Source organism: Bufo gargarizans, chromosome 4, assembly GCF_014858855.1.
Source record: "Bufo gargarizans isolate SCDJY-AF-19 chromosome 4, ASM1485885v1, whole genome shotgun sequence".
Classification (NCBI taxonomy): Eukaryota; Metazoa; Chordata; class Amphibia; order Anura; family Bufonidae; genus Bufo; species Bufo gargarizans.
The window spans coordinates 45,855,153-45,999,331 of NC_058083.1; the positions used below are offsets into that span (position 1 = coordinate 45,855,153).

The 144,179-nt window shown below is 45.9% G+C and overlaps 1 protein-coding gene across 6 annotated transcripts; it reads right to left on the reverse strand.

Moving 5' to 3' along the window:
* Window positions 1-44,916: 44,916 nt before the first annotated feature.
* LOC122936079 lies at window positions 44,917-111,278 on the reverse strand. 6 transcript variants are annotated; one of them, XM_044292083.1, is made up of 7 exons: window positions 111,072-111,278; window positions 99,299-99,453; window positions 71,813-71,882; window positions 66,578-66,641; window positions 55,400-55,648; window positions 54,217-54,539; window positions 44,917-46,469 (listed from the first exon to the last, which is right to left on the reverse strand). In XM_044292083.1, the coding sequence occupies exons 2-7, from the start codon at window positions 99,430-99,432 to the stop codon at window positions 46,431-46,433; spliced, it is 879 nt and encodes a 292-aa protein (XP_044148018.1). In that variant the 5' UTR covers window positions 99,433-99,453; window positions 111,072-111,278; the 3' UTR covers window positions 44,917-46,430. The 6 variants fall into 6 exon arrangements, with proteins under 6 accessions (XP_044148018.1, XP_044148015.1, XP_044148016.1 ...); XM_044292080.1 differs by having other exon boundaries at window positions 54,217-54,632; XM_044292081.1 differs by having other exon boundaries at window positions 54,217-54,632; window positions 111,189-111,271.
* Between the last annotated feature and the right edge of the window lie 32,901 nt (window positions 111,279-144,179).

Below are 144,179 nucleotides of genomic sequence, written 5' to 3' on the forward strand. Positions count from 1 at the left end.
CAGGCTATCAGATACAGTAGAGAACTGCCAGGCTATCAGATGTAGTTGCGCACTGCCAGGCTATCAGATACAGTAGAGCACTGCCAGGCTATCAGATGCAGTAGAGAACTGCCAGGCTATCAGATGCAGTTGCGCACTGCCAGACAAAACAAGGAACAGACAAGGATATCATAAACATCATACAGAACAGGTACAGAACAGACAAGGACATAACCTCAAACACCATCACAGAACAGGTACCAACAACCTCAGACAAAGCAGCAACAATGCATTACCAGGTGACACCACAAACAAGGCCAGATGGAACCCCTCATGGTCAGCAGCAAGGGGCTACACCTAGTAGGGCACTGGACAGAAGACAGACGGACCACAAGCCCCACAGCTCACAGGTAGAAATAGCAGCTTAATGAGGGCACCTGATAAGACACACCCAGGAACAGATCAGGGGAAGTTAACCCCATCAGAACAGGAGTACCAAAACCACAAAACACACAGGCTGCAGTACAGGACGTTTCCCTTGGCAACCAGCATACACAGGGTCCACCACAGCCAGTACGCCAGAGCACAAACAACCCGTGTCACAGTGACAAACAGGCCGCAGCCAGCACGCAGTCCCAAGCAAACAGCCTGCAGCCAGTACGCGAGGGAGCCTGCAGCCAGTACGTGAGGGAGCCTGCAGCCAGCCTACACAGCCAAAACTGTCACAGTGAACCGCATCGTGACAGTGGTGAAATCTCATCTGATTAGACATTGGCAACAAATTACCATACTATTATACCGCAGTGCAAAAGTTGCGCCCTCGGGGTATCCTACTGTGTCAGCCAAGATCCTAGATAACTTGGATCTCAGCCATTTAACCCTTTTAGATATTGCTGTTAATAGGAACCTTAACTGTGAGCAGAGCAATGGGCTCCCTAGCGCCCCCTAGAACCCAGAACTGAAGGTTAGTTTAAGCTGCAATATCTAAGCCCCTGTTAAGACATGTACTAGACGAGGACCTGTCACCGCTCCTCACATTCCTGTTTTAATAGCTCCATGCATTCCCCATGTACTAACAATTCTGGAGCATCTATTCTTATGGCTCTATGTTGTGCCATTCCTTTAATATACCCGCTAGAAGTTATGAAAGAATTGCTATTAGCCTTCAGTAAGAGCACAGAGGGGAGGTAACCAGTTGGGGGGGTGTCCCTGCACAGACTCACTCTGTCCAATCAGTGCTGCCAATCTCAGACTGCAGGGACACACCCCCAACATGTTACCTCCCCTCTGTACCCTTACTGCAGACTGCTGCCAATTCTTTCATAACTTCTAGCGAGAATAATAAAGGAATGGCACAACATAGAGCCATAGGAATAGATGCTCCAGGATTGTTATTACATGGGGAATGCATGGAGCTATTAAAACAGGCAGGTCAGGAGCGGTGACAGGTCCTCTTTAACCTCTTCAGGACACATGACGTACCGGTACGTCATGATGCCCTGGTACTTAAGGACACATGACGTACCGGTACGTCATGTGTTGTTTCGATCACTGCCGCCCGGCTGGCAGTGATCGGAACAAGGTGCCTGCACAAATCATTGAGCAGGCACCTAGGCTAAATGCGCGGGGGGGTCCCGTGACCCCCCCATGTCGGCGATCGCAACAAACCGCAGGTCAATTCAGACCTGCGGTTTGATGCGCTTTTTGCCGTTTCTGATCCCCGCGGTCCCTGACCGCGGGGATCAGAAACTTTACAATGCCCAGAATATATATGTTATTCCTCCCCCTGCACCCCTGAATGATATTATGTGGGCGGGTGGTGCAGGGGGAGGGTTGCGGGCGGTGCGGGCGGTGCGGGAGGCGGGCGGTGCGGCAGGCGGGATCGCGATCCCCCGCCCGCCTCCCATTGCGTAATCGTTGGTTTCTAGTGGGTATACCAGGGTGCCAGCACATTGCTGGCACCCTGGTATAAACGGCTGACATCGTTGATGCGATGTCAGCCGTTTAACCCTTTCCATACAGCGGTCCGTACGGACCGCTGTATGGAAAAGGTTAACAGCACAGGGAGCTCCCTCCCTCTCCGATCGGGGGGCTGCTGTGCCTTTGCAGCCCCCCGATGGGAGAGGGAGAGAGCCCCCAGACAGCCCCCCGACACCCCAGTCCTTACCCTTCCCCGTCTGCGAAGTTGTGGCAGACGGGGAAGGTTCCCATGGCAACAGGACGCCTGCTCAGGCGTCCTGCTGTCCATGGTGCTGAACAGATCTGTGCTGAAAGCATAGATCTGTTCAGTGTAAGTAAAATACAGTGCAGTACCCTATATAGAGTACAGTACTGTATTATATAGACATCAGACCCACTGGATCTTCAAGAACCAAGTGGGTCTGGGTAAAAAAAAAAGTTAAAAAAAGTGAAAAAAAAGTAAAAATCAAAAAACACATTTATCACTGATTAAAAATGAAAAAAATTAAATTCCCTACACATGTTTGGTATCGCCGCGTCCGTAACGACCTTATCTATAAAACGGTAATGTTACTTTACCCGAACGGTGAACGCCATAAAAATAAAAAATTAAAAACTATGATAAAATAGAAATTTTGCCCACCTTACTTCCCAAAAAAAGGTAATAAAAGTGATCAAAAAAGTCGCATGTACGCCAAAATTGTAACAATCAAACCGTCATCTCATCCCGCAAAAAATGAGACCCTACTTAAGATAATCGCCCAAAAACTGAAAAAACTATGGCTCTTAGACTATGAAAACACTAAAACATCATTTTTTTTGTTTCAAAAATGAAATCATTGTGTAAAACTTACATAAATAAAAAAAAGTATACATATTGGGTATTGCCGCGTCCGTATGGACCGGCTCTATAAAAATATCACATGACCTAACCCCTCAGGTGACCACCGTAAAAAAATAAAAATAAAAACGGTGTAAAAAAAGCAATTTTTTGTCATCTTACATCACAAAAAGTGCAATAGCAAGCGATCAAAAAATCATATGCACCCCCAAAATAGTGCCAATCAAACCGTCATCTCATCCCGCAAAAAATGAGACCCTACTCAAGATAATCGCCCAAAAACTGAAACAACTATGGCTCTTAGACTATGTAGACACTAAAACTTTTTTTGTTTTAAAAATGAAATCATTGTGTAAAACTTACATAAATAAAAAAAATTGTATACATATTATGTATCGCCGCGTCCGTGACAACCTGCTCTATAAAATTACCACATGATCTACCCTGTCAGATAAATGTTGTAAATAACAAAAAAAAAAAACTGTGCCAAAAAGGTATTTCTTGTTACCTTGCCGCACAAAAAGTGTAATATAGAGCAACCAAAAATCATATGTACCCTAAACTAGTACCAACAAAACTGCCACCCTATCCCGTAGTTTCTAAAATGGGGTCACTTTTTTTGAGTTTCTACTCTAGGGGTGCATCAGGGGGGCTTCAAATGGGACATGGTGTCAAAAAACCAGTCCAGCAAAATCTGCCTTCCAAAAACCGTATGGCATTCCTTTCCTTCTGCGCCCTGTCGTGTGCCCGTACAGCAGTTTGCGACCACATATGGGGTGTTTCTGTAAACTACAGAATTAGGGCCATGAATAATGAGTTTTGTTTGGCTGTTAACCCTTTCTTTGTAACTGGAAAAAAAATATTAAAATGGAAAATCTGCCAAAAAAGTGAAATTTGGAAATTGTATCTCTATTTTCCATTAAATCTTGTGCAACACCTAAAGGGTTAAAAATGTATGTAAAATCAGTTTTGAATACCTTGAGGGGTGTAGTTTCTTAGATGGGGTCACTTTTATGGAGTTTCTACTCTAGGGGTGCATCAGGGGGCTTCAAATGGGACATGGTGTCAAAAAACCAGTCCAGCAAAATCTGACTTCAAAAAACCAAACGGCGCACCTTTCCCTCTACGCCCCGCTGTGTGGCCGTACAGTAGTGTACGGCCACATATGGGGTGTTTCTGTAAATGGCAGAGTCAGGGCAATAAAGATACAGTCTTGTTTGGCTGTTAACCCTTGCTTTGTTAGTGGAAAAAATGGGTTAAAATGGAAAATAAGGCAAAAAAATGAAATTTTCAAATTTCATCCCCATTTGCCAATAACTCTTGTGCAACACCTAAAGGGTTAACGACGTATGTAAAATCAGTTTTTAATACCTTGAGGGGTGTAGTTTCTTAGATAGGGTCACTTTTATGGAGTTTCTACTCTAGGGGTGCATCAGGGGGCTTCAAATGGGACATGGTGTAAATAAACCAGTCCATAAAAATCAGCCTTTCAAAAACCAAACGGCGCACCTTTCACTGTACGCCCCGCTGTGTGGCCGTACAGTAGTTTACGGCCACATATTGGGTGTTTCTGTAAACGGCAGAGTCAGGGCAATAAAGATACAGTCTTGTTTGGCTGTTAACCCTTGCTTTGTTAGTGGAAAAAATGGGTGAAAATGGAAAAATAGACAAAAAAATGAAATTCTCAAATTTCATCCCCATTTGCCAATAACTCTTGTGCAACACCTAAAGGGTTAACGACGTATGTAAAATCAGTTTTGAATACCTTGAGGGGTGTAGTTTCTTAGATGGGGTCATTTTTGGGAGTTTTCTATTATCTAAGCCTCACAATATGACTTCAAACCTGAACTGGTCCATAAAAAGTGGGATTTTGACGATTTCTGAAAATTTTCAAAATTTGCTTCTAAACTTCTAAGCCTTGTAACATCCCCAAAAAATAAAATATCATTCCCAAAATGCTACAAACATGAAGTAGACATATGGGGAATGTAAAATCATCACAATTTTTGGGGGTATTACTATGTATTACAGAAGTAGAGAAACTGAAACTTTGAAATTTGCAAATTTTTGAGATTTTTTGGTAAATTAGGTATTATTTTGTGCAAAAAAAAATAATTTTTTTGACTTCATTTTACCAGTGTCATGAAGTACAATATGTGACGAAAAAACAATCTCAGAACGGCCTGGATAAGTCAAAGCGTTTTAAAGTTATCAGCACTTAAAGTGACACTGGTCAGATTTGCAAAAAATGGCCTGGTCCTAAGGTGTAAAAAGGCTGTGTCCCTAAGGGGTTAAGTGGAGTCTGTCAGTTTTATTAAGCATTTTTATTATCATGCATTGGAACACAGGAGTAAAAGAAAGTAATAAAACATAAAAAATATACAAAAAATGAAGTGTGAGAGGTTTCCGGTGTGCAGTAGTATAGTACTCAGGCTCAGTCCCCCATGACTTTCCAGGGCAAGCCCTTTACCTGTGCTTTTGGTACCTTGCCGCTATCTATCTATCTATCTATCTATCTATTTAATGTAATGACTGCAGCTGGGTAAATAGAGCCCGGCTGGGAGAACTGGAGCAGGGTGGCATCTGTCAGGTAGGCACTTACTTCTTTATTGCAGGAGGACACTGAAGAGTAAACACTGTTGTGTACATTATCCCTTTTCTGTGATATCATGTGTGCACTGTGCCAATGTTATTTTATTCTGGGCTGTGATGTTACATTGTATCTTTTCGTATACATTCTTCCTGTCCTATGATTTCATAGGGTGGGTTATGCCTGTACTGTGACATCACTGTGTTTCAGCCAGGCTTGTATAAATCCATATGTACAGAGCTCCCTCTAGTGGTGGCTAGTTGCAGACACATTATTCTCTTTTATCTAAATGTCTACACAGAGTACTTGGAGCTCTGTATCAGAAAAATGTACCTTTGACCTCTAATAAATATTAATATCCTTCATGGAAATCCAACAACCTTGTAATTCCCCTTTAAAAATACTCTATATGTTACTCTCATGTGTGACATTACTGTGTTTATTACTTCTGTACTGTGACATCACTGTGTTTATTATCTTGTAAAGTGATGTCACAGTACAGAGATTATAAACACAGTGATGTCACAGTACAGGGATAATAAACACAGTGATGTCACAGTACAGAGATAATAAACACAGTGATGTCACAGTACAGAGATAATAAATACAGTGATGTCACAGTACAGAGATAATACACACAGTGATGTCACAGTACAGAGATTATAAACACAGTGATGTCACAGTACAGGGATAATAAACACAGTGATGTCACAGTACAGGGATAATAAACACAGTGATGTCACAGTACAGGGATAATAAACACAGTGATCTGACAGTACAGGGATAATAAACACAGTGATGTCACAGTACAGAGATAATAAACACAGTGATGTCACAGTACAGGGATAATAAACACAGTGATGTCACAGTACAGGGATAATACGCACAGTGATGTCACAGTACAGGGATAATACGCACAGTGATGTCACAGTACAGGGATAATAAACACAGTGATGTCACAGTACAGGGATAATAAACACAGTGATGTCACAGTACAGGGATAATAAACACAGCGATGTCACAGTACAGAGATAATAAACACAGTGATGTCACAGTACAGAGATAATAAACACAGTGATGTCACAGTACAGGGATAATAAACACAGTGATGTCACAGCACAGAGATAATAAACACAGTGATGTCACAGTACAGGGATAATAAACACAGTGATGTCACAGTACAGGGATAATAACACAGTGATGTCACAGTACAGGGATAATAAACACAGTGATGTCACAGTACAGGGATAATAAACACAGTGATGTCACAGTACAGAGATAATAAACACAGTGATGTCACAGTACAGAGATAATAAACACAGTGATGTCACAGTACAGAGATAATAAACACAGTGATGTCACAGTACAGAGATAATAAACACAGTGATGTCACAGTACAGGGATAATAAACACAGTGATGTCACAGTACAGGGATAATAAACACAGTGATGTCACAGTACAGGGATAATAAGCACAGTGATGTCACAGTACAGGGATAATAAACACAGTGATGTCACAGTACAGGATAATAAACACAGTGATGTCACAGTACAGAGATAATAAACACAGTGATGTCACAGTACAGAGATAATAAACACAGTGATGTCACAGCACAGAGATAATAAACACAGTGATGTCACAGTACAGAGATAATAAACACAGTGATGTCACAGTACAGGGATAATAAACACAGTGATGTCACAGTACAGGGATAATAAACACAGTGATGTCACAGTACAGGGATAATAAACACAGTGATGTCACAGTACAGGGATAATAAACACAGTGATGTCACAGTACAGGGATAATAAACACAGTGATGTCACATTACAGGATAATAAACACAGTGATGTCACAGTACAGGATAATAAACACAGTGATGTCACAGTACAGGATAATAAACACAGTGATGTCACAGTACAGAGATAATAAACACAGTGATGTCACAGTACAGGGATAATAAACACAGTGATGTCACAGCACAGAGATAATAAACACAGTGATGTCACAGTACAGGGATAATAAACACAGTGATGTCACAGTACAGCATAATAAACACAGTGATGTCACAGTACAGGATAATAAACACAGTGATGTCACAGTACAGGGATAATAAACACAGTGATGTCACAGTACAGGATAATAAACACAGTGATGTCACAGTACAGGGATAATAAACACAGTGATGTCACAGTACAGGATAATAAACACAGTGATGTCACAGTACAGGATAATAAACACAGTGATGTCACAGTACAGGGATAATAAACACAGTGATGTCACAGTACAGGGATAATAAACACAGTGATGTCACAGTACAGGATAATAAACACAGTGATGTCACAGTACAGGGATAATAAACACAGTGATGTCACAGTACAGGGATAATAAACACAGTGATGTCACAGTACAGGGATAATAAACACAGTGATGTCACAGTACAGGGATAATAAACACAGTGATGTCACAGTACAGGAATAATAAACACAGTGATGTCACAGTACAGGGATAATAAACACAGTGATGTCACAGTACAGGGATAATAAACACAGTGATGTCACAGTACAGATAATAAACACAGTGATGTCACAGTACAGGGATAATAAACACAGTGATGTCACAGTACAGGGATAATAAACACAGTGATGTCACAGTACAGGGATAATAAACACAGTGATGTCACAGTACAGGGATAATAAACACAGTGATGTCACAGTACAGGGATAATAAACACAGTGATGTCACAGTACAGGATAATAAACACAGTGATGTCACAGTACAGGGATAATAAACACAGTGATGTCACAGTACAGGGTAATAAACACAGTGATGCCACAGTACAGGGATAATAAACACAGTGATGTCACAGTACAGGGATAATAAACACAGTGATCTCACAGTACAGAGTAATAAACACAGTGATGTCACAGTACAGAGATAATAAACACAGTGATCTCACAGTACAGAGTAATAAACACAGTGATGTCACAGTACAGGGATAATAAACACAGTGATGTCACAGTACAGAGATAATAAACACAGTGATGTCACAGTACAGAGATAATAAATACAGTGATGTCACAGTACAGGGATAATAAACACAGTGATCTCACAGTACAGAGTAATAAACACAGTGATGTCACTGTACAGAGATAATAAACAGTGATGTCACCGTACAGAGATAATAAACAGTGATGTCACAGTACAGAGATAATAACAAACACAGTGATGTCACAGTACAGGGATAATAAACACAGTGATGTCACAGCACAGAGATAATAAACACAGTGATGTCACAGTACAGAGATAATAAACACAGTGATGTCACAGTACAGGGTAATAAACACAGTGATGTCACAGTACAGGGATAATAAACACAGTGATGTCACAGTACAGAGTAATAAACACAGTGATGTCACAGCACAGAGATAATAAACACAGTGATGTCACAGTACAGAGATAATAAACACAGTGATGTCACAGTACAGGGTAATAAACACAGTGATGTCACAGTACAGGGATAATAAACACAGTGATGTCACAGTACAGGGTAATAAACACAGTGATGTCACAATACAGGGATAATAAACACAGTGATGTCACAGTACAGGGATAATAAACACAGTGATGTCACAGTACAGAGATAATAAGCACAGTGATGTCACAGTACAGGGATAATAAACACAGTGATGTCACACATGAGAGTAACATGTAGAGTTTTTTTTAAAAGTGGAATTACAAGGCTGTTGGATTTCCATGGAGGAGACAGGTGACGCTAAATATTTATTAGACGTCAGAGGACATTTTTCTGATACAGAGCTCCAAGTACTCTGTGTAGACATTGAGATAAAAGAGAATAACCTGACTGCAATTAGCCACCACTAGAGGGAGCTCTGTACATATGGATTCATACAAGTCTGGCTGAACTTGATATAAGTCTCTAAGAATCTCCCTCTAGTGGTGGAGTCAGAAAGAATGTGTGCCTATGTGATAAGCTTAGATACACTAAGCTGAGAGTATCATACAAAATAGGCTTAGATACATAGCCACAGGGAGCTAATAAACTAGTAAAATGTGCAGCCTCATGCCGTGAGATATTGTGGGTTATGGACACCTGTCATATGCCATAGGCAGAGCTCATTAATAATAAAGCATAGTATTGTGTCCCCCTCCCCCAGCCGAATATATGGATGTGGGCTTTTGCAAATACTGCCCCTCTGGGGCATACAAGGTACCGCAGCGAGTCTAAGTGATCTAGTGAATGGCTTCTGAAGTCCCACTATCTCTTATTTATGACACATTTTATGTATATTTTATCGTCATTATTAGAGGAGCTGACGCCGGTTGTCGTTTCATATTTTATGCGCTTCTGAGTTCATGCAGAGTTCAGCTCCGTCACGTGGTCGCCTTGTTAAATATTTCATTTAAAGGAACAGAACACATTATATTCACATTATACTTGTTCTGAACAAAGTATTTCAGCATTCGATGGTGCCTACAAAAGTATTACCCCCTCCTCCCCCAAAATGCCGCTGACCATGAAAACAGCCATGCGTAGGAGTGCCACAATGGGGGCTGTGCTGGTGACCCCCTGTCGTAGATTTCATCATGTCCATCAATATGGCGGACATCATATTGGAAGCAATCAGACACCATTGGTGTCTATCGTGCTATGATTTGGCGCTATGTTGTGGTTTCTGTTTGCCTGTGTGAACAGAGCCTAAGAGGTGAAACAACCACAAGACCACCATAAATAATACCGCTACGCTGTACCAGCACCAGTGTTTAGAGAGGGCACTCTGATGGTCATTTTAATAGGTTGTTAGGTTAGGTACAATGTGACAGTGTTATCTATGGGCAGCGTACATAGGAATTATTTACTTGCACGTTATGGCATCATGTCTTCAACATGGTACTATTAAGATGTATACAGTGTGGCAGTATTATTAATACAGTATATACTGCGTTGTGGCATTGTCTATCTGTATAGTATGGCATCATTATGTATGCATACTATATTTTTATGATTAATATATTTTTGATTTTATTTATATGTACAGTATAGCAGTGTTATTTATCTGTACAGTCTGGCAGTGTTATTAATCTGTACAGTCTGGCAGTGTTATTTATCTGTACAGTGTAGCAGTGTTATTAATCTGTACAGTATGGCAGTGTTATTTATCTGTACAGTGTAGCAGTGTTATTAATCTGTACAGTATGGCAGTGTTATTTATCTGTACAGTGTAGCAGTGTTATTAATCTGTACAGTATGGCAGTGTTATTTATATGTACAGTATAGCAGTGTTATTTATCTGTACAGTCTGGCAGTGTTATTAATCTGTACAGTCTGGCAGTGTTATTTATCTGAACAGTGTAGCAGTGTTATTTATCTGTACAGTATGGGTTTCTTCATTGTGTCTACTGTTTGGTAGCAGTAGCTATGAATACAGTGTGGCAGCGTTATTAGAATGTACTGTATTGTGGCGTTGTTAATTTGTATAGTATGGTAACGGTATTTAGTTGTGCTTTATTGTGGTATTATTTATATGTACTGTATGGCAAGAGTGGCTATACAGTGGATATAATGGGTAGTTGAACAGTATGACAGTGTTATTTATATGTACATTATAGCAGCATTAGTTATATAGTATGGTGACATTAGTTATGTTTACATTACAATTTTAAAGGGGGGCATATTGCTAGGATAAGCCATCAATGTCAGATCGGTGCGGGTCTCCAGATCCTCGAAGTGAGCAGAGAGCAGCTGTGCATGCGCGGCCACCCTCCACACTTTTCTATGGGACTGCAGAACATTGCCGAGCGTCCCATAGAAGTGAATAGAGAGGTGGCTGCGCTTACGTGGTGCGCTCTCCTTTCTTTTTTTTTTTGTTATGGAACTGCCAGAGTGCGCTCGCTCAGCTATTTTTGGAACTCCCAAAAAAATGAATGAGAACATGCTGCGCATGCGCGGTGTGCTCTCCTTTACTTTTGGGGTCCCATTCTGGAGATAGGACCTGCAACACTTTTACCTTGATAGCATATCCTAGCGATATGTAATCTAAGTCCCAGATGACACCCCTGTAAGGTTTGGCGGCATTAGTTATGTATTGTGCAATGGCAACATCATTTTTTGTGGTTTATGGTAGGGTTTTTCCAGTTTTACAGTATGGAAGTGTTATTTATATGCACTGTGTGGGGACATTTATTTTTACAACACTATTTATGCTTAGTACATTATGACCTTATTTCTGCAGTATGACAGCATTATTTCTATGCCCAGTATGGTCGCATGTCATGTGCACAGTATGGCACAATAATAATATGTAGTGCATAGTGGTATTAGTCATGTTTGCAGCATGGCAATGTTATAAATATTTACTTGTACAGTATGGCAGCATTATGTATGGGTATAGTATAGGTGGCATTAGTTATGTCTACTCTACAGTATTAGCTATGTGTACAGTAGTGCAGAATTGTTTATATGTAATTTATTGGGGGGGTTTCGTACAGGTGGGTAACATTATTTATTGTACTATATTGCTGCATTATATATTTCTATAGTATGGCAGCATTATTCATGTGTACTGTATGGTAATATTATTTATGTGTACAGTATGACAACATTATGTGTGAGTACACGTGACATTAGTTATGTGTGCCGTATGGCAGTATTATTAATAAGCCCTGCATGGTGATATTATTTACATTTACAGTATGGTACTAGTGTAATTTATGTCTACAGTACGGCGGCATTACTTATATGTATGGGATGACAGCATTATTTATGAGTACAGTATGGCGTCATTATCTGTATAGAGGATATGGTGATATATTTGTTCACTTCATAATGGGGGCACTGTTTGTGTGTGCCGTCCTCATGATGCCACTTATGACACAGTCCTGTATATGGTGTATATGCAGCTCTTTATAACACTTGGGGGATGATTTATCAAACTGGTGTAAAGTGCCCATAGCAACCAATCAGATTCCACCTTTCATTTTCCAAAGGAGCTGTGAAAAATGAAAGGTGGAATCTGATTGGTTGCTATGGGCAACTAAGCCAGTTCTACTTTACACCAGTTTCATACATGACCCTTTGGTTGGTAATACCGTGGAGAATTCTCGTCCTTCACAAATCAATCTCCTCCAGAAGCCTCCTGCCATTTCCTTCACTTCAATCTCACAATAACCAAATGGCGGCCTCCTCTTGTAAACTCAGTTATGGATCCATTAGGTCTGGCAGTGTCTGGGCCTCTGATTCCCGCTCTACTTCTGGTATTCGTCTAATCAGCAGATCAATTACCGTCCGTAGTATCACTGTGACTCATAGTAGTGGTCACTTCTCTTGAGGGGCACAGTGTCCTCCCTCCTGGGGTCATTTAGTTGTAATTCTCCACCAGGCATTGGGGGTCATTTATCAAACCTGTGTAAAGTAGAACTGGCTTAGTTTACCATAGCAACCAATCAGATTCCTCCTTTCATTTTGGACAGCTCTTTTGGAAAATGAAAGGAGGAATCTGATTGGTTGCTATGGGCTACTAAGCCAGTTCTACTTTATACCGGTTTGATAAATAACCCCAATTATCGTTACAATTATCCTACTGAAGAAAATACAACCCAACGGCAAACTCAGTACTGCTACATCTGTATGGATCAAGGCTGCTAATAGCGGTGTCAGTTAAAGACACATCGGCATCCGCTGTTTTTTTCAGCCTCTGAGGATTTTCCGTTTTTGCATTTTTGATTTTCACTCCCTGCCTTCCCAGAGCCATAACGTTTTTATTTTTCCATTCACATAGATGTAGGCTTGTTTTTTTTGCAAGGCAAGTTGTACTTTCTAATGGCTCCATTCACTGTTGTATACAACGTAACTGGAAAAAAATCCAAATGGAATTGAATTGGACAAAAAAAATATGCAATTCCGCCACCGTTTTTACAAAGTTCCCTTTGCGTAAAAACGGATCGGTTTGTTACCTTCATTCTCTAGGTCAGTACGAATACAACAATATCACATTAAGGGTCCATTCACACATCCGTAAGTGTTTTGCGGATCCACAAAACATGGACACTGGACATTTTGCGGACCGCACATCGTCGGCACTATAATAGAAAATGCCTAATCTTGTCCGCAATTGCGGACAAGAATAGGACATGTTCTATTTTTTTGCGGAAACTGAAGCATGGATGCGGAAGTGCGGATCCGCAAATGCAAATGCGGACAGCACATTCCGGCCCCATTGAAAATGAATGGATATGCACCCGTTCCGCAAAATTGCGGAACGGATGCGGACCCATTTTGCGGACATGTGAATGGACCCTTAGGCCTCCTACACATGACCGTATGGCTTTTTCAGTGTTTTGCAGTCCGTTTTTTACGGACCCGTTGTTCCGTTTTTTGTTTCCGATTCCGTTCAGTTTTTCCGTATGGCATATACAGTATACAGTAATTACATAGAAGAAATTGGGCTGGGCATAACATTTCGATTAGATGGTTCCGCAAAAAACGGAACGGATACGGAAGACATACGGATGCATTTCCGTATGTGTTCAGTTTTTTTTGCGGACGCATTGACTTGAATGGAACCACGGAACATGATTTGCGGGCAATAATAGGACATGTTCTATCTTTCAACAGAACGGAAAAATGGAAACAGAATGCATACGGAGTACATTCCGTTTTTTTTGCGGAACCATTGAAATGAATGGTTCCGTATACGGACCGTATACGGAACGCAAAAAACGGCCCATAAACGGAAAAAAACTTTGTGTGCAGGAGGCCTTATAAAGTATTACTTGTGCTTTAATACTGAAAAAAATAAAAACTTTAGATTTTTTTTTCCATCGCCATATTCTGACCTCCATACCTTTTTTATAGTTACGTCTAAGGAGCTGTGTGAGGGGGGTAATCTGTAGTTTTTATTGATACAATTTTGGCATGTGTATGACTTTTTGATCACTTTTTTATTAAATTGTTTGAGGGAGCTGAAGTGATCAAAAAATGACAAATCAGCCATTAAAATTTTTATTTTATTTTTTACCTTTTTTTTCATTGTATGGGATGAATAAGTTTATATTTTAATAGTTTAGGAAGTAGCGATGCCTATGCTGTTGATTTTTTATATTTGAATTATGGGGAAAGGAGGTGATTTGAATGTTTAATTTTTTTTTTCATTTACTTTTTATCTTATCCTAGTTGACTATAAGAAACAATTATTAAATTGCTTTTCCAATACACTGCAATTCATTGCAGGCTTGCTATGTTCATATGGAACCCTGCCACCTGCAGGGCTCCATAGGAACTACAGCTGTAATAGCATGGGTTTCTTCAGAGAGACCCCAGGCTATTACAGACAATAAACAGATCACCACATGTGGGGAGCCATTCAGGCCTTGTGAGCGCAGCGCACCCGGGGAAAGTCACCTCAGATGCTGCGGTCATAATTGACCACAGCATCTGAGGGTTTAAATATCTGCGATCGGCGTTATTGCCAATCACAGACATTTCTGCTGATTAAAACAGCATACACCCGACAGCTGTGAGTGGAGCTGGAGCCACCTTTTACAACACCTGTAAGCCACTTTTCAAACAGTCTTGATAAAAAAGGTCCTACCGTTTTGTGTCTATTTAAAGGGGTTTTGTAGGATCTTCATATTGATGGCCCGGATGGACCCCCGCCGATCAGCTGTATGAAAAAGCCATGTCACTCTGTTAGCAGTTAGGCCTCTTTCATGCGATGTCACATTCATAAGTCACATGACCTAGGCGCAGCTCAGTCCCATTCAAGTGAAGTTTAGCTGCGATACCAGGCACTGCCACTATACAATAGATGGCGCTGTACTTGGTGTGCAGGGAGAAGGCCTGGGTGCTCAGCAGAGTTCCTCCTTCGAACAGCTGATCGGCTGGGGTGCCAGGAGTCAGACCCCCGCCGATCCCATATTGATGACCTGGGCATAAGCTATTAATATTAAAATGATAGAAAACCCCTTTAAATCTTCCCAAAACTCTCTGTCATGTTTGTTACAATGTCTAAATCCAGATCGCTCAGCCTACACAGAACTGTCTCGGCTGGATACAACTGTGGCAAACTCCCAGCTGTGAGATGTATCCGGTCTGGAGGAGTTTCGGCTTCTAGATGTAAACAAGTGTTGCCATTCACTGAAAGCAAGCAGAGGACAACCCACTTTAAAAAATCTGGACTTATGGTTTTACATGACTTTGGGTAAACCAAGGGTTAATGCCAGTTGCTGTCGTTTTCTGATTTCATTGGGCATCGTATAAATGTAAAGGCTCATTCAAACAAGTCCGCAAAAAAAAACGGATCCACAAAATATACGGAGGACATCCGTGTGCATTCTGTATTTTGCGGAACGGAACAGCTGGCCCCTAATAGAACAGTCCTATCCTTGTCCGTAATGCGGACAATAATAGGACATGTACTATTTCTCTGCGGAACAGAAATACGGACATACGGAAACGGAATGCACACGGAGTAACTTCCGTTTTTTTGCGGCCCCATTGAAATGAATGGTTCCGCATACGGTACGCAAAAAAAAAAAAGCAACGGACACGGAAAGAAAATACGTTTGTGTGCATGAGGCCTAAAGGAGTATCTTCAGGATTGACCCCCATAGGTCACCAGATAATAAATGTCTATCCTGATATTGGTCCTATACATAAAATATCTGCTCCTCCGCTCACATCCAAAGCAACGGTAAAACTGGTGCTGGTATCTACTGTGAATGTGTTTGTGGTCCCCCCATTGCAGTTCCCACACTTTTTTCCCCCTGGTAACAGAAAACCGCCAGAATTTTTAATTTGCTTTGGATGTGATCAGAGGAAATATTTTTCAGAGCTTTCTATTCCAGAGAAGTGACAGATTGGGCACATACCGGAGCACATGCCTGTGTATGGCTCTACAGTGACCACGCCAACTAGTCTTTTGTGCGTTCATCATGAACAGTCCCCTGTCGCACCGTCGCGGTATCTGCGGTGTCGTATCGGCAGGTCGGCTCCTGTTCTCCTTATCTGTCACTCTGTAATCGGTGATAAGTTCTCAACTCAGTGCAGGGACGTTGAGAGGGTCTCAAAAGATCCGGGGCCCAAGCCCCAATGAATATTGCCCAATTCTCCAATCACACCCCCCCCCCCCCCCACCTCCCCCCCCCCTCCGCAGCAAACACTAGCACTGAAGACATTTTGCTGTACTTGCTATACAGCAGCACGTACCTGTCACATCCAGGGCCTCCAGGTGACGCCTCCTCCGACGTAGATCTTCTCTGTTATCATCTTCTCCATACGGTCCGGACACTTCTCTCAGCCGCCTCGTCTCTGCAGAGTGTGACACACGGACATCTCAGCTTCCTCACTTTTCTGTACCCCCCAAATACTATCCTGAAGAAAAATGAGCGCCCCCCATAGTAACAGTACTCCTCATAGTCCCACCAATAGTAATTCCCTTCTAGAATACCTCCATTAGTAATACTGCCCCCTACAGTGCTCCCAACCATGATAGTGCTCCCCTAGAGTGCCCCCATTAGTAATACTCTCCCCTACAGTGCTCCCAACCATGATAGTGCTACCCAAGAGTGCCCCCATTAGTAGAAGAGCCCTCCAGTATTAATAATGCCCTTACAGAGCCCCTAGTAGAAATAAGACCCCCCTATTGTTCCCCCAGTGGTAATAATGCTCTCTACAGACCCCTCAGTAGTAATAAGGCCCCCATAGTGCTCTTAGTAGAAATAATGCGGATCTATAAGTCCCTCCTATAGCCCCCAGTAGTAATAAGAATGCCTAATGTCCCCTGGATTTTAAATGCCCTCACAGTGCCCCCAGTATTTATACTGCCCCCTACTGTTATAATGCTCAAGCTGAAGTGCCCCAGTATTTATATCGCCCCCCTGTAGTTATATTCCTCCGTTTATTGTCCTCAGAAATTATAATTCCTCAGTCCCTCCACCATACAGTCCCATGTAAATAATATTATTTCCCCCCTCTGACATAGAGTCCCATGTAAATAACATCCCTGTCTATCTACAGCCCCCTCCAAAATACAGTCCCACGTAAATAACAACACCCCCTCCCCAGCCACCTTCAACATATAGTCCCATGTAAATAACATCACTCCACCTCACTGTTCCATGTAAATAACTTCCCTCCCTTCAGCCCTAACATATAGTCCGAGTTAAATAACTATAACTCTCAACATTGCTCTGCCTATCACACTGAGTAATCTTCACTTACCTCTCCTCATGTAGCAGATCTCACCTCAGCCTCTTCACTGCTGAGCCGTCCTCTTCCTGCACTGGTCACATGATGGTGACATCATCGCAGGTCCTTTTCAGCTACTGCATTTAGAACTGATCACATGGACTGTGATGTCATCACAGGTCCTTCAGCTCTTGCAGTGCATTACATTCAGTTGTGTTGCGGTCCTGGGGCTGGCAATACTGTTGTATCTAACAGGCAGGCAGTACATTCGGGGCCTGGGACAAAACATCAGGCCCCGAATGTTTTAACCTAGCAACGCCTGAGTCTCAGTGTAATGTCAACGATGGCAGTCCTGGTAATTAGCAGAAGCAGAATATCATCTACTGAAATACTCTGTGCTGCTGCTAGGGACTCAGCTCCTTAACTTTTAGCTAATGGCCTGTGGCAAGATTGGCACACTCCCCTCCTAAAATACTCTGTGCTGCTGGGGCCCCTGCTCCTCCACTATATAGTTTTCAGTCAATGAGCTGCAATAAGATCAATCCCCTCCTAAAATACTCTGTGCTGCTGGGGTCCTGCAGCTCCTGCACTATATAGCTTTCAGTTAATGAGCTGCAATAAGATCAATCCCCTCCTAAAATACTCTGTGCTGCTGGGGTCCTGCTCCTCCACTATATAGTTTTCAGACAATGAGCTGCAATAAGATCACTCTCCTCCTAAAATACTCTGTGCTGCTGAGGTCCTGCAGCTCCTCCACTATATAGCTTTCAGTTAATGAGCTGCAATAAGATCAATCCCCTCCTAAAATACTCTGTGCTGCTGGGGTCCTGCTCCTCCACTATATAGTTTTCAGTCAATGAGCTGCAATAAGATCACTCTCCTCCTAAAATACTCTGTGCTGCTGGGGGCCCTGCTCCTCCACTATTTATCTTTCAGTTAATGTGTTGCGACAAAATCATCTCACTCTCCTCCTAAAATACTCTGTGCTGCTGGGGGCCCTGCCCCTCAACTATTTATCTTTCAAGTAATGTGTTGCGACAAGATCATCTCACTCCCCTCCTAAAATACTCTGTGCTGCTTGGAGACCTGCTCCTTCACTATATAGCTTTCAGTCAATGAGCTGTGACAAGGTCGGTTCACTCTCCTCCTAAAATACTCTGTGCTGCTGAAAATGGCAAGGAATAGAAATACAAAAGGATCTTAGAAAGTTGCAGATTATGACACAAGATAGGACTGGCCCTTTAAAGCTCATGTCGGTAGTTTCGGTAATAGCCTGACCGGCGGCTGAGATGACATTGTCACTTAGTTAAGAGATCTGGGTCCAGATGGCAACGCCAAGAGATCTGTGACCTTTCCGAGAGATGGAGCAGCAGCTGGGGGGGTTCTGGGAGAGCAGATGTTCTTTTCTTTAGGAGGCCACGTGTCTACAGAGATGGCGGGCGAGAAAGTGATGACTGTGGGAATCTATTATAGGCGGCCGGACCGGAGAGCTCTGGAGGAACCTGCTGTGTAATACATCATTTATCCTGAGGTGGCGCTGTAGGGAAACTGGAAATTTGATGTCAGGTTTCACAGCCGATAACTGGAGTTCCCAACAATGGGCTCACCTATCACTGATGGACATCATTGACTGACATTTTGACTAAGTGAATAATCTCTCTTGGATTTTCTAAATTCAAAACCCGTCATATACTATGGTTAGCTGTCAGGTGGAGGTTTGTTCAGCCGAAAGCTACTCCTCCTGGCTTCACCATAACAAGGAGAGGGTAGGAAGTCTCGTACCATGGGATCACCTTGAAATCCAACATGGCCAATTCTTATTTCACCCCAACGTCTCCTGTCGGGGGGATCAGGACATCCCCATACACGTTAGTCTCCGGTCTTACCAAAATCGATTGGTTTACCTGACTTTCATCCACTGTGTATGGGTCGGATCAAAGGGGACATGAATGCATGATTGCTGGGACCCCCCGCACCCATTATGAGAACTTAGGAAGTGCTAAATCTTCATTTATTCAGTATCGAATATGAGCCCCACAAGCAGAAATACTTGCTTTTATACCCGTTGCCATGCTGGTTGTTATTGGCTGTCGGAGGAATGTTCTGCCATGCTGAATATACTTTTGGGCACACAAATCATCAAGATCCGCTGCTGGCAGCTCCTTATGCAGCTGCTGACCAATAACGTTCCAGATGTGCTTCATGGGAGACAAGCCTGGAGATGCTGGAGGACGTGGTGACACGTTTAGGCCACATGCAGACTGGCGTTGTCCTGTTCAAAAATGGCTCCTATGACACAATGGAGAAACGGCCGTACCACTGGTTCCACGACCAAATCAATGTAATGACAAGCTGGTAGTGTATGAATCCTTTTCCAGTTGGACCCGAGAAGACAGAAAATTCACCACTCTAGACTCATTCCAATAGTCCGTGGATATAGGGAAGCAATCAGGCCACAGAAAGCCACAAAATCCTCCACTCATTCGCCTCTGTCAGAGACCAAAGGATAGCCGCAATAGTGAAGCACCACCACATATAACGGAATGGATACCATTTATTATACTCACAAAGGGGAATACATAACAGGCAGTATATACCATTTCCAATATCAAACATATTGATATATGGTGAATTTTCTGTCTTCTGTGTATATACCGTAATCTGCTACAGGACCAAGTCATGTGTATATACTGTATACTGCTGCAGGACCAAGTCATGTGTATATACCGTATACTGCTAGAGGACCAAGTCATGTGTATATACCATATACTGCTACAGGACCAAGTCATGTGTATATAACGTATACTGCTAGAGGACCACGTCATGTGTATATACCATATACTGCTACAGGACCAAGTCATGTGTATATACCATATACTGCTACAGGACCAAGTCATGTGTATATACCGTATACTGCTGCAGGACCAAGTCATGTGTATATACCATATACTGCTACAGGACCAAGTCATGTGTATATACTGTATACTACAGAACCAAGTCATGTGTATATACCGTATACTACAGAACCAAGTCATGTGTATATACCGTATACTGCTGCAGGACCAAGTCATGTGTATATACCGTATACTGCTAGAGGACCAAGTCATGTGTATATACCATATACTGCTACAGGACCAAGTCATGTGTATATAACGTATACTGCTAGAGGACCACGTCATGTGTATATACCATATACTGCTACAGGACCAAGTCATGTGTATATACCATATACTGCTACAGGACCAAGTCATGTGTATATACCGTATACTGCTGCAGGACCAAGTCATGTGTATATACCATATACTGCTACAGGACCAAGTCATGTGTATATACTGTATACTACAGAACCAAGTCATGTGTATATACCGTATACTACAGAACCAAGTCATGTGTATATACCGTATACTGCTACAGGACCACGTCATGTGTATATGCCATATACTGCTAGAGGACCAAGTCATGTGTATATACCATATACTACAGAACCAAGTCATGTGTATATACCGTATACTACAGAACCAAGTCATGTGTATATACCGTATACTGCTAGAGAACCAAGTCATGTGTATATACCATATACTGCTAGAGAACCAAGTCATGTGTATATACCATATACTACAGAACCAAGTCATGTGTATATACCGTATACTACAGAACCAAGTCATGTGTATATACCGTATACTGCTACAGGACCACGTCATGTGTATATACCATATACTGCTACAGGACCAAGTCATGTGTATATACCATATACTACAGAACCAAGTCATGTGCATATACCATATACTGCTACAGGACCAAGTCATGTGTATATACTGTATACTACAGAACCAAGTCATGTGTATATACCGTATACTGCTGCAGGACCAAGTCATGTGTATATACTGTATACTACAGAACCAAGTCATGTGTATATACCGTATACTACAGAACCAAGTCATGTGTATATACCGTATACTACAGAACCAAGTCATGTGTATATACCGTATACTGCTGCAGAACCAAGTCATGTGTATATACTGTATACTGCTACACAGTGGCGTACATAGAGAAGTAAGGGCCCCATAGCAAAGATCAAACCAGGCCCCCCACACAGGACAGAAGGGTTTCTGACTAAACCCTTTTCAATGACCCTAGCGCCATTTTTTCCACTGCCTCATTTGCTAAAAGTTGTTCCTTTAGATCAGGGTTTCTCAACTCCGGTCCTCGGGACCCACCTGCCGGTCATGTTTTCAGGATTTCCTTAGTATTGAGCAGGTGATATAATTAGTGTCCGTGCATCAGGACTTACCACAGGTATTTGTTCTGTGCGATATTCTCCAATCCTGACCGGTAGGTGGGTCCCGAGGACCGGAGTTGAGAAACCCTGCTTTAGCAGGTAGAGTCCTGACCGAGTTTTAACCCCCAGTAGAAGAGGAGATGATTCCAACTGGGCCCCCTCTTGCCCTGGGCCCCATAGCAGTCGCATGGTCTGCCACTATGGTAGTTCCGCCCCTGTTGGGGTGCCATGTCCCACTGCCGATAACGAGAACTAGGGTCCCATCCATGTCCCACTGCCGATCACAAGAACTGGGGTCCCACATCCCACTGCCGATCACGAGAAATTATGAAGATAGCCAAGTTTAGTCCTTGGCTCCATCTCTGTCAGTCCCATAGACACTGAAAGGAGTATTAGTGTGCCAGCGCAAGCGCCACTTCATTCAAGCAGGGAATTCAGGACCCTAGTTCTTGTTATTGGCAGTGGGACATAGCACTCTAGATCTCGTTATTGGCAGTGGGACATAGCACCCTAGTTCTCGTGATCGGCAGTGGGACATAGGACCCCAGTTCTTGTGATCGGCAGTGGGACATAGCACTCTAGTTCTTGTGATCGGCAGTGGGACATAGCACCCTAGTTCTCGTGATCGGCAGTGGGACATAGGACCCCAGTTCTTGTGATCGGCAGTGGGACATAGCACTCTAGTTCTTGTGATCGGCAGTGGGACATAGCACCCTAGTTCTCGTGATCGGCAGTGGGACATAGGACCCCAGTTCTTGTGATCGGCAGTGGGACATAGCACTCTAGTTCTTGTGATCGGCAGTGGGACATAGCACCCTAGTTCTCGTGATCGGCAGTGGGACATAGGACCCCAGTTCTTGTGATCGGCAGTGGGACATAGCACTCTAGTTCTCGTGATTGGCAGTGGGACATAGCACCCTAGTTCTTGTGATCGGCAGTGGGACATAGGGCCCTAGTTCTTGTGATCGGCAGTGGGACATAGCACCCTAGTTCTTGTGATCGTCAGTGCTCAAGCATGCTCCCTACTGCTCTATTCTTTCTGTGTAGGACTGAGGAAGATAGCCAATGTAGTCCTTGATTCTCCATCAGTCCCAAAGACATTAAATGAAGTGGTAATGCTCATGCGCGAGCACCACCCCTTTCAAACAAGGGATGTGGGACCCTAGTTCATGTGATCGTTGGTGCTCCTTCTCTATGAAACTGATGAAGTTTATGTAGTCCCTGACTCTCTCCATCAGTTCCATACATATTGAATGCAGTGGTAGTGCGCATGCACCACTCCATTGAAACAGAGGACCCTAGTTCTCGTCATCTGTGGGGATGATAGTGGTTGGCACAACGTCCGAGGTACTACCATGGGTCCCTGAAGGTGAAAGAGTGACTCGCTTGTGACGCCACTTGGTTGCAGCGGACGGGCGTAGTACCCAGCATCTGGGGGTATCCCTTACCCTTTAAGAGGTTTTTACGATATATGTCCCTGTGACAGAGCAAGTTGTTGGGACGCCAGTTGCATTTCAGCAACAGGGACATGGAGTCCCCTTGAGTATAGTGGTGTTGGTACCCAGATGTAGGATTGCCAAAGTGGTGTAGAGTGACCTACAATCTCCCTGAAGGTATTGTATACACGTGTCACAGTGCTCCTACCTGGATATCCTTGGATCCCAGATGTGGTCAGCAGTGCAAAAAGGGTTAACAGTTTGGATTTGTAGAACAAATTGAATCCAGACTTGAATTAATGTTGAACACAGCTTTACTTGGCATGAACTTGTGTGGGAAAACAATCTTCCAAACTTTATCTTGGTCATCAGCAGGTTTTGGCTTAACTTCTGGCAGACAAACACTTCTGCAACAATCTCAGCTCTGCTATACTGTAGCTTTCTCAGCTCTGCTATGTTAGCTGGGTTAAACAGGAACCTTTCTCTTCTGCTGTAACTTAGCTGTCTTTAGTCTGTCTCTTCTGTAATCCTCGGAACTTCTTCCTGGCTTCAAGCTAACTTAGCTTGGCTTTAGGCAATCCAAGCCCAGGAGGGGACATGCAACCATATAGACCTCACAGTCAGGGCCAGTGAGCCCAGCAGAGCAGACAGTGCTCTGCTGGCTGACACACAGCCTTCCCCTCCAAAGGTCTAGACTAGACTAGACTTTTTCTAACTAAACTCCTCCCTCTCCAGAGAGGGGAGTAGAATAGAAAATGGGTTCCGTTCTACCTAACACAGCTCTGCCAGAAGTGCTGCCATCTGCTGGTGAACCAGGCACATTACATGTCAAACAGTTGCAAAATCATAAATACTTTTACACAGTGTGCAGGACCTAGGATAAATACACAAGGTACACCATAAAGGATGGAGGGGTAGAAAGAGTGGTAATGTCATTGGCCTCCTGGTGATCATATATCTTTTTCCTTATCTGTGGATAGAGGATAAATATTTTCTGTGAGTCATCTCTTGAATCTTAGGGCTCTGCGCACCAGCCGTTAGGTGAAGCCTTAGATTAGTCTCAGTCAGCCATAGTAACCCCCCCCCCTCCCTCTTAGTTAGATCACCTCTGTTTGGTCCATTAGTAGTAGGGGTCCAGATGTTGTGATCATAAAGCATCCATGTGACTAGCCTCATGAGGATTGTAGACATTTTTGTCCACTGTAGAGTAGATGAATGGGGGACTTCACACCGGGTCACTCAGAGATTATGTTTCATTGCGTTTGTTTTTCTTAACTGACGTAATTAGATAAAAAATCTCCATTTCTAGTAAACTACCCAAAACAAGAAGACCTTATTGTGGGTACACTGAAGGCCCTCCCTAATTCAGTGGTCATACAGGCGTCTCATGTCCTCCTCAGATTCCAGCTCATACCACAGAACATCAGTCAGGAGTCTGACATCGAAACAAGATCCGGGGTGAACTTTTATGTTTTACTCCATAATAAATTACAATAAAAAAGACAAAACATTTTCAAAAAGTTTACAAAAAGAAAGATAAAACCTTGACTTCTCCTTTTTAGATCCTTATCTCAAATATGGAGGCAGTCGATGGAATATAGAAGAGAAGGAGAGGATTGAAAGGCAACAACTAAATTAGTAAACAGGATGGGAGGTTTCTATTATAACGTAAGGCTAAAAAAATCTTATTTAAAGGGCACCTGTCAGCAATAACAACCCTGCCAAATTGGTCATACCGCTTGGTAGGGTTGATTCTGCTGATTAAAATGATTCCTAACTTGTGAAAATCGGTTGCTGAACTCCCGAGAAAAAAGACTTTTATCCTTTATGAAAGTGAGGGCCTCAGTGCACAAAAGGGCGGGGCCTAGCCCCTCAGTCTACCTTAGTTTTCCAGTGCTGGCCACGCCCCTCGGTGCTCTGAACCCCTCACTTGCATCCAGCATAAAATTATTATTTTTCGGGAATGCTACAACCGATTTTCACAAGACAGCTATCATTTTAATCAGCAGGATCCACCCTACCACCCTTACGTCTGGTTTAATAGGGTTGACCCTGCTTACAGGTGCTCTTTAAAGTCAAGTATGTAACAGTTCCTCACCTACCACGTGGCATTTATAATACCGGTGTCTTACGTAGCAGAGGGGCCTTTACTTCAAGCACTAGGGCCGCTACTTCTGCACCTCTTATAGCTAAATCCTGGTCAATAACTGTGCAGAGGACATCAAAGACTGTAGAGAAACTTTCCGGAGTGTAGAAAAGGATTCCCTACAGTAAAGGCAGTAAGCCTGACCACAAGAGATGAATATGCCAATTAGAGATGAGCGAATTTCTCAAAAATTCGATTCGGTCGGTTCGCCGAATTTTACGAAAAGATTTGATTCGATCCGAATTTATTCGTGGTGAATCGCGTTAAAAAACAGCTATTTCCGGGCTGCAGAGAGCCTGTATAGTGGTATAGAACACTGTGCCTTGCAGTAACACGCATAGGGAGTCTGCTATGGTAGTGAAATAACAATGTGAGTCCGTATGACACGCAGATGACAGGCGTCACTCTTAGAATCACTGCACACTTCACTTATTTGGGCAGTCACGGGGCCAAAACTGACTAAATAACTCAAGTATGAACTCAGCCTTACAGGTCGATGTTAGCGCCAAGAAGAAGCGCACTCCTTTTACACCGTCATCAGCTGATTCCACATAGATGTCTACAGAACCAGTTCTATTAAACGCTTATACAAGTAGAGCACACAGTGTGCTGTCCGCATCCGCACTTCCGTTCCGCATCCGCACTTCTGTTCCGCAAAAAAATAGAACATGTCCTATTCTTGTCCGCAGACAACAAAAGGCATTTCTATTTAAATTGTCGGTCATGTGCGGTCCGCAAAATGTGGAACGCACATGGCCAGTGTCCGTGCTTTGCGGATCTGCAATTTTGCGGACTGCAAAACACTTGCGGACGTGTGAATGGACCCTGAATAATCTTTCCCTGCACTTGTAAATCGTTTTTTTCAGCGCAATGAAGTCTTTCCTACCACTGTCCCTAGCGCCTGCTGACGTCTCTCCCTGCACTAAGTACACTGGAAAATGGCTGAGGCTATTTATAGGGCTGTGACATCACAGGGCTGGCTGGCTGCTGATTGGCTGCATGCATGGCATTGTGGGTGATCCCTCCTTCCCAGAGCTCCTTGCTCCATGTCCTAACACGTGCAGCAGCCATTTTAGGAAAGAATGCGATTAGTTACCACTAAGCGTGAGGAAATTCGGAGCAAATCTAATTTTTACTGAAATTCGGATTAAATTCCACTTCGTCAACTTCGATTCGCTCATCTCTAATGCCAATGGGAGAATATAATGAAATGTCCAGACCTGTATCTCATGACCACTGGTACCAAGAGTTAATTAAACTTACGGTAAATTAAATTGAGGCAAAACATTGCATTTTATGTAAAAATTGCGGCATAAGCCACCATATATATTGTATTCCTCCAAAATCCTGTCTTATCATGTTCTCAACATTTATACCTGATTCTAATTTTATGGTCTTAAAGGGGTTGTCCCATCTTAACATTTAAGGCAAATTGCCAGAATATGCCATAAATGTCAGACAGGTGCTGGTTCCACCTCTGAGACCAACCTCCAGATCAGTGTGCTCTGCTTCACTTTGGCCCATTCTGAAGATAGGAGCAGGTCTCAGAAGTGGAACCAGCACCTGTCTATTTGTGCCATAAATGTTGAGGTAGGACAGCTCCTTTAAGGCTTTATCCCATAAGTGATGTAAAAAATGAAAACCAGACATCATACGGGACATGACAATCTCTTTCTAACAAGCTTAGACCCAGCCATGGACCTCACTCGGATCCAGAGATCTCCACATTCATTGCTCCAACTACTGCAGCTGGTGGCAGTTGAAAGATAGGACTGAGCATGTGCGGCCTTCTCAGTGAGCAGGACAGAGAAATTAGAAAAAGAGCAAACAGCAGGTGGCGCCATACAGATAGATTTCAGTGACTATGCTAAATTTTTAATTACATGCAATTACAAAAGTACTCAGATCCAGGTGGTGGTTTGCAAAATGTAGAATATTTTTCTTGGGACAACCCCTTTAAGGGTGTTGATATGCCGGTGTTGCCTTAAGGCAGAGAATCCCACCTCTATAGCACTGTGTGAATAGACCCTTGCGGTAGTCCTAAAATACCAGAATTTGTGAATTTTTTCCATAATACATTTTTTAAGTGAATTTAGTTTTCCCCAGCAATTTCACATTATCAAATATTGCTATCATCACATGTTATGCAGGATATATGCAATTATATATACTAGGACAGACAAGACAGGCATGTTCCTGGAGCAAGCAGCGTGTTTTATGGGTTAATTTTTTCAGTTCAGCCTCAGGTCAGGATACACATGTCACCAGGAGCATTTCTCACATACCTTCTGCTCAATGGCCTCTTATTTTTGGTCCTTCATTCATGTGTATTTTTTGGACTGTACGGCATTGTACTACGTAATGGAGCCCTGCACAACAGGGGCTTGAAGTCCAGCAGAGGACAACTCCATGTGAAGTGTCCCCCATTGGGGCTCATAATGTCATTGCCTATCTGAGGGACACACTAGGCTCAGTTTCTTAGGAGGTGAAGTACATTAGCAGTTCGTTTTTGCCGATAACCTGGGGGAAAACCCAAGCAAACACCAAGAGAAGAGATGATGTCCATGGTCCTACATGATATGGTTTTAAGTACATGGACTTTCCTCTGGATTATTGAGTTTGGGTGTTTCAACCATACCTTTTGCAAATGCAGCGCACCGGCCACAGGGGGATAACTTGTGAGCTGACGGTGGACCGAGGAATAATAAACAGTTAGCCCTGGGCCGGGCTGCAGTGAAGGGGAGAACAGCACTGGATTCTCCGGGGCACACTCTTCTACAGAGGACACCGACCTGGTGGTGATTGAGGTGCCCTTGATGGTGGTTGGATTTTCTGGGTGCTTGTGCGGCTGGGCCCCTGAATTAGGTAATATCGTGACGCCAGCACCTTGGTGGTGCAAAATGATGAGAGTGGTTGTAGTATGGAGATGGAAGAATGAGACAGGGTTCGAATCCAACTAAGAACTTTACTATAAGCAGGGTCTTGACAGCAATTTACATCCAGATATAAACAGTCTCTCATGTATATGGAGGTTAAATACTGTAAATCCCTTATAACAGGCTTTCTCTATGGTTATATCTCAGGCTAGAGCAGGAGGCTGTGTACTCACTGGTATTTAGTCCTGAATCTGGTCCTGGTCTCAGTGATGGTGGATTTAGGATCCTAATCTTCTACTTTAGTGTTGGTACAGATGGCCTTTCTGTACTTGCAATACAAAACGGTGAGGCTGCCAGAAGCTAATGAATCCTTCACCTTGGTACAAAGGTGCCTGAAGCCTAATAAAATGGCTATTTATCTAGAAAATAATCTTTCACTGGGCACCCCAGAAGGGTGTACCGTAGAAGCAAGGTCCCACCTTTTGCCTGTTCCTTGGCTTTGATAACTTAGATAGGTCTGGGCTACTCTGGGCCGTGGAGCTCCAGAGAACTGAGAGGAGGGAGTCCTCCTTCTACTACATCTCACCAATAGTGATGAGCAGCAGGGGCAATATTCGAATTCGTGATATTTCGCGAATATTTGGGTGAATATTCGCCATATATTTAAGAATTTGTTATCTCAAGTCAGTATTTTCTTGATTGCGGAAATCGGCAATTGAAAAATTCTAGATAAAAATTTGCATTACGAAAATTCGCAATCAACACTACTCCTAAAGTCAAAGATATTACAGCCTTCTCATTGGCCACAAGCTAGAAGCAGGAAGGGATCATGTGTACTGATTTTAAAAAAATCTTGAATATTCAAAATTACGAATATATATCACTGTATTCTAAATATTCGCAAATTCTCGAAGTGACGATATTCGCAATTCGAACATTCGTGATCAACACTACTCACCAACTACTTCTCCCCAAACTAGGCCTGAGCTAAGTTATATATAGACTATGGTGCTATCCCAACCTAGTGGTGAAATCTGTGTAGTGCACCTAACAGCCTGTTAACAGGAATGGGACACATGAGTTCTTTACCTTGGTACAAAGGTGCCTGAAGACTAATAAAATGGCTATTGTCCTCCTTTGTCTTTAAATAGAAAATAATCTTTCACTGGGCACCCGGATGGGTGTACTGTAGAAGCAAGGTCCCACCTTTTGCCTATTCCTTGGCTTTGATAACTGAGATAGGTCTGGGCTACTCTGGGCCGTGGAGCTCCAGAGAGCTGAGAGGAGGGAGTTCTCTCCTTTCCCCTGCTCCTCACTCCTCCTTCTACTACATCTCATCAACTACTTCTCCCCAAAGTATCATGTGTACTGATTTAAAAAAAATCTCGAATATTCGAAATTACGGATATATATCACTATATTCTAAATATTCGCGAATTCTCGAAGTGACGATATTCGCAATTCGAATATTCGTGATCAACACTACTCACCTACTACTTCTCCCCAAACTGAGCCTGAGCTGAGTTATATATAGACTATGGTGCTATCCCCATCTAGTGGTGGAATTGTAACACCCCAGAGTTGTGTTACAAAACTCTTCTACCCCGCTACTATCTCATAAGAGCCTTTACCTTGTCATCTGATGTAATTTTACATTATATCCTCACAACTGTGCATTATAAACCATGTTAAGTGTATATTGCTGTAATTTCCATGTTCACCAGAAGGTGGAAGCAATGTGTTAGCAAGGACTTAGGTTTAGTTTAGTACATCTTGGAATAGTTTGTTCCAGCTTAGCTCCCCCTCTATGAGCAGAGTGGGCTGCGCCCACATCCTGCAGCATGGGGAGGGGAGGAAGTTAGAGGCAGTGTGCCAGCCACCCCTGTTGGGGAAGGCTGTATGTGTTAGGAGCTCCCTGAGATAGAGAGGAAAGCCTGGATCTTGTCTCGGCTGAGACATTGGTCCCCATCCCCAGCCTGAGCCCTGCAGCTTCAGCTGGATGAAGCAAGCAGACAAAAACGCCAGTTCCAGGAAGGAAGCATACCCTGTGAAGATAACTGTGAGTAAAGTCCAGAGACCCAAGAGAAGCCATATTCCTCCTCAGCTAGTCAGTCCCCAGACAGCAGAAGATAGAGAGTGCAGAAGCCAAATTCCTGCCAGAGTATAGAGCTACAAAGCAGATGTCCTTTCTTGCAAGCTCCAGGTTGATAGAGCAGAAGATACATTCCTGCCAACCATTGCTGAAAACCTGCTGGGACCTAAGACTAAAGCTGTATCTTGCTTGGATGAAAGTTACAATCAGTAAAGACAAGTTTGAACTCCACCTAAACGTCTGGATTTCAATTTCTGCTGCAAATTCCTCTATTACTCCCACTATGACTCCACTCAATTTATTGCAAGTGAGCCAGGAGCCAGGAGTCCAGCCGTACCCAGGTAGGACACACCGTTGACACCATTATCACTACCATACAGAGACATTACACCACTCTGGCATTCCTAACCTGGGGCGTGAGTTACAATATCTTAGAGGGCCCGGTGACAGTACCCTGCGCACACTGCAATTGGCGTCACAAACAAACTATAGACTATTATACCCATATCCTGACTCACTGCATAGTTTGGCGTCAGTGTAACCGTACCACGTATCCGGCTCTATTGCAGAATCTGTGTAGTGCACCTAACAGCCTGTTAACAGGAATTTATCAGCTACATTATAGGAATATGCAAATGACATAACATGGAACATGACAACTTGGCAGTGACCCCTACACACATCAAGTGGGACACTCTGCAAACAGGTTCATAAAATCCAGCACACAGCCGTGCAATCTCCATAGACAACCAAAGGTAGTGGCGTGGGTCATGCTGAAGAGCTTGGCGACTAGACGTAGTACTATCATTAGATGCCTCCTTTTGTTGCAAGCCAGTTTATACCCTGGTAAGTGCTAACATTGTGAAGTGGAAGAGTCTAGGAGAACAACAGCCCAGCCATGAAGCAGTAGACCATGGAAACTCACAGAGAAGTGGCACCTAGTGTTAGGCGAGCATGCTCAGCTTAACACTGCAATGTGCCGAGCATCGCGATGCTCGAGTCTCCTCCCCGCAAGTTTGCTGGCTGCTACGCAGCCAATAAACATGTCGGGTGGTACCGGCACTCACTGTAATGCCGTAACCATGTAGGTTACTGGCATAACAGTGATATTACAGTGACATTTTCTTAGTTGCATCCCACAGCAAAAGCCATGGTCCACAGAGAGCTTCCAAAGCCTCAGAGGGATCTCATTGTTAGAAGGTATCAGTCAGGAGAAGGGTACAAAAGAGTTTCCAAGGCATTAGATGTACCATGGAACATAGTGAAGACAGTCATCATCAAGTGGAGAAAATATGGCACAACAGTGACATTACCAAGAACTGGACGTCCCTCCAAAATTGATGAAAAGACGAGAAGAAAACTGATCTGGGAGGCGACCAAGAGGCCTACAGCAACATTAAAGGGACTGCAGGAATATCTGGCAAGTACTGGCTGTGTGGTCCATGTGACAGCAATCTCCCGTATTCTTCATATGTCTGGGCTATAGGGTAGAGTGGCAAGACGAAAGCATTTTCTTACGAAGAAAAACATCCAAGCCAGGCTACATTTTGCAAAAAAACGTCTGAAGTCTCCCAAAAGCATGTGGGAAAAGGTGTTATGGTCTGATGAAACCAAGGTTGAACTTTTTGGCCATAATTCCAAATGATATGTTTGGCCCAAAAACAACACTGCACATCACCAAAAGAACACCAGCCAAGTCAAAATGTGCCATGCTGATTTTATTTTTATATTTTTTCTTCCTTCCACCTAAAATATTTCAGTTTGTTTTTCAATTGAGTTGTACAGTTTATAGGTCACATTAAAGGTGGAAAAAGTTCTGAAATGATTTATCTTTATTTTTTTTTACATCACAGAATCCTGGCATTTTAACAGGGGTGTGTAGACTTTCTATATCCACTGTATATTATTAGCGCAACCTGCACTAAATTGCGTGCAATTGTTTGGCCGCTGCTGACAGTGACACAACCTCTGCTACATCTGTCGCGTTACATTTGCGCATCCTAAATATCTGTGACATTCAGCACAATTGTTTGGCTGCTGCTGACAGCGACATTTCCTGCGCTACATCTCCTGTATAACGTTTGCCCATCCTAAATATGTTTATTTAGTATTATATGCTTGAGGGAGTGGCACCTTCAAGTGTGAATGCGCTCCTATTTATCTTGGGAGTAGCATTCCTCTGCACTTTTGCCCTTCGTATGCCCCAGGCCGCCTTGATTAGTTGGTACATATGGGTGTGCTTGCTCCTCCTCTCATTGGTTACGGCTCACTGGGTAAACGTTGTGGAGGCCGGGAGCGAGTCGTACCCTGGGATGGCACAGGTGCTACCGACGCCAAGCATTGCGGGCCCTACTTCCATCAGGGTTTCCGCCACTACCTACGTTAGTGGCTGCAAACCTCCCTTTTCCTCCTCTGCCTCCTCCTCCACTTCCACCTCAGAATTCTCATCTTGCAGCACCAGTCAGCCATCAGTCGGTAGCTGGAAGCAGTGTAGCACTGCAGTGGGGAAATGGCAACAGGCCGTGCTGAAACTAATTTGCTTAGGGGACAAACAGCACACCGCCGCAGAGCTGTGGCATGGTATAAGGGACCAGACTGAGCTGTGACTCTCGCCACTCAACCTACAACCAGGCATGGTTGTGTCTGATAATGGCCGTAACTTGTTGGCGGCTTTGGAGCTCGGCAAGCTCACACACATACCATGCCTAGCCCACGTGTTCAACTTAGTGGTTCAGCAGTTTCTCAAAACCTACCCTAATTTGCCTGAGCTACTGGTGAAGGTGCGCCGTGTGTGCCATTTCCCAAAGTCATCTACAGCTGCCGCCGGTCTGGCAACGCTGCAGCAGCGCTTGAAATTGCCAGCTCACTGGCTGTTGTGCGACGTGAGCATGCGCTGGAACTCCACGTTCCACATGTTGGCCAGGCTTTGTGAGCAGCAGAGGGCAGTAGTGGAATACCAGCTGCAACATGGTCGTCACCTTTCCAATCAGCTTCCGCTCTTCACAAGCGAGGAGTGGGCATGGATGTCTGACCTCTGTGAGGTTTTACGCAACTTTGAGGAATCAACACAGATGGTGACCGGCGATTACGCTATTATCAGCGTAACCATCCCACTTCTGTGTCTACTGAACCACTCACTGCTCACAATGAAGGAGGACGCTTTGCATGTGGAAGAGGTAGAAATGGGGGAAGACAGTACACAGGGTGATAGCCAGACCACCCTCAGTTCGTCTTCTCAGCGTGAATTGGATAATGATGAGGAGCAGGAGATGGTTGCCTCCGCTACAGAGGGTAGTACCCATGGAAGTTTTATTTCATCTGTTCAGCGTGGATGGGCTGAAGAGGAGGAAGAGGATGAGGAGATTGAGAGTCATCCTCCTGATGAGGACAACAAAGTCTTGCCTGTTGGTACTCTGGCACACATGGCTGACTTTGTTAGGCTGCCTTACTCGTGCCCCTCGCGTTATACGCATTTTGGCCAACACCGATTATTGGTTGTTCGCCCTTCTCGACCCCCGCTAGAAAGAGGACTTCTCATCTCTCATTCCTGTGGTGGAGAGGACGAGCAAAATGGTGCAAATTGCTCCAAAAATTTCCAGCTGACAACGCTGGCGGTAGAGTCCGTATTTCCTTGGGCAACCGAGGAGGGGAGACGAGGGGAACACACAGCAGTTCCAACAGAGGCAGGGCAACACTTTCCAAGCCTGGGACAGTTTCATGACACCCCGCCAGCACCCTCACCCTGATGCACGGCCTAGTGTCACAAGGAGGGAAAGTTTTGGAAGATGGTGAAGGAGTACGTAGCAGACCGTGTCAGCGTCCTCAGTGATCCCTCTGTGCCTTACAACTATTGGATGTCCAAGATGGACACGTGGCACGAATTGGCGCTCTACGCCTTGGAGGTGCTGGCCTGCCCTGCCACCAGCGTTTTGTCAGAGCGGGTATTTAGTGATGCTGGTGGCATAATAACTGATAAGTGTATCCGGCTGTCAACTGAAAATGCTGACAGGTTGACGCTTATCAAAATAAACAAGACGTGGATTGCCCCGACTTCTCTACTCAAGGAAAGCGGCTGAACATAAAGGCACTTTAAATGTAGCTTTTATGGTGTATTGAATACACTGTATTCCCATGCACCCCTTCCACCACAAACAAGGGTATATGGTTCAATATTTATTTTCTTATCCTCCTCCTCCATCATATCAACATGCTTATTATTCTGCCCTCGCTCCTAATGTTTTAAAGGGTCACCAGCAGGCCCTCACCCTTAATGTTTTAGATGGTCAGATCAGCAGCAGGCTCTCGCCCCTAATATTTTTGAGGGTCACCAGCAGGCCCTCGCCCCTAATGTTTTAGAGGGTCACCAGCAGGCCATCAATCATAATTTTTCAAGGGTGTGTATGATGCCCTCCTTTATGTGATATACAGGTTGTATCGGAGTGCCTCTTCCTTGAAATTTTTGGCAGCACTTGCACTTTATATACAAGTAAATATACAGGAAAGAATGTTTCCTAACAATTTTTCCTCTAAAATCGATTTTATCTTCGGTTTTGTGCGTATTATTGTCAGTCTGTAAAAGTGGCGTACTATTCGGACAACATTGTTTCCAGCAGAGACCTGGGAGTCCAAGATGCATCCAGACATCCTCCCCATGCTGTTCCCGAACCATGTCAGTGGTGTTTCCCTAAATTTCTGACCTTTTCCTATGAACCAGGCTCCCTCCCCTCTTCAGAGCAGGGGCTGCCTGGTTTAATGCTCGGGTTCTCCCATTGACTTCCATTGTGCTCTGTAGAGCACCCGATCATCCCAAACTGTTCCACTCAAGCACCAGAGCACCCGATCACCTTGGTGCTCGATCAACACTAGTGGCACCAAGTGCTGAAGTGTGTGTTGTGTAAAAGTCACCTGTCTCCTGATGTATCACCCACTACAGATCCCATACTGCCTCTGGAAGTGACAGCAGCACAGGAACTGTGCACCAGGTGCTTCATGAAATGGCTTTCCATGCTGGAGAAGCTGCGCACAAGATCATCGAGCACAATGCCAGATGACGACTGGGATGGTGTAAAGTGAAAACATGCTTTCTGGAGTGATGGCTCACTTCTTACTATCATCCATTCTGATGGAATCTGAATTTGGTGGATGCTTGGAGAACACTTCCTACCAGAATGCATATTGCCTGCTGGAGGAGGGGTAATGGGGTAATGGTCTTGGGCTGTTTTCCGTATTCGGCCACTTATTTCCAGTGATGGGTAACTTCTGTTCCATCATGACTACATCCCTGGACAACCAGCATTCTCCATAAAGAGTTAAGGTCCAGTTAGTTGTGAAGGAACTCGAGCGTCTGCACAGACTTCAACCCCATTCTACACCTTTGCAATGAAATGGAAGCTGATCGTGATCCAGACCTTCTCATCCAACATCGGCCTACTGCCTATTTGGCTGAATGGGCACAGATTATCATAGACACCCAGCAAAATCTTGTGGAAAAACTTCAAAGATGGCTGAAGACAATTATAGCTAGAAAGTAGCCCCAACTAACTTTTAATTCCCATGGTTTTGGAACGGGATTCCAACAAGGTCATGCATGGTTTGGTTTATTTGGTTCCAATGGAACAAACCATTTTGCATTACTGCATCTTACCATTTCCCCAGTAACACGGAATCTGACGGTAGTGGAGGCCGTGGAGCATATGCCTGTTTTGCCCGCCCTTCATTCCTCCTCCGTTTTCCCAGTTCCTGAACCCCTCTCTCATGTTTGCACATTATTGTTTGCAGACTGTTTTCCTTCCCTTGTCTATGAAACGTTTAATCTTAGACTAATGAGATGCTGTAATCGCTGCTGGCTCTAACCCCAGTGAGAAAACAACAGTTATGCAATCTGCACAAACTTGGCAGGTTTACCAAGCCAATAGGACAGCTCACTGCCGCAGTGTGCAACAAGAGTAATGTTTGACTTTTAAAAAGGCAAGCTCAGCATTGTGCACTTCGGAGGTTCAAAAACAAGTTTTCACAGGTAGCCGTCAATGTGGTATCTACAGAAAAAGTGCACAAACACATAATATCAGGTAGAAGATACAGAGATGTTATTCAACACTGCTATGGCCTTTAGTTGATAGTTGGACCATGCACTGGGGTCATGGGATGTTATAGAGAAACCCAAATGAGCCCTGGTTTCACTCTCCTATGATTAGCTGCTGTGCAGGGGAGTTAGCTGCTCTTCGGGGGCGTTGCCATCTTGCACAGCCCATGCAGTTCTGAAGGACTGGGATCAATATCAGATCAGTATTGCAGACCCGGGCATGGAAGCTCACTGCACCTCAGTTGTTTGGGCCGATTTGCAGTACCCTTATATAAGTAGGGGGCACTTTGTTTAAAAACATTGAGATAAGTTCCTGTGGAAATGAATACTCCAAATTAGTAAACTCCATCTCAATTACTTATCACCCCATTATATAGAATCACTTGCTACACATTCAGATTGGTTCCATAACGATGACAGTGAAGTGTCCTTACTTATCACATCTGTGAGAACAGAGTCAGGGCATGGCCAAACTATGACCTTTTTTGGAAGGCATCAACATGGGGGGGGGGCACCATCGAGATAGAAATGGTTAACAGCAAGACATTAGAAAGCCATTTATAGAAGTTTTTGAAGGACTTGGGAGAATTAGTGACTTGTAGTTCTGAAGACCAATACTTCATGAATGGGTTTTCGCTCTTGTCTTAATAGTGTTGAATGGCTAATTTGGTAATCAGCAGATCAACCATTTACAGCCTTCATAAAGCACAGATGGAGGCTCAGGAATGCAGGCAGTATTGCAATGTTAGGTAATTTACCACTTTATATTAGTCTATTTAATGACCTTTGCAGCAATATAATCATTTACTATACTTTTGGCCTAACGCCAAGTAAGAGGAACTGGGAACTAAGGAAAGAATAGCGATTGTTTGATCTTTGATCGGTTTCAGCAGTTACACCCCTGCCACCCGTGTAAACACAAGCTGGAATAACAATCTTACAGCCATGGGTTATGAACTGTGTTGTGATGGTTCCCTCCATTGTAGATCAGAAAAAAATGTATTTCTGTTATGTTGAAGAGCTGCCAAAGTTTAATCCATGTTCACTTATCAGTCATGTAGCCAAATATTGCACAACTGAATATCAAGAAGTGGAAATATTCTATGTGTGAAATGTGAACAATAATTTAACTCCCTGTTGCTAGTCGCTGCACCATACAGAGGTCATGGATATTGCAAAACAAAGGGTACCGCTATGGGTACCTCGTATAGGCCAATATGTACCTCACAAATGTAGCCTGTCTAATAGAGCTTTAATAAAAGTTTAGCAATGTGGCATACAGGGGAGTTGCTGGGTTAAAACATTCATGGCCTGGGCTCCTGATGTTTTGTCCCAGGCCCCGAATGTCCTGCCTGCCAGATAGATCCAACTGTATTGCCATCCTCAGGACGGCAATACAATTGAATTTAATTCCCTGCAAGAGCTGAAGGACCTGTGATGACATCACAGTCCATGTGATCAGTTCTAAATGCAGTAGCTGAAAAGGACCTGCGATGATGTCACCGTCATGTGACCAGCGCAGGAGAGGACGGCTCAGCAGTGAAGAGGCTGAGGTGAGATCTGCTACATGAGGAGAGGTAAGTGAAGGGAGAGGCAGAGCAATGCTGAGAGTTGTAGTTAATTAACTGGGACTGTATGTTAGAGCTAAAGGGAGGGAAGTTATTTACATGGGACAGTGGGGAGAGTGATGTTATTTACATGGGACTGAAAGTTGAGGGAGTGATGTTATTTACATGGGACTATATGTTGAAGGCGGCTGTAGGAGGGAGTGATATTATATACATGGGACTGAATGTTGAGGGGTAATGCTATTTTCATGGGACTGCATGTTGGAGGTGGCTGGGGAGGGGGTGATTTTATTTACATGGGACTGTATGTTGAAGGTGTCTGGGGGAGAGAGTGATGTTATTTACACGGAACTGAATATTAAGCAACGCAACGCCCCTGGTGGTATAGTAGGCATGGTGCGTGCTCTTGGGTTTGAATTTGACAAGGGTATAACTAAACAACAAACCAGTAACATATGCTCTACCCAATAATGTAGGCATATACAGGGTAATCTGAAAGCAAAGGTAAAGAATGACTAAAAGTATTTACAATTTGCATATCACATTGCTTAATGCTCTGGTATAAATGAACCATATGAAATAAGGGGTGGAGGGTGGATTGTGGGGGGGGGGGGGGGGGGGGTGAAAGAGAGAAAATTGGGGGGTAAAAGGGGGGGTAGTAGGAGAGGAAAATCAATAGTGAAAGTCAGTACACAGAATGGAGAACCTTCACAGAGTATAAAAAAATAAAGATAATTAGCACATTATGTCATAAGTACAGAAAACTTAAACACTGAAACTATAAAACCTCGCATGAGAAAAGATTGAATTACAAAAAATAAGAAGCCTTAGACTAATCTAAGTGTCAGAAGTAATTCAAGAGTTAGAGGTTATCTCTCTGAGGCAGATTGTGTTATAAAGGACACTCCCTAATTTTTTTTTCCATGGCTCCCGAAACATTATCCACGGTTTCCACAACCTTACAAATCTGGAATGAGATCTGGTAGCCCAGCTTGCCAACTCCTCCATCAAATATATCTGATGGATCTTATCATACCAATTCTCCAGTGAGGGAGGAGCGGTGCTTAACCAGTTTAGAGAAATTAATAATCTGGCCGCCTGAACTAAAAGGGTCGGCAAGTCAGACCATGACGGCTGCCACTTTTTTGAGGGAAGCCATAGGAGTACTGATTGAGGAGATAGCTCCACCGTAGATTTGCAGATCTTGTTTATTTTGAGCGCTACTTGGCAAATTATTGGACAATACCATATGATGTGACCCAAGGTGCCTCTCTGTGAATTACATCTCCAACACAGATCATTATTTGCGAGAACCATTTTGAAGAGTTTAGATGGATCATTATACCATCTTGTCATGGCTATAAAAGAATGTTCCTGCGTCTTTATACATCAGGAAAAACCATGGGATCTTAAAAAGATCTGAGCTATCTCCTGTGGGGAGAAGGACCTGTCGAGGTCTACTTCCCATGCACGTATAAAAGCCGGAGTTGCTCCCTCCTTTTTCGAGAGCAGCCACTTGTACAGGAGCGAAATACTATGCCTCGACAAGGTATCATAAGATGCTAGTTGTTTAAACCATGTTGACGTAGGGACCTTAGTGTATTTGGTGGACAATGTCCGACACATACCATGTAGCTCCTGTTTTGCCAGGAAATTTCCATCCTTGAGGAATCTAGAGCAAAGGGGGGAAATATCATTCAAGGACTTCAGGTCTGAAAGAAGAGAAGACAGTGGGATGTCTGCTAAACGACGTGGAATATGGGGTATATCAGGCTTCAACAGGAGAGGGATGGCTTCTGCTGGAAAATTGCTTGGTGGGTCTGAAAAAAGGGTTGCCTCCGATTTAATGTTGTGGATATTTAAATATAGGACCTTTGATATTCCCGTGGGCACTACCTGGGGTAACGATGCCCCAAAGTCCTGCATATTGTTTCTCAGGCAATAGACCTAGCTCTATATCAGCGCCTAATGTTCGATATTCGGGGATACATACAGTACTTGTAGCCATCTTTTTAACTGAATCACTTTATAATAATAATAATAATTCAGATCTGGTAAACTAAATCCCCCTTGTGCGTTGGACTTAATTAACCTATCATGAGCTAATCCTAGGTTTTTTGTTTTTCTACAGGAAGGAAGTGAAAATCTGTCTTACTCTTCTGAAGAATGAATGAGGGAGATGGATAGGGCCTCGGATAAGTGGATTGTCTCGGAACGCCTGAAGGGACGTCTCCATCACTATTATAAACAGGGACGGGGATAGTGGGCACCCCTGCCGAGTCCCGTTGCTGATATTGAACGGTCTAGATAAGCTCCCATTGACCCTCACTCTAGCGCTAGGAGCAGGATATAGGGACATGATTGAATAAACAAGTCGGGAATTCCAAATCTGTGGAGAGTACGCTGTGTATAGAGCCAGTCGACCCTGTCAAAAGCCTTCTCTGCGTCTGTACATGAAAGGCTGTGATTTACTTTTGGCCCAAGAGATAGCGTTAATAAGTCTACAGGATTGGAAGTTCCCTTCCCAAAACAAAGCCAGCTTGTTCTTTGTTGATTATCTTTGGGGTAATAGCATTAAGTCTAGACGCTAGTAATTTGGCCCATAATTTTATATCTAGATTAAGTAGAGAAATTGGCCTATAGTTACCACAGTCTCTAGCATCCTTGCCCTCCTTATGGATTATAGTGATTGTGGCTTCAAGCGCAATTTTTTCCCCGCGCGTGCAAATCGTTTTAATGCGTTTTGCACACGCGTGAGAAAAATCAGCATGTTTGGTACCCAGACCCGAACCCGGACTTCTTCACAGAAGTTCGGGTTTGGGTTCAAGGTTGTGTAGATTTTATTATTTTCCCTTATAACATGGTTATAAGGGAAAATAATAGCATTCTTAATACAGAATGCTTAGTAAAATAGTGATGGAGGGGCTAAAAAAATAAATAAAAATAATTTAACTCACCTTAATCCACTTGTTCGCGCAGCCCGGCTTCTCTTCTGTCTTCATCTGTGAGGAAAAGATCCTGTGGTGACGCCACTGTGCTCATCACATGGTCTATCACCATGGTGATGGATCATGTGATGGACCATGTGATGAGCGCAGTGACGTCACCACAGGTCCTTTTCCTCAAAGAAGAAGAAAGAAGAAGAAGACAGAAGAGATGCCGGGCTGCGCAAACAAGTCGATTAAGGTGAGTTAAATTTTTTTAACCCCTCCATCACTATTTTACTAAGCATTGTGTATTAAGAATGCTATTATTGTGCCTTATAACCATGTTATAAGGGAAAATAATAATGATCGGGTCCCCATCCCGATCGTCTCCTAGCAACCGTGCGTGAAAATCGCACCGCATCCGCACTTGCTTGCAGATGCTTGCGATTTTCACGCAGCCCCATTAACTTCTATGTGGCCCGCGTTGCGTGAAAAACGCACAATATAGAGCATGCTGCGATTTTCACGCAACGCACAAGTGATGCGTGAAAATCACCGCTCATGTGCACAGCCCCATAGAAATGAATGGGTCCGGATTAAGTGCGGGTGCAATACGTTCACCTCCCGCATTGCACCCGCGCGGAAAACTCGCCCGTGTGAAAGGAGCCTTAGGGCATTCAGAAATTGGTCCATTTGTCTCACTCTGTCAGACCCACCAGATTCGTCTGGTGACGTGCTCGGGGTATTTTCTAGATTATATAGGTTTTTGTAAAAGGAGCAGAACGCCTTCCTCTGTCTAATCTGGTGGGATCACCATGCATATATTGTCTAAATTTTGCGTATTGGTAAGCTTTGGCACACTTTATATTGAGCAGCGCCCTGAGTTTTCTCCTTAAAGTTTTAAGGTGCTCCTGAGCATTAAATGATTTGGACTGTTTTTGTATGGACTCTGTTGCAGCAATTTGGCCGAGCAGAGAATTGAGTTTTTTCTGCCTCTCTTTTTTCAGTTTGGTGCCTGGGGCAATAAATTTGCCATGACTGAAGGCCTTGTGCGCTTCCCAAACAATAGACTGGGGGGTATCTATCTGACTGTTGTCATGGAAATAATGGGTTAATTTGAGAGTGATATCCGAGACATGTTTGTCTGAGTCTAGCAGGGTTTCGTTTCATCCATTCCCTTATAGGAAGGTTTGAAAAAGCGAGTGAAGTTGTTACTGGGGCGCGGTCAGAGACTGTGATGGGTCCTATGGAAGACTTTCTTAGCATTTCTATATAAGGATTGGACAAGAAAATGTAGTCTAACCGTTGGTAGGACCGGTGGACCGCTGAATAAAATGTGAAGTCTTTCTCCGAAATATTCAGTGTCCTCCATGTGCCTATTAAGCGCAACTCCTTAAATAATTTCTGGATTCCTCCTAGCGTTTTTTGTGATTTGGTGGAACTACCCAATGATGTATCTAGTCGGGGGTCTAAGGACACATTCAGGTCTCCCCCTATTATTTTTACACCTTCAGCAAAGTCCTGAAATTTAGACAGGGTCATTTTAAGCCAGCAGGTATTAGGGGCATAAAGACCTGCAAGTGTAACCAATGGGTGACCAACCTTACCCTGTACAAATATGAATCTGCCTTCGGAGTCTTGTTGAACTACTACTGGTACAATCGCAATACTGACCCCTCTAGAGGCAGATCCATATGTGCTATGAAACCACTGTGCGTAGTAAGTTTTGGGTAGAGACGGAATCTTTCCTGTCTTAAAGTGCGTTTTTTTTGCAAAAAACATGTCACTTCTGAGTTTTTTCAGAAGTGTGGAGATTTGTGACCTTTTTTTGAGGGCGTAATAAGTCCTCTAACATTGAATGTGGTTATGTTCAATTCTGTCATAAATACCTCAATATAGTGTAATGCAAGAGATTCTGTAAAAGCATGCAAGATGGTAAAACCAACATCCAAACAACTAAGCTGAAATACATAAAAATGTAATAAGCTGAGTACATAAAAACAAGTATAAGCATCATAAAGTAGGTGATGTATCAAAGTAATAGTGGCTATGAGCCACTGTGTTGTAGTGTGGCGGGGTATTTGGTACTGGAGCTGCATCCCAACCCGGGAATTGTGGAAATTTCCTGAATTTTCCAGGCCGCAGGAAGCTCTTGAGGCGTGTGAACTATACAGCGGCGGCCATTTTTAGCAAACGTGATCCCGAAAGGTTATAGCCACTTATATAGTAGTTTGTGGTTTCTCAAGTGGTCTGTCAGAGGTCTTAGAGCTCTGCGCTTAGCCAGGGTAGAGGAGGCTATATCCTGAAACAACAAGACCGCGGACTCCCCATACCGGAGATCCGGTTTCTTGTGGGATGCTTGCAATGTAGCTGCCGTATCTTTGTAGCTTAACAGACCACATATTACATCTCTGGGGGGCTCCCCAATTCTAGACATAGGTCGCAGGGAACGATGTATTCTTTCGATGGTGATGCCTGCAGCTTTTTCCTCACCCAGTAAAACGGCAAACAGTGTCTTGGCTGCTAGTTCTAGCGCCTCCGGAGCCACTGATTCATCAATCCCTTTAGATCTAATGTTCTTGCGCCTGCTCCTGTTTTGGTGGTCTTCAATCAATAGTAGAGCTTTGTTCAAGGAGGAAATCTGTGCGTCCATTAGGCTCATCATGGCCGCGCTATGGTCGACAACCTGCCCCTGTCTGGATTCAAGCTGCTCCACCCGGCTCCCTAGGGCACGCATGTCCTGCCTTAGGCCACGTACCTTCTTCAGCAAGAGAGCCAAGGCTTGCGACAGTGTCTCTTTGAAGAATGTTTGGTAAGTGCTTCACTGTCTTCTTGAAGCGTCGCCTCCTCAGGAGTTTCCATATACTCAGCGTTTCCTTCACCCCCCTCATCTGATTCCCACTCTGAGATCCGGGACGCCATCTTGGATGAGCGGACCAGGGAGAGTCCGCTTTACTGTCTTCTTAATGCGTTGCCTCCTCAGGAGTTTACATATACTCAGCGTCTCCTTCATCCCACTCATCTGATTCCCGCTGTGAGATCTGGGATGCCATCTTGGATGAGCAGACCGGGGAGAGTGCCGCTTCACTGTCTTCTTGAAGCGTCGCCTCCTCAGGAGTGTCCATATACTCAGCGTCTCCTTCATCCCCCTCATCTGATTCCCGCTGTGAGATCTGAGATCCGGGACGCCATCTTGGATGAGCAGACCAGGGAGAGTCCACTTCACTGTCTTCTTGATGCATCGCCTCCTCAGGAGTTTCCATATACTCAGCATCTCCTTCACCCCCCTCATCTGACTCCCGCTGTGAGATCTGGGACGCCATCTTGGATGAGCGGACCAGGGAGAGTCCACTTCACTGTCTTCTTGAAGCGTCGCCTGCTCAGGAGTTTCCATATACTCACCGTCTCCTTCATCCCCCTCTTCTGATTCCCGCTCTGAGATCCGGGATGCCATCTTGGATGAGCGGACTGGGGAGAGTGCCGCTTTCTTATTTAGAAATCTATCCAAGTCCGACTGACTTTTTTTTCAGTCCGGGGGTCTCAGGGGCATCCCTGGATCTATCCCTTCCGATTTTACCCATCTTGGAACTCTTTAGAGCGTGCAAAAGCTATGAAGCATGGGCGTTGGAGGAGAGAGCTCTCAATCAAGCCTCCGTCCTGCTCATAGGTTAGGCTCCGCTTAGAATGTGGATATTGTAACTGAGGTGATAGGTATGTGAGTCATGCACAGTATAGATGAACATGCATGAAAGGTTAGCGTTGTATCTGAGGAAACATTACTATCATTGCTCCTGCTGTATTGGTTCCTAGTTTAGAATTGACAAGGGATTGACTAAAACAGGAACATCATTATAGGACTGAATGCAATACAAATTAAACCAAATATGAAGCTGAGATACTGAGAAATTGTATCTATTTATGACTTTATTTACATTAAGTTACTCCATATTGCTAGCTATTGAGGCACTCTAATACAGAGAATGTGTGTATTACAATACAAAGGGTGACCGCCATGGGTACAATTTATAGGCTACAATTTTTCCAATCACTAGTGTTAGTTTAACAGGAATCAATAACATGCATGAAACGTTGGCATTTTGTCTCAGGAAACATCACCCCATGATTGCTTCTGCTGTATTGGTTCCTAGACCTGGAACTGACAAGGGTATGACTAAAAAACAGGAACATCTTTACAGTAATGAATGTGCTAATATGCAAATCAAACACAATAAAATGAGAAATTATATCCATTAATTATTTTATTTACATTAAATGACTCCATATTGCTAGACACTGTGCCACTCTAATACAGAGGATCTGTGTATTACAATACAGAGGGTGACCGCCATGGGTACCATTTATAGGTTAAGATTTTCCCAATGACTAATGTTAGTTTAACAGGAAAGCAAAGAAAGCATATTCCTAGGATCCCATCCAATATCTTGGTTCCTGGGTTTGGAATTGACAAGGCTATGACTAAAAAAGTAATATTAAATTGATTGCAGCAACATATACAAATCAAACCACACGTGAATTAGAACTACAGAGATGTATCTCTTAATTACTTACAGTAAGTTACAAACTAATTACTAACAGTAAGTAACTACTTATTGATAACCGCATTGTTACGCCGAATGCTTATTTGGCCAATGAACAACCTCCTCATACACATGCATACTCAGTTTGGCTGGGGGTGCACGTGTTCTCAGTGAGGAGAGGAGACTAACCTGTTGGCAGACCTCTCTGGCTGTGGTGTATCTCCCTTGAGGACAAAGAATCAGGCATGTTCAAATCCAGCATACCAGATCCCATAAAAGTGGATTGAACATCTAATACACAGTAGATGGTTGGCTTGTCCCTCCAAATTGGCAACGTCTGTTTAATGTGTATGGCCCCCATAATACAGGGATATGGCTATTATAACACAGAGAGGGACCGCTATGGGTACTGACCGCTATGACCACAGAGAGGGACCGCTATGGGTACAGACCGCTATGACCACAGAGAGGGACCGCTATGGGTACCATAACCAGGCTGTTTTTATTTTATTTGGACTCTGTTAATAGAAATCTGTAACAGCTATGAGGGCAATGTGGTGATACATCTGCCATGATACCTGGGTTCATATTCAAGAAGGTATGAAATTTTTATGCTGTTTTTGTTATGCCACATTATAATAAAGCACATTCCAGGGATCGGGATCCAGGGTATTTGTTGTAGGGTCCGATATTTTCAAAAACTACAAACAAAACAGAATACAACTGAGCTCTAGTAGCATAAGTATTATATGACTTTATGGATATGTCCTTATGCTTCATTATATTTACATCCCTTTAGCTTTTGTGGTCCCTCATACTGAGCCACAGATGTAGTCTATCAGCACGTAAGTACAGCTAGATTTCCCTCGGATAACTTTATAATGAGTTTTAGAAGTCCAGGTAGAGATTTCAAGTAGAAGCTGGTGGTTCTCCAGCTACTTCTGTATCCTGCAAATAAAAAGAAAAATGATGCATATAAGTATATATCCTGTATATATATACACACCCATGGGCGATACTGGCTGTTCTATTAGAATCGACACAATAGCTGGCCTTAAATTTAAAATCTAGGAAAAAGATTTTACCATGTATTTCCACATAGGTATGAGCAATATGGGACAAGGGACAAAATTATGGATTTATGCAACTTAGGGGAAATGAAGGAGCAGCAATAGCACGAGTTTCTGAAGCCGATTGCCAGACTGTCTCCAATGTAGAACTTTTCTACTCCATCACATCTAAAAATGAGGTCCTCTGTACTACTGCTGGGATATCTATATATATATATATATATATATATATATATGGTAAATTAAAGGGACTAACCCATGATTAATGTAAAAAATTAAAATCAGACATCATAAACTATGTGACAATATCTTTCTAATAAAGCTAGGACCAGCCCTGTGCCTCACATGGATCCAGAGATCTCCACATTCATTAAGCCAATTGCTCTGATAGATTTACTTAAAGGGGTTGTCCGGGTTCAGAGCTGAACCCGGACATACCCTTATTTTGACCCCGGCAGCCCCCCTGAGCCTAGCATCGGAGCATCTCATGCTCCGATGCGCTCCAGTGCCCTGCGCTACATCGCGCAGGGCACGGGCTCTTTTGTTTTCAATAACACACTGCCGGGCGGTAACTTCCGCCCAGCGGTGTGTTCGGTGACGTCACCGGCTCTCAGGGGTGGGCTTTAGCTCTGCCCTAGCTGTTTTAATGGCTAGGGCAGAGCCAAATCCCGCCCATCAGTGCCGGTGACGTCACCGGGGTTCCTGTCAGCCCCATGGAGAGCCCCGGTACATCACCGGACCTCAGAAAAATGCCTTTGCCCTGCACAATTTAGCGCAGGGCAAAGGAGAGCATCGGAGCATGAACTGCTCCGATGCTCATGTCAGGGGGCTGCCTGGGTAAAAAATGGAGGGCTGTCCAGGTTCAGCTCTGAACCTGGACAACCCCTTTAAGGCTGGCAGATCAGGGGGTGTGTCTTTTCTCAGGGGATATAAGAACACGCCCCTATTACAGCTCAGGAGGGCAGTTGAATGAAGGAACTGAACATGTGCGTCCACCTCAGCTAAGTGGACAGAGAAATACAAAATTTTTAATTGTATGCAATTAAAAAAATTATGCAGATCCAGGTGCAGGTTTGAAAACAGCAGAATATTTTTTGTGGGACAACTCCTTTAAAAGATAAGGGTCCAGTTTTGGTACCACAGGTAAGCCCAATCTATAGCGCACAAAAAAATAAAAAAAATAAAGTAGTGAATGAAAAATATTTCGACTTAAAGTATTGTTTTGAGAAGATAAAATTTTAATGTGGACATTTAGGGGGAGTCAGAATTCTGACTTAATTTCTAGATACTTCTTACACCTCACTGGACTGTTTTGAAAAGTGTCTAGAAAGGGGCTGGGCTTACAAAAGAGGTGTGGCTTAACCACACCAAATGGCGCCAACATTTTGGTGCAGAATATTGGTCAACAGTTAGTCATCCAAGAGATGGCGTAAGGAAGGGAACAGTAACTAGGATGTCTAGCAAGGTGCACCAAATCTATCACACCGCATGGGCCATGGTGGTAAATTTGGAGCATCTTATGGTCTAGTTTTAAGTCTAAGACTTCCATAAAATGTAGAGAACTTGTAGTGAATGCAGTGGGGCCAGGGTTTACTATATCTGACCTGACTTGTTTTCCTTGGTTCTGGGGTTCCTCCCACCTTATGTGAACTTATGAGTTGGTCTACAGCTTATCCATATGTGAAGGAGAGAGGAAATTCCTTCTCTAAAGCCTGTATTAGATTGGCCAATTGTCCGTCAGTTTATCGTTAATGAGCGTTCGTAGTAAGTAGTCAGGGGTGCACCTAGCTTTTCTGCTGCCTGAGGCGAAAATTGAAATGCCCCCCCACGATCCTTCAATGGGACCACTTCTCATTCTAACTCCTCTCCTTAGCCCTACATTTATGGATATTACATACAGCGCTACAAAAGATACAAGGCAAGTCTTTCACTAGCGCATTCAGTACTGCGCTGTCACTATACTTTATTAGATCAACGCCCCCTGCTTTCCTATAGATAGTGCCGCCCGAGGCGGCCGCCTCACCTCGCCTCATTAGAGGTGCATCCCTGCTGGCAGTGTAATACTGCCTCCGATTACCCGATGAACAAGCTTAAAAATTATCGTTTGCCAGTAGAAGATTGTGCTGTCTAATCACAATCTGGTGCCAGTAAACAACTAGACAGTATGGGGACGAGCGATGGTTTAACGATAGCGCCTCCCTATGCTGTGGAGGAGATCACTGCATGTAATAGCAACAGTCTCCTCTGCTTCCTTCCCGACAATCACCTGCAGAATCGGATGGTCTTAAGTCTTAGTTGAACCAAGATCTTGATTACTGGCAGGAGAACATGCCCGAGCCCCCTGTGTGCCCAAATCTCCTGGAGGTTCCACAGGTTACATGCCTCAGAGATGTCTCCACGTTCTTCTCATGCCATTTCCTCTGGCCTGTCTTTCACCGTCGTGAGTAATTGTCATACAAAGGGATTGCGGCGATGCAATCTATAAAACTCAAAAGGTCTTACAGAAAGGAAATGATTCAGACCTACGTAAACGGCACATTGAGATTTCTACACCAGATTCAGGGTTAGTTATCGGAAATCTGACAGTGCCAAGCACGGGTGTCGCGTGGTGTGTTGCAAAACTGTTTACCGTCTCCTGCAGCTCTACGTGCCCCCCTCACCAAGGGCAGGTGCCACCGCTCTACCAATCATATGGAACTTGGCCCTAAATTTCCTGTAATGTACCACAGTATAGAGTCCCAATGTCAAGCAATGTTCCCTGCCCTCAGCTTCAAGTTTAGGCTACATTCACACAACAGTGAAAAAAAAACTGCAAATAAAAAACAGACTCACTGTCATTTTTTCATGGCCATTCTGCATCCATGTGTGTATCTATTTTCTGGCCGTTTTACTGTTTTTAAGGACCGCTTTGCATGTCTGTTTTTGCCCATGAAAAACTGACAAATTTCAATTGGTTTCTTTAGGACCCCAACCTTTGCAGTGCCCTCAGTAAACCCCCACAGTGCCCCAAGTATCTATAATGGCCCTCCTTTAGTGCCACCAGTTTCTATAATGGCCCCATAGTAGCTCCAGTATATATAAGGCCCCCCACAGTATCTAACATGCCCCCACAGTGCCCCCTCTATATAAAATATCCCCCAATAGTTCCCCCGTTATATAGAATTGCCCCCAATAGTGTTCCCCCAGTATAAAAAGGCCCCCAATAATGTCCCAGGTATAAATAAGGCCCCCCCCCCCCCACACACACCCCCCATAGCAGCACCAATTCTTCTGGGTATGAAAAATTAAATTCTCACCTCATCCACTTAAACACACTGGAGAGAACTGGAAGGACCTTACGCTCCCAGCATCATGACGACGACGCTTTCAATCCCTCCAGTGTAGTGGGCATGTCAGCACATGGATGAGGTGAGAATTTTTTTATTTTAACCCCTAAAAGGCACTTTAACAATTTTTTTCAAGCCATAAGACGGGTGCACTCCTTTCTACATCGCCATAAAAAAATAGATCCTTTGATTTCAGGAGGGTCTGTCCGGCTGTGAATAGCTCCATAGGCTTTGATTGGTTCTAAAAATGTCCGTGTGAATATAGCCTTACCCTTTAACATGCTTTAGCTCTAGATGGTCAGGCAATTGGTGGTTAATCAACCCCAAACTTGGTCCTATTTTGGACTATTCATAACTTTTTTTATAGGAATGTTTTTGTTTTATTAGCAGTAAAAAAATATATATTTTTTTATATATTTTTTTTTAAATCATATTGTTTTTATTGCTTATAGTCACTTTTCCATTATTTTATATTATTTTGTAACTTATGTTGGTATATTTTTTTAATGTCCCCTATGAAGTGACACAAAAACCTCTGGGGGTTGTGGGGAGGGGCCTTCATACTTTTTAATTAGGACATTTCTACTCTAACTGGGTCATCCATAGAAGGGCCACTTAAGATGCCCATACACATTAGATGAATTTCAGCAGGACAGGTCAACCAGTTTCCCCAACTCTCCTCCGATGGCAGATGTTGAGGTAAATGCATGAAATCCATGTTGAATTTCAACAAGGCCAAACCATTTATCATGAAGCAGGTGTGGACCGCCAAACAGATCTTGGCTTTGGGCTACTTCAAAGGGCGTTACCTAAGTGACCCCCTGATCTTCACCCTTGACAGGGATCTGCAGGGGAACCACAGAGCCGCTTGAATTAGTGTCTGTTCAATGACTGCTGACCCAGTGGGGATCAAAAGACACTGGTGCGGAGCATCAAGGGATCAAGTCAGAAGTCAGGTCAGGCAGCTGAATCTTGAATGCAGTAAAAAGGCAGAGGTCAAGCATGGAAAGTCAGAACGGAATAGTGCACCTTTGCAGGCACTAGCAAGCTAGAGAACCTATTGCTCAGGCACCCTCCCACAAGGAACGGTGCCTTAAATACCCACGGGAGGATTGACTTTGGCTGGACAGATTAGGGTGTGCACGCATTGGATAGAGGAAGCACATGCAGACAGACAGAGGCACTGCAGGCAAGAGCAGTAGGTCGCAGTCCGCATGAAGTGGACAGAACAGCGCCGTGTTTTCCGAGAAGTAACATGGAGGCACCAGGCACAGAGTGCTAGAGCACTGGAGCAGTAGATAGGGGAATCGTTCCTGCAGCGGTGTCTGCTGGGAGCACGGAAATATCAATGGGCACAGACCGCCGGCATCACACCTTAGTTCTCACAGGAATATGGAAGCCCTGGTTGAATGAAATTAAACTTGAAGGTTGGTTGGTTGAGGAAGTGCATTGAGAAAGTATTCAAACCCCTAAACATCTATATTTTCTACTATTCTTCTCTGCAGACCCTCTCAAGCCTTTTCAGGTTGGATGGTTAATGCACATCTATTTTGTGGTCTCCTCCTGGGTTCTGAAAGTCACTCTTTCATAGTCTTAGCTGCACGCTTGGGGGAACTGATCATAGGCAGGGATGCCCAACCTGCGGCCCTCCAGCTGTTGCAAAACTACAACTCCCAGCATGCATGGACAGCCTACAGCTATTAGGGCATGCTGGGAGTTTTAGTTTTGCAACAGCTGGAGGGCCGCAGGTTGAGCATCCCTGATCTAAGGCAAATCTTCACTGGGAGCGTTCTGCAGCAGGTTTGTCTTTCTTCTGCTCCTTTCATCTTTCTCTTGACTTAACTATTTGCTCAGTTCCTGCAATTGAAAACCATGGATGACACTTCCACCGCCCTTAAGGATGGTATTGTCTAGGTGATGGGTGGTGCCTGGTTTATTCTATACATGACATTTTTTATTAAAGGGGTTGTGCAACTTTAAACATTTTTTTTAACAGACCGCAGAGTGAATGGAGCCATGGTGGTGATCATACTTACCTGCTCCCCGCTGCATAATGGAAGCGCTCACTAGTCTGCAGGAGGAGGGGGGGGGGAGAAGCGCTGTGAGCGCTGTACAGTACTTACCCCTCCTCCTGCTCGCTCTTCTCAGGGCCCGCGCTGCTGTGTCCTGGCTGCCTGCAGCGTCAGGACGTACAGAGCGCACTCTGACCTGACGCTGCAGGAGGTCAGGTGACTGCAGCGCGGGAGCTGAGAAGAGAAGACAGCCAGGACAGGGAGAGTGGCGGCAGGAGAGGTAAGTTACTTTATTATTTTACAGTCTGATCTGAGGCCTGATATAGAGGTCTAATGGGGGATCTGGAGGTCTGACTGGGGGTCTGGAGGTCTGACTGGGGGAGTCTGGAGATCTGACTGGTGGGTCTGATTGGGGGTCTGGAGGTCTGACTGGGGGGTCTGATTTGGGGTCTAGAGGTCTGACTGGGCGGTCTGGAGGTCTAATGGGGGTCTGGAGGTCTTATGCGGGTCAGATATGAGGGTCTGGAGGTCTAATGGGGTCTGGAGGTCTAGTGGGAGTCTGGAGGTCTAATGGGGTCTGGAGGTCTGATATGGGGGTCTGGTCTGAGGTCTGATATGTGAGTCTGGAGGTCTGATATGAGGGTCTGGAGGTCTAATGGGGGTCTTATATGGGGGTCTAATGGGGGTCTGATCTAATGGGGGTTGGAGGTCTAATGGGAGTGTGGAGGTCTGACTGGGGGTCTGCAGGTCTAATGGGGGTCTGATTGGGGGTCTGGAGGTCTGACTGGGCGGTCTGGAGGTCTAATGGGGGGTCTGGAGGTCTTATGCGGGTCAGATATGGGGGTCTGGGGGTCTAATGGGGTCTGGAGGTCTAGTGGGAGTCTGGAGGTCTAATGGGGTCTGGAGGTCTGATATGGGGGTCTGGTCTGAGGTCTGATATGTGGGTCTGGAGGTCTGATATGAGGGTCTGGAGGTCTAATGGGGGTCTTATATGGGGGTCTAATGGGGGTCTGATCTGAGGTTTAAAACTGGGGACTTATATGGGCTCTGACATAGAGGTCTAAAGGGGGTTTGGTCTGAGATGGGGGGGGATCTCATTTAGGGTTTTATATGGTGGTCTGATCTGAAAGGAAGGGGGATTTTTTTGTACTAGCGCACAATATAAAGGGGTGTTTTTGTACTGACGCACTATCTGTGTGGTACCAGTATTTTCAGGGGGACTGTTTCTGCAGGAAAGTATTGGGGAGCACAGCGGACACAGTATTTGGGATGTTGAGAAGGTGGGGAGGAAGATGGAAAAGTAGGAAAGTAAGATGTCCGTTTGTTAAACTCTGCAGAGACGAGGCGCGGCTGAAAGAAGTCACCATGGCGGTCTGGTCTGACAGGAGAAGAAGAGGAAAGAGAATATTTACATCAGAGAAGAGAAGTCACTGGATGTAAGAGGTACATATGTGGCGCTGTATGACCCTGTATGTTCTGTAGCGCTGTATGTAATGTTTTCCAAGTATGTCTTTAAAGGGGTTGTCCGCTTTATTTTTGTACGAGCGCTGCCTTCTCTGCTCTGTTTACCGGCTCATCACTGCAGATGCTACGGCGAGCAGGTGAACAGAGCAGAGAACAGCTGAGGGCACAGAGGGCATTACTAATGTGAAGGGGGCACAATGGGCATTTTTACTGTGAAGGGGGCACAATGGGGATTTCTACTATGGAGGGGGCACAGTGGACATTATTACTGTGAAGGGGGCACAGTGGGCATTATTATGGTGAAGGGGGCACAATGGGGATTTCTACTATGGAGGGGGCACAGAGGACATTACTAGCACCGTGGGCATTACTACTATTAAGGGGGCACAATGGGCATTATTACTGTGACGGGGCAAAATGGGCATTATTACTATGAAGGGGGCACAGTGGGCATTATTACTATAAAGGGGGCACAATTGGGATTATTACTATGGAGGGGACACAATGATGATTATTACTGTGAAGGGGCACAACTGGGATTATTACTGTGAAGTGGGCACAGAGAGGGCATAACTACTGTGAGGGGGCACACATCTGTACAAAACTACTGTGAAGGTTGTACAATGAGGGCAATACTACTGTGAGGGGGTACAATTTTTTTTAAAGTATTGGAGGGGCCACTGCCAAACACCCTAGGCACGCCACTTACTATGACTATAAAAAGAATGGAAGATACCATTTTCTACATACATATCCTTTGGTATAAGTACAGAACCTACCACAACTATAAGGAATTTCTGTTTGGGACAGATCACTACTTTACCTCAATTGTACATTCCTTGGATTCACTTTCGATGTCGAAATGCCACTCTGGAATCGCCGGTGGACACTCTTGGCCAACATTTACCGCTGTGTCATGTATTTTCAGCTGTGCCGTCTTTATACTCCTCTTCCTAACTTTGATTAACATTGCAGCTACTATTTCGGAAGGCTCTGGTGTCTTCGTGAATACATTGACCTTCCCTGCTGGAACTTTATGAATGGCAGCATACAAAGATTCAACAACATCCTGGATCTTCCCATCGGCTTCATGACTTGGAAGAGGAGATGTAGCCTCCTGGTATGATGGAGGACGTGGCACCTCATCTGCAGATACGTATAAAGGGTTTATTATTTCTACTTTCTGGGATCCCTGGTTTTCTGGTGGGTTCTCAGAGATGTTCCTCGTGCCTTCTTTATCTGAATTTGCAAAGAAAGAGTGGACGTCAGCAGCGGTCAAGTACATAGTGCCCGTTTTCGTGGCCAAGAGCATGCTTCGAGACCAGAAGATGGGCAAATGTCTCATTGACTGTCTGATTGGCCTGATTTTTTGCCTGCAGCAATAATGTACTATGCTCGGTGCCCATTCACACCATACGTCTTCCATTTTTCTCTAGAAGGTCTTCACCCTGGCTCATTGAGGTAGTCTCTAGCAGGAGATAACCCCTCTATGATGTCTATCTACCGTAAAGGAGCATATGGAGAAGGATTATCCAGATGAGACAACCCCCCTTAATTATTCTGTAATGAAAAGTTCTGCAACTTTCACACTGCTTGCTTCCAGGGAATGAGAACATTTCCATATTATGTATGGAGCTGAATTAGTGCTTCCATAGAGGTCAGTTTCTGCTGTATGTATGCCTCCAATTTCATACAAATTTGACAAAAGTTGATGGACTGGACAGAACTAAATACTTCTCACAGCTAAAGCTTTGTTACAGTTGCATCCTGTCCAGGTAATGTTCTGTGAGCTAAACAGGCTGGGCTGATACATTTTATCTGCATTGATACTTTGTAACGTTGCATACATGGCAAAATTATAGCTTTTCAGCCTTGTTATGTGACTAATAAGGGTTCCATTCACTGACAACAAGCAGAGTTCTTGAAACAAGACATACCGGTATATTAGAAGGTTGCAGAACTTTTTATCTTACAATGACCTTCTTTATTGGTATAATAATACTTACTGCTCCACGCACTGGCCTGGCGTGTTTCCACCTCCCTTATGTCTTTCACAGTATCATAGAGGGGGTCTTGCTCCTCTGATGCAGGTGGAGTGGCCTGTAGGTTCTCTGGAGGCGGCGGGAGGACTCTGTGCAGTAGATTGGGAGGTGTTGTATCATGTTCATTGTTTACAGAGACATGGGCCATACCATTTTGCGGCCTGGTTGACCTCTTACTCCCCTTCCTTTTTTCTTCTGACTCTCCTCCAGTGCCTGCAGAAGAAAGAAGGGGCCACCATAAGCCAACCTGTTTTTCACATCTAGATGGTGAAAACCGGTCTTAAAACACTCCTGCTCACACAGCTGCAGATTGTTACAATGTATCAGTGATATTCAAGGGATTGTCTTATCTCATACATTGATGGAATATCACTAGGATATACCATCAATGTCAGAAAGCTGCTGGTCCCACCTCTTGGACCTGCTACTATCTCCAGAATGGTGCCCCCGATGTGAATGGTGAGCACGACCACCCTCTGTTCACCGCTATGGGAGTTCCAAAAATAGCACCGGATCGGCTATTTCCACCAGTCCCATAGAGGTGAAAGGAGAGCACTCCGTGTATGTACGGTGCCCTCAACTTCACTTTGGTGGGAAGAGGCCCATTCTGGTGATGGGAACGGGTCCTAGAGGTGGGACCCGCAGCTATCTGACATTGATGACATATTCTAGCAATATCCCATCAATGTATGAGATGAGACAATCCCTTCAAGTGCAATCAGGCTGCAAACTAAGGGTACGACCACATGCGGTGAGGCAACAGCCACCAGCGGCAACCAATGGCTACACAATGTTGCTGTAAAAACTTGCAGCTATTGGCTGCCGTAGGTCAGCGTGGCCCTGGTTGGACAGTACCCCAGAGCTGGAGGTACTCGCAAATAAGATTTAATGCCATGTATATTCCCAGTATGGTTATGGATGGAAGTGACGGGGTTAACCAACTCTGACACAAGATGCCACAGGAAGATTGGGTGTGGATTCTGGATCCGTCCCTAGCTCGGTCTAGAGAGTTCTAGTCTGGAGATAGCTGAATGAGGAAGCAACTCCATGTGCTCCAATCCTCAAAGCCACAAAGGCTCGTCTTCTCTGAAGATTATCTACTGAAAGATCTCACCATTTCTACAGTGCTCGAGAAAAAGAGACAAGAAGGTCCATAAATCTACATGGCTCACCATAGGAGTCAGTCAGAAAGGTATTTGCTGATCAAATCTATTAGACTTTACTGCGGTGAGGGGAATACAGCGAAGACACCCTTCACACTTGGAAACGATCGGGCAAGTCATATGTCAAACCTGTACGCCTCAGTTGCCAATTACAACTACTATCTCAAAAGTAAAATTGCCAGCTATAGATCTTGCAGAGAGACACCTTGGGAAGCTAGAGAGGAAAGAGTACTACAACCCCCATACTTACTCTAATCCATACATTGGGTCGATTGTTTAGAACTGTGTTTTGCTACTGTTCGATGTTCTACAACTCCCATTCTGCATTTCAGTAAAGAGACATGTTTGTTTTCTACATCTGGCCTGGTTACTGACTCCAGCACCATTCGCCGAGTACAGCACCTACACCTCCTGCCGTTGCACCCGTTCAACAGTCAGAAAACCATGGGCTCTCCAACTCCCATCGGGCAGAAGCCCTAACATCAAGGTGTGCCGTGAGGGAAGAAAGGGTGCGCCCTCTTGTCACTGGCCTGGCCCTTGAGAGCATCGGTGTTAGGATTGCCATTGTCATTGAGCCAAAAACACTCCCATCCTCCACCCCGGCTCCTCAGGGGCTTGCGGCAGTTGCATGTGGGCAGCCACACCATGGGGTGGTACCCTAAGACCGGCGGGAAGAAGGACCTGCGTTGCTGCTGTGCTTAGCCCACTGAGAATGGCCCTGATACAATGTGGAAACCATCAGCTGTGGGAGCAGGACTGGGATTACAACCTTTGAATATAAACATACAGTAAATGGTCACATTCACTGACAACAAGCAGAGAAGTGGGGAACTAAAAGCAAAGGGGTATTCCAGTTTTAGCAGATTCTGGCCACCACAGGTGCATGGCTCATTACAGTATAGTTATCAGGGCTGTGACATGTAATGTGTGGCTCACACGTGTGTCCTTCATGTGCGCAGGACAGATCGGTATCCCCTGGGATACAATCATGGAGGTTACTATCGAATGACAGAAAGCAGAGATTTTGGAAACCATATACAGAAGGTATGTAAATAATATTTACAGAAATGGCTGTGCATTTCTGACACAGGTTAGACACGGCAGGATGGGAGCAGTTGTCCCGCTGTGTGGCGGATGATGTATAGCTCCTGCCGCTCATTCATCATCGCGGTGTCTCATATCTGCCAAAACCTGGAGCCTCCCCTGATGTGCTGGGACACGCCGCGCCGGCCTGCTGACATCACACATCCTCTACATACAGCTCCCTGCTCCGTATACAGGAGAAGTGCTCCACAGGGAAAGTGTCCATAGAAAAGGGGTTCCACAAAGATGGTGCTCCACAGACAAACTGCTTCATTGTGAAAGTGCTCCACAGAGATGGTATTTCAAAGATAGATAGATAGGTATGTGCAGAAAGTACTCCATAGTGAAAGTGCTCCTCAGATAAACTGCTTCATGGAAGGACAGATACATGGAGAAAGTGCTCCTCAGAGAAAGTTCTTGAGAGGGGACACACCTGTGGAATGATGTAGATCTTTTGTGATTGAGCAAAAAGAGTTTTTTTAACAATTCTTGCAGAACATCTGAGGTTACACCAAAGGTGGGTTGCACTAAAGTGACTTTCTGGCTGTCGTCCATTCTTTTGTGCCATTGTGGGTCTCTGGTGGGCTGCCCATTGCCCCAGCCTGCGCTGCCAAGTGTAACTTGCTATGATTGTGGCATTTAGGCCGCTTCCCTTCACCAATCCTGACTACACTCAGTTGCACCTTGTGTATGCACGGCACGGCACTGAAGTACCCCCATAACAGGGACATCCACAGTGCCCCCATAACAGGGACATCCACAGTGCCCCCCATAACAGGGACATCCACTGTGCCCCCATAACAGTGACATCCACAGTGACCCCATAACAGTGACATCCACAGAAACCCCATAACAGTGACATCCACAGCGCCCCCATAACAGGGACATCCACAGTGCTCCCATAACAGGGACATCCACAGCGCCCCCATAACAGTGACAACCACAGTGCCCCCATAACAGTGACCTCCACAGTGCTCCCATAACAGGTACATCCACAGTGCCCCCATAACAGGGACATCCACAGTGCCCCCATAACAGTGACATCCACAGTGCCCCCATAACAGTGACATCCACAGTGCCCCCCCATAACAGTGACATCCACAGTGCCCCCATAACAGTGACATCCACAGTGCCCCCATAACAGTGACATCCACAGTGCCCCCCCATAACAGTGACATCCACAGTGCCCCCATAACAGTGACATCCACAGTGTCCCCCATAACAAGGACATCCACAGTGCCCCCCATAACAGGGACATCCACAGTGCCCCCATAACAGGGACATCCACAGTGCCCCCATAACAGTGACCTCCACAGTGCTCCCATAACAGGTACATCCACAGTGCCCCCATAACAGTGACATCCACAGTGCCCCATAACAATGACATCCACAGCGCCCCCATAACAGTGACATCCACAGTGCCCCCATAACAGTGACCTCCACAGTGCTCCCATAACAGGTACATCCACAGTGCCCCCATAACAGGGACATCCACAGTGCCCCCATAACAGTGACATCCACAGTGCCCCCATAACAGTGACATCCACAGTGCCCCCCCATAACAGTGACATCCACAGTGCCCCCATAACAGTGACATCCACAGTGTCCCCCATAACAGTGACATCCACAGTGCCCCCATAACAGTGACATCCACAGTGCCCCCATAACAGTGACATCCACAGTGCCTCCATAACAGTGACATCCATAGTGCCCCCCATAACAGTGACATCCACAGTGCCCCCCCATAACAGTGACATCCACAGTGCCCCCCATAACAGTGACATCCACAGTGCCCCCATAACAGTGACATCCATAGTGCCCCCCATAACAGTGACATCCATAGTTCCCCCCATAACAGTGACATCCACAGTGCCCCCCCATAACAGTGACATCCACAGTGCCCCCCATAACAGTGACATCCACACCCATAACAGTGACATCCACAGTGCCCCCATAACAGTGACATCCACAGCGCCCCCATAACAGTGACATCCACAGTGTCCCCATAACAGTGACATCCACAGTGCCCCCATAACAGTGACATCCACAGCGCCCCCATAATAGTGACATCCACAGTGCCTCCCATAACAGTGACAGCCCCAGTGCCCCCCATAACAGTGACATCCACAGTGCCCCCATACCAGTGTCATCCACAGTGCCCACATAACAGTGACATCCACAGTGCCCACGACAGTGACATCCACAGTGCCCCCATAACAGTGACATCCACAGTACCCCATAACAGTGACAGCCCCAGTGCCCCTGTAACTTTACATTACCCTACTTTGTGAGATTTCCCTACCTCGTAACTTCCGGTCGCACCGGAAATTACGTGAGGAGGCGTGCTGGAGTTGTGCCGATCTGCACATGCGCCAAACGACGGTTTAGGGAAATTTCACAGCGGAGTTCAGCTGGACACCGGGACACTGTGCATGCACCGGAGAGCCTCACCAGCCTTAGGGTAGGGAAAGATTACGGCCAAGTGCGCAAGCGCGGCTAACTTCAGAACATCCATCCGATCTCCGTGCCTGCGCAGTGTGGGGGTAGGGAGATCTGATGGCCATTTTTTCTGTTAAATAAATAAATATATACAGTCGTGGCCAAACGTTTTGAGAATTACATAAACATTGGAAATTGGAAAAGTTGCTGCTTAGGTTTTTATAATAGCAATTTGCATATACTCCAGGATGTTATGAAGAGTGATCAGATGAATTGCATAGTCCTTCTTTGCCATGAAAATTTACTTAATCCCAAGAAAAACTTTCCACTGCATTTCATTGCTGTCATTAAAGGACCTGCTGAGATCATTTCAGTAATCGTCTTGTTAACTCAGGTGAGAATGTTGACGAGCACAAGGCTGGAGATCATTATGTCAGGCTGATTGGGTTAAAATGGCAGACTTGACCTGTTAAAAGGAGGGTGATGCTTGAAATCATTGTTCTTCCATTGTTAACCATGGTGACCTGCAAAGAAACGCGTGCAGCCATCATTGCGTTGCATAAAAATGGCTTCACAGGCAAGGATATTGTGGCTACTAAGATTGCACCTCAATCAACAATTTATAGGATCATCAAGAACTTCAAGGAAAGAGGTTCAATTCTTATTAAGAAGGCTTCAGGGCGTCCAAGAAAGTCCAGCAAGCGCCAGGATCGTCTCCTAAAGAGGATTCAGCTGCGGGATCGGAGTGCCACCAGTGCAGAGCTTGCTCAGGAATGGCAGCAGGCAGGTGTGAGCGCATCTGCACGCACAGTGAGGCGAAGACTTTTGGAAGACGGCCTGGTGTCAAGAAGGGCAGCAAAGAAGCCACTTCTCTCCAAAAAAAACATCAGGGACAGATTGATCTTCTGCAGAAAATATGGTGAATGGACTGCTGAGGACTGGGGCAAAGTCATATTCTCCGATGAAGCCTCTTTCCGATTGTTTGGGGCATCAGGAAAAAGGCTTGTCCGGAGAAGAAAAGGTGAGCGCTACCATCAGTCCTGTGTCATGCCAACAGTAAAGCATCCTGAGACCATTCATGTGTGGGGTTGCTTCTCATCCAAGGGAGTGGGCTCACTCACAATTCTGCCCAAAAACACAGCCACGAATAAAGAATGGTACCAAAACACCCTCCAACAGCAACTTCTTCCAACAATCCAACAACAGTTTGGTGAAGAACAATGCATTTTCCAGCACGATGGAGCACCGTGCCATAAGGCAAAAGTGATAACTAAGTGGCTCGGGGACCAAAACGTTGAAATTTTAGGTCCATGGCCTGGAAACTCCTGAGATCTTAATCCCATTGAGAACTTGTGGTCAATCCTCAAGAGGCGGGTGGACAAACAAAAACCCACTAATTCTGACAAACTCCAAGAAGTGATTATGAAAGAATGGGCGGCTATCAGTCAGGAATTGGCCCAGAAGTTGATTGAGAGCATGCCCAGTCGAATTGCGGAGGTCCTGAAAAAGAAGGGCCGACACTGCAAATACTGACTCTTTGCATAAATGTCATGTAATTGTCGATAAAAGCCTTTGAAACGTATGAAGTGCGTGTAATTATATTTCACTGCATCACAGAAACAACTGAAACAAAGATCTAAAAGCAGTTTAGCAGCAAACTCTGTGAAAACTAATATTTGTGTCATTCTCAAACCTTTTGGCCACGACTGTATATATATATATGGGGGTTGTCTGCCTGCACAGTGTGGGGGTAGGGAGATCTGATGGCCATTTTTCTGTTAAATAAATATATATATATCTATTTAACAGAAAAAATAGCCATCAGATCTCCCTACCCCCACACTGCGAAGGCGCGGAGATCGGATGGATGTTCTGTAGTTAGCCGCGCTTGCGCACTGGTCCGTAATCTTTCCCTACCCTAAGGCTGGTGAGGCTCTCCGTCGCATGCGCAGTGTCCCGGTGTCCAGCTGAACTCTGCTGTGAGATTTCCCTAACCCGTCATTTTGCGCATGCCTCCTCACGTCATTTCTGGTGCGACCGGAAGTTACGAGGTAGGGAAATCTCACGAAGTAGGGTAATGTAACGTTACACCCCCATAACAATGACATCCACAGTGCCCCCATAACATTGACACAGAAGCAAAAAAGAGTGAGGAGACTCCTCTGATTCTGTGGTCTCCTTGTCCTAGGTCTTCCTGGAGGTTCTCCATCCTTACAGATCTCTTTTATATACTTTTCTAGGACTGTCCGATAATCCAGAATATTTGGTAATCTGGCACTGGCAGTGACCATACTGGTCCCCACAATAGCCTCTTCCTCGCTGTTGGCCCTCACCAGGTTATTCACTGCAGACTCTCACAGCCTGTATAAATGGCTCGCTACCAGTAAGCACAGGCGCCTCTCGCCTCCGGCGCTCCTTGTCTCTGCTTGCTCAGCAAGAAGCCATCAGAGACAAAGCTTCTGTCTTCCTGAAGCTTTCCAGGTTCTCATCACACCCACGGCAGAGAGCATGTCTCAAGGCAAAGGGACTAGTGCAATGATATGTGACCGTCCATTGTGCAGACCACATTAACCTGTAATGAAATAAACCTGCCACCAGAGGGAGCAATCAGGTGATGTCACCCCAGAGCGGTGGCCAGTGTGGAAATATCGGATGATGCTCCTGCAGTGTGTGGGTCCAGCTGACAGATTTACCATTTGCCCCATCTATAGGGAAAAAAGGAGACACCAATGACCTGAGCTGCGTTATAGACAATGTCATGCGGAGGACGCGACCTACCAGGTGCCGTTTATAATACTCCCCCCAGTTACTTTAGTCATTCTATGCCGCTCTCTCTAGTTTTTAAAAGCGGTGGAAAAGTGAGCTAGAGTTTACACCACGCCTAAGAAATGCATCTTATTTTAAAAAAAAGTAATAAAAATGTCACCGTTTCACTCCACTAGGGGGCGGTGTAAATACAGGGGGAACTTCTCTAGACAGATTTACACAGAACCAAGCAAAGCAAAAAAAATATTAAAATCCCCCTCATGATAAATCTCTACTATAGTGCTCACAGATATGTAACACCCCACAATGTCTCCATTATTGGTTACATCAGAGTGCCCCCATAACCAGTGTCAGGACAGTGCACCGATAACCAGTGCTAGAACTGTGCCCCCATAAACGGTGTCAGGATAGTGCCCCATAAACAGTGCCAGTATAGTGCCCCCATAAACGGTGTCAGGATAGTGCCCCATAAACAGTGCCAGTATAGTGCCCCCATAAACAGTGCCAGTATAGTGCCCCATAAACATTGCCAGGATAGTGCCCCCATAAACAGTGCCAGTATAGTGCCCCATAAACAGTGCCAGAATAGTGCCCCCATAAACAGTGTCAGGATAGTGCCCCATAAACAGTGCCAGTATAGTGCCCCATAAACGGTGTCAGGATAGTGCCCCATAAACGGTGCCAGGATAGTGCCCCCATAAACAGTGCCAGAATAGTGCCCCCATAAACATTGCCAGTATAGTGCCCCCATAAACATTGCCAGTATAGTGCCCCATAAACAGTGCCAGAATAGTGCCCCCATAAACAGTGCCAGAATAGTGCCCCCATAAACAGTGCCAGAATAGTGCCCCTATAAACAGTGTCAGGATAGTGCCCCATAAACAGTGCCAGTATAGTGCCCCATAAACAGTGCCAGTATAGTGCCCCCATAAACGGTGTCAGGATAGTGCCCCATAAACAGTGCCAGTATAGTGCCCCCATAAACAGTGCCAGAATAGTGCCCCCATAAACAGTGCCAGAATAGTGCCCCCATAAACAGTGCCAGAATAGTGCCCCCATAAACAGTGCCAGTATAGTGCCCCATAAACAGTGCCAGAATAGTGCCCCCATAAACAGTGTCAGGATAGTGCCCCATAAACAGTGTCAGGATAGTGCCCCATAAACAGTGCCAGTATAGTGCCCCATAAACGGTGTCAGGATAGTGCCCCATAAACAGTGCCAGTATAGTGCCCCCATAAACAGTGCCAGAATAGTGCCCCCATAAACATTGCCAGTATACTGCCCCATAAACAGTGCCAGAATAGTGCCCCCATAAACAGTGCCAGAATAGTGCCCCCATAAACAGTGCCAGAATAGTGCCCCCATAAACAGTGTCAGGATAGTGCCCCATAAACAGTGCCAGTATAGTGCCCCATAAACAGTGCCAGTATAGTGCCCCCATAAACAGTGCCAGAATAGTGCCCCCATAAACAGTGCCAGAATAGTGCCCCCATAAACAGTGTCAGGATAGTGCCCCATAAACAGTGCCAGTATAGTGCCCCATAAACAGTGCCAGTATAGTGCCCCCATAAACAGTGCCAGAATAGTGCCCCCATAAACAGTGCCAGAATAGTGCCCCCATAAACAGTGCCAGAATAGTGCCCCCATAAACAATAACAGAATCGTGTCCCCATAAACAGTATCAGAAGTGTCCCCATAAACAGTATCAGAAGTGTCCCCATAAACAGAGCCAGAATAGTGCACCCATAAATAGTGTCCCCATAAACAGTGCCACAATAGTTCCCCTATGAACAGTAGCAGAACAGTGTCCCCCATAACCAGTACATAGAATTCATTGGGCCCCATAGCAGGAATCTGAATTGGGCCCCCATGGTCCTTCCCAGGCCCCTCTGACCTGTCCCTGGTCCCTCCCACCTTCTACCCCAGCCCCTCCCCTCGCTCACCCATGAACAGTGCCTTATGTAGGTACATTGGTGCTAAATTGGTGCTAAATCTGGAGAATTTTTCTAGAGATTGAGTGACGTCACCAGATCTGCAGAAAAAGCCCTTGCCCTGAGAGCACTGGAGCATGAAATGTCAGAGGGGCTGAGTGGGGGGAGGAGGGAATATGACAACCCCTTTAACAGTCACAGTCATAACTAGTATTCAGTGAAGTGGTATTTTCAAGTTCGGCATACAAGGTTCCGGTTATCTAAGAATTCCGTTATGGATTCTGCTACCACGGACCATAATAGAATTCTATGACGGCATAGCATGGCCAGCATAGACTTCTATTATGACGGAATGCAATACGTAATGCCTCTTATAGGCTTCCGTGGTGGATGCCGTCATAGAATTCTGTATGGTCCATGGCACCAGAATCCATAACAGGATTCTTAGAAATCCGGAACCTTGTACGCCAAACCTGAAAATACAAGTTCACTCAACACTACTCATAACGCATTAACTAAATGTGAAAACTCATGAAGTGTGTGTTAATTCTGCTACATCTGTGTGTATATATATATATATATACACACACACACACACACACACACATCATATATACTGTACATATAGTACACACACATATATACTGTACATATAGTACACACACATACCGTATACTGTACATATATACAGTACAGACCAAAAGTTTGGGCACACCTTCTCATTCAAAGAGTTTTCTTGATTTTCATGACTATGAAAATTGCAGATTCACACTGAAGGCATCAAAACTATGAATTAACACATGTGGGATTATATACATAACAAAAAAGTGTGACACAACTGAAAATATGTCATATTCTGGGTTCTTCAAAGTAGCCACCTTTTGCTTTGATTACTGCTTTGCACACTCTTGGCATTCTCTTGATGAGCTTCAAGAGGTAGTCACCTGAAATGGTTTCCACTTCACAGGTGTGCCCTGTCAGGTCTAATAAGTGGGGTTTTAGTAATCCTAGTGCTAAACCTCCCCCCGCCCCCAAAACCACAGAATCCTGCGGGAGCTGCTTCGGCAAGTGCACTGGAAGTGTACAGGTTTGGACTCGCAGGCTGGCCCCGTTAACACTTTGTGTGCACTTGTTGGAGTTCCCACTCAGCACTACATCCACTAAAGCCATGAACAGAGGTGTATCTGTCAGCAGTTATGTACTGATGGAACTGCTGACAGATTCCCTATTAGTAAGCCATCTGCCAATATATTGAATATTCCTGAAACGGGAAGAGTCGCTGATATGGCAGAAAACACCTCTGTAATGTAGGTTATAAATCTCGTCTGAACCCGGATCTCTGCCGACAAGGCATCTGCCGTGGGTTTAATACGTTATACATAGCGCCCCCTGCTGTACCCACATTATCTGTAGCTAATGCTCCCCTTTGCAGTCAATGAAGGATGTATATTCTGAGAAGTCTTCGTTTCTAATATTGATATCAACTAGGAAATAGCTCTCTGGGTGTCTGTCGTGGTCTCCGAATGCCCACCTCCCCACCAAGAGTCCATGAAGTTTTGCATGGTGCTGCCGAACAATCAGTCATGGCCCTGCCCTCCATTCCCACACGTCTCTAGTATTCTTTATACAACATTCTTCGTGTTTTTCAAATCTAGAAATTGTGCTCCCCTTGCCCCCCATGACGCCCCAGACGTTCTGCCTGCTAGTTGTCCAGGTCCTGCTTACAACTTTAATGCACTGAGAATGGAGCATGCACGCACCTGTAGTAATGGCGCCATTGTTTATTCCATTGGTTTCTTGTGTCTTGTCTTCTGTTTGATTTGTCTGGAGGGAAAAAAAATGATACAATGAGACACATCATCGACAGAAGGAAAGTGGATGACCACCTTGAGAATATCACCCTCTTATCTAGAGCACATTTGTCTATGATCTCTTACTACCTTTTCTATGGGAGGTCCACCACCTAGGAGACCATATTTCACTCCAATCATAGACACCACAACAGTCAATAATTCATTTCTTCAACAAAAAGAAGGAACCAGTTAACAGTATGGATGGGGACAATCAGTGCAATCACGAAGATATCATTGAGGAACCTAAAGGCACTCACGAAAAAGGACAATCCAGTCAACAGATTCCTCTTCTCTCTCTCCTCCTTTGCAGGCTGTGTTCTGCTCTTGCCGGCTATGCCTCTCCTTTCTGCTCCGAGAGCCACTCTATCCCTGACGTTTAAAGAGCCAACACACATCCTAATTTTTACCACCCTTTGGCTGGCAACCTTGGGGTACTTCAGGCACCTTACCCAGTGGGAAGGTGTCTGAGCAATATTTTTAGTAGCTTGCTAGATCCTGCAAAGGTATGCTTTATCTGTTTGACTGCCTTTGTACCAACTACTGCCTGATTCCTGGATTCTGCCTGGCCTGTGCCTGACCTTCACATTGACTGTAAGCTGCCTGCCCTGACCTTGGACTGTTTACCGTATTGCACGTACTCCACCAGCCCTCACCTCAGACTGTGTAGGACAATGATTCTGCCTGACATCTCAGTACCCCACACTGGTGTTTCTGACCCCTGAGTCAGCTGTCAACCACTTAGATACTACTGCTGGAGGAAGCACCTTGGTGATTTCCCTGCAGCAAAGTCCAGATCCCTGTACATGGGTTAAAGGGAAGTTCCAGGATAGCGCCATTAGGTTTAGCCCAATCTCAGATCTGTTGGTTGACACAGCGGTTCCACACTCACTGTCGTAGCAGTGATTGAGCTGAGGATATCTTCAGAAAAATATGGTACTCATTGTCTTCATGCACCAGGTACCCTTTATGTGGACGTCTGTTCTGGGGATGCGACTTGCTTGTGTTCTCCAGCAACGCTGTAGCTTGTACCCTCCTGGGCTCCTTTAAGCTCCTTTGGCTGCCCACTGCTCCGGTATCTGGCTGGTTCTAACATTCTGCTGTTGATACTCTGCACCAGGACCTCAATGCTTTAACATTTTCTCCTCTGTCTACTGTAGTTTCTGGGCTCTGGTTCTGAATGAGCTGCACACATGGTGTCTCCACACATGTGCACATACTGAAGCAGTACCCACATCCATTTTCTTTCCGGTCTATTAAACGCCTTCCTTGTACATCCCAACCAAGGATTTAGCACCTTCTGGTGGAGTTAGATGTCCGAGGGGCCTATCTATGTGTTACAGGGTGTTGGAAGTCACACTAAGACCCTATTAACTGAAGCAGCCCAAATGTTCCTCTGCCACAGAAGACACCAGTATTATAAATGGTGGGGAACCTGTTACAGATGTTGCCTGAGGCCAACAGGAGGAAATTAATCTGAGGGTCCACTGTCCATCTATACGTTCTTCTGAGGCTGAACACCATGTCAAAACGTGAACCCACAGGAGGATCCTCTGGTGCTCTGATGGGAAAGTCCAAAATTCTCCATTATTTTGTATCCATGGCCAGCTTAAGGGTCAATTCTCTTGGGTACTAGATAAAAATGATCGGTGGACAACTCCTTGTTATGTGCCAACTCAGTTCATGTTTAGCAAACAGAAGATGGTCTTCTACTCGGATCTTTGACAATAAAATCAATGACTGCCATAGGTGCCGAGGTTCAGACTACAGAATAACACGACTTATGGGGCTGGTCCATATAGGACGTTACCAGGAATAATTTGTCTTTAAGGCATTGTCATCTGCATTGTTGTAGAACACATTTAGCTTGCCTGGACTGGAAGAGTTAATTTCAGTCTTCATCATAAATTCCTCCCAAGGAGCTTGATAAGGTGATCTTAGATTAAAATGCAGTAGCCAAAGGCTGTAATGTATCCATCCCATCTCTGCAGTTCTCATTGTTTTCACAATGTACATGTGCATTAACTTACAGAAATCCAACATGATAAATCGCAGCTTCTAAATGGACTTTCGGGAAAGCCATCGGCAGGAGCTTGTTCTGGTCTTCTGAAGCCCTGTCAACTCCAGGGAACATTGCAACGATTTGTGATTTCCAAAGCATGAAGGTTCCTGCCAAACTACATGTCGAAATGAGAAGCCTGAAGAAGTCTAATCAGTGCAGACTTAGGGATTTGTTTAGTTGAGGAGCAGTGACTTTGAAGTGGGGGAAGCCATGTTGATTCCAGGGATATTTGCTGTATGAATTATTTGCTCTCTCTGTGTCTGAAGCATTAGAAAATCCATCATCTATTTAAGAGGTGGGCTGGGTTCTAGATGAGTTGTGGTAACCGGTAATGGCCACCACACAATGGATGGAGCGTTCTGCTTCCAGCTTCGTCCACTGTGTTATTTCCATCACTGGTGGCTGCTGAGAATAGATGATCGGTTGGGGTTGCGGAAGTCAGACCCTCAGAAATCTGATATTGAAGACTTATCCTGAAGATAGTTCATCAATATCTAGAACCCAGATGGTCCATTCAAGTGATGGGGCTGCTAAGGTACTGAGCAGATTTCTTAACCACTGATGGGACTGATTATGCACTATGGGGACTGCTAAACTATTGAGGGAACTGATCAAGTACTCAACTACTGGTGGGACTGATTAACCACTCAGGGGACTGATCATTCACCACAGGGACTGCTAAACTACTGAATGGCCTGCATAACCACCAAGGGGGCTGATTAAGCACTATGGGGACTGATTAGGGACTGCTAATCTACTCAACTCTTGATGAGATTGCTCAACTACTGATGGGACTTATAAAACACTATGCTCATCGGCTAGGGGGACTGCTAAGTTAGTGAGGTGACTACACAATCAATCAGTGATTCCATTAACTACTGTTGAGACTGCTAAACTGCCGAGGAGACTGATTAACTACTGAGGGAACAACGCAAAAAGTGAGAGGACTGCTCAATTACTAAGGGGATTGCCTAACGACTGAAGGTACAACTTAATCTTTGAGAGAACTGCTTAACTACTGAGGAGACTGCTTAACTGCTGAGGAGACTGCTTAACTACTGAGGAGACACTGCTGAGGAGACTGCTTAATTGCTGAGGAGACTGCTTAACTGCTGAGGAGACTGCTTAACTGCTAAGGAGACTGCTTAACTAGTGAGGGTACAACTTAATAAGTGAGATGATTGCTCAGTTACTAAGGGGATTGCTTATCTACTAAGGGGACTGCTCAACTACTGCGGAAATTGCTTAACTAGTGAGTGGACTGCTTAACTACTGAGTGGACTGCTTAACGAGTGAGTGGACTGCTTAACTAGTGAGTGGACTGCTTAACTACTGAGGGGACTGCTTAACTAATGAGTGAACTGCTTAACTACTGAGGGGACTGCTTAACTACTGAGTGGACTGCTTAACTAGTGAGTGGACTGCTTAACTAGTGAGTGGACTGCTTAACTAGTGAGTGGACTGCTTAACTAGTGAAAGGAATGCTCATCTACTAAGGGAACTAGGGAACTGCCTAACTACTAGGGGATTGCGTAACTACTGAAGGGACTGCTTAATTAGTGAGTGGACTGCTTAACTACTGAGGGGACTGCTTAACTACTGAGGGGACTGCTTAACTACTGAGGGGACTGCTTAACTAGTGAGTGGACTGCTTAACTACTGAGGGGACTGCTTAACTAGTGAGTGGACTGCTTAACTAGTGAGTGGACTGCTTAACTACTGAGGGGACTGCTTAACTAATGAGTGAACTGCTTAACTACTGAGGGGACTGCTTAACTACTGAGTGGACTGCTTAACTAGTGAGTGGACTGCTTAACTACTGAGTGGACTGCTTAACGAGTGAGTGGACTGCTTCACTAGTGAGTGGACTGCTTAACTACTGAGGGGACTGCTTAACTAATGAGTGAACTGCTTAACTACTGAGGGGACTGCTTAACTACTGAGTGGACTGCTTAACTAGTGAGTGGACTGCTTAACTAGTGAGTGGACTGCTTAACTAATGAGTGAACTGCTTAACTACTGAGGGGACTGCTTAACTACTGAGTGGACTGCTTAACTAGTGAGTGGACTGCTTAACTAGTGAGTGGACTGCTTAACTAGTGAGTGGACTGCTTAACTAGTGAAAGGAATGCTCATCTACTAAGGGAACTAGGGAACTGCCTAACTACTAGGGGATTGCGTAACTACTGAGGGGACTGCTTAATTAGTGAGTGGACTGCTTAACTACTGAGGGGACTGCTTAACTACTGAGGGGACTGCTTAACTACTGAGGGGACTGCTTAACTAGTGAGTGGACTGCTTAACTACTGAGGGGACTGCTTAACTAGTGAGTGGACTGCTTGACTAGTGAGTGGACTCCTTAACTAGTGAAAAGAATGCTCATCTACTAAGGGAACTAGGGAACTGCTTAACTAGTAGGGGACTGCGCAACTATTAAGGGGACTGCTCAGGCACTGAGGGAGCTATTCAACCACTTAGGGGACTGTTCAATTAGGACTGCTCAGCTAATAGGAGGACAGGTCATCTATTAAGTGTCTGCTGAGCTCAACATTTTTTTGTAGGGGGGGCCCAATTTTATTGACTACTGGAGATTCACTGGCCAAGGCCACATGTACTGCCCTACATTAGTCTGGTCCCACTGTTTGAGCAAAAAGTGCTAGAAAGTCTAGTAGGACATCCTAGGCGTGCGTAAGGTTCTCACAGAAATGCTGTAAAGGATCCCCCCACTTATCCTGACCAGCATACATCATGCCAGCACCACCAGTTCATAATAAACCAGTAGGCTCTTGTGCTCCCCCTAGTGGTGGGTGCAGGCAGACAGATTTTTCTCATTTAACTGCAGAGGATTCCATATATTATTTGAACTGTGGACTTTTATAAGAATTTCTCTTTTTTTCGGTACAACCATGATCAATACCTTACAAAAAGCTAAAAATCTAAGGTAGAACATTTCTCTGCCTCCAGGTGAGTATTCTGCTCACGCATGTCCTCCCATCTTACAGGGTGGATGGACTTCTATCCGTGCCCATGATAGTATCAGGTATGAAGAGCAGATAACTGTAGCAGTGACCCTCATAACTTACCATTTTCCCGGGCTCAGGTTTCGAACTTTGTTCTTGAATGTTCGTAATATTAAATTTTTTTGTTTTAAATCTGTAAAATAAAAACATGACAGTGAGCTGCAGTGTAAAGCATGGAAGACAGAATCAATGAAAGACAATGGAAGCGGTAAGGATTTGTCTCAAAGCAGTTCAGTTTCTGCGAAGGTGATACCAATACGTCTGCAAAATTCGTTTTAGTTTCACTCCTCCTGTGATGCTATGTCCATCCTTAATGCTTTACACTGCAGCTCATCCTGCTCAAACTGCCTATTGTGTATAAGCATCAAAGCTCAGCAAGACCTGAATAACACTCATAGACTTCAGTGGACACTGTCTGATCATAAGTACTATTCTGCTAGAGGAGTCACTGTATACATACATTACATTACTTATCCTGTACTGATCCTGAGTTACATCCTGTATTATACTCCAGAGCTGCACTCACTATTCTGCTGGTGCAGTCACTGTGTACATACATTACATTAATTATCCTGTACTGATCCTGAGTTACATCCTGCATTATACTCCAGAGCTGCACTCACTATTCTGCTGGTGCAGTCACTGTGTACATACATTACATTAATTATCCTGTACTGATCCTGAGTTACATCCTGCATTATACTCCAGAGCTGCACTCACTATTCTGCTGGTGCAGTCACTGTGTACATACATTACATTAATTATCCTGTACTGATCCTGAGTTACATCCTGCATTATACTCCAGAGCTGCACTCACTATTCTGCTGGTGCAGTCACTGTGTACATACATTACATTAATTATCCTGTACTGATCCTGAGTTACATCCTGTATTATACTCCAGAGCTGCACTCACTATTCTGCTGGTGCAGTCACTGTGTACATACATTACTTATCCTGTACTGATCCTGAGTTACATCCTGCATTATACTCTAGAGCTGCACTCACTATTCTGCTGGTGGAGTCACTGTGTACATACATTACTTATCCTGTACTGATCCTGAGTTACATCCTGTATTATACTCCAGAGCTCCACTCACTATTCTGCTGGTTGAGTCGCTGTGTACATACATTACTTATCCTGTACTGATCCTGAGTTACATCCTGTATTATACTCCAGAGCTGCACTCACTATTCTGCTGGTGCAGTCACTATGTACATACATTACATTACTTATCCTGTACTGATCCTGATTACATCCTGTATTATACTCCAGAGCTGCACTCACTATTCTGCTGGTGCAGTCACTGTGTACATACATTACATTACTTATCCTGTACTGATCCTGAGTTACATCCTGTATTATACTCCAGAGCTAGACTCACTATTCTGCTGGTGCAGTCACTGTGTACATACATTACATTACTTATCCTGTACTGATCCTGAGTTACATCCTGTATTATACTCCAGAGCTGCACTCACTATTCTGCTGGTGGAGTCACGGTGTACATACATTACTTATCCTGTACTAATCCTGAGTTACATCCTGTATTATACTCCAGAGCTGCACTCACTATTCTGCTGGTGCAGTCACTGTGTACATACATTACATTAATTATCCTGTACTGATCCTGAGTTACATCCTGTATTATACTCCAGAGCTGCACTCACTATTCTGCTGGTGGAGTCACGGTGTACATACATTACTTATCCTGTACTAATCCTGAGTTACATCCTGTATTATACTCCAGAGCTGCACTCACTATTCTGCTGGTGCAGTCACTGTGTACATACATTACATTACTTATCCTGTACTGATCCTGAGTTACATCCTGTATTATACTCCAGAGCTGCACTCACTATTCTGCTGGTGCAGTCACTGTGTACATACATTACATTACTTATCCTGTACTGATCCTTTGTTACATCCTGTATTATACTCCAGAGCTGCACTCACTATTCTGCTGGTGCGGTCACGGTGTACATACATTACATTACTTATCCTGTACTGATCCTGAGTTTTACAGCCAGACACGGAGGCTCCTATTGCTTTCTCCTTCATTACTTTCCACCAATAGCAGCAAAGAAGAAATTTACATAATCATAACAATACAGGCCCCTCCCCTGACAGATCCTATAATGAGCAGTGTCCTCTTCAGTAACCTCCTCTTTCTTTGCTGCTTCCACCAAAGCTAAGTTATTTCTGTATTTTGTGGTCTGTGTTATCGCATGTTTTATGAGTCCCATTAATTTTGTTACCCTGTGTTTTATTAGGGCTTGTCTATAATACATAGCTTTCTGCCCTTTTGCAGGGTTTTCTTTTCCCCTCATTGTTGGGTATTTTCTTATTTTACAGTTTAATTGCCCCTACGCCTATCGCGTTTATCGTTTGGGGGTCGTTTCCCCCCCCCTCCCCCCTGCCCTCCATTCTTCATCCCCTGCGTTTGTCTCCATTTTATTTAGTTGCTGTTTCTCTTGGGGTGTGCTTTGCGTCTCCCCTCCTTCCTCCCCTTGCATTACCTTCACTCTCTGCTCCGATTCCTCCCCGCTGGTTCTCGGCGGTATAGGTGTCTGCGGCAGGTCCCGCTTCGCTTCCCGCGGCTCCGAGATCTCGCAAGATCTCGGCGGCCATCTTGGGGAGCTCCCGCCCGTCCTCTCGCGGGATTTCGGAGGATACTGCCGTGCACCTCGGTTCGTTCGGCTCCGGATTGGCTCCTACCCTGCGGCGTTTGGGGTGATTAACCCCTCGTTAGGTTAGCTACCTGCTCAAGTTATAGTGGCCCTTATTATACTAGGCATCCCCATTTGGTTTATCTGCCCTTAGAGTATATATATATATATATTATACCTCTTGGATCATGTCTTCTGACCGCTCTCCCTCTGGGTCTAATCCCCCTCCATCCACTGGGGACCCCAGTTTACCAGCCATTAATGCGCAGGCCCTGGAGCTACAACGCTCGGTCTCCAGCGCTATAATTGAGGCAATGGGATCCATGTCCTCTATGATCTCCCAAACCATCTCTCAGGCCCTAGCTGCCCATGTCCCTGGCCCCTCTACTCAATCGCCTGTACTTACTAACCCGCAGCCTACCATTGAACCTCCTGCACCCCAGGAGACTATGACTGGTGTGATTCAAGCCACCCATGATAGCGCACTTAGATCGCGCAAAAGAGCCTTACCGCGCTAGGCAGAAAGGGCGCGAACGTGGAAATGTGCTAGAGCACAAACTAATGATGTGGATTCGGATATGGAATCTGATATGGAGGCTTATGCGGAGGCGAGCGGCCATTCTGAGGGGGAGATGGAGATGGAATCTGATTTTCCAGGTACCGCTGGCCCTTTGCCTTCCACCTCTGGGTCCGTGGGCGCGTCCGCCACTGCCCCTAACACGGCTTCTTCCCTGGTGGACCCCTCAGGCACCCCGTTATTTGATCCTGATGCCCTCCACCACCCTAGGTCGGCGGAATGGCTGCCGGTGGCTCATGTGAGCGGTTACCTTGAGCATTGGGTGCGCCGTCCTCTGAGCAAAGAGGCGCGCAGCAAGCTCCGAACTGAATGCCCCAGACCATTGATCCCCAACAAGGTCTGTGAGACGCCATCTGTGGATCCTAAAATGACACAGTTTTTGGCTAAAACCGGCTGGAATCCCCGTAAGGGGTTAGATTCCGCACTTAAGAGTTGCCAGGATAAACTCCTTGACATCTTTGGCCCCCTCGCCAAAATCTTTAAGATGGCCGAATCTGCCAGAGCGGACGGCTCTCCGATAGATCCGGAGGAGCTTACTGGCTGGATACAGAGGGCCATTTGTATTGCGGGCAGCACCAACTCCTCCCTGGCCATTGAACGGCGTAAAGCCATACTGTTCAAAATTGATCCAACCAATTGGCCAACCTGGCACTCACTGAGGCAGGGAAGGATGCGCAGGGTCTGCTTTTCGGGGATTCCTTCATTAAGGACCTCAGTAGATATATGGGAGCATTTACTGCCCTGGACAAGGCCCAGTCCTCCATACGTAGGGTTTTTCAGGGACTGGTCTCCACTAGGGCTGGCAGTAGTAGAGGCCGACTGTCCGGCCGTTCCAGTTTCCAGGCAGGCAGCTCGGGCAGAGGCTCCTTCACCCAGAGACCACCCTTCCAGGACCAAAGGAATCCTCCTTCATTCTTCCCGGCCAGAGGCGGCCAATGGCGTTCGAGGTCCGTTAGAGGGAATCCCAATTTCCGAAAGTCCTTTGGTAAGTCTTTCCCCTGTGGGGACTTCTTTGGTTCCTTGTGTCGGGGGCAGACTCCGTCTTTGTTCCCACGTTTGGTCCAGCATTACATCAGACCCATGGGTGCTGACCACTGTGCAGGGGTTCCACATAGAACTCACGGCGTCGCCAACTCTTATCCTTTCACCCCCACCACTTCCCCTGGCGCTGCCAGACAGGGAGCTCGTGGACTTAGAACTGTATTCCCTTTTTCAAAAACGGGCGATAGAAAGGGCCCCTCCCACTCCGGAGGGTGTACTCAGCAACATTTTTCTGGTTCAGAAAAAAAGGAGGGCAAATGCGTCCGGTGATAAATCTCTGTGCCCTGAACTCTGTGGTGCGCTATCGCCACTTCAAGATGGAGGGTATTCACCTCCTTCGGGACTTGCTGATCCCGGGGGACTGGATGGTGAAGCTGGACCTCAAAGATGCCTATCTGACAGTCCCAATTGCCTCTTCGTCCAGGGATCTCCTGCACTTCCTGTGAAGGGGCGAAGCTTTACCAAGCTCCTGCGCCCGGTCATGGCCTGGCTGCGGAGTCGGGGTGTACGTCTGGTCGTCTATTTAGACGACATCCTCATTATGCATCAATGTCAGTCGACGCTGCTACAGCACCTCCAGTGGACCTCGGACCTCCTGACGGCTCTTGGTTTTCTGCTGAACCCCCGAGAAATCCTGCCTCACGCCGTCTCGACGGATGGAGTTCCTGGGCTTCATGGTGGACTCGGTTGCGGAATCTCTCAGTCTTCCATCAGAGAAGTTACGGACGATCCGCAAGGAGTTGAGACATGCTCTCTCAATTACATCCCTGTCCCTACGCCACCTGGCTCGCATCATTGGCCTGCTGGCCTCCTCTATCCAGGCAGTGTTCCCCGCCCCTTACCATTATCGGGCTCTGCAGCGCCTGAAGATTGCCCACCTTCGTACCGGGGCCTCATTCGCGGACTCAGTGGTTCTGGATCAGGAAGCTCGGGAGGAACTTCGTTGGTGGATATGCAACTTGGAAGCCTGGAACGGCAGGGCAATCTTCGGATTTCAACCGGAATTCACGGTGGAGTCGGACGCAAGTCTCCAGGGCTGGGGTGCCCACTGCGAGGGTATTTCCACAGGGGGTCGATGGTCGGAGGCCGAGAGCCGACTTCACATCAACGCTCTGGAACTCCTGGTGGGCTCGTTTGCCATCCGGAGCTTCACCAATGGCGTCGCACATACATGCTTCCGGTTACGCATGGACAATGTGTCGGCGGTCCGCTATGTCAATCACCTGGGCGGCACCCAATCGGCTACCTTGGCTTGACTGGTGAAGGAGTTCTGGTCCTACTGTTTTTCCAGGGACATCATGATACAGGCGAAGTACCTTCCGGGTCTACACAACTTCCGAGCGGATCGGAGCTCCCGATGGTTCACGGACGGCAGCGACTGGAGGCTAGCGCCGGAGATGTTTTCCACGATCTCGGACACCTGGGGTCATAGACCTAGACCTCTTTGCGTCACGGCTCAATACTCACCTGCCCAGGTTCTTCAGCTGGCGCCCGGATCCGGAGGCAGAGGCGGTGGATGCATTCCTTCAGGACTGGTCGTCAGCTCTACACTACGCGTTTCCACCCTTTGCCATGATCCCGAGGATGCTACTGCAGACTCGTCGTCAGGTTGCGGAGTTGGTGGTGGTGATCCCCTTCTGGGGGACTCAAGCGTGGTACCCGATCCTCCTGGAACTCCTGGTGGACGAATCTCCTCCAGGGCCCTCTGGGTGCTCCTCACCCCCTGCTGATCGACGGCTCCCTGTAGCTTCTGGCGTGCCGAATCTCAGGACTCCCGGAGAGGTCGAGGGCATTTCGGAGGCAACGCTTGGGCTCCCGGCACCCGAAAATCTTACCGGGCAGCTTGGGGATCTTGGGTTAGCTGGTGCGTGGAACGGGACCTTGATCCCATTTCGGCGCCTGTGACCCATTTATTGCAGTTCCTTACGTCTCTTTTCGAAGCAGGAAAAGCTTATCGGACCATTAATTTGTTCCGTTTGGCGATTTCTTCAACTCATCAGGGTTTTGATGGCGTTCCGGCGGGTCAACACCCTTCTGTGTCGCGCCTGCTACGTGGATCACGTTTGGCTCGGCCTCCTCGGCCACGCTTCACCACTACGTGGGACGTTTCCCTGGTCCTTTCTTTCCTCTCTGCGTGGCCTGAGAACGCGGCTCTTTCCCTCCGTCAGCTGTCGGCCAAGTTGTTGACCCTCTTTTGTCTCATTTCCTGTAAGAGGGTTTCTCATGTCAGGACACTGGATCATGATGCTAGATCCTTTTCTCCCGAGGGCGTCACATTTAACATTACGCGGCGCACCAAGACTAATATTCGGTCTGTATCGTATCCCTGTTTCCCGTCTTCTCCGGCGCTCTGTCCTGTAGCCTGCTTGCGGGAGTATGAGTTGCGCACTCGGGCTCACCGCTCCGCGGACGTTCCGCAATTGTTCCTTTCTATTCGGCATCCTTTTGGCCCGGTGACTAGTCCCACTTTGGCGCGTTGGATGAAGTAGGTCATGTCCCTTTCGGGCATTGATACGGCGGTCTTTACCGCTCATTCAGCCAGGGGCACGGCTGCCACTGCCCTGGCTGTTTCGGGGGCTCGTTTGGAGGACATTTTGCGTTTGGCTGACTGGTCTAGGGCCACAACGTTCAGAGAATTTTATTTTCGACCGCCCCCTCATGTGTTTTCATCTATTATTGATCAGCTTTGAACTTGCAATATGAGCCTCCGTGTCTTGCTGTAAAACTTAATGATTTTCCTATTCCATGACGTAAAGTCATAGTTTTATTAAAGACACGGAGGCGAGTATTGCCCGCCCTGGGTTGTTCCTGCCCGCCCTTTTGTGGTGTGATTATTATTGGACTGTTTACATTGTCTTTTATTGTTATTTATTGCGTATATTTATATTATTAATTATTTATTGATTATTTATGTTTCTCTTTATCAGCGACCTTGCGGTGTACGGCCGTTTCCAGGGTCGATCTGGTTCGTTTTCAGACTGTTTTCTTACACTGGCTATATTATTTGCTCTGTTTCAGGCAGAATTTTCCACGGAGTATGGAATTCGACGTTGTTCCAGGTTTCCTGAGGTGTTAGCCTAGTTGGCTTGATTCTACGGTTTGATGGACCAGAATGGTTGTCGGTTCTAGGGTCCAGTTCCAGTTTCTGGTTGCGGTTCCAGTTACGGTTATGCGGTTGGTGTCGTGGATACAAAGAAATAGGAAGCTACAGAAGAGGACACTGCTTATTATAGGATCTGTCAGGGGAGGGTCCTTTATTGTTATCATTATGTAAATTTCTTCTTTGCTGCTATTGGTGGAAAGTAAAGAAGGAGAAAGCAATATGAGCCTCCGTGTCTTTAATAAAACTATGACTTTACGTCATGGAATAGGAAAATCATAAAATTACATCCTGTATTATACCCCAGAGCTGCACTCACTATTCTGCTGGTGCAGTCACTGTGTACATACATTACATTACTTATCCTGTACTGATCCTTAGTTACATCCTGTATTATACTCCAGAGCTGCACTCACTATTCTGCTGGTGCAGTCACTGTGTACATACATTACATTACTTCTCCTGTACTGATCCTGAGTTACATCCTGTATTATACTCCAGAGCTGCACTCACTATTCTGCTGGTGGAGTCACTGTGTACATACATTACATTACTTATTCTGTACTGATCCTGAGTTACATCCTGTGTTATACTCCAGAGCTCCACTCACTATTCTGCCGGTGCAGTCACTGTGTACATTGTAAGAAGGAACAAGGAGCCGTCTTTGACGGAAGATACGTGTCACCGAGGTTCCTGGCCTCGGTGAGGTAAGAACCGGGTTTTTTTCCTGAAGTGTCAGGTCTGTAGTGCAATCTGACACTTCAACTGTTAGAATGGCTGTAAAACCAATCCGGGCCGGTTCTTATTGGGAGCAGCCAAAGAGCAGGGTGGGTGGCTGTTCCCCACGGTTCCAGGCCGGGTTTTGGCTGGAATATAAAAACCCAGCCAGCATGTTCAGGTGGTGTGGATTATCCTCCATCTGCTAGTGGAGTGCTGGCAGTCTGGGTGTTGGAGCGTGAGGGTTTGGGCATGGACTAAGCCTGCTACATTGTTTATGGACAGAAGCACATGGACTAAGCCTGCTACATTGTTTATGGACAGAAGCACATGGACTAAGCCTGCTACATTGTTTATGGACTTATGTGCTGCAGTCTGGTGTGAACTAACACCAGACTCAAGGTGACTGTTTTTCTTGAAATTATTATTTTGTCACTTTACGTCTGTGTGAATAAAACAGTGCACTAGTTAAGTTAAAGACGTTGTCATTGCCTCTGTACTGCGTCCGCAAGCCTGTCTACCAGAGCAAATCCCCACAACATACATTACATTAATTATCCTGTACTGATCCTGAGTTACATCCTGTGGCGAAACCAACCTCGCCACTGGGTTTTGGAGAGGCTTCTTGCCTCAGGATTACGGCCCTTTAAGATACTTTTACTAACTTTTAAACCCCTGAACCTATTCAAGTGAATTTTGGATAGGTTTGTCCCCAAGTTATACTGGTTAAATTGATATAAGTTATATGTATGTACAATGTAAACTCACAAAGTTGTAACAATGTATAAGAAGAGTAACTTTTCAGCGTAGGAGATAGTTGAGTAGATACAGAAATTGACTCAATTATCTCCTAGACAGAGGGGAGGAATATGCTGGGTGTGTTTCTATTGTCCCATTGTGCCATTGTCCCATTGTGTCCGATTGGTTGCTGATATTGATTGGTTGTATTTCAAAACCCTGTGGGCAGTACTATGTTTGTGGATTGTGAAAAAAGAGGCTGTACGTGCAGGTACAGTCAGAGAGGCTGCTTTTATACCTTCATGAAGTTTTGGCTCATGTTTGGGGAATGCGATAACTACACTCTTGGGGATTGCTATTTCACAAAACTCCCCTGAGTATAAGCTCTTGTAAGAGCTTGTTCCTGGTTCCTGTCTCTGCATTTAGGAGAGGTTCACCCACTGGAAGCTGAAGCCCGGTCTTGGGTCCAGCGTGGGTGGAGGAGGGTGAGACCCAAACCAAGCTGCGGCGGTTCGTGGGGTCTGCAGTGCGTACGGTGTCCGGTGGAGTGTTTGGAGTCCTCGGAAAGCACTAGGAGCATCTATCGACGGAGGTACCCGGTCGGGGTGCTAGGCGTTCTGTTACATTGGTGGCAGCAGTGGGATGGCGTCCTAGTGTGAGGAGAAGCAGCTCGGAGACACCGTTCGTGGAGTATATCCGTACGCTAGTATCCGTACAGCACCCCTGGCTACAGCAATATAGGTGCCGTTGGTTCCTGCATAGCATTCAATGAGGAAGATCACCCGGATTACAGGGATGCCGAGCGGAAAGGCGTATGGCACCAGGCCCTGGAGGACCTGCAGCGTCGGAGGGGTGAGAGTCTTCCCAGTGAGGAGCAGAGATTGCGAATGCAATTGGCGCTGCGACTATCTCTACTGGGAGAGCAACCATTGACAGAGTGGGTGTCAGAGCTTGAGACACTGGTATGGCAGGAAACCTGGCTGGATGACGCTTACCAAGCACTATGGTGGGACACAGTACGACAGTCTCCATGGATGGAGGAGTACGCCAAGCCCGAAGGTGAGGAATATAATTGCCCTGGGTTATTGTGGGAGTTTTTTGAAGACATTGACTTTGGGAGCACAGAAGAGTCTAGATTTTGGGACATTACTGACTACAGGTGGGACTTGCACAATTGGCCTACAACAAGTGGGGTGAGGGCAGATCTGACCTTTCTGGTCCAAAGGGAGTGTCAAGGAACCATGAACCAGACGTACAACAAGAGACAGTGGAAATAAGAAGGCTTTATTGAAAATAAAGCTGTAAGGCAAAAGTCCAAGCGGATGGCTAAACCGAAGCAGGGTCTTGCGAAGCCAGAAGTCGAGAACCAGAAGGGTGGTCAGACGAAGCCAGGATCAGGAACCAGCAGGGTAGTCAGACGAGGCCTGGATCAGGAACCAGCAGGGTAGTCAGACGAAGCCAGGATCAGGAACCAGAAGGGTAGTCAGACGAGGCCTGGATCAAGAACCAGCAGGGTAGTCAGACGAAGCCAGGATCAGGAACCAGAAGGGTAGTCAGACGAAGCCAGGATCAGGAACCAGAAGCAGCAGCAGTCTTAGAAGCATGTGAACACAGGAGGACCAAGCAGGGAACTGAAGCCACAGACCTCCTATATATGAGCTAGGCATCCAGCTCCTCCCAGTGGGAAGGAGAAGCCGCAGGGTGGGAGGCTACAAGAAACCCATAAACCAAGATGGCCGCCAGCACATGTCAAACGAAGGAGGACAGCAAGAAGGTAAGACCATGACAGTACCTCCCCCTCAAGGGCCCCTCCTCCGCGGAGTAAAGAACGGTTTCTGAGGGAAGCGTGCGTGGAAGGCTCGGAGCAAGGCAGGAGCATGGACATCTGCGGAGGGAACCCAGGAACGCTCCTCTGGACCATAACCACGCCAATGGACCAAAAACTGCACCCGACCGCGGACCAGGCGTGAGTCCAGGATATTGCTCACCTCATACTCCTCACGATTGCCCACTTGGACCGGACGAGGCCGAGGAACCGAGGAAGTGAAACGATTACAAACCAGTGGCTTCAACAGGGAGACATGAAACACGTTGGAGATCCGCATGCCAGGAGGAAGCGCGAGGGCATAGGCTACCGGGTTTACCCTGCGAAGCACTCGGAAGGGACCAACAAAGCGAGGCGCCAGCTTGGGAGTGGGCACTCGAAGGTTGAGGTTGCGGGTGGACAACCATACGCGGTCTCCGACCTGGTAGGAAGGAGCGGGCGCTCGTCTGCGATCAGCCTGGAGTCTCTGGCGCTGCGCAGAGACCTCAAGGGACCTCTGGATCTGTACCCTAGAAGCACGTAGGACGGAAAGGTGATCCTCCACAGCCGGAATATCCTGGGGAGAGAATACCTCCGGTAACACGGCAGGTTGAAACCCATAATTGGCCATGAAGGGAGACGTCCCAGAGGAAGAGTTCACCGCCGTGTTCCTGGCAAACTCAGCCCAAGGCAGGAGGTCAACCCAATTGTCTTGGTGATCGGAGACATAGCAACGAAGGAATTGCTCCAAGGCCTGATTGGATCGTTCTGCGGCCCCATTGGACTGAGGGTGGTAGGCCGAGGAGAAGGAGAGATGAATCCCCAACTGGGAGCAAAAGGCGCGCCAGAACCTGGACACAAACTGACTCCCCCGATCCGACACAATCTCCTTGGGCAAACCGTGCAACCGGAAGACCTCCCTGGCAAAAATCGAGGCCAACTCTTGTGCAGAGGGTAACTTCTTGAGAGGAACACAGTGGCACATTTTGGAAAACCGATCCACAATCATGAGAATGACCGTATGGCCTCGGGATGCAGGGAGGTCCACAATGAAATCCATCCCCAGGTGTGACCAAGGACGCTCCCCGGTGGCTATGGGTTGCAAAAGGCCCAACGGAAGGTGCCGAGGGGACTTACTCTGGGCACAAACGGAGCATGCCGCTACATATGCGGCGATGTCGGAACGTAGAGAAGGCCACCAGAACAGACGTGAAACAGCCCAAGACAGCTGATTCTTTCCAGGATGCCCCGCGGCCTTGGAGTTATGGTAGGTTCGCAACAACCGAGTGCGCAACTCCTCAGGCACAAAACATCTGCCGTTGGGTCTCCCAGAGGGAGCACCAGATTGAGCCGACAAAATCTGCTCACCCAGGGGAGAGGTCAGGCTGGTGCGAATAGCGGCCAGGATCTGATTCGGAGGTATGACCGAAGTCGGAATCGACTCCTCCCCGGACAGCTCGGAGTACTGCCGTGATAAGGCATCCGCTCTGATGTTCTTGGAACCGGGTAGGTAGGAGACCACGTAATTAAAACGTGACAAGAACAGAGCCCATCTGGCCTGACGTGGTGTCAATCTCTTGGCCTCAGAGAGGTAGGTCAGATTCTTGTGGTCCGTCAGGATGAGAACCGGAACCACCGAGCCCTCGAGCAAGTGCCTCCATTCTTTAAGGGCCTGCACGATGGCCAATAACTCCCTGTCACCAATCTGATAGTTGCACTCCGCGGAAGACAGTTTCCGGGAGTAAAACCCACAAGGAAGCAGAGGACCCTCTGGTGTTCTACGCTGAGACAGGAGGGCGCCTACTCCCGTCTCAGACGCGTCCACCTCGAGGACAAAAGGCAACCCAGGGTTGGGATGCGACAGAATCGGAGCCGACACAAAGGCGGACTTTAGAGCCTCAAAAGCTCGGATGGCCTCGAGCGGCCAGACCTGGGGATTACTGCCCTTCCTGGTCAGATCCGTGAGAGGCTTGGCTAGCATGGAAAAGTCCCTGATGAACTTCCGATAATAATTGGCGAAGCCCAAAAAGCGCTGCAGGGCACGAAGCCCACTGGGCTGGGGCCACTGTAAGACAGCCGAAACCTTCTCAGGATCCATGGAGAACCCCTCAGCGGAAATGATGTAACCTAAGAAGGTTACCTGGGATCGGTGAAATTCGCATTTCTCAAGCTTACCGAACAGCTTGTTCTCTCGTAAGCGTTGCAACACTCGTCTGACATCCAGAATGTGGGCCTCCATGGATTCAGAATATACCAAGATGTCATCCAAATAGACCACCACACACTGCTGCAACAGGTCACGGAAAACATCGTTGATGAATTCCTGGAAGACTGCGGGCGCATTGCACAACCCAAAGGGCATAACCAAGGATTCATAATGACCGGTCCTGGTGTTAAACGCGGTCTTCCACTCATCGCCCGCCTTGATCCTTACCAGGTTATATGCCGCCCTCAGGTCGAGTTTGGTAAAGACCGTGGCCCCTTTGAGGCGATCGAACAGCTCGGAAATCAAGGGTATCGGGTAAGCGTTCTTGATCGTGATGCGATTGAGACCCCTGTAGTCGATGCAAGGCCTCAACTCACCGCCCTTCTTTTTCACAAAGAAAAATCCAGCCCCTGCCGGGGACGAGGATTTGCGAATGTGTCCGCGTGAAAGCGCCTCCCTCACGTACTCCTCCATGGCCTCATTCTCCGCTACCGACAGTGGATAGACTTTGCCACGAGGAGGAATGGCACCAGATTGTAACTCTATGGCACAATCGTATGGGCGGTGCGGAGGTAGGGCAACCGCACGCACCTTATCGAATACTTCCCGGTACTCCTCGTATTCAGGAGGCAACAGAGAGTCCGAGGAAGTACACAGCAACTTGACAGGCCCATGGATGCAACTGGCCCCACACTGCGGTGACCACGAGAGGATCTCGGCCGATCTCCAATCGAAAGTCGGATTATGCTTCTGGAGCCAGGGGTACCCCAAGACCAGTAGTGTGGAGACGAAATAACCTGGAGACAGACCGACTCTCTGTGAACGGCACCAATGGCCATCCCCACTGGAAGGGTCTCCTGAGTCACGTGTGGCGGCAGAAGGGGTCTGCCGTCTATCGCCTCAAGAGCCAGTGGGGAACCTCAAGGCTGCAGAGGAATGGAATTGGCGGCAGCGAACACACTATCAATGAACAAACCACCAGCACCAGAGTCCACCAACGCCTGGGTCGTCACCGAGCCCCCGACCCAGGAGAGAACAACAGTAATCAGTGGTTTGTCAACACGGGAAACCGGGGACGAGGAGACTCCACCCAAGATCTGCCCCCGACAGGATCTCAGGTGCGAGCGTTTCCCGGACGGTTCAGGCATGCCAACCGAAAATGCCCACCGAGACCACAGTACATGCATCGGCCCTCGCGTCTCCGGAGTACCCTCTCCCCCTCGGACAGGCGAGCAAACCCCAGCTGCATGGGTTCACCCCCAGACAAGTCATCCCCAGGAGGCGTGGGAGGAGAGGGAGGCACGGGTGGGACAGCAAACGTAGGCGCCAATCTGTTAGAAGACCTCCGCAGGCTCTCCTTAAAGGAAGGTCTCTCCCTGAGTCTGGTGTCAATCAAAATCAGGAAAGAAATAAGGGACTCGAGCTCCACTGGTAGGTCCTTAGCTGCAACCTCATCCTTCAAGGCATCCGAGAGACCATGAGAGAAAGCAGCGACCAGAGCCTCATTATTCCAGCCCACCTCTGCTGCCAGGGTACGAAACTCAATGGCGTATTCAGCTACGGATTGTGAACCCTGTCTGATGGACATAAGGAGCTTCGCAGCAGAGGCAGCACGAGCCGGCACATCGAATACCTTCCGAAGAGAAGCAACAAAACCGGAAAACTCGGCAACCACCGGATTGTTGTTCTCCCATAAAGGGCTGGCCCAGGCCAAGGCCTTGTCCGAGAGCAGCGAGATCAAGAAGCCCACCTTTGATCTCTCAGTAGGAAAGGCATGTGGCAGCAACTCGAAATAAATGCCCACCTGGTTAAGGAAACCTCGGCACTGAGTTGGCTCTCCCCCAAAGCGCTGTGGAAGGGGGGCAGAACCGGTCATACCCCGAAACACCGCAGGCGCAACAACAGGTGTCGGGGTAGACTCTGGCGCAACAACCGGAGCGGCAGTAGGAGCGGGCCCAGGAGCGACAACCGACCCATCGGCAACGGAAGCTAAATGAGCCGTGCGTTCAAGCAGGGTTTGCAACGCCACAGCGAACCGACCCAACAGGTGATCCTGCTGATCAAGTCTGGCAACCAGCGTAGGTAGCGAGGATGGCCCTGTACCGTCAGAATTCATGGCTTGGTCCTAATGTCAAGGAACCATGAACCAGACGTACAACAAGAGACAGTGGAAATAAGAAGGCTTTATTGAAAATAAAGCTGTAAGGCAAAAGTCCAAGCGGATGGCTAAACCGAAGCAGGGTCTTGCGAAGCCAGAAGTCGGGAACCAGAAGGGTGGTCAGACGAAGCCAGGATCAGGAACCAGCAGGGTAGTCAGACGAGGCCTGGATCAGGAACCAGCAGGGTAGTCAGACGAAGCCAGGATCAGGAACCAGAAGGGTAGTCAGACGAGGCCTGGATCAGGAACCAGCAGGGTAGTCAGACGAAGCCAGGATCAGGAACCAGAAGGGTAGTCAGACGAAGCCAGGATCAGGAACCAGAAGCAGCAGCAGTCTTAGAAGCATGTGAACACAGGAGGACCAAGCAGGGAACTGAAGCCACAGACCTCCTATATATATGAGCTAGGCATCCAGCTCCTCCCAGTGGGAAGGAGAAGCCGCAGGGTGGGAGGCTACAAGAAACCCAGAAACCAAGATGGCCGCCAGCACATGTCAAACGAAGGAGGACAGCAAGAAGGTAAGACCATGACAGGGAGTGGGAGCTGGAGCAAGATTATCTAAAGTTGCTTCGCTCCATTCAAGCCCAGCGCAAGATACAAGACAGTTGGATACCAGGCCCAGACCTGCAGCCCTACCCCTGGCAAGTCACCGCTGAGGTATCCCCTACTTCCTCACCAACTGTGGAGGTAGGGGACTTCATAGACTGGTACTGGGAGGAACCCCAGTTGGCAGGTGCAGATGGGACCGCAGTCTCTGCACCAGGCCTACCGGGATGCTGGACTGCCGGTACGGATCCCCCACCAACCCTGCAGAAATGCCAGGAGGAGGAGGTAAACGATCCCTCCTCTCTACAGCTGATCCGCAACAAGGTCCTGGGGGCAGGATTCCCTGACCCCATCCCAGCGGAAGAGCTGGCATCTGGGCAGAGCGCAGTTGGCCTCTGCCCTCCTCTATCCTCTTCTCCAGAGCCGGACTTCCCACAGGCTACCCCAGCGGAAGAGCTGGAATCTGGGCAGAACGCAGTTGGCCTCTGCCCTCCCCTATCCTCTTCTCCAGAGCTGGACTTCCCACAGGTTACCCCAGCGGAAGAGCTGGCATCTGGGCGGAGCGCAGTCGGCCTCTGCCCTCCCCTATCCTCTTCTCCAGAGCCGGTCTTCCCACAGGCTACCCTAGCGGAAGAGCTGGCACCTGGGCAGAGCGCAGTCGGCCTCTGCCCTCCCCTATCCTCTTCTCCAGAGCCGGACTTCCCACAGGCTACCCTAGCGGAAGAGCTGGCATCTGGGCAGAGCGCAGTCGGCCTCTGCCCTCCCCTATCCTCTTCTCCAGTGCCGGACTTCCCACAGGCTGCCCCAGCAGAAGAGCTGGCATCTGGGCAGAGCGCAGTCGGCCTCTGCCCACCAAGTACCTACAGCTCCAAACTAGAGAACCCCAAGGAAGCAAGGAGTAGCAAATGCCCACTCAACAGCTGGGGACATACAGAACAGAGCCAGGCCCCAAGATTCAACAGGTCTAGTATTGGGTTGTGGTTGGACTGCCAGACTAACTGACCGTGAGGTCAGGTATCTGGTTAGTCTTCCCTGGGAGGGGGAGATGTGTGGCGAAACCAACCTCGCCACTGGGTTTTGGAGAGGCCTGTTTACCAGCCTCTTGCCTCAGGATTACGGCCCTTTAAGATACTTTTACTAACTTTTAAACCCCTGAACCTATTCAAGTGAATTTTGGATCGGTTTGTCCCCAAGTTATACTGGTTAAATTGATATAAGTTATAGGTATGTACAATGTAAACTCACAAAGTTGTAACAATGTATAAGAAGTGTAACTTTTCAGCGTAGGAGATAGTTGAGTAGATCCAGAAATTGACTCAATTATCTCCTAGACAGAGGGGAGGAATATGCTGGGTGTGTTTCTATTGTCCCATTGTCCCATTGTGTCCGATTGGTTGCTGTACTTACATTGTATGTGTTGTAATATATTGATTGGTTGTATTTCAAAACCCTGTGGGCAGTACTATGTTTGTGGATTGTGAAAAAAGAGGCTGTACGTGCAGGTACAGTCAGAGGCTGCTTTTATACCTTCATGAAGTTTTGGCTCATGTTTGGGGAATGCGATAACTACACTCTTGGGGATTGCTATATCACAATACTCCCCTGAGTATAAGCTCTTTTAAGAGCTTGTTCCTGGTTCCTGTCTCTGCGGTTCACCCACTGGAAGCTGAAGCCCGGTCTTGGGTCCAGCGTGGGTGGAGGACGGTGAGACCCCAACCAAGCTGTGGCGGTTCGTGGGGTCTGCAGTGCGTACGGTGTCCAGTGGAGTGCTTGGAGTCCTCGGAAAGCACTAGGAGCATCTATCGACGGAGGTACCCGATCGGGGTGCTAGGCGTTCCGTTACACATCCTGTATTATACTCCAGAGCTGCACTCACTATTCTGCTGGTGGAGTCACTGCGTACATACATTACTTATCCTGTACTGATCCTGAGTTACATTCTGTATTATACTTCAGAGCTGCACACACTATTCTGCTAGAGGAGTCACTGTGTACATACATTACATTACTTATCCTGTACTGATCCTGAGTTACATCCTATATTATACTCCAGAGCTGCACTCATTATTCTGCTGGTGGAGTCACTGTGTACATACATTACATTACTTACCCTGTACTGATCCTGAGTTACATCCTGTATTATACTCCAGAGCTGCACTCACTATCCTGCTGGTGCAGTCACTGTGTACATACATTACATTACTTACCCTGTACTGATCCTGAGTTATATCCTGTATTACACTCCAGAGCTGCACTCACTATCCTGCTGGTGCAGTCACTGTGTACATACATTACATTACTTACCCTGTACTGATCCTGAGTTACATCCTGTATTATACTCCAGAGCTGCACTCACTATTCTGCTGGTGCAGTCACTGTGTACATACATTACTTATCCTGTACTGATCCTGATTACATCCTGTATTATACTCCAGAGCTGCACTCACTATTCTGCTGGTGGAGTCACTGTGTACATACATACATTACTTACCTGTACTGATCCTGAGTTACATCCTGTATTATACTCCAGAGCTGCACTCACTATTCTGCTGGTGGAGTCACTGTGTACATACATTACATTACTTATCCTGTACTGATCCTGAGTTACATCCTGTATTATACTCCAGAGCTGCACTCACTATTCTGCTGGTGGAGTCACTGTGTACATACATTACATTACTTATCCTGTACTGATCCTGAGTTACATCCTGTATTATACTCCAGAGCTGCACTCACTATTCTGCTGGTGCAGTCACTGTGTCATACATTACATTACTTATCCTGTACTGATCCTGAGTTACATCCTGTAATATACTCCAGAGCTGCACTCACTATTCTGCTGGTGCAGTCACTGTGTACATACATTACTTATCCTGTACTGATCCTGAGTTACATCCTGTATTATACTCCAGAGCTGCACTCACTATTCTGCTGGTGCAGTCACTGTGTACATACATTACATTACTTACCCTGTACTGATCCTGAGTTTTACATCAAGACACGGAGGCTCATATTGCTATCTCCTTCTTTACTGAACCACCAATAGCAGCAAAGAGAAAAAATTAACATACAGGGAACCATAGCAACCAAGGTCCCTCCCCACTGGCCCCTATAATAGGCCGCTCCTCCTATGGCTCTTCCTCTTTCTTTGCTGCTGCCAAGCTAAGTACACCTCTTTTCTGTTCTGTCTTGTTCATTGAATTGTTTGGTGTTTTCTTCTGCGCTGCGCACCCCAGGGTGACTAACCCTGCCTGCTAGCAGCGTTTCCCTTGTGCTTTTCCCCCTGCCTCTTTGGGGCGGGCGATTTTTTTCTTCCCCTGCGCTTATTCCCGCGCTGTGGGAGTCCTTGCTGGAGCCTATTTGCGGTTCTTCCCCCTGGTTTCCCAACCATTATGCCGGTCGCGCTTAGCGTTTAATGGTCCTGTGTGGCCTGCGTCCCCTCCCCGCCCTGTTAGGTACGGCGTGTTGCCTTACCGGAGCCTCCGGCGCTTCCCGGTTTGTTGGGGCGGGTCCTCCATCGCTGCTTTCGGCGGCGCCGTTCCCGGCGCCTCTGCGCTTCGGGAGGCCGCGAGATCTCGCGAGATCTCGGCGGCCATCTTGGACTCCCTCAGCATCGGCCGGCCGCGAGGTCTCGCGAGATCTCGGCGGCCATTTTGGTTTCGGAGGCCGCGATTCGCGCGCTTTTGGGGGCGGACCTACTGTGTGCTGCTACTTCCGGCCATTCGCCTTCCTCTCCAGGCACGGTCGGCGGCTCCTGCTTCTGCCTGCTCTGTAGCGCCGCTGGTTTTTTCCAGGTGACATCGCTTTTACCCTGAAGGCTTTTGTTTTCCCTGGTAGCGCTCCCACCTGACCATAGTCTTTGGTTATGTCTGCCCCTACCCCCCCTCCTACTGCCAGTAGGCCCCGCCTCCCCTGAGTTATGTAACTCTGCTGGGGCTGATGCACAAGCGCTAGCTCTGCAGCGCTCGGTGTCAGACGCGATCATGGCAGCCATGGCTCCATGTCGTCAGTTCTGTCACAAACTATTGCGCAGGCTCTGTCCGCACATCCCGCCAGTGCTCCCTTGCTAGACCCCATTGCCGCCCCGCAGCCTACCTCCATTGATCCCCCTGTTTTACAGGGGACTTTGACTGGTGCGCATCTTGCCACCCCAGAGACCGTGCTTAGCTCACGGGAAAGGGCCTCTTCCCGCCAGGCAGAACGGGCGCGGACATGGAAACGCGCTAGAGCGCAATCACCGAACCTGTCTGACTCGGATGGAGTTTCAGACGAGGAGGCGTTAGCGGATTTCGAGTACGGCATGGAGGAGGATCTCACCCCCCCAGTTCAGGGCCCCTCTACCTCCGCTGCGGCGGCCTCCTCTGCCAAGGAGGGCGGCGGCGACTACTTCCGCCCCTGCCCGTTCTGAGGCCGTGTTGGATGACTCGGGCGAACCGATGTTCGTTCCCGAGTCGTTACATCACCCTCGTTCGGCAGAATGGCTTCCCTCCCCTCACGTGGGGGCCTATTTGGAGCACTGGGTGCGTCACTCGCTTAGCCGCGAGTCGCGCAATAAGCTTAGGGCCGAGTGTCCCCGGCCGGTGGTTCCCAATAAAGTCTGTGACACCCCGTTGGTGGACCCCAAGATGTCGCAGTTCTTGTCCAAAACGGGTTGGAACGCAAAAAAGGGCCTGGATTCAGCGCTCCGCAGCTGCCAGGACAAAATTCTAGATGTGTTTGATCCCTTGACTAGGATCTTAGAGTTGGCCGAAGCGGCTAGAATGGAGGGTACCACGATTGACCCGGTGGAATTGAGGGGCTGGGCCCAGCGGGCCATATGCCTGACCGGAAACGCCAATACTGCCATGGCGATTGAGAGACGCAAGGCGATCTTGTTTAAGATTGACCCCAAATTGGCCAATTTGGCTCTCACTGAGGCTGGAAAGGATGCCCAGGGCCTCCTTTTCGGCGAGTCCTTCATCAAGGACATGAGCCGGTTCGTGGGCACCTTTACTGCGCTGGACAAGGCCCAGTCCTCTATGCGCAGGGTCTTCCAGGGACGGGTCTCTCATCGGGCCGGCAGTGGTAGGGGCCGCCTGTCCGGCCGTGCTAATTTCCAGGCCCGCGGAGCTACCAGAGGTTCCGGTGGACATCGTCCTCAGTTCCAAGAACAACGCAACGCGTCTCCGTTCTTCACCACGAGAGGACAGCAATGGCGTTCTCGCTCCTTCCGGGGCAACCCAAGTCACCGCAGACCCTTGGGTAAGTGCTCCCCTGATGGGGGATTCTATGGTACCTTCTGTAGGGGGCCGACTCCAGCTTTTTTTCCCACGCTTGGAGCCTCATTACCGCGGATCCATGGGTGCTTGCCACGGTCAGGGGATTTCACATAGAGCTCACGGGCTCCCCCTATCTGATTCCTTCCCCTCCGCTTGTTCCCCTATCGCGCGCGGATCGTGCGTTGGTGGACGCGGAATTACAGTCCCTCAGGCAAAAGTTGGCAATAGTGCCTGCGTCCCCGGCATCGGTGGGTGTGATCAGCAACATCTTTCTTGTACAGAAGAAAGACGGGCAGATGAGACCGGTCATCAACCTTCGCTCGTTGAATGCGGTAGTACGTTACCGTCATTTCAAGATGGAAGGGATCCATCTCCTTCGGGACTTGTTAATCCCTGGGGACTGGATGGTGAAACTGGACCTGAAGGATGCTTACCTGACGGTCCCGGTATCCGCCCTTTCCAGTGACCTGCTTCAGTTCCGGTGGCAGGGAGAGGTCTGGAGGTTCACCTGTCTGCCGTTCGGGCTGTCTTCAGCTCCCTGGTGTTTCACCAAGTTGCTGCGTCCTGTCGTGTCGTGGTTGAGGACTCGGGGTGTGCGTCTCATCATCTATCTGGACGACATCCTGCTAATGCACGAGTCCAGAGCGGGATTGCTGGAACATCTACGCTGGACGGCGGATCTGCTTTCGGGTCTCGGGTTCCTCCTCAACCGAGAGGAATCCTGCCTTACTCCGGCCCAGAGGATGGAGTTTCTGGGATTCACGGTGGATTCACTCTCGGAGTCTCTCAGCCTACCGACGGCGAAGTTGCGGGCGATCCGCAAGGAGTTGAGACATGCTCTCCTTGCTCCCCATCTCTCGTTACGTCACCTGGCCTGCATTATCGGCCTGCTGGCCTCTTCCATTCAGGCGGTGTTCCCAGCCCCGCTGCATTACCGGGCGCTCCTGCGACTGAAGATCGCCCATCTTCGGACCGGTGCCTCCTTTGCGGACGCGGTGGTTCTGGACTCAGAAGCCCGGGAGGAACTGAGTTGGTGGATAGCCAACCTGGAAGCGTGGAACGGGAGAGCAATCTTTGGGTCCCTGCCGGAGTTGACGATCGAATCGGACGCGAGCCTCCAGGGCTGGGGGGCCTATTGCAACGGTGTCTCCACTTTGGCGCGTTTGGCCAAAGATTTTTGGTCGTTCTGCCTGTCCAGGGATATCATGGTGCAGGCTGAGTATTTGCCAGGGTTGAGCAACATTCAGGCGGATTGGAACTCTCGCTACCTGTCGGACGGCAGTGATTGGCAGTTGGATCCGCTGGTGTTCGCGGTGATTTCGGATGTGTGGGGTCCGATGTCCGTCGATCTCTTCGCCTCTCGGCTCAACAGGCAGCTAACCCGGTTCTTCAGCTGGCGTCCGGACCCGGAAGCGGTGGCGGTGGATGCTTTCCTCCAGGACTGGTCGGTGTCTCGCCTGTGCGCGTTTCCTCCGTTCTCAATGATCCCGAGGACTCTCCTGCAGGTTCTCTGCCATCGGGCGGATCTGGTTCTGGTGGTCCCGTTCTGGGGATCCCAGGTTTGGTTCCCTTCATTGTTGAAGATTCTGGTGGAGGTTCCTGTGCTTCTCCCGAACCGGTTGGATCTCCTACGCAACCCTCAGGGTCTACTTCATCCCCTCCTCCTCGACGGATCCCTGCGGCTGCTGGCGTGCCGGATCTCAGGACACCTGGATCTTTCGAGGGAATTTCGGCTGCGACTCGACGACTATTGGACAGCGCGTGGGCTCCCGGCACCCGAAAGTCTTACCGGGCAGCCTGGAGAACTTGGGCTCATTGGTGCGTGGAACGGGACCTGGATCCCGTTTCGGCACCTGTAGCTGACCTGCTGTGTTTCCTCACCTCTCTCTTTGAGGCGGGGAAGGCTTATCGGACCATTAACCTTTTCAGGTCCGCTATTTCTTCTACCCACGAGGGCTACGCGGGTGTCGCGGCTGGTCAACATCCTTCTGTGTCTCGCCTCCTTCGAGGGGCTCGGTTGTCTCGTCCCCCTCGGCCTCGTTTTTCCACTACTTGGGATGTCTCCCTGGTTTTGGGCTATTTGGCCTCTTGGCCCGAGAATTCGGCTTTGTCCATTCGGCAATTGTCTGCTAGATTGTTGGCACTGTTTTGCCTCATTTCATGTATGAGAGTGTCGGATGTGAGGGCCCTTGACTACGACGCGCGTTCGTTTACCCCGGATGGGGTTACCTTTAACATCTCGCGTCGCACTAGGACTAGCATCCGGTTCGTGTCCTACCCTAGTTTTCCTACGTCTCCGATCTTATGCCCCGTGGCGTGCCTTCGGGAGTACGAGTCCAGGACTCTGGCACACAGGTCTCCGACCAGGCCACAGCTGTTAGTTTCTATTCGGCATCCGTTTGGCCCGGTGGCTAGCCCTACGTTAGCGCGTTGGCTTAAGTGGGTTATGTCGTTGGCGGGTGTTGACACTTCTGTCTTCACTGCCCATTCCGCACGGGGGGCCTCTGCCACCGCCCTGGCGGTTTCGGGGGCCAGGTTGGAGGACGTGATGCGCCTGGCCGACTGGTCTAATGTTACCACGTTCAGGGAGTTCTATTTCCGTCCTCCAGCTAACTTGTTTGCTTCAATTATTGACAGGCTTTGAACTTGCAATATGAGCCTCCGTGTCTTGATGTAAAACTAAATGATTTTCCTATTTCATGACGTAAAGTCATAGTTTTATTAAAGACACGGAGGCGAGTATTGCCCACCCTGTTTCCCTCCCTGGGGTCTTTTGGTGGGTTGTTTTCTTTCAGGGCTCACTTATGATATTGTCTTTGCGGTATTTATTGTCCTGTTATTTATTAATGACATTGTATTTATTACTCTGTTGGTTATTTCATTGCCATTGTAGTGTTTGTTAATGCACTTTATTGCCGTTGGTCATTCAACCCCTATCGGGTCTGTTTGAGCAGTTGGTGTCCGTTGCTCTTGTCCTGACATGCCGGTTTCACCTGGGCCCATGGTCTGTTCTCTCTTTCAGGTTGAAGCTTCTTCAAAGATGGTATACCGTGTTCCGGTTTAAAGTTCTTCGGTGGTTGACCAGGTTGGCGACTGCTGATTCCTGCTTCGTACAGAGTGGAGTTCTTCGTTCCGGTTGATGTTCAGAGTTCGTTGGATTGTTCGGGATGTTGGCACCAGGATCCCAAAGAAAGAGGAAGAGCCATAGGAGGAGCGGCCTATTATAGGGGCCAGTGGGGAGGGACCTTGGTTGCTATGGTTCCCTGTATGTTAATTTTTTCTCTTTGCTGCTATTGGTGGTTCAGTAAAGAAGGAGAAAGCAATACTCGCCTCCGTGTCTTTAATAAAACTATGACTTTACGTCATGAAATAGGAAAATCATTTAGTTACATCCTGTATTATACTCCAGAGCTGCACTCACTATTCTGCTGGTGCAGTCACTGTGTACATACATTACTTATCCTGTACTGATCCTGATTACATCCTGTATTATACTCCAGAGCTGCACTCACTATTCTGCTGGTGGAGTCACTGTGTACATACATTACATTACTTATCCTGTACTGATCCTGAGTTACATCCTGTATTATACTCCAGAGCTGTAATCACTATTCTGCTGGTGCAGTCACTGTGTACATACATTACTTATCCTGTACTGATCCTGAGTTACATCCTGTATTATACTCCAGAGCTGCACTCACTATTCTGCTGGTGCAGTCACTGTGTACATACATTACTTATCCTGTACTGATCCTGATTACATCCTGTATTATACTCCAGAGCTGCACTCACTATTCTACAGGCTTCAAAGATAAAATCAAGTAGCATTCCCTACTTGTTCAGTGGATATTGTTGTATTGATATTACACAGTCATTTACAGTTCTGGTTTTGATTGGAAACAGTCAGTAAGCTGGTGATCAGACATACAGTGTAGCTGCGCTCCTATCACCCAGGAGGTTGTACCCGGCTATGCTCGTCAATGCAGTAATTCCATAAGATACATGAGTAAATCTTTGGGGACCTCCCGTGCAGACCCCCAAATCCTCTACAGCCATGAACATGAGGAGTGAGTTTATTTCCACCTCTTTCTACACAGAAGTCCCGTATCGGGCCCGGCAGGTCCTCACCGCTAATTCTCACCAGATGCGGTCAATTTCCTGGACCTGAAGCCTGGACGGCGGAATTCACAATGTAGGCAGGCGGGAAATTCCACAGGACGCCCACCGACTACTAGTGAGAACAGCGGCTAATACAGAGCAGGTGACATCCAATATAGCGGCCACTACAGCGCCACACAGGCTGGCAGCAGCTCTCCTGGGGATATCACTGAGGCCGAGGATGGCACAGGGCACACATGCCAACAGTGCCACCAGTCAACGAATCAGAGCCTGTGCAAGAGTCACACAGCGTACAATCCCGGGTCCAAAGTAGTTCTGTCTCCAGCAGACGTCACCTGTATGAAGGATCCAGGCCTGCCCCAGAGAGGTGTGATAGATAGAAAGATAGATATGAAATAGATAGATAGATAGATAAAAAGATAGAATGATCATAAATATATATTAGATAGATAGATATGAAATACAAACCGGATTCCAAAAAAGTTGGGACACTATACAAATCGTGAATAAAAACTGAATGCAATGATGTGGAGGTGCCAACTTCTAATATTTTATTCAGAATAGAACATAAATCACGGAACAAAAGTTTAAACTGAGAAAATGTACCATTTTAAGGGAAAAATATGTTGAATCAGAATTTCATGGTGTCAACAAATCCCCAAAAAGTTGGGACAAGGCCATTTTGACCACTGTGTGGCATCTCCCCTTCTTCTTACAACACTCAACAGACGTCTGGGGACCGAGGAGACCAGTTTCTCAAGTTTAGAAATAGGAATGCTCTCCCATTCTTGTCTAATACAGGCCTCTAACTGTTCAATGGTCTTGGGCCTTCTTTGTTGCACCTTCCTCTTTATGATGCGCCAAATGTTCTCTATAGGTGAAAGATCTGGACTGCAGACTGGCCATTTCAGTACCCGGATCCTTCTCCTACGCAGCCATGATGTTGTGATTGATGCAGAATGTGGTCTGGCATTATCTTGTTGAAAAATGCAGGGTCTTCCCTGAAAGAGATGACATCTGGATGGGAGCAGATGTTGTTCTAGAACCTGAATATATTTTTCTGCATTGATGGTGCCTTTCCAGACATGCAAGCTGCCCATGCCACACGCACTCATGCAACCCCATACCATCAGAGATACAGGCTTCTGAACTGAGCGTTGATAACAACTTGGGTTGTCCTTGTCCTCTTTGGTCCGGATGACATGGCGTCCCAGATTTCCAAAAAGAACTTCGAATCGTGACTCGTTTGACCACAGAACAGTCTTCCATTTTGCCACACTCCATTTTAAATGATCCCTGGCCCAGTGAAAACGCCTGAGCTTGTGGATCCTGCTTAGAAATGGCTTCTTCTTTGCACTGTAGAGTTTCAGCTGGCAACGGCGGATGGCACGGTGGATTGTGTTCACTGACAATGGTTTCTGGAAGTATTCCTGAGCCCATTCTGTGATTTCCTTTACAGTAGCATTCCTGTTTGTGGTGCAGTGTCGTTTAAGGGCCCGGAGATCACGGGCATCCAGTATGGTTTTACGGCCTTGACCATTACGCACAGAGATTGTTCCAGATTCTCGGAATCTTCGGATGATGTTATGCACAGTTGATGATGATAGATGCAAAGTCTTTGCAATGTTTCGCTGGGTAACACCTTTCTGATATTGCTCCACTATCTTTCTGCGCAACATTGTGGGAATTGGTGATCCTCTACCCATCTTGGCTTCTGAGAGACATTGCCGCTCTGAGAAGCTCTTTTTATACCCAATCATGTTGCCAATTGACCTAATTAGTGTTAATTGGTCTTCCAGCTCTTCGTTATGCTCAAATTTACTTTATCCAGCCTCTTATTGCTACTTGTCCCAACTTTTTGGGGATTTGTTGAAACCGTAAAAATTTGAATCAACGTGATTTTCCTTTAAAATGATACATTTACTCGGATTAAACGTTTGATCTGTCAGCTACGTTCTATTACAAATAAAATATTGACATTTGCCGTCTCCACATCATTGCATTCAGTTTTTATTCACAATTTGTTTAGTGTCCCAACTTTTTTGGAATCCGGTTTGTAGATAAATAGATATAATAATAATAATAATACATAGATATTAGATAGATAGATAGATAGATAATAATATATAGATAGATGGATAGATATAATAATAATAATAAATAGATATTAGATAGACAGACAGATGATCATAAATAGATAAATAGACATTAGATGGATAGCTATGAGAGATGGATACAGTGGTGTAGCTAGAAATGACTGGGCCCCACAGCAAATTTTTGAATGTGGCCCCCCCTCCCCCAGTAATTTTTTAGCGACCCCTTCCCTCCATGCCGCCCCCATTCCCGTGGCTAGTAAAGATCGCCCGGCAGCTGTTCCATCCGTCTATACCGCCACTGTATATCATTTCATTGTGTAATACTGTTGAGGGGGCCCTGAAAAAATCTTTTAGTCCTCCTCCTCCTGGATGGGCCCTTCTGGGTCAAGGCCCCAAAGCAGCCGCTTCCCCTGCTTCCCCTATAGTTACGCCCCTGGATGGATAATATATAGATAAAATATGCAGATAGATATTAGCGATGGATCACAAGCAGAAAGTTCTATAGATAATATATCACCTACTTCCTACAGAAGGCGCAGGCCCCCAGGAGCAGAGCCGAGGCAATCACTGCATTCACCAGGATGAGCACCAGAGCCGCCACTGCGCCGTCCTGTCCATAGATGTAATGCAATGTTTGGTCTGTAGAGGGAGCCATGGAACCACAGTCCAGAGGTTTCTGCAGATACAAGAACATGAGTCAGGATAAGGCTGAGAGCTCTGTCAGCACAGAAGACGTGTCCCTGAGCACACCAGCATCATACCAGGGATGGAGCTAGAAGAATCTGGGTGTCCTGTGCTGACAGACGCCAACAGGGGTCCACCCATGACTGACTGCTACAAGATCCAGTGAACAGCGCTGCACCTGTCACATATAATGACACCGCATATATGGAGTTTGTATTATATCCTACAAGGACAGTACTTCTTCCTCACCTTCCAGAAGTCTGGAGGTCTCCCCTTTCTAGCCTGCAGGCTCTCTGTAAATGTTCAGAAACCTCCTCAGTCACCACAAACTCCATCTAGAGTAGAAAAGCCATGATAAGGAGGGGGATGCAGCTGCAGCGTCTCCCCCCCAGTGTGTCTCTGGCACAGCGTGCTGTGAGAGGGGAGGAGGAGCAGCAGGAGAGACCATCAGCTTGGCCGGCTGCAGAACTCTAGCTCTATCTCTCCTTCCTGTAATATTAGGTGCACTTTAATTGTTGCCATTGATCACTTTCAAGATCACTGCTTGTTTTCAGTGAATAGCAACATTCTTATGTATATCTAGAGGGTGACCCCCCCCCCTCCTATATCCTTCTATCCACTCTAGACAATCAAATGATACATTGTAGGAAACTGTCTGAAGATTTGTGCTGCTGAGGTGCTTTGCTTTGTCTAGACTGGATACAATTGTAGCAAACCCTCAGCTGTGGTATGTATTCAGTCAATATACATTTTAAACATACTGTAAATGATTTCTCCCAAAAAACAGTGCCACACTTGTGCCCACTGGTAGTGAGGGGTATTGCAGCTTAGAGGGGCAATACCAAGACTTGTGAAGGAGGCGTCACTCGGTGAAGAATCCAGGGATTGGGCTCCGAATGTTTTATCCCAGGTCCAAAGTGAACTGGCCGCCAGGACGGCGATACAGCTGAATCACTGTGGTGGCACACGGAAGCCAATGGTCCCCTGCCCCGCCACTTTGTCTGATAGACCACAGGTTACTAGGATTATGAGAAGTAGAACCGTGCAGACAGGATGCGAAGACATCATTGGAGAAGTCTCTAGTTCTCTATGTTCTCTTGGAGACCAGAGTGGTGACCATCAATGTTACAGACGAGGTGGTGGGGTAATTGTTCATGACTTGTCACCACCATTCTCTTGTCTTACATGTTGCAGGGGTTGATGGCTGCAGGCCCCTGGTCTACAGCAGAGGAGGACATTGCTGTAGGTCCACGCTGGAGGTCCTAATACTCTCACTCTATTATGACATCACGATAATCTTTAGTTATATAGCACCAACATATTCACAGTCACTGGTGTTCTGTAGAACAGCAGGGGTGATAAAGGGATGACACATATAGCAGGGTGTAGCAAAAAAATGGCACTTCGCTTGAATTTCAATCAATAGATGAATTTATTGGTCACATATTATGTCATAGTGACGCGTTTCAGCACCAATGTGCTTTCATCAGACTGAATATTATCTATTGATTGAAATTCAAGCGAAGTGCCGGTCTTTTTGCTACATTGCTTCTTTGAACGCCAATCCACTGACACGTGCACCGCAACTACAAAAAGAAGTTATCAATTGGAACATGTATAGCAGGGTGTCATCGGCATATAGATGGTACTGAAAGCCAAATCTGCTGACAGTCTGTCCGATAGAGAAAGGGAAAAGAGGAGAGGACCAAGGACCCTAGGACTGAACCCTGAGGAACCACAACTGCAAGAGGGAGAGGAGGGGAAGAGAGAACTGTATCAATAGATTGGAGCAAAAAAAGGCCAATAGATTGGAGCATTGTGAGGAGGAGCTGGTGGTCTACAGTGTCAAATGCTGCCAAGCGATCCAGAAGAATGAGTAGAGAGTAGTTGCCATTACATTTAGCTGTCAGTAAGTCATTTGTCACTTTTGTGAGGACATTTTCTTAGAGTTTAGAGAGCGGAAGCCAGATTTGTAAGGGGTCAAGAAGAGAGCTAACAGGTAGTGGATGAGGAGAGAGTAGACCTGATGTTCCAGAAGTTTAGAGATAAAGGGGAGATTGGAGACAGGTTGGTAGTTAGCATAGCAGGATGGGTCAAGAGAAGGTTTTGTCAGAATGTTTGAAAGAATGGAAAGATACCAGAAGAGAGAGGTTGAAGTTTTTAGTTAGGTGAGTAGTGACAGCTGGAGTAGGTGTGAGGGAATAGGGTCTGTAGTGCATGTGGTAGGGTGAGACGAAGAGAGGATCCTGTGACTGGGTTGAATATAGACAGAAAATCAGAGGAGGTTCGGTGGGGAAGGGAAAAGACGAGGCTTGGAGTCTGGGAGAGAATTTCATGCCGGATGTTTTCAATTTTCTCTTGGAAGTAGGTGGCCAGATCTTCAGCACAGAGGTCAGTAATAGGTGTCTGCACTTTAGAAGAGAAGGGAGTACAAAAGAGCCAGAGTTTTTTGGGATTATTGGATAGTGAAGAGATGAGAGAGGTGAAGTAGGTCTGTTTGTCGAGGTGGAGACAGTAGAGTTATAGGTCCTTAGTTTAAGCTTATAATGAAGGAAGTCTTGAGGTGCACAAGTATTTTTTTCCCAGATATTCAGCACACCTGGAGTATCGCGGGTGAAGTGAGTTTGAGGTGTAAGCCAGGGTGAGTTTGTCTCTGTTTGGAGGTCCTGGGTATAGAAGGCTCTGCTTCATCCAGGCTTGTGACATTGTAGTGTTTTGTAGCCAGTTCTGGACAGGAGAGGGTGGAGATTGGGGACAGCAATGACTGTAGAGAGTCTGTAAGTTTCTTAGTGTCAATGGCAGGTAGTTTTCTGAATGTGTGACTAGTAGGAATGTGCTGAGATAGATGAGGACTGGTGACAGTGAAGGAAAGAAGGTTGTGGTCAGAGAGCGGGAGAAGAGCGTAAATGAAGTCAGAAACCAAGCAGAGCCAGGGACCAGGTCCAATGTACTGCCATCTTTATGTGTCGGAGAGATACATCTCTAATTCCGGTAATTGTATCTCTAAATCTGGTAATCTCATGTTGGTGACAGACTCCTAAAGACCGGGGGTCATCTTTCACTTCTCCAGTCACAAGACAAGCAAATGTTAGCAGGTCAGAGGCACCAAACTTGGACCGCAGTCCCACCATGCTCCTCCAGGTGTGGCCCATCTCTACAGTCCCAGACAATGTGACAGTAGATCAGTAGACAGTATGATCTGGGCTCATATTTCGACAGATATGGGGTCACCAGTTCGACCACCACAAAGCTGTCACATTTTCCAGCTTCTTCTCTAATCTGACCTCAGGATAACATCCTGGAAAGAATGTCTCAGAAACATTATATTAACCTCCCCATATAAATTCCTGCTGGGGTCTGAGGGTCACAGCGCGTTATATCGCCCGTCTAATAACATTTACCAGTATATCTCTGTATCACTCCAAGGAAAGTCCATATATCTGCAGGAGGATTCATCTCATTCATCAGCTCAAGCTTTTCATCTGACTTATTATGTCGTTTATTCATTTAGTCCGACTGATTTATAGCTTTGTTATGTACCAATTACATAGTGATAGATATGAGATAGATAGATAACATATACTGTAGGTAGATAGATGAATGATAGATAGATAGATAGATAGATAGATAGATAGATAAAAGATGAACGATAGATAGATAGATTTGGTAGATTTCAAACAACAGTAGTTTAATGTGCAGCATTTGTCATGCTACTCTTCCTGGTGCATAAATAGAATGCAGAATTCAAGTGAAGACTGACACAAATACAAATAAGTAAATAAGTTAAAGGCAGACAACAGAGGATTATGTTCTACTTTTCAGTGAAGATTTATGTTATATTCAGGGTCTGTAAGCTCTTGGGGTGGAATGTGACTTATATGAAGGTCGTTCTTTTGACCTTGAGGTTGTCCCACCCCACATCAGCATTAATGACAAACCAAAATAATCTATGTTTCCTCTTAAGATCTCATCGTTTTTCTTTCTGGTGTGAAGTTGTTCTCATGGTTAGTTCTCCTTATATGTCTGGGCAGTTGTCCTCAGCTCTTGTGTCCCAGGGTTCATATAATTACTGCACCTCCACCTCCACTTTATCATTAGCTCCTTTACTGACCTGGACCACCAAGGACTTTGCCATAAACTTCTTTACTATTAACCCCCTTACTGCCCTGAATAACCAAGTACTTTACCATTAGCTCCCTTACTGACATAGACAACCAAAGACTATACCATTAACTCCAGTACTGACCTAGAGCTCCTATCATTAATCCCCTTACTGACCTAGACCACCAATGACTTTGCTATTAACTTTCTTGCACTGTATGATGTTATTTGGATTTGTCATCCACTAATCCTCATAACAGTGTCATCTACAGATCCCCTATAACAGTGTCATCCACAGATCCCCTATAACAGTGTCATCCACAGATCCCCTATAACAGTGTCATCCACAGATCTCCCATAACAGTGTCATCCGCCGATCCCCCATACAGTGTGTCATCCACAGATCCCCCATAACAGTGTCATCCACAGATCCTCCATAAGTGTCATCCACAGATCCCCCATACCAGTGTCATCCACAGATCCCCCATAACAGTGTCATCCACAGATCCCTCATAGCAGTGTCATCCACAGATCCCCCATAACAGTGTCATCCACAGATCCCCCATAACAGTGTCATCCACAGATCCTCCATAACAGTGTCATTCACAGATCCCCCATAACAGTGTCATTCACAGATCCCCCATAACAGTGTCATCCGCCGATCCCCCATACAGTGTGTCATCCACAGATCCCCCATAACAGTGTCATCCACAGATCCTCCATAAGTGTCATCCACAGATCCCCCATACCAGTGTCATCCACAGATCCCCCATAACAGTGTCATCCACAGATCCCTCATAGCAGTGTCATCCACAGATCCTCCATAACAGTGTCATCCACAGATCCCCCATAACAGTGTCATCCACAGATCCTCCATAACAGTGTCATTCACAGATCCCCCATAACAGTGTCATTCACAGATCCCCCATAACAGTGTCATCCACAGATCCCCCATAACAGTGTCATCCACAGATCCTCCATAAGTGTCATCCACAGATCCCCCATAACAGTGTCATCCACAGATCCCCCATAACAGTGTCATTCACAGATCCCCCATAACAGTGTCATCCACAGATCCCCCATAACAGTGTCATCCACAGATCCCCCATAACAGTGTCATCCACAGATCCTCCATAAGTGTCATCCACAGATCCCCCATAACAGCATCATCCACAGATCCCCCATACAGTGTGTCATCCACAGATCCCCCATAACAGTGTCATCCACAGATCCTCCATAAGTGTCATCCACAGATCCCCCATAACAGTGTCATCCACAGATCCCCCATAACAGTGTCATCCACAGATCCCCCATAACAGTGTCATCCACAGATCCCCCATAACAGTGTCATCCACAGATCCCTCATAACAGTGTCATCCACAGATCCCCCATAACAGTGTCATCCACAGATCCTCCATAACAGTGTCATTCACAGATCCCCCATAACAGTGTCATCCACAGATCCCCATAACAGTGTCATCCACAGATCCCCCATACAGTGTGTCATCCACAGATCCCCCATAACAGTGTCATCCACAGATCCCCCATAACAGTGTCATCCACAGATCCCCCATAACAGTGTCATCCACAGACTTTGCAGTGGAGCTTCTATATAAGCATGAGGTTGCCATAGGTCACATAAGCAGACATTGTATTATGAATGGCTCATAGTAGTTGGGGGCCCTGTATACATAGGGGCCCAGATGCTTTGTCTTTCCTCCTCTGGTTCTGCCAGTAGTGAGTCTGAGGAATGTTCTGTAATCCAGTCCGTCCTGTTACTTGGTATGTTGTACAGGTTTGTCCAGGGGGATACGTGCTGTGCTTTCCATGTGAAACTTACAGAGGAACAGTGAATATTTTCAATATCTGTTCCTCTATGCCCTCACACAAACAACTCTGCTACACTGTGCACCTACATAACTCTGCTACACTGTGCACCCACATAACTCTGCTACACTGTGCACCCACATAACTCTGCTACACTGTGCACTCACATAACTCTGCTACACTGTGCACCCACATAACTCTATTACACTGTGCGCTCACATAAATCTGCTACAATGTGCACCCACATAACTCTGCTACACTGTGCACTCACATAACTCTGCTACACTGTGCACCCACATAACTCTGCTACACTGTGCACCCACATAACTCTGCTACACTGTGCACCCACATAACTCTATTGCACTGTGCACTCACATAACTCTGCTACACTGTGCACCCACATAACTCTGCTACACTGTGCACCCACATAACTCTGCTACACTGTGCACCCACATAACTCTGCTACACTGTGCACCCACATAACTCTATTGCACTGTGCACTCACATAACTCTGCTACACTCTGCACCCACATAACTCTGCTACACTGTGCACCCACATAACTCTGCTACACTGTGCACTCACATAACTCTGCTACACTGTGCACTCACATAACTCTGCTACACTGTGCACTCACATAACTCTGCTACACTGTGCACTCACATAACTCTGCTACACTGTGCACTCACATAACTCTATTACACTGTGCACTCACATAACTCTATTACACTGTGCACCCACATAACTCTATTACACTGTGCACCCACATAACTCTGGTACACTGTGCACCCACATAACTCTATTACACTGTGCACCCACATAACTCTATTACACTGTGCACCCACATAACTCTGGTACACTGTGCACCCACATAACTCTGCTACACTGTGCACTCACATAACTCTATTACACTGTGCACTCACATAAATCTGCTACACTGTGCACTCACATAACTCTATTACACTGTGCACTCACATAACTCTATTACACTGTGCACTCACATAAATCTGCTACACTGTGCACTCACATAACTCTATTACACTGTGCACTCACATAACTCTGCTACACTGTGCACTCACATAAATCTGCTACACTGTGCACTCACATAACTCTATTACACTGTGCACTCACATAACTCTATTACACCGTGCACTCACATAAATCTGCTACACTGTGCACTCACATAACTCTATTACACTGTGCACTCACATAACTCTATTACACTGTGCACCCACATAACTCTGCTACACTGTGCACCCACATAACTCTGCTACACTGTGCACCCACATAACTCTATTACACTGTGCACTCACATAACTCTGCTACACTGTGCACTCACATAAATCTGCTACACTGTGCACCCACATAACTCTGCTACACTGTGCACCCACATAACTCTGCTACACTGTGCACCCACATAACTCACACTGTGCACTCACATAAATCTGCTACACTGTGCACTCACATAACTCTATTACACTGTGCACTCACATAAATCTGTAACACTGTGCACCCACATAACTTTGCTACACTGTGCACCCACATAACTCTGCTACACTGTGCACCCACATAACTCTGCTACACTGTGCACCCACATAACTCTGCTACACTGTGCACTCACACAACTCTGCTACACTGTGCACTCACATAACACTGCTACACTGTGCACTCACATAAATCTGCTACACTGTGCACTCACATAACTCTATTACACTGTGCACTCACATAAATCTGTAACACTGTGCACCCACATAACTCTGCTACACTGTGCACCCACATAACTCTGCTACACTGTGCACCCACATAACTCTGCTACACTGTGCACCCACATAACTCTGCTACACTGTGCACTCACACAACTCTGCTACACTGTGCACTCACATAACACTGCTACACTGTGCACTCACATAACTCTGCTACACTGTGCACTCACACAACTCTGCTACACTGTGCACTCACATAACACTGCTACACTGTGCACTCACACAACTCTGCTACACTGTGCACTCACATAACACTGCTACACTGTGCACTCACACAACTCTGCTACACTGTGCACTCACATAACACTGCTACACTGTGCACTCACACAACTCTGCTACACTGTGCACTCACATAACACTGCTACACTGTGCACTCACACAACTCTGCTACACTGTGCACTCACATAACACTGCTACACTGTGCACTCACACAACTCTGCTACACTGTGCACTCACATAACACTGCTACACTGTGCACTCACATAACTCTGCTACACTGTGCACTCACACAACTCTGCTACACTGTGCACTCACATAACTCTGCTACACTGTGCACTCACATAACTCTGCTACACTGTGCACTCACATAACTCTGCTACACTGTGCACTCACACAACTCTGCTACACTGTGCACTCACACAACTCTGCTACACTGTGCACTCACATAACTCTGCTACACTGTGCACTCACACAACTCTGCTACACTGTGCACTCACACAACTCTGCTACACTGTGCACTCACATAACTCTGCTACACTGTGCACTCACACAACTCTGCTACACTGTGCACTCACATAACTCTGCTACACTGTGCACTCACACAACTCTGCTACACTGTGCACTCACACAACACAAGTTTTTTCCGTTTTGATTTCACACAACTGAGTCCTAACGGAACGGATGCTTCCTGATGTGCAAAATCAAAACGGATGCGTTTAATTCCGGTATTGATATCCTCTGCCCGACCCCAATACTGGAAATAACAACGCAAGTGTGAACATAGCCTTAATACTGAATATTTCCCCACAGCTGAGGGTTTGCTGCAATTGTATCCAGTCTAGACACCCCTCAGCAGCACAGGCCTCCCTCCTGTCCAAATAGTTTGTTACAATGTATCGATCACTGTCTAGACCGGATACAATTGTTGCAAACCCTCAGCTGTGGGAAATATACAGTCAGAACTGCATTTCAGCTTCTGGATGTAAACACTGATATTTCTATTCACTGACAGAACACAGAGGTCTTAAAAATACTATAGGGTTTAAGTAAAATATATTAGAAAGTTGCATAACTTTTCGTTGTAAGGTAATTAAAGGGCTTTTCTGACCTGTCCTCAGTACAGGCATCGCTATCAGATTGGTGGGGGCGGCCTCTCGCCGATCAGCACTTGTCTGCCTAGCGGTATTGTATCCTAAATAGGAGGCATCCTACACGCCATTATTTGGTGTCTATTTGAGGCAGCTCATGCCAGGTCTAAAAAAGGGGTTGTGGAAGGGGGTGCTGATTTATGATTATTCTACGCCTGTTTTAGAAAATTATCTAAACCTACGTCTTGTGTCAAAGCAAGAAAATACTTGTGGCTGAAATAAGTCATCATGGCGGTCTGGTGCGAGTGAAGAAGATGAGGAAAGAGACCATCTACATCAGAGGAGACGTCACTGGATGTAAAAGGTATGGGGCGCTGTATTCTCCTGTATGTTTGGTAGTGTTGTATAGTGTTTAGCACTGGGGGGTATACCGTGCGGTATATGTTTTTGCTCTCTACTGCCCTATCCCATACACAGCATTAAAAAATAAAGAAAAACGACGGGGACTAAAAGGACACCCCGGTCCTGGTTTTCTATGGGTACACTTGATGTATGTGCTGGGATCAGCACCAGCCTGGGAGGGCGACAGTAAAGAATGAGTGGGGCACAAGCTTGAGGAACAGCCCAGGGCCTTTGGGCCCCTTAATCTGGCCCTGGAATCCACCTTGACATAACTGTATGTCAGGGATAGGCTTGCATGAATCCTCCATGATGTGCAATTACTGTACATCCTAGTGATGGAGGACGCAGTACCGACTGACTGCTGCAATGGCCGGGACCAGAGATGATGCCGATCCTGGAACCCCATAATCCTGCCCTGCCCCCAGGCCTGCCTTAGGTTTTGAATGTTTGCATACCGCCATACAGTGTAGATGCCCTAAAGCATAGTCATGTTTATGCAATTTTTATGGTTTTCGGTGCACCTGCCATTAGGTGCACCTGACTTCCCCTACGTCATTGCTACCAGCTATTCAATCTCAGGGACTGTCAATCAATAAAGGGGGAGGGAAATACTGGGTGGCGTTGTGGCGCCACGATGGTGCACCCAATGGAGCGGCCCCGCCCAATGTGCACCAAGACCTTATTTGCATAAAAATAAGCATTTCTCAGGATTAGGCTCCTTTCACATCACCGTTTCTCCTTTCCGTTCTCCGGCTCCGTTGAGGAGCAGAATAACGGAAAGGACGGATTCTGGAGATGACTGAGACCTAACTGAGCGTCACAACATTTAAAACATGATATCAAAGGCGAATTGTCTGTTTGTTTTGTTTTTTATATCCCCTCCCATCAAGGGTTAATAAAAGTTAATTAATAAGTTAGAAAAATAACCGTAGTTCCATCACTTCCATTTCGTTGTGTTGCCTTCTTCTTTATTATGGTGACCAATTTACAAGGTGCAGAAAAATCCAAACACTGTAACACCAGTTAACGCGTTTCGGACAAATAGATTACTCCTATCGAATGTACTGAATGCTGTTTATTATATGCGGAAATACGGACACACGGAAAAACAGAATGCAGACAGAGTACTTTTCGTTTTTATTGCGGACCCATTGAAATGAATGGTTCCGTATACAGTCCGAAAAAAAAAAAAAACGGCAGCATAAAAAAAAAAAAAAAACTGGAGCAGTCTTTCTAGGTAAACGTGTTAGGTTTAAAGGGGTATTCCGGATGCTCTGAGTTATTAGTATAGTGGAAAACTATTAGATCATTAGGGGTCCTACAGGTGGGACCCCCACAATTCAAGAGAGCCCCCTGTAATAAACAGAGTAGCGGGTCAAGCATGCCCCATTCATCTCTATGTGAATTCTGGAAACAGTGGAGCGTTGTACTCGGCTGATCCGGAGCTCCCATAGAGATGAATGGACCGCTAGGGGTCTCTATTCTCGTGACCGGTGGGGGTCCCACCTGTAGTTATCCCCTATCCTGTGGATAGCATATAACTTGTAACATCCGGAATACTCCTTTAAACAGTCACTAGCTTTTCAAAAAAACTTTTCATATGTCACAGATGCATTTCAAAAGTTTAGATGGGTGGGGGACTGGGCGCTTAGAGAGAGCGCAATACGCCCGGGCCTGTCCGCCCTCGTTCTAGAGATCAGTGGGGGTCCCATCTGTGACATATCAAAAGGACTCAAGAAAAAACAATTTCAAATATTCAAAGTCCCTCCTGAATGTTTCCATTCACTGACATCAAGCAGTCATCTTACCAACTGGGACAAACCTACAGGATTTGGGACGGGTTCACACGTAGGTTTTTACAGGCGTTTTTGGAAATCTCCAAAGTCCTCTCCAGGTTGTTTCATATCCTCCCCAGCCCCAGTCTCCTTTCTGCTATGTCTGTGTGTCAGACTTCACTGCAGTTTTGGTATTCTATTCATAAACCAGATAGCTATGGTCCTATTATCGGCCCTTCCCTGCCAGCCTTTCACATAATTACCTCCGATTCGCAATGTTCCCCATTCGATTGTCCTATTGTAATCATTTCCCATGGATTCCCTAGTGACGTCTCCCCGATGTACAGATATCGACTGCACCTTTCACCGGGGAAGCTGCAGGTCAGGACATTGCAGGGAGAAATCGCTGTGAACAGATTTAAAGGGCCAACACTCACGTGAAATGGTGGGGTGACTGGAGCTGCGCCCCGGTCCGGGCAGGTGGTGGCTGCGGCTGCAGGGCTCACACATACATCCCTGGGGTTGTCAGCTCATCCTCCTGCTGCCACACTCACCAGTGTCAGGTAACCTTTGCTCGTGATTTTCCCTTTTCTTCCTCATTCCGTGTCACAGATAAACACCTACCGCACTATTGTACACCCGGGCCTCACACTGGACAGGGCCGAGCCAACAGGAAATGCGCTCTGTGTACAGAGGATTACTGTTTAGAAGGCAGGCACTGTTATCATGGAGGCATTTAAGGCTATGCACCCCTGAGTCTGGTAATACCTGGCACGCTTCGGTGTAGGAGGGATACACCACACCGAGCATAAGAGGGAAGGGGGGAATCAGGCCTGAGAACTAGGGAAGGAAGATGGACACCTCCTAGGAAAACCCTAACCAAAATCCTGACTGACTACCAGTATGAACAGACCCCAGAGGTAGGTGTGTTCATACGCAGGAATACCTATCCTATTAAGCCCTATAGGACCCTGGTACTAATGGCAGGGACAAGACTACCTGTTCCTCTAAAAGAAAGGACGAACAGGAGTCTACTTCAGGCCTAATACAAACAATAGAGAAATGCAACACACATAACCCAAACAAAATACAAAAAGGGAAAGGAAAGACTTAACTTCAAAGGGGCTATGTTAGCACCAGAAACTCTGCCGAGATCCACACACACCAGCTATCCACAACTGAAACTGAAGCTATAAACCGCACAGCATCGTGGGAGAAGCAACAATAAATAAGGAAGGTTAAATGACCACATTAGCAACACCTGAGGCAAGGGGTGTGACCATTACCAGAAACCACACAGACGCCTATTGATCCACAGGGAAAACCTGTCAGATCAAACCACGTGTTGCCAGTCTCACGATCTGCCATCTGTCGTGGGAACGTTCGTGACAATACCCTTATAACCTTCAGTGGGGTACGCCCCTGAGCAACTGAGACGATGCACACCCCAACTTTCAAGGGTGTACCTACCGCTGCAATTGGGTCCCTGCAGATAGATGGACCCAGCCCTGGATGGTCCCAGTTTTTTATTTTTTGGTCCTTCCCTTTGCAGAGAATGTGCATTGTTTGCAACAAGGGGGTGAAGAGTTATCCCTACGGTCATGGAAAGGGCCCAGAGGGGGAAACAAACCACATAAGAGCCGGGGCTTCATATTAAATATCTAAAAGAGACCCCCTGTCTCTTTTAGATATTTAATATGAAGCCCCGGCTCTTATGTGTTCGCCACTGCTGCATCCAATGGGATGGAGGTATGGAACGAAAGAGGCGTGGCAGATAAGCATGGGGCCCCATAGCAAAACTTGAAAGGGGTCCCATTCTTCTAAGAGCAAGTGATCGTCTGCAGTGATGATTGACTGGCCCATCATCTAACAAACTTCATTAATAGCTGTGATCAGCAATTAGCATGTTTGAATTCCTTGTGGTCACTCAGTTGACCCCGCCCATGAGGAAGGAAAATGAGGACAACCCATGCTGGGCCTTCTCATACCACAGACTCAGCCTGGGCATGGCAGAAAACTAAACAGTGATAGGACTCTCTCTCGGCTGTACGTGAAATTGACCTAGAGGAGGTCCTTCTGCCCGTGCAGATGGGATCCAGTTCTGATTAGTCCCATGCCCTCTATTATTGGGTGATGAGAAATGCCTTCGCTGAAACACTGTAACAAACCAGTTGTGTAACCAGGGATAGGCCATTATGATAAACTGTAAGACATTTTCAGGATAAGGATGGCTTATTCTGATACATTGTAACAAACCTATGGTCACTAGGAAAAGATCCGGATACTTTTTTTTTTTTTTAGCCTTTGATTGTAAAGGATAGTACTATTTACTGACAGCAAGCAGAGATCTTAAAAAAATGGAAACAAATTGTATTTAAATGTTTTATTTCTATAAGACTGAACTGGTAGCAGGCCGGAGCACACCGGGGGAGTTAATTGTAAGACACAGCTTCCTGTACACAGCTCGTAGGCGTTATATAACTCGCCCTCACTTCTTGCGTCTTTGGGTGGTCTGTAGCCTGTTGACCCATTTACTCCTTCGATCCACTTATAACTGTGATCACTGCTGGGATTTGTATGAGTTCTACTCTCTGGATATAATCCCCTGACTGTTTGGCTGCTTTCATCACTGAAGTATTTCTGTTATGTCACAAACAACAATGTATCTCCATGGAAACCAATAATGTTACATAGTGTCTATACATTTAAAGTGCCCCTGTCCTCATAATAAACCAGTAGGACATTACATTTTTTCGCCCATTTAAGGATCATCTCCTAGAGATGTAATACAGTGAATGGAAGACAAGCAGGAGGGGGATGCAGCTGCAGCATCACTTCCTCCGAGACTGCATGCTGTGAGAGGGGAGATAGAGCTGCACATTCTGATGTACATACACACAGGGCCGGCCTTTACTACCACGCGAACTCATCAAATGCTTGTGCTCCCCAGAAATTAGGGGGTCCCCTGTTGGACAAAAGCATTTTTTTGGGGGCCCCAGAAATGCTAATTCTGCAATTGCATAAAACTAAAGGGTAGTGCATCCTCTTCATGGACCCTCTAACCAACTGTTCATGATTTCACATGATATTATACCTAATGATGACATCCAATACAGAATCTATATATTATCACGTTACCATAGCACCGCCTGGTAGGATCACTTCATTACGTATTAAACCCCGCCCCCGCTGAGCTAAACCCCCTTCATATATAAACTCCTACCTTTTAAAGGGGAAGCACGCCATTCTAAAACCCACACAATTCTATGCAGATGCTATCTAGTGTGGGAGTTTAAAGAGAGGACCCCTTGCATATTTTCTCATTGCTCTAATTCCTCTGTTATTCCTCTATGAATAACAATCCAACTAGATGCTACCATTCCCCTTGTTATTAGAATATGTCAGCATTGCATGGGCAGTGTTAGAGAATGTATAGAGGAATGGGAATGAATGACAGTATCTAGGGGGAATGGTAATGCCCAGTTGTCAATTTTTTTGTACATTTCCAGGAGGAATTACAGAGGGACATCACTATGCAGACTGCTAAGAAATGATACCACAGAACTGTTATTTTTATGGCGGATGCAAGTACAGTATTTACTATAACAGAAAAGGTGAGAGGTCCACTTTAATACCCACCCCCTGCTGAAGTCACGCCCTCTTTTCCCGATACCTCAGGGGACGAGAGAACATACACTTTTTCACTGCACTCCATTTTTTTCTATCTTCTAGTATTCACCTCTTTGTACTGTAATATCTATTACAAGAATAAAAAAAAGCCCCCCCCCCCCCACTGTATTTTGATACTTGTATACAGCCGTCTGGTCCATACCACATTCTCCTCCTCCTTCACTATTGTCTATAGGAGGAACTAAGACATAGGGAAGATGAGGAAATGACTTCCTGCTGCGAGTAATAAAGGTCTGAACATTGTTCTATGTCATAAAACCCATCATCCCATCACGGCCACTTCCTCATAAACATGTATTTAAAGGAGAACTCTGCACACCCCTGTTCCCTGCCGGAGGTCACTAGCTAATTATTTTTTTTATTCTGAGCTGATTCTTTTCTTTATATATATTTATAGTAAGCAGGGTTCAGTTTTTCTGACACAGAGCTCTAAATCTCTTGCATAGATGTGAATAAAAGAAAAATCTGACTACCTACAGACACCACTAGGGGGAGCTAAGGGTACTTTCACACTTTCTGGCAATGGAACTGCCTGCTGGATTCTAACAACGCTAGTGTTAAAGTACCCTTAGCTCCCCCTAGTGGTGTCTGTAGGTAGTCAGATTTTTCTTTTATCCACATCTATGCAATAGATTTAGAGCTCTGTATCCGGCAAGCCGTGTACAAATGGATAGCTTTATTTCCCGATCCGTTAGACGTCTCATCCGGTATCATCCGGAATAACGGATCCAGTATTTACATTTTTTCAAAGATCAAAAGCCCGGCGCATTCGCAGACTGAAAAACCGGATCCGGCGATGCAGCAATTTCCAGGAACACTTGGTAACGGATCCGGCATTAATATATCTCTACGGAGTGTAGTATTGTTCCGGTATTTTGTCTGAAAAAAATACCGCTGCAAGCTGCGGTATTTTGTCCGGTCAAATATCATACAAGGGACGGAACGGAAGACATCCTGATGCCTACTGAACGGATTGCTTTCCATTCAGAATGCATTAGGACCAAACCGATGTTTTTTTTTCCGGTATTGAGACCCTTTAACGGATTTCAATACCGGAAAAGAATAACGCTAGTGCGAAAGTACCCTACGGCGCTCACTGCATATTGTTTATACTTTTAATTCAGATATATAGGCTGTAATATTCAAGATCTGTTTATGTCAATGAATTGGGACAGTCTAGACTTTCACTGGCCATGTTCTACACTGCGGATCAGCAACCATCGGCACTCCAGCTGCTGGGAAACTACAACTCCCAGCATGTACACTTACTCAGCTGTTCTTGTAACTCCCATAGAAGTGAAAAGAAGGATTATGGGTTAGCATCACATAGGGAGCTGTCATTTTATGAATCATTCCAATTTATTTGGGAACTTCCTCAAAGGCCCATATGTGATCTAAAGCACAGGAGAGGCAGGAGACTGTTCCCTGTGCAGCAGCGCGCAGCACGTCACAGGCAGCGTGCAAACTCTAGCCCAGTGCACTAAGGGAAAATGATGACTGGTTAGCCTATCTCTGGAGGGCTTCTAGATAAATGAGACCGTCTGACTCCTGAAAGAGTTGGCGGAAATCCCGGGCACACTATGGAGGACTGCTTTCTCCTGGTCGAAGTCCTCTTTAACCCTTTGTGGAGCAGAGATTACAGAGGTCTACAATGTATGGTTGCCACCAAGAACATTCCGTGCCCGTGTACATTAGTGCCATTTGACATCATGAGTCCAGGGGAGAAGTCCCATGGGAACCTATCCTTTTAATGGAGTTTCCCTTTAAGCTTTATTTACATAAAAAGCCCCTTCAAATGGGTTGTCCAGTTAAGAAAACTTTCATATAATTCTAAGTTAACCGCAGGTGCTCTTCAGTTCTATAGAGTGTCTCCCTCTGTGGAGGACCTGTCCTGTCCATACAAACAACTCATTTGAATGCACACTCTGTAATGCTTCATTTCTCCTGTGGTGGCGCTGCAGGGAAACTGAAAACTTATTGTCAGGTTTCCACACAGATCACTAGTGATTGCTGGAGACCCCAGCGGAGGGACAGTTTTGTGATTAGTCTATTGTCTAGGAAACCTTCTAATAAGTATGGGCTGTCCAAAGTGGAGGACCCCTTTAAGGACAAATGCTGATAAAGCTAAACGTCTCCTCAGAGCCAGGCCGTGTGGTATCAGCTTACTTTACTTGTGCAGTGTTTGTCCATGGATTAATCTTCTCTGTCTCGTTCCTTTCGATTCCATTCATCTCGGCTCTAGTGTCTCTGCTGCACACAATGGTCTCCAGGATCCTTGTGCTGTAACCCAGGAGAACATCAATAAGCTCCCTGCGCTCTCCTCTGACGATATGAATCCCACGGAGGATCTGGAGGAAGAAGTTAAAGGGGTTATCCCTTGACTAATGTAAAAAATGAGAATCAGACATCATATAGTACCTGCCAATCTCTTTTTAACAAAGCTAGATCCAGGGATCTCCACCTTCATTGCTCTGCTAGATTTATATTAGGCTGGCAGCTCAAGGGGAGTGTCTTTCCTGCTGCAGCTAAGGGGGCGTGTCTACGCTCTACCTATCACAGCTCAGGAGGCGTGTCCATGCGCTACCTATCACAGCTCAGGAGGCGTGTCCTTGCTCCCCCTATCACAGCTCAGGAAGCAGTTAAAGGATGAAACTGAGCATGTGCGGCCTTCTCAGTGAGCAGGACAAAGAAATAAGAAAAAGAACAGCAGGTGGCGCTATACAGATAGATTTTATTGAATAACTCAGTAGTAGAGTTGAGCGAACACCTGGATGTTCGGGTTCGAGAAGTTCGGCCGAACATCCCGGAAATGTTCGGGTTCGGGATCCGAACCCGATCCGAACTTCGTCCCGAACCCGAACCCCATTGAAGTCAATGGGGACCCGAACTTTTCGGCACTAAAAAGGCTGTAAAACAGCCCAGGAAAGAGCTAGAGGGCTGCAAAAGGCAGCAACATGTAGGTAAATCCCCTGCAAACAAATGTGGATAGGGAAATGAATTAAAATAAAAATTAAATAAATAAAAATTAACCAAAATCAATTGGAGAGAGGTTCCATAGCAGAGAATCTGGCTTCCCGTCACCCACCACTGGAACAGTCCATTCTCAGATATTTAGGCCCCGGCACCCAGGCAGAGGAGAGAGGTCCCGTAACAGAGAATCTGTCTTCATGTCAGCAGAGAATTAGTCTGCATGTCATAGCAGAGAATGAGGCTTCACGTCAGCCACCACTGCAACAGTCCATTGGCATATATTTAGGCCCAGCACCCAGGCAGAGGAGAGAGGTCCCGTAACAGAGAATCTGTCTTCATGTCAGCAGAGAATCAGTCTGCATGTCATAGCAGAGAATGAGGCTTCACGTCAGCCACCACTGCAACAGTCCATTGGCATATATTTAGGCCCAGCACCCAGGCAGAGGAGAGAGGTCCCGTAACAGACAATCTGGCTTCATGTCAGCAGAGAATCAGTCTGCATGTCATAGCAGAGAATCAGGCTTCACGTCACCCACCACTGCAACAGTCCATTGTCATAAATTTAGGCCCAGCACTAGTGTTGAGCGGCATGTCCCATATTCGAATTCGCGAAATTTTGTGAATATTCGAAAGAATATTCGTAAAATATTCGCGATTATTCAAATTCGTTATTATTTCGCATATGCGATAATTCGAATTTTCGCATCGCATAATACATATGCTATGCAAAATTCACATGTGCGCTAATGAAATCGCCTTACGAAGATTCGCAACTCAATTCAATCACTAATGTATGAATGCAATGCCCTTTGCCTCTGTTCTGGGACAAGTGTAGATATTCGCATGTGCGCTAATAAAATCGCCTTACGAAGATTCGCACCTCAATCACTTTCTAGGGAATGTGAGACTTTTGGGAATCAATCGAGATACAGTGGGGGGTGATGACAGTAGTTGACAGAGTACAGATCAATGTAATCTGTAAGGTGGAAAGTAAAATAAAAAATACGAATTTTCGTTAATCGAATTTTACGAAGTTCTACGTATTCGCGAATATGGTGCTATACTATATGAATGCACAGGCCTTTGCCTCTCTGTTCTGGGGACAAGTGTAGATATTTGCATTTGCGTTAATAAAATCGCCTTACGAAGATTCGCAGCTCAATTCAATCACTAATGTATGAATGCAAAGCCCTTTGCCTCTGTTCTGGGACAAGTGTAGATATTCGCATGTGCGCTAATAAAATCGCCTTACGAAGATTCGCAACTCAATTCACTAATGTATGAATGCAAAGCCCTTTGCCTCTGTTCTGGGACGTGCCGATATTCGCATGTGCGCTAATAAAATCGCCTTACGAAGATTCGCGCCTCAATCACTTTCTAGGCAATGTGAGTAAGATCTGAGCTGTTGGACCTTTGGGAAACAATCAATTATATGTGTACTGTAATTTTGTGGGGGGGGGGGGGGGGGAAACAAAAAACGAATATTCGTTTTTACGAATATATAGCACTATATTCGAAATATTCGCGAAATCGCGAAGTTGCGATATTCGCGAAAAAAATTTGCTTTTCGAATATTCGCGCTCAACACTACCCAGCACCCAGGCAGAGGAGAGAGGTCCCGTAACAGACAATCTGGCTTCATGTCAGCAGAGAATCAGTCTGCATGTCATAGCAGAGAATGAGGCTTCACGTCAGCCACCACTGCAACAGTCCATTGGCATATATTTAGGCCCAGCACCCAGGCAGAGGAGGGAGGTCCCGTAACAGAGAATCTGTCTTCATGTCAGCAGAGAATTAGTCTGCATGTCATAGCAGAGAATGAGGCTTCACGTCAGCCACCACTGCAACAGTCCATTGGCATATATTTAGGCCCAGCACACACACAGGCAGAGGAGAGAGGTCCCGTAACAGAGAATCTGGCTTCATGTCAGCAGAGAATTAGTCTGCATGTCATAGCAGAGAATGAGGCTTCACGTCAGCCACCACTGCAACAGTCCATTGGCATATATTTAGGCCCAGCACACACACAGGCAGAGGAGAGAGGTCCCGTAACAGAGAATCTGGCTTCATGTCAGCAGAGAATCAGTCTGCATGTCATAGCAGAGAATGAGGCTTCACGTCAGCCACCACTGCAACAGTCCATTGGCATATATTTAGGCCCAGCACCCAGGCAGAGGAGGGAGGTCCCGTAACAGAGAATCTGTCTTCATGTCAGCAGAGAATTAGTCTGCATGTCATAGCAGAGAATGAGGCTTCACGTCAGCCACCACTGCAACAGTCCATTGGCATATATTTAGGCCCAGCACCCAGGCAGAGGAGGGAGGTCCCGTAACAGAGAATCTGTCTTCATGTCAGCAGAGAATTAGTCTGCATGTCATAGCAGAGAATGAGGCTTCACGTCAGCCACCACTGCAACAGTCCATTGGCATATATTTAGGCCCAGCACCCAGGCAGAGGAGGGAGGTCCCGTAACAGAGAATCTGTCTTCATGTCAGCAGAGAATTAGTCTGCATGTCATAGCAGAGAATGAGGCTTCACGTCAGCCACCACTGCAACAGTCCATTGGCATATATTTAGGCCCAGCACACACACAGGCAGAGGAGAGAGGTCCCGTAACAGAGAATCTGGCTTCATGTCAGCAGAGAATCAGTCTGCATGTCATAGCAGAGAATGAGGCTTCACGTCAGCCACCACTGCAACAGTCCATTGGCATATATTTAGGCCCAGCACACACACAGGCAGAGGAGAGAGGTCCCGTAACAGAGGATCTGGCTTCATGTCAGCAGAGAATCAGTCTGCATGTCATAGCAGAGAATCAGGCTTCACGTCAGCCACCACTGCAACAGTCCATTGTCATAAATTTAGGCCCAGCACCCAGGCAGAGGAGAGAGGTCCCGTAACAGAGAATCTGGCTTCATGTCAGCAGAGAATCAGTCTTCATATCATAGCAGAGAATCAGGCTTCACGTCACCCACCACTGTAAGAGTCAATTTTCATAAATTTAGGCCCAGAACCCAGGCAGAGGAGAAAGGTCCCGTAACAGACAATCTGGCTTCATGTCAGCAGAGAATCAGTCTTCATATCATAGCAGAGAATCAGGCTTCACGTCACCCACCACTGTAAGAGTCAATTTTCATAAATTTAGGCCCAGAACCCAGGCAGAGGAGAAAGGTCCCGTAACAGACAATCTGGCTTCATGTCAGCAGAGAATCAGTCTTCATATCATAGCAGAGAATCAGGCTTCACGTCACCCACCACTGTAAGAGTCAATTTTCATAAATTTAGGCCCAGAACCCAGGCAGAGGAGAAAGGTCCCGTAACAGACAATCTGGCTTCATGTCAGCAGAGAATCAGTCTTCATATCATAGCAGAGAATCAGGCTTCACGTCACCCACCACTGTAAGAGTCAATTTTCATAAATTTAGGCCCAGAACCCAGGCAGAGGAGAAAGGTCCCGTAACAGACAATCTGGCTTCATGTCAGCAGAGAATCAGTCTTCATATCATAGCAGAGAATCAGGCTTCACGTCACCCACCACTGTAAGAGTCAATTTTCATAAATTTAGGCCCAGAACCCAGGCAGAGGAGAAAGGTCCCGTAACAGACAATCTGGCTTCATGTCAGCAGAGAATCAGTCTTCATATCATAGCAGAGAATCAGGCTTCACGTCACCCACCACTGCAACAGTCAATTTTCATAAATTTAGGCCCAGAACCCAGGCAGAGGAGAAAGGTCCCGTAACAGACAATCTGGCTTCATGTCAGCAGAGAATCAGTCTTCATATCATAGCAGAGAATCAGGCTTCACGTCACCCACCACTGTAAGAGTCAATTTTCATAAATTTAGGCCCAGAACCCAGGCAGAGGAGAAAGGTCCCGTAACAGACAATCTGGCTTCATGTCAGCAGAGAATCAGTCTTCATATCATAGCAGAGAATCAGGCTTCACGTCACCCACCACTGCAACAGTCCATTGGCATATATTTAGGCCTAGCACACAGGCAGAGCAGAGAGGTCCCGTAACAGACAATCTGGCTTCATGACAGCAGAGAATCAGTCTGCATGTCATAGCAGAGAATCAGGCTTCACGTCAGCCACCACTGCAACAGTCCATTGTCATAAATTTAGGCCCAGCACCCAGGCAGAGGAGAGAGGTCCCGTAAAAGAGGATCTGGCTTCATGTCAGCAGAGAATCAGTCTGCATGTCATAGCAGAGAATCAGGCTTCACGTCAGCCACCACTGCAACAGTCCATTGTCATAAATTTAGGCCCAGCACCCAGGCAGAGGAGAGAGGTCCCGTAAAAGAGGATCTGGCTTCATGTCAGCAGAGAATCAGTCTGCATGTCATAGCAGAGAATCAGGCTTCACGTCAGCCACCACTGCAACAGTCCATTGTCATAAATTTAGGCCCAGCACCCAGGCAGAGGAGAGAGGTCCCGTAACAGAGGATCTGGCTTCATGTCAGCAGAGAATCAGTCTGCATGTCATAGCAGAGAATCAGGCTTCACGTCAGCCACCACTGCAACAGTCCATTGTCATAAATTTAGGCCCAGCACCCAGGCAGAGGAGAGAGGTCCCGTAACAGACAATCTGGCTTCATGTCAGCAGAGAATTAGTCTGCATGTCATAGCAGAGAATCAGGCTTCATGTCAGCCACCACTGCAACAGTCCATTGGCATATATTTAGGCCTAGCACACAGGCAGAGGAGAGGTTCATTCAACTTTGGGTAGCATCGCAATATAATGGTAAAATGAAAATAAAAATAGGATTGAATGAGGAAGTGCCCTGGAGTCCAATAATATATGGTTATGGGGAGGTAGTTAATGTCTAATCTGGACAAGGGACGGACAGGTCCTGTGGGATCCATGCCTGGTTCATTTTTATGAACGTCAGCTTGTCCACATTGGCTGTAGACAGGCGGCTGCGTTTGTCTGTAATGACGCCCCCTGCCGTGCTGAATACACGTTCAGACAAAACGCTGGCTGCCGGGCAGGCCAGCACCTCCAAGGCATAAAAGGCTAGCTCTGGCCACGTGGACAATTTAGAGACCCAGAAGTTGAATGGGGCCGAACCATCAGTCAGTACGTGGAGGGGTGTGCACACGTACTGTTCCACCATGTTAGTGAAATGTTGCCTCCTGCTAACACGTTGCGTATCAGGTGGTGCTGCAGTTAGCTGTGGCGTGTTGACAAAAGTTTTCCACATCTCTGCCATGCTAACCCTGCCCTCAGAGGAGCTGGCCGTGACACAGCTGCCTTGGCGACCTCTTGCTCCTCCTCTGCCTTGGCCTTGGGCTTCCACTTGTTCCCCTGTGACATTTGGGAATGCTCTCAGTAGCGCGTCTACCAACGTGCGCTTGTACTCGCGCATCTTCCTATCACGCTCCAGTGCAGGAAGTAAGGTGGGCACATTGTCTTTGTAGCGTGGATCCAGCAGGGTGGCAACCCAGTAGTCCGCACAGGTTAAAATGTGGGCAACTCTGCTGTCGTTGCGCAGGCACTGCAGCATGTAGTCGCTCATGTGTGCCAGGCTGCCCAGGGGTAAGGACAAGCTGTCCTCTGTGGGAGGCGTATCGTCATCGTCCTGCCTTTCCCCCCAGCCACGCACCAGTGATGGACCCGAGCTGCGTTGGGTGCCACCCCGCTGTGACCATGCTTCATCCTCATCCTCCTCCACCTCCTCCTCATCCTCGTCCTCCTCGTCCTCCAGTAGTGGGCCCTGGCTGGCCACATTTGTACCTGGCCTCTGCTGTTGCAAAAAACCTCCCTCTGAGTCACTTCGAAGAGACTGGCCTGAAAGTGCTAAAAATGACCCCTCTTCCTCATCCTCCTCCTCCTCCTCCTGGGCCACCTCCTGTTCCATCATCGCCCTAAGTGTTTTCTCAAGGAGACATAGAAGTGGTATTGTAACGCTGATAACGGTGTCATCGCCACTGGCCATGTTGGTGGAGTACTCGAAACAGCGCAACAGGGCACACAGGTCTCGCATGGAGGCCCAGTCATTGGTGGTGAAGTGGTGCTGTTCTGTAGTGCGACTGACCCGTGCGTGCTGCAGCTGAAACTCCACTATGGCCTGCTGCTGCTCGCACAGTCTGTCCAGCATGTGCAAGGTGGAGTTCCACCTGGTGGGCACGTCGCATATGAGGCGGTGAGCGGGAAGGCCGAAGTTACGCTGTAGCGCAGACAGGCGAGCAGCGGCAGGATGTGAACGCCGGAAGCGCGAACAGACGGCCCGCACTTTATGCAGCAGCTCTGACATGTCGGGGTAGTTGTGAATGAACTTCTGCACCACCAAATTCAGCACATGCGCCAAGCAAGGGATGTGCGTCAAATTGGCTAGTCCCAGAGCTGCAACGAGATTTCGCCCATTATCACACACCACCAGGCCGGGCTTGAGGCTCACCGGCAGCAACCACTCGTCGGTCTGTTGTTCAATACCCCGCCACAACTCCTGTGCGGTGTGGGGCCTGTCCCCCAAACATATGAGTTTCAGAATGGCCTGCTGACGTTTACCCCGGGCTGTGCTGAAGTTGGTGGTGAAGGTGTGTGGCTGACTGGATGAGCAGGTGGAAGAAGAGGAGGAGGAAGCCGAGAAGGAGGAGGTGGCAACAGGAGGCAAAGAATGTTGCCCTGCGATCCTTGGCGGCGGCAGGACGTGCGCCAAACAGCTCTCCGCCTGGGGCCCAGCTGCCACTACATTTACCCAGTGTGCAGTTAGGGAGATATAGCGTCCCTGGCCGTGCTTACTGGTCCACGTATCTGTGGTTAGGTGGACCTTGCTACAGATGGCGTTGCGCAGTGCACACTTGATTTTATCGGATACTTGGTTGTGCAGGGAAGGCACGGCTCTCTTGGAGAAGTAGTGGCGGCTGGGAACAACATACTGTGGGACAGCAAGCGACATGAGCTGTTTGAAGCTGTCTGTGTCCACCAGCCTAAATGACAGCATTTCATAGGCCAGTAGTTTAGAAATGCTGGCATTCAGGGCCAGGGATCGAGGGTGGCTAGGTGGGAATTTACGCTTTCTATCAAATGTTTGTGAGATGGAGAGCTGAACGCTGGCGTGTGACATGGTTGAGACGCTTGGTGACGGAGGTGGTGGTGGTGGTGTTGGTGGTACATCCCCTGTTTGCTGGGCGGCAGGTGCCAACGTTCCTCCAGAGGCGGAGGAAGAGGCCGAGGCGGCAGCAGCAGAATAGGCCGAGGCGGCAGCAGCAGAAGAGGTAGCAGGGGGAGCCTGAGTGACTTCCTTGGTTTTAAGGTGTTTACTCCACTGCAGTTCATGCTTTGCATGCAGGTGCCTGGTCATGCAGGTTGTGCTCAGGTTCAGAACGTTAATGCCTCGCTTCAGGCTCTGATGGCACAGCGTGCAAACCACTCGGGTCTTGTCGTCAGCACATTGTTTGAAGAAGTGCCATGCCAGGGAACTCCTTGAAGCTGCCTTTGGGGTGCTCGGTCCCAGATGGCGGCGGTCAGTAGCAGGCGGAGTCTCTTGGCGGCGGGTGTTCTGCTTTTGCCCACTGCTCCCTCTTTTGCTACGCTGTTGGCTCGGTCTCACCACTGCCTCTTCCTCCGAACTGTGAAAGTCAGTGGCACGACCTTCATTCCATGTGGGGTCTAGGACCTCATCGTCCCCTGCATCGTCTTCCACCCAGTCTTGATCCCTGACCTCCTGTTCAGTCTGCACACTGCAGAAAGACGCAGCAGTTGGCACCTGTGTTTCGTCATCATCAGAGACATACTGAGGTGGTATTCCCATGTCCTCATCATCAGGAAACATAAGTGGTTGTGCGTCAGTGCATTCTATGTCTTTCACCGCTGGGGAAGGGCTAGGTGGATGCCCTTGGGAAACCCTGCCAGCGGAGTCTTCAAACAGCATAAGAGACTGCTGCATAACTTGAGGCTGAGACAGTTTCCCTGGTATGCATGGGGGTGATGTGACAGACTGATGGGGTTGGTTTTCAGGCGCCATCTGTGCGCTTTCTGCAGAAGACTGGGTGGGAGATAATGTGAACGTGCTGGATCCACTGTCGGCCACCCAATTGACTAATGCCTGTACCTGCTCAGGCCTTACCATCCTTAGAACGGCATTGGGCCCCACCATATATCGCTGTAAATTCTGGCGGCTACTGGGACCTGAGGTAGTTGGTACACTAGGACGTGTGGATGTGGCAGAACGGCCACGTCCTCTCCCAGCACCAGAGGGTCCACTAACACCACCACGACCATGTCCACGTCCGCGTCCCTTACTAGATGTTTTTCTCATTGTTATGGTTCACCACAACAACAAATATATTATTTGGCCCAATGTATTGTATTCAAATTCAGCGGGATATAAATTTGAGGCCTAGTATTTAGGCGCTGGGTGACCGGTATGGATTTAGTGACAGAATTAGACTTGGAAATGCACAGAAGCGTGTGTGTGAAGTTATTCTGAATGACCCAATGTGCACCTTGAATATTATATACCCTTTTTGGGATAGATTTCAAATAGCTCTGATATAGCAGAAACCACTAAATTATGAAATTGCTAAATTGGGAATTGTACTTCAACCCAGAACAAAAAATGTGCTTTGACGGACACTAAATATCTTGCCCAGCAACAACAGTACAGCGGTGGGTAACGAGAGATTTAGAGGGATTTAAATTTGAGGCCTAGTATTTAGGCGCTGGGTCACCGGTATGGATTTAGTGACAGAATTAGACTTGGAAATGCACAGAAGCGTGTGTGTGAAGTTATTCTGAATGACCCTATGTGCACCTTCAATATTATATACCCTTTTAGGGATAGATTTCAAATAGCTCTGATATAGCAGGAACCACTAAATTATGAAATTGCTAAATTGGGAATTGTACTTCAACCCAGAACAAAAAATGTGCTTTGACGGACACTAAATATCTTGCCCAGCAACAACAGTACAGCGGTGGGTAACGAGAGATTTAGAGGGATTTAAATTTGAGGCCTAGTATTTAGGCGCTGGGTCACCGGTATGGATTTAGTGACAGAATTAGACTTGGAAATGCACAGAAGCGTGTGTGTGAAGTTATTCTGAATGACCCTATGTGCACCTTCAATATTATATACCCTTTTAGGGATAGATTTCAAATAGCTCTGATATAGCAGAAACCACTAAATTATGAAATTGCTAAATTGGGAATTGTACTTCAACCCAGAACAAAAAATGTGCTTTGACGGACACTAAATATCTTGCCCAGCAACAACAGTACAGCGGTGGGTAACGAGAGATTTAGAGGGATTTAAATTTGAGGCCTAGTATTTAGGCGCTGGGTCACCGGTATGGATTTAGTGACAGAATTAGACTTGGAAATGCACAGAAGCGTGTGTGTGAAGTTATTCTGAATGACCCTATGTGCACCTTCAATATTATATACCCTTTTAGGGATAGATTTCAAATAGCTCTGATATAGCAGAAACCACTAAATTATGAAATTGCTAAATTGGGAATTGTACTTCAACCCAGAACAAAAAATGTGCTTTGACGGACACTAAATATCTTGCCCAGCAACAACAGTACAGCGGTGGGTAACGAGAGATTTAGAGGGATTTAAATTTGAGGCCTAGTATTTAGGCGCTGGGTGACAGGTATGGGTTTAGTGACAGAATTAGACTTGGAAATGCACAGAAGCGTGTGTGTGAAGTTATTCTGAATGACCCAATGTGCACCTTCAATATTATATACCCTTTTTGGGATAGATTTCAAATAGCTCTGATATAGCAGGAACCACTAAATTATGAAATTGCTAAATTGGGAATTGTATTTCAACCCAGAACAAGAAATGTGCTTGAACGGACACTAAATAACTCGCCCAGCTACAGCACTAGGGACAGATTTAGCTGGATATAAATTTGAGGCCTAGTATTTAGGCGCTGGGTGACCGGTATGGATTTAGTGACAGAATTAGACTGGGATATGGCCAAAAAATAAACAGACTATTGCTGGTTAAATGCACTTGGTGTGACAGCTTCACCCTGATGTAGGCTTTAGCCAAAAAACAACCACACCATTGAGGGTTAAATGCACTTGGTGACAGGCGCAGCTTGCCCCTGATTTTGTATATGGCCAAAAAATGAACAGACTATTGCTGGTTAAATGCACTTGGTGTCACAGCTTCACCCTGATGTAGGCTTTAGCCAAAAAACAACCACACCATTGAGGGTTAAATGCACTTGGTGACAGGCGCAGCTTGCCCCTGATTTTGTATATGGCCAAAAAATGAACAGACTATTGCTGGTTAAATGCACTTGGTGTGACAGCTTCACCCTGATGTAGGCTTTAGCCAAAAAACAACCACACCATTGAGGGTTAAATGCACTTGGTCGCAGCTTGTGCTGGCGCACCACAAGACACAAAATGGCCGCCGATCACCCCAGAAAAATGAGACTGACAAACGGTCTGTGCAGCCTAAAAACAGTGAGCAATTGAGGATCAGCAGCTCAATGATCCACAGCTGCAGATCGATCAGTTAATCAAGTCCTTTGGAGGAGTTAATCTGCCTAATCTCGCCCTACTGTCGCAGCCGCAACCTCTCCCTACGCTAATCAGAGCAGAGTGACGGGCGGCGCTATGTGACTCCAGCTTAAATAGAGGCTGGGTCACATGGTGCTCTGGCCAATCACAGCCATGCCAATAGTAGGCATGGCTGTGATGGCCTCTTGGGGCAAGTAGTATGACGCTTGTTGATTGGCTGCTTTGCAGCCTTTCAAAAAGCGCCAAGAAAGCGTCACAAAAGCGCCAAGAAAGCGACGAACACCGAACCCGAACCCGGACTTTTACGAAAATGTCCGGGTTCGGGTCCGTGTCACGGACACCCCAAAATTCGGTACGAACCCGAACTATACAGTTCGAGTTCGCTCATCCCTACTCAGTAGCTATGCAAAATGTTTAATTACATGCACTCTCAAAAAGATTCAGATTCAGGAGCTGGTTTGAAAAATGTAGAATATTTTTCGTGGGACAACCCCTTTAAGTATTTAGTAAGGATTAAGGTAACACCTGTTTAATGGGAGTGCACATACTTTCCTAAATTCAGATTGCTGCTTATTTCCTGCAAGAAGTGGAGCTAAACTGCTGCCTGCGTCCAAAGAAGAGCACAGCAGAGAGTTTCCAGACTATAGTATTGATGACCTATCCTTAGATCAGTTGAGGGGTCTGTCCCCCCGACATCCCCACTGGCTGAATAGGCATAGTAACAAAAATTTTGTAGTGGATGTGTCTGATACTGCAGGTCAGTCCCATTTACCTGACTAAAAGGAGCTCCATACATAGGAATTTATACAGTTACCATTGAGCTTAATAGAAACTGTAAAATTTTATTTGCTCTCAGCTTTGTGGCGGGTGCCGAAAAATAACAGTTGTATTATGTAACCAACAGAAGAAGGAGTCTAGTGCCACCACGCTACCCAAAATAACAGTTGTATTATGTACGGAGCAGAAGAAGGAGATTAGTGCCGCCCCTCTGCCCACAGCAACCAACCAGATTCCACCTTTCATTTTTCAGAGCTCCTTTGGAAATTGAAAGGATCAATCTAATTGGTTGCTATGAGAAACTATGCCAGTTTTCCTTTGCACCAGTTCTAATAAATCCAACCATTTGCTTTTTTTATCGTTTACTTGCCTGCTTTGCTGTATAGACTGGGGCAGATGAGCAGAATCATCTCTTCATCACTGGAGTAGAGATTACTTGACCACTCTATTGAAGTGATAGAGGCCTAGATGAGGCTGGATAGCACCACTACACAATATTATGCATGTATGCAGCTCCGTGGCCACCCCCTGGACTGGGGTAGGTTACTCTTGTCCATCATCTCCTGGAGACTGTATAATCAATAAAAGGATCAATCTGATTGGTTGCTATGAGCAACTACATCAGTTTTTCTTCACAAAAGTTTTTCTAAATCTCCCCTTAGTTTTTTATGAAGTTCACTTGCCTGCTTTGCTGTATAGACTGGGGCAGAGGAGCACAGTCATCTCATTATCAATAGAGTAGAAGGGGTTTAATGACCGTTCTGTTGTACTTCTAGAGGCCTAGATAAGGCAGGATAGCACTATTATGTATGTACAGTATGTATGTATGTATGCAGCGCCCCCTACCACACCGTGGACTGAGGTAGATTACTCTCGTCCATTAGTTCCTGGAGACTGCATCATCAATGAACGGATCAATTTGATTGGCTTCTATGAGCAACTACGACAGTTTTCTTTGTACTAGTTTTGATAAATCTCCCCCTTTGTTTTTTTATGCAGTTCTCTTGCCTGCTTTGCTGTATAGATGTCACAAACCAGCGGGTGTGGACCTGTGCCACGTGACCAACCTCCTCTATGGACATTGTCTAAATGAACCCTTCGTTTTTTAGAGTACCCCAGATGGTAGGGATAGACTTTCCCAAGGGGAACACCGGGTTGCTACCTGCTGAGGAGGATTGGCACTTGAAGCAGCAGGTCCAGACGGACCAGGAGGTACCAGAGCAAGGCATCAGAGATACAGACGTAGTCAACAACCCAAGTGTTAACCAGAAGAAGGATGGGGCAGAGGCGAAGTCGAACAAGCAATGGATCATGGCAGGCGGCACAGGTACCGGTCAGGCAATCCGGGCCAGCAACAGGAGATACCAGACAGAAAGCGAAGTCCAGAATGAAAGCACGGGTCAGGAATGCAGAAACACAAACGACAGCAACCTTTGCAGGACACAAGGACCTTTGACGCTCAGGCACCTGGGAAGAGAACTGGACCACTTATGTAGGTGCAGCAGGGTGGCTGGGATTTGCCACAAAGGGCACATGTGCGAAACCTTTAAATCACAGGAAGTGATGTGTGCCAGCCCTTAACGAGGTGCTAGAGGGAACAGGCTGGAAGACATGCTGTGTTCAGGGCTGGAAGGAAACCATGGAGCATATTTCAGGAAGGACGACGCCTGCAAGGACAGAGCCCAGGACCACGGCAGACACCGGCAGCAGATCACTGCAGCTACCTGCCCTATAATGCAGCCGGATGCGGATAATTACAGAGGTGGCCAGGGAGGACAGTGTGCGGCAGAACATGGAGCCCAGGACCGCGGCGGTGAATAGGGGAACATTAGCGGTGAGCAACTGCCATTACAATAGACTGGTGCAGATGAGCAGAGTCATCTCATCATCAAGATTAGAGAGGATTTAAAGACCTCTTTATTGTAGTGCTAGAGGCCTAGATAAGGCAGGATAGCAACACTACACACCATTATGTATGTACAGTGTGTATGTATGTACAGTCATGTGAAAAAATTAGGACACCCTTTGAAAGCATGTGGTTTTTTGTAACATTTTTAATAAAAGGTTATTTCATCTCCGTTTCAACAATACAGAGAGATTAAAGTAATCCAACTAACCAAAGAAAACTGAAGAAAAGTCTTTTCAAGATCTTCTGTAAATGTCATTCTACAAAAATGCCTATTCTAACTGAGGAAAAAGATAGGACACCCTCACATGTATTCCCTCTTAAATTGGCTCAGATCTCACACAGGTATATCACACCAGGTGCACATAATTAGTAGATCGTTACTCTGCATGTTGAATGAGGCTTGCCCTATTTAAACCTCAGACATTTAGTTTGGTGTGCTCCTGACTGTTGAAGTGAGAGTGAGCACCATGGTGAGAGCAAAAGAGCTGTCAGAGGACTTCAGAAAAAAGATTGTAGCAGCCTATGAGTCTGGGAAGGGATTTAAAAAGATCTCAAAAGATTTTGAAATCAGCCATTCCACTGTCCGGAAGATAGTCTACAAGTGGAGGGCTTTCAAAACAACTGCCAACATGCCCAGGACTGGTCGCCCCAGCAAGTTCACCCCAAGAGCAGACCGCAAGATGCTAAAAGAGGTCTCCAAAAACCCTAAAGTGTCATCTCGAGAACTACAGCAGGCTCTGGCTACTGTTGATGTAGAAGTACATGCCTCTACAATCAGAAAGAGACTGTACAAGTTTAACTTGCATGGGAGGTGTGCAAGGAGGAAACCTTTGCTTTCCCAGAGAAACATCGAGGCCAGACTGACATTTGCCAGAGATAAAGTTGACAAAGACCAGGACTTCTGGAATAATGTTCTTTGGACAGATGAGTCCAAAATTGAATTATTTGGACACAACAGCAGAGGACATGTTTGGCGTAAACCAAACACAGCATTCCAAGAAAAGAACCTCATACCAACTGTGAAGCATGGAGGTGGAAGTGTCATGGTTTGGGGCTGCTTTGCTGCAGCAGGACCTGGTCAGCTCACCATCATAGAATCCACGAGGAATTCTACTGTGTATCAGAAGGTGCTTGAAGAACATGTGAGACCATCAGTTAGAAAATTAAAGCTGAAGCGGAACTGGACCATGCAACATGACAATGACCCAAAACATACTAGTAAATCAACCAAAGATTGGCTGAAAAAGAAGAAATGGAGAGTCCTGGAATGGCCAAGTCAAAGTCCAGATTTGAATCCCATTGAGATGCTGTGGGGTGACTTGAAAAGGGCTGTACGTGCAAGAAACCCCTCAAACATCTCACAGCTGAAAAAGTTCTGCATTGAGGAGTGGGGTAAAATTTCCTCAGACCGATGTCGAAGACTGGTAGATGGCTACAAGAACCGTCTCACTGCAGTTATTTCAGCCAAAGGAGGTAACACTCGCTATTAGGGGCAAGGGTGTCCTATCTTTTTCCTCAGTTAGAATAGGCATTTTTGTAGAATGACATTTACAGAAGATCTTGAAAAGACTTTTCTTCAGTTTTCTTTGTTTAGTCGGATTACTTTAATCTCTCTGTATTGTTGAAACGGAGATGAAATAACCTTTTATTAAAAATGTTACAAAAAACCACATGCTTTCAAAGGGTGTCCTAATTTTTTCACATGACTGTATGTACTGAGCTCCCCAGCCACATCCTGGACTGGGGTAGGCTAATCTCATCCATCTCTTCGTTAAGACTGTATCAGCAGTCAATGAACTTCAATTTATACAAACTTCAATTTATACAGACAAGAAGTATGTGCCTCTAATATGGCCGCTACCAGGAATGTTTTTTTTCTTCTTTTTTTAAATAAAAAATGAATGCAATAAAAAAACTGAACAAACCTATTATTTTTTTTCTAGAGACTTACATCTAATGAAAGACACCAAAATTACACAAACAAGACATTCCCTTTAAGAGTCATGTGACATATGATAGCACCGCCCTTCATATATGTGTTATTATTTTATACATGTATCATCTTCAGACATCACCGCTCCCCACATACCGTATAACGTCACCCCCCCCCCCCCCATTGAAGCCTAATAAGTGGGAAAGTTCTTTGTATTTGAAGCAGAAATGTCTTCTCGCAAGGTTAAGCTGCCATGTAATCATCCCCTCCGACATACTGTAGCTCGTACATCAAACAGCTGTTAGCGATATTGATCTGGATTCGGTCCTGGGATAACTAGCAGCCATGGACAATAAGGTCTACCGGGACTCAAACTGAGAACCTCGAACAAACAGGAAATGACATCACAGAACCACAAATGTCAAACAAATGTAAAATCAATAATCCTTTATATTTGGGGAATGAGAAGCAGGCTGAATGGCGTGATATGAAAAACTGTCTGCACGAGTCCCACAGGGACATCTGCCGCTGAGTTGGATTCTTGCGGAGATGATTACCATTGTCAGGTCCCGCTCTTGGATACATGTGTGTTTTGTAACCAGAAAGCCTTTTCAGTGAAAGTTAAAATAAACGATGCACGGATAAAGCAAGTGTGACCCATGCTGACCCGTCTCCAGATGAGGAGATGATGCAGGAGTCTCAGAGTAGCGTCGAGGAGACTTCAGGCTCAGCGGGATTAGGAATCCGGCCAACTTCTCTTGACGGTCTTCAAAACAGCAACCGTGGACATTAAACACTTCCCCTTTCTTTGACATGTCGAAAGGTATCAAAGTCGTGTTTTCAGCACTTACAAGGGAAAAGAATGGGCTGTATGTAACAACATGAAAGCTCGCTTTACTGCTGTGCTCTGCTTCCTGCATAATAGGAACATCATGGGTTTTGATCATGAATGATTCCTTATTGGGAAGATAATAGCACAGCAATGAGTATAAGGACCAAACTGTAAAAAAAAATTCACTCCATCCTCTATTGTAGACTTGGAAAGAATGAGATCTGTTGTGCCGTGCACAAAAAAAAGCAAAGCAACAAAAAAGTTGCCAATTAAAATCAACTAAAGGACATTGTATCTATTGTTTTTAAGTAATAAAACTTACCCGTGGAAAAGACAGGATTTTAATTGGGGACTTCCCATCATAATAGTATCAAAATTGACCCTTTATTCAATTTACGGATCTGGCAATCGCCAACATCAGTGGGTTGATGCTTTGAGTAGAGTGTAACAAGCTTTGCACATTGTTAAACTCCTCATGGGTGGGGTTAGCTCAATGAACTGCACTGCATGGGACATGACTTGAGTCATAAAATGTACCAGTTTTGCCTCAGGGAAAAGACAGGATTTTAATTGGGGGCTTCCCATCATAATAGGAGTAAAATTGACCCTTTATTGAATTTACAGATCTGGCAATCGCCAACATTATTGGGTTACTGAGAGCGTAACAAACTTTGCACATTGTTAAACTGTGTGTTAACATGCCAGTAATTACTTTAATGCCTGCTACACTTGTACATTGCTTCTAAATGTTTTCAATATGCTCCTCATGGGTGGGTTCTGCACTTTGGACTGCCCTGCATGGTGCAAGGCTTGGTTAACAGAACCTTTCTGTTTTGCCTGACGGAAAAAAAAAAATCAGGATTTCATTTGGGGGTTTCCCATCATAATGTTAACAAAGTTGCCCGCTTATTCAATGTACATTGCTTCTGTCATTTCCTCATGGGTGAGGTTTGCACAATGGCCTGCTCTGCATGAGACATAAATTGAGTAACAAAATGTATCTGTTTTGCTTCAGGGAAAAAACAGGATTTTAACTGAGGGTTTCACATCATAATGGAAGCAAAATCACCCATTTATTCAATCTACATTTTATCATTTTCAATAGGATCCTCATGGGCGGGGTTTGCACAATGAACTGCTCTTCAAGGGACATGACTTGATTAACAGAGCACAGCCATTATACCCCAAGAAAAAAGCTGAAATTTTAATGGGCCTTTGCATCATAATGTCAACAAAATTGTCCTTTTATTCAATCTACACACAGAGAGCTTAATAAAAAAAAACGCACTAAAGCAAGATGGACCACATATATTTAGGGGGCAGGGCTCTTAATAACTTTGGCCCATCTTCTGGCAGTCCATGTGCCAGAAAAACAAATTTCACTACTGTTTTTGCCACTTGTCACTTAATAAAAAAATTAATTTAAAAAAAGCTCAAAAAGTTGCAATATTGTGTGCAAATGATGCAGAATTTGCAACTTTTTGAAAACGAGTGTCATCTACTGAGCAGTTTTTTTCCCCCAGTACTAGAACTCCTAAATTAATTTGCCCATTTTCCCCCTTTCCTATTGGAAAGTATGATCGCTGGCTGTGTGGCTCCTTTGGTGTCACTGATCTAGTGAGGTAGGGGCAAAAAACTCAACAGGCTGTTACCTTGAAATCAAAATGCAAAGACTTGAGGCATGGTTTATTTTTCAAAAAGAGGACAAAATCTGGAAAAAACAATCCTCAAGTGCCCACGTCTTTCTATTCAGCAACAATGAGTCGAATGGCTACAGGTGCAGGAGATAATTGGGAGCAGACTTTATCAATTTCTCAGCAGGAGAGGAGCTGAGCTTCATGGTTCAGGCCGAGGTCAGGTAGAGTGCGCTTTCCTCGCTAATTGCTCATCTTTTCGGGTCACAATCTCCAATATTCTGCATCATTAGACATTATGTAATATAATTTCATTTTTGGTGTCAGATTCTTTACATCTTAGATATTGTACATTTTTTAACTCTATTCTACATTATACAGTACATAGATAGGACGGGTCCCAGCTCAAAAACAGTGGGTCCTCTTTACCTACTGGGCCCTTGCCCTGGTTGCACCTATATTACGTCAGCCCCATCCATACTATATTTACAATGCATTTTCATGGTCTTTTATGCTGTTTCCAAAATCTATTGCTACCTTAAAACCGTCAACAAGTAGGCCAGATGCTGCTGTTTATGGATCCTATTTTGGGTTTATTCTTGTAATGATGGAGAGTGTGAACAGCACATGTAAATGGACCATTTAGATCAACAGCAAATTCAAAGCAGTACACCAGTATATACTAAACCTACCGGGGATAAATAGTAAGAATAACAGGTCTGTCAACAGCAGCTTGAGGATGGTTTCCATTAAGCAACAGAAAAATGTACAATGTTGCCAGATTTTACGTTTTTTGATCCTTCTTACACCCACTCGCTGTTTACCTGTTCACCATCTCTACCACATATTCTACCTTACCACCGCTGCCATTAGGAAATAGAAGTGTGGGGTCCACAGAATTTGAATGCCCCAATCGGGCAACTATCTACAGCTGGCAGCTGTGACTCCCCAACAGACTTGGACACTCGTCTTCTGAAATTAGAGTGTTCAGCCAACTTTCATCTGCATATTGTATGTGCAATTTAAAGACGTCTTCCATATGGAGGGTGACGTCATTGGGGCCTGACCATGTCGCTGTAGAGAAATGGGGGCCTGCTGAAGATTGGAGCGTGGAGTTGCTGGGGTGCACTTAGGGTCATGGACCCACCCCTTGGTGCACTGAAGGCTTAATTGACATATGGATTGAAACTAAGATATTTCCAGCTAATTTTTTTCCTACAGATACTGTTTTGATGGGCAGGATCAACCCTACCATGGAGAAGGCCAGGTTTAGTAGGGTTGATCCTAAAAACAGATCTTCTTTAAGTAAAGCCTTGATTGACACTTCTGGCCAACACTCCACAGGGTCAGTAACTGGCAGATCAGCCGGGCGCCACTTCATTGCACACCCATTGCTCTAACCGCTACTGCTGACCACTCCCAACTAACTGGTTGGCAGGAACTCTTAGGTGAGTAACCAGGTGGATCACATCATTAAGTGACCTGCATGCCCACACTGGAGAGCCGGAGCAGCAACTCTTTCCCTGCCCTGTCACATCTCAATGGCTTTCTATGCAACTCCGAGGTTGTGCTCATCCCAACCCTACACCAGCATAATGCCTAACTTTATTATGTATGTATAATGTATATATGTCTTTGTACAAATTTCCCATGATATGGTGGGTGTTTACCCGCCAACACTTCCCCAGATCTCCACCCTTTCCCACTTCTAAAATAAAGCTCAAAGTCAACCTCATACATCACCCGTGCCTCTTCTCCCATTGTGGTGTCATGTCTTCAAGGTCTTCCAAAGAATGCATCAATATCTACGTCTACGTCAAGAAGACCCAATCAACTGTTCACCAGAAGAATCCTCTGTATTCATTGGGTACATTTTGGCCAATTTTGGGATCAGCCAACAATCTAATTTGTTTAGGAGCAGCGAGACAGTCCAGAGAAAGAGAGATTGAGCAAGCAGATCGGGCATTAGTGCTGGAGGAAACAGGTGTCAAGGAGCAGCTAATTCCGTTTTTCTTATGGAATCCCCAATCTAAGCCACCATATTTAAGAAGAGGTTTTGGGAGATTGAGATTACTGACAAGTGGACAAGTGTTTGGTGTTAGAGATTATTAAGAATCTTAAGGTGATTGATCTCAGGAAGATTAACTCACTGACTTGGAAAGCAAAATAGTGGCTTCCATGTGGCCCTCTAATGCCTTGACTGTGATGGTAAGCATCAGCCAAGGAAAAGGGGTTGTCTCATGAAGACTATTAAGGCATATGGGCATCACCAATGGAGGCCCTGTCCCGTGTGAGGGAGTGATGAGCTACTCTGATAATCTGTATGGCCATCATGTAATATTACATTTCCCCTGAATGCCACATATACTGGGAACTGAACCCAGGGTGCTCAGCTGAAGACCCTGGAAGATACTTTCCACAATGCTTTTTTTTCTGATGAGAACCCAACCTTGCCACAAGGTACCATACTCGATAAACTGAAGCATGGTCCTTCAAGTCTGAGCTGGCAGAGGTTAAGCAATGTGATACCTTCACAAATGGACAGGATCCAAAGAACCTTGTTTGTCAGATATGGCAGCTCTGAGCAGGTTCAAAAGTGATCAACCATAGACTGAGGTCCAATAGCTAACATGCATTTAAGGTTGGATTGAGGTGGTTGAGGCTCCTTGCAAAACATTTGGTGGGGACAAACCCACTTTTTTTTTTTTTAAAGCCCGCCCAAGAAATGTGCTTTCTACACCCATGCATCAAAATCGTGCAGCATGCCACACAAAAACGTGCACTAGGTTGCGGTCCATCGCAGGCCCTCTCCGTAAGGGAACCATTCCCTATTGTCTAGGCCAGATGGTGCCTGCAAGGAACTAGAACAAATGGCAACCCTCAACCGAAGCTGAGGGTACGCCAGTCTGTACTCCGGCTTTCATCTAGACTGCCACCCAGGGTGTCGGCCAAAGCTCAACACACTAGGTCTGAGCACTCAGACTATTCAGGTATTTTGCAGGGGGATGAGGAACCTGATGTCCCCCCCCCCCCCCCTAGACCTCAGGGGCTTGCCGATAAGGGCGCCGCAACCACCCCACCTCCAGAACCTGAATCCTACCTGACCACCAGACACATACAAGAGAGGCATACGTGTGTCTCTCTACACTGAAGTCTGTAAGAGTTATGCGACATGCCGGATCACGTGAGGCTTATGGTGGGCCGATGGGGGTAGTAGTTCATGTATTGACGGTTAGCAGAGCCTCCCTGGGCCGGCAGTGCAGTGGATGGGAAGACAGCACTAAGTTCTCCATATCCTAGCGATAAGCCCACATTGTCTGAGATGGGAAAACCCCTTTAAGTCCACTTTCTATAGCACTCTGGTACTAAATATGCTGTTTTCTACTTATCTTGAGCTATCCAATAAGGGCGTTCTCCCTCGTGGCAGGCAAACTCTCTGTGACATTATTTGCAGGATGCTCTCCTGAAGGATTCAGGTTTTTAGGTTTCCACTATATCCTGGAAGAATAAGGACAATTCTGCGCACTAATTATCCATACGTGTCCAGGCACTTGGAAAGTTGCTCTCGGGCACTTGTGCTGATGAGGTCCATAGGCTAGACTCAGTTGTAACCCTCACTAGGCTTGCTTCATATTTAGACATAGACTCATAGTCTTGTGCTTTGCACGTGTAGATAAATGTTCGCTGTACTCCCTTAGCCTGGCCATGACCAATGAGTAGAAATAGCAGACTACATGGTGGATGATGCCTGTTTCTCTCCTCCATACACTCTGTACTGACTAACTTCACTTCCTCTCTACTCTGCTCTACTAAACCCAAGCTATATATATTATGTGGTGCCAGCACCACCTAGGGGTGAATAGGTTAAATGACAATGCCAGCCTGATAAATAGGAAATACATACAATGCAAATAAATACATAAATAGGTAGGCAGATGTTTAAAGTGTCCCTTAAGGAGACTGCTAAGCAAATGATTCCCTTAAAGTGCACCTGTCCGCAGGATCAACCCTAATAAACTAGGTATACCAGCCCACAGGGTTGACCCTGCTGACTAAAATTATACTTGCTTTGTGAAAGTTGTTTGTGGCATTCTCAAGAAAAATGAGTTTTACTTTATGCAGATGAGGGCTTCAATGTTGTGGTCAGCACTGGAAAGCTGAGGTCCCACCCCTATTATGTAAAGATTAGGACTCTTTTTTTCTTGGGAATGCTGCAACTGATTTTCACAAGACAGGAGTCATTTTCATCAGTGGGATCAACCCTATCAGGCAGTATGATTGGTTGATCCTGCTGACTGGTGCCCTTTAAGTTGGTTTTCTACAGGGCAACCGCAATCCCACCCACCTGCACTGGCCAGTGAACCCACAAATTCATGCAGCCATCCTCCACTGAGGTTGGGTGAGGTTTCGCTGGAGACCCAGCCTTAGACTTCAAAAAAGAGAGCAGCTCACATACCTGGTCACCTCTTCTGGGCTGGATATGATTGTCCAATGGCCATCATGAGATCCCCATTTTCATGAGAGGTCAGAGGAATGTATTCTAGAAATAGAACTTGTCCAGTAGGTTCCGTGCATATGCTTTTGAGATGTAAATGGTGCCCAACTGGTTGCTGTGGGGAGCCTGTCGACTGCAGTCAGGCCAGAGAGGGGCATCAACCACTTGTGGTCATCTGCAGGAAAAGCCTGCCATATATATCCACAGTTTCAACTTGCACCCCAGTATGACAAAGACATAGAATAAGCATGTTTCTTTCAGAAGGTCTTTGTGCTTGCAAATCGTAGAAAAGTATCCCGTTGGATTCTGCTGGCACAGTAATCATACCAGGCTGGCAGGAGAGCATTTGGCCTGTGTATGGAAGCCTGTGAAATGTTCCTCATGTTTATCTTTGACCAGTCACACTGATCTAGACCATCTGCCAACATGGAAGGAACACTACAAAGCTTCATGATGAGGCCGCACCATCAGCTCAGTTCCCTTTCTATTGTCGGCTCCTGTTGGTGGTCTTCATCCTTGACGTTATCCAGATCTACAGATCACAGCAATTCCGAAGATGAGGAGAAGTGATCACAAGCCAGAACCGGAAGGCTTACAGAATCGCAAGTCATCTCAACCTGCTGAGCCTGCTGGATAATGAGAGTACTGGTCTACCACAAAAATAAATCATCATTATTGAACGCCTCTAATCTCTAGTGACAACCCCCATCATATCTTCAGAAGTAAAACCCAAACATTCTAGGACTGTGGTCCCATTACCCATGCGCTGGTGACCCCAGATGCTATCGAGATGGATTACAATGATGACAATGACACTGAGGTTATTCTCATTCTTTTGATCTCAGGGTTTGTCTATGAGCACTGTGGGAATCTCATGTATTCAAAGGGGTAGACTCGTTAGAGACAACTATTTTTAACATGCAGTGGAGTTGATATTGGTTTCAGCAGGCATTACCACCGCAGAACGGGAGAGCTGTAAACAGAGCCTTAACTAGCCAGCTAGTGTATAGTGTTACTATCTTGCTTTAGTTAGGCCTCCAGAAATACAATACAGCTGTCAGTAACTCTCCTGCCCTCTAATGATAATGAAATGACTCTGCTTATCTGCCCCAGCCTATACAGCAAATTTGGATTGCAATGATGGAAATGTCAGTATTGTAACTTCTCTAGTGGCCAGTGTGAGAACTGCAATATGTCAAAAGGCATACTATCAAAGACTCTCTTTGCTAAAAAGCTACATGAACGGGTTCAGTTGTATGCTTTGGGCAAAGCTCCCTGCACATACTCTGACAGAGGTCAAAGTGTTCACCACATTGGAATACCGACTCTCCCACCAAGACTAGAGCGCGTCGGGAAGCTGTATACAGATCCATATCTAAGTGTATAGTGGTACTATACTGTCTTAGCTAGGCCTTCAGAAGTACGTATTGTCAGTAACTCTACTTCACTCTAATGATAATGAGATGACTCTGCTTATCTGACTCAGTCTATACAGCAAAGCTGGCTTGTAATGATGGAAGTGTCAGTACTGCAACTTCTCTAGTGGCCAGTGTGAGAACTGAAATATGCCAGAAGGCACTTTAAAAAAAAGTTATTGCACACGACCGTATGTATTTTGCTGTCTGCAAAAAATATGGGTGACATCCGTGTAATATCCATATTGGATCTGTTTTCTTTGCGGATCAATTGTCACAATGACTATCCTTGTCCGCAAAACGGACAAGAATATGACATGTTCTATCTTTTTTGCAGAATGGCCATGCGGACATACAAAAACGGAATGCATATGTTTTTTTGGGCTGATCCATTGAAGTGAATGGTTCCGCATACGGGCCCCCCAAAAAAACGTAACGGACAATGAAAAAAAACCATTTGTGTGCATGAGCCCCAAGGCTTTCTTTACCAAAAGCTACATGAACGGGTTATGTTGTATGCTTTGGGCAAAGCTTCCTGCAGATACTCTGACAGAGGTCAAAAGAGTGTCTTTCTAGCCTCTACCCGGTTGGTATGTGTTGGCATGCTAGGCATGTTTGAAGAGCTGATTCATTTCATATTTTACATGCACTAGGGCAAAGAATACTAGGCTGTAAATGTGCACAAAGCACTGCAACAATTCAAAACTTATGATGACTTGACCCCTCTTATTGAGTGCCTTTACTCCTAGCCACCCAGAAAGAGAACCAAATCCTCGAAATATCACGTAGCCACATAGGCACACCGAGATCAATCATCGTCTGTACGAGCGTTAATAAATAGAACCCAGCGCTGCCTGACTCTCCGAGCTGCGGGCGACGCGCTCTGAGGTGATACGTAATAACAGCTGGGGTAATTACTCAGTATTTTTTGGCATCTCAGTAAAGCTGATAATCCCATCAAGCCAAAAAGTTTCATCGACATGACTCCAGCCCTACTGTTCTGTGAAGTTTGTCTTTTTCTGATTTCCTGAAACTGTGCTGAGATCTAAGACCAATTAAATTCCATACTGACCACATTCCACTGTATTAAGAGTGTCCCCGAGTAGCACATTAGATGATCCCCTTCTACGTCACTAGGGGGCATCAGTCATCACAATGAAAATGAAAACAACCAGAAGACTGAGGTAGACTAATTAACAAAAATAAAATATTAATTGTAGGGGTAGCAGTATAATAGTAGTTATATTCTTGTACATAGGAGGCAGTATTATAGTAGTTATATTCTTGTACATAGGAGGCAGTATTATAGTAGTTATATTCTTGCACATAGGAGCAGTATTATAGTAGTTATATTCTTGTACATAGGAGCAGTATTATAGTAGTTATATTCTTGTACATAGGAGCAGTATTATAGTAGTTATATTCTTGTACATAGGAGGCAGTATTATAGTAGTTATATTCTTGTATATAGGAGCAGTATTATAGTAGTTATATTTTTGTACATAGGAGCAGTATTATAGTAGTTATATTCTTGTACATAGGGGCAGTATTATAGTAGTTATATTCTTGTACATAGGAGCAGTATTATAGTAGTTATATTCTTGCACATAGGAGCAGTATTATAGTAGTTATATTATTATACATAGGAGGCAGTATTATAGTAGTTGTATTCTTGTACATAGGAGCAGTATTATAGTAGTTATATTCTTGTACATAGGAGCAGTATTATAGTAGTTATATTTTTGTACATAGGAGCAGTATTATAGTAGTTATATTCTTGTACATAGGAGCAGTATTATAGTAGTTATATTCTTGTACATAGGAGCAGTATTATAGTAGTTATATTCTTTTACATAGGAGCAGTATTATAGTAGTTATATTCTTGTACATAGGAGGCAGTATTATAGTAGTTACATTCTTGTACATAGGAGCAGTATTATAGTAGTTATATTCTTGTACATAGGAGCAGTATTATAGTAGTTATATTCTTGTACATAGGAGGCAGTATTATAGTAGTTATATTCTTTTACATAGGAGGCAGTATTATAGTAGTTATATTCTTGTACATAGGAGCAGTATTATAGTAGTTATATTCTTTTACATAGGAGCAGTATTATAGTAGTTATATTCTTGTACATAGGAGCAGTATTATAGTAGTTATATTCTTGTACATAGGATCAGTATTATAGTCGTTATATTCTTGTACATAGGATCAGTATTATAGTAGTTATATTCTTGTACATAGGAGCAGTATTATAGTCGTTATATTCTTGAACATAGGAGGCAGTATTATAGTAGTTATATTCTTATACATAGGAGCAGTATTATAGTAGTTATATTCTTGTACATAGGAGCAGTATTATAGTAGTTATATTCTTGTAGATAAGAGGCAGTATTATAATAGTTATATTCTTGTACATAGGAGCAGTATTATAGTCGTTATATTCTTGAACATAGGAGGCAGTATTATAGTAGTTATATTCTTGTACATAGGAGCAGTATTATAGTAGTTATATTCTTGTACATAGGAGGCAGTATTATAGTAGTTATATTCTTGTACATAGGAGCAGTATTATAGTAGTTATATTCTTGTACATAGGAGCAGTATTATAGTAGTTATATTCTTGTACATAGGAGCAGTATTATAGTAGTTATATTCTTGTACATAGGAGCAGTATTATAATAGTTATATTCTTGTACATAGGAGCAGTATTATAGTAGTTATTTTCTTGTACATAGGAGCAGTATTATAGTAGTTATATTCTTGTACATACTGTAGGAGCAGTATTATAGTAGGTATGTTCTTGTATATAGGAGCAGTATTATAGTAGTTATATGTTTGTATATAGGAGCAGTATTATAGTAGATATATTCTTGTACATAGGAGGCAGTATTATAGTATTTATATTCTTGTACATAGGAGCAGTGTTATAGTAGTTATATTCTGTACATAGGAGGCAGTATTATAGTATTTATATTCTTGTACATTGGAGCAGTATTATAGTAGTTATAGTCTTGTACATAGGAGGCAGTATTATAGTAGTTATATTCTTGTACATAGGAGGCAGTATTATAGTAGTTATATTCTTGTACACAGGAGCAGTATTATAGTAGTTATATTCTTGTACATAGGAGCAGTATTATAGTAGTTATATTCTTGTACATAGGAGGCAGTATTATAGTATTTATATTCTTGTACATAGGAGCAGTATTATAGTAGTTCTAGTCTTGTATATATTGGCAGTATTATAGTAATTATATTCCTTACATAGAGTGCAGTATTATATTAGTTATTGAAGTGTGCTGGTTCCAAAAGGGTTAATAGGCCCTCGGAGATATAGTTGCTGGGTGGGGCTTCCACGCCCTCCCTCATGTTGCAAAGCTGACCCCATCATTGCTCCT

What these genes read in the sequence shown, in the direction of transcription:
- LOC122936079 (XM_044292080.1), bottom strand. Translation starts at nt 99,432, where the DNA reads ATGGCTCCCTCTACAGACCAAACATTGCATTACATCTATGGACAGGAC. An exon ending in GCCTGCGCCTTCTGTAGGAA is followed by an intron (nt 71,883 to 99,298) that starts GTAGGTGATATA and finishes TTTATTTTACAG; the next exon opens with ATTTAAAACAAAAAAATTTA. An exon ending in AACCTGAGCCCGGGAAAATG is followed by an intron (nt 66,642 to 71,812) that starts GTAAGTTATGAG and finishes TTTTCCCTCCAG; the next exon opens with ACAAATCAAACAGAAGACAA.